Source organism: Dermacentor variabilis, chromosome 1 (genome assembly GCF_050947875.1).
Source record: "Dermacentor variabilis isolate Ectoservices chromosome 1, ASM5094787v1, whole genome shotgun sequence".
Classification (NCBI taxonomy): Eukaryota; Metazoa; Arthropoda; class Arachnida; order Ixodida; family Ixodidae; genus Dermacentor; species Dermacentor variabilis.
In genome coordinates, this window is record NC_134568.1 from 252,537,254 (window position 1) to 252,681,432 (window position 144,179).

The 144,179-nt window shown below is 45.4% G+C and overlaps 3 protein-coding genes, 1 long non-coding RNA gene, 1 other non-coding gene and 1 pseudogene across 7 annotated transcripts; 3 read left to right on the forward strand and 3 right to left on the reverse strand.

Annotated features, from left to right (window-relative positions):
* The first annotated feature begins 2,990 nt into the window (after positions 1-2,990).
* LOC142567653 (U2 spliceosomal RNA) lies at positions 2,991-3,175 on the forward strand. The gene has a single exon (XR_012825200.1). It is a non-coding gene; the product is annotated as a U2 spliceosomal RNA (small nuclear RNA).
* Positions 3,176-25,707: 22,532 nt separating this feature from the next.
* LOC142560939 (18S rRNA (guanine-N(7))-methyltransferase) lies at positions 25,708-26,863 on the reverse strand. The gene has a single exon (XM_075673369.1). It carries the CDS (start codon positions 26,701-26,703, stop codon positions 25,873-25,875), a length of 831 nt encoding a protein of 276 aa, XP_075529484.1. The 5' UTR covers positions 26,704-26,863; the 3' UTR covers positions 25,708-25,872.
* A 206-nt stretch (positions 26,864-27,069) lies between these two features.
* LOC142560932 (GTPase Era, mitochondrial) lies at positions 27,070-28,641 on the forward strand. The gene has a single exon (XM_075673360.1). It carries the CDS (start codon positions 27,268-27,270, stop codon positions 28,486-28,488), a length of 1,221 nt encoding a protein of 406 aa, XP_075529475.1. The 5' UTR covers positions 27,070-27,267; the 3' UTR covers positions 28,489-28,641.
* A 2,661-nt stretch (positions 28,642-31,302) lies between these two features.
* LOC142560953 (uncharacterized) lies at positions 31,303-55,774 on the forward strand. Of its 2 annotated transcripts, XR_012823492.1 has the most exons (5): positions 31,303-33,967; positions 38,714-38,773; positions 49,171-49,238; positions 49,671-51,260; positions 55,557-55,774. It is a non-coding gene; the product is annotated as an uncharacterized LOC142560953 (long non-coding RNA). The 2 variants fall into 2 exon arrangements; XR_012823493.1 differs by lacking the exons at positions 31,303-33,967; positions 38,714-38,773 and adding an exon at positions 47,667-48,231.
* On the reverse strand, positions 42,805-63,298 carry LOC142560945 (tubulin beta chain-like; annotated as a pseudogene).
* A 67,008-nt stretch (positions 63,299-130,306) lies between these two features.
* Positions 130,307-134,011, reverse strand: LOC142560959 (tubulin beta chain). Of its 2 annotated transcripts, none has more exons than XM_075673405.1 (7): positions 133,878-134,011; positions 132,911-133,019; positions 132,358-132,465; positions 131,569-131,813; positions 131,250-131,449; positions 130,664-131,100; positions 130,307-130,561 (listed from the first exon to the last, which is right to left on the reverse strand). In XM_075673405.1, exons 1-7 carry the CDS (start codon positions 133,932-133,934, stop codon positions 130,380-130,382), a joined length of 1,338 nt encoding a protein of 445 aa, XP_075529520.1. In that variant the 5' UTR covers positions 133,935-134,011; the 3' UTR covers positions 130,307-130,379. The 2 variants fall into 2 exon arrangements, with proteins under 2 accessions (XP_075529520.1, XP_075529513.1); XM_075673398.1 differs by having other exon boundaries at positions 132,358-132,468.
* Positions 134,012-144,179: the final 10,168 nt, after the last annotated feature.

The following is a 144,179-nucleotide window of genomic DNA, read 5'->3' on the forward strand; positions in this document are numbered from 1 at the left end:
ACACACAGTATATTTAAACTGACCCCGTTGTGGGCGCCGGGCATACGCCATGCCACACACGTGCTATGTCTATTCGCATGATAGAATGCGTCATGCTCAATGGTAAGCTTCCAGCCAGGAGCTGATAATGTCTGCCGTATTCGATCCAACCCATTTTTATTCTTCTATGAATTTCCTTCTCATGATCAGGGTTCCCAGTGATTAATTGACCTAGGTAAATGTACTCCTCTAGAAGCTGACTGGCGATCCTCAACTCTTGTTCCCTTGCCCGGCTATTCATAAGTCTCTTTGTCCTCTGCATATTAATCTTCAACCCAACTCTTGCACTCCCTCTGTTAAGGTCCTCAATCATTTGTTCTGATTCGTTCCCAGTGTTGTTCAACAGGACAATGTCATCCGCGAACTGAAGGTTGCTGAGTTATTCGCAGTTGATCCTCATTCCCAAGCCTTCCCAGTTTAACAGCTTGAATACTTCTTCTAAGACTGCAGTGAATCGCATCGGAGAGACTGTGTTTCCTTGCCTGACCTCTTTCTTGATAGGTAACTTTCTACTTTTCTGGTCGAGAACCAAGGTAGCTGTGGAACATTTGTAAATACTTCTCAATATATTCACGTATGCGTCCTGTCCTCCTTGATTACGTAATACCTATAGACTGCTGCTTTCTCTCTCTCCACACACACACACACACACACACACACACACATACATATATATATATATATATATATATATATATATATATATATACACACTAGGTGTTTCAGAGGATACTTTGGAAAATTTTTAGAGGTTGCCTATGGCAGACAGATAGCACAATTCTAGTTCATGAGCTGTTCTTGAAAAGGCGGACATTACTTGCATAAAAAACTTGAACTGCATAATCGACTAATTATCAAAAATCCACGATTTAAGTTTTCAGATAATTACCCTATGGCCCATATTGCAATTTACAAATTTTAGGCGTGAAGTTCGCAAGGCGGATCCACTTGGAACCACTTCTCAGGATGACACCAGTTTCGAGATATGAATTCCGGAACTATGCAGAGAAATGCATTAGCGTTCCAAGTACTTTTGTGCTCCAATGCATAAAACGACGTTTTGTTAAGAAAGTGACTCGAAAGAAAGTGACTTGTTCTTTTTTTAAGTGTTGGTTGAAACACCCTCTATATAGCGTAGGAATCACGCGGGCCCCGGTGGTACAATTTCAGAGAAAAGAGTATATACACCGGGTTTTTTTAGGTCAAAAATATTTTAAAAATTACCTGTGGCAGATATAGCACAATTTTACCACTTCATCGAAATTGCTCGATAAGGCGGCCATTACTTCTACGAGAAATCTAAACACTTAATTGAATAATTAACATAATGACGCTAATTAACTTTTAAACTAATTTCGTCGGGCACCTTGAAAATTATTATTTCGAGAGTGGTGCAGTCAAGAGAATTCGTTCCAAGTGGATCTGCTGTATGAACTCAGCGGCTATAATTCGTAGATTGAAATATGTCGAGTAAATAAAGTAATTAGAAAGTTAATTCGCGTAATTACATTAATTAATAAATCAACTATTTTGATTTCTCGTAGAAGTAGTGGCCACGTCATCGAGTAATTTAGATCAAGGTTTATAATTGCATTATTATCTGCCACAGGCAATCTTTGGAAAAAAAATAGGTTCAGTTAAAAAACCATGTATGTGTCACGCTACTGACGTCGCTCCCCACGTCGCAAGCTGCCGTCGCTGCGGCAGCTTGCGGAACAGTAATCTTTACCGGGAAGCGTATGCGAGGAATGCTACGTGCTTCGCATTGTTATCAGGAGCGCCTTATCAATGATATCGTTTCGATGCCTGCTTTGTGTTCTTTATTGAAACGAATGCCGTGCTGTATGTTGTATGCGTGACACCAAATAAAGTATGTTCTTCTCGCTTTAGGCGCTGAAGGTATCTCTTCAATCTCTAAAAGTGCTTCTTTCTTTCGCGAGGTCGACGCCGAGAGAAATCCCGACCAACTATAGAGGCTAACAGCTTCGCTGTAAAACAATTTCCTCTACAGGGCGTCCCAGCTAACTTTAGCCAAGCTGTTCAACAAAAAGGAAAAGAAAGTAAAAAAGGAAAATATTTTTAAAAAGCACGGTGCAAGTTTTTATTTCAAGATATACGGTGTTCGGTAGTGAGACCACTGACGACCGAACGCCATAGGTCTTACAATCGTGTCTTGCACTGTGTTTGTTAATTCTGTTGTTGTTGTTGTTGTTGTTGTTGTTGTTGTTGTTGTTGTTGTTGTTGTTGTTGTTGTTGTTGTTGTTGTTGTTGTTGTTGTTGTTGTTGTTGTTGTTGTTGTTGAACAGCTTGGCTAAGCTTGGACACCATCTATATACACCGACACTCAGTGTTTTCTCTGCGCATGTAATTATTTGAAGAAAACAACAACAACACAATAATGCGTTGAACTTGACGATACGACGTGCGGCGCCTCTGAAAGGTAGGTGCTCGGACGTTGGAACCTGTGGCAACCTGTTGGAAATTTATTAGATGTTGCTGCACTGTGGTTCATTTAATAAACCCTATGACGGATTGCGCGCTAAATCGTATCGCGTGTCTTCTGCTTTACTCACGAAAAAGCCGCGAATCTGACGACAGATACCGTGGTGATAGAGGAACGCTATTCTCAAATAATTAGTGATCAGAAATGCTATCGTAATGACGCTCCTTTATAAAAGATCTTGCTCATGTTGTTTTGTCGCTCGATAGAAAGATTCCGAAATCATTTCATCGCACAGAAAAAAAAGAAGGACAATAAGAAAAATACACGTCGGCGTTTTCTTTACGATAATATGCATGTTGCTCTGAATAAACTTTTTTTTTTAATTTAGGAGCCATTCCACTCTGTGAAGGTGGATCACCAGCGAAGCTGTAGCCTATCTCAGAGAGTTATGCAAGGGTACGTGTATTGATTTTCATCATTTTGCAATGGTAGTGACGACGGCTTTGTGATTGCTGCGATGTACACTGATTGTTGATTGTGTCTGTTGTTATCAGCTTAATATCTGATGCGGGTTGTATTTGGACCCAAGATATTAAACTTATTTTTGCAAGTTGGCGGAGTGCTTGAAGTCTGCTTCACCTCCACCGCGGGTCGGCCCGGTATTGCACTATCTTCGGGATCGGCCCACGGTTTTTGGTCTACGGACATCTGTCTGCTGGAAACTAGCCATATGCAGCTTCGTTTTAAAAAACTGACAGGATGCCTTACTTGCGTGGAATAAACGCGTGTTTAATTCCAGCAGTCTGCCTTCTATTGTATCTAATAATTAATTAAACACGCTTGTATTCGCCGACTCGGCGGTATACAAATTGTAACGTTACGAAAAGCGTTAAGAAACACTCAACGTTAGTTTGGTGCCGTAAAGGACGACGAATCACGGAAGTCGGCGGCTAGGATAACGTTGCACGGCCACCGTCAGCAATGTTAAATATTTGTTGAAGAAGTAACAATGTGGATTGACGCTCTGCTTTTGCCACCTGCACGTGACTTCATTTTTGTGAACCATATTACGTCAAGATAGTATAGCCTCTGAAATGTAAGAGAAGAAAACAGTTTTAAAAATATAACTGCAGGAACTCCCTAGCGGGACTTGTCAGCAGTGCATACGCATTCTTTCCAGTCGCTCACCTTGCATACATACGTCTCTGACGTATCCGAACGCGTCTGGTCGAATGATGGCGACGTTTGCTCGGGTTGCTTTCTTCAATAAAACTTAATTGATCCTAATTAGGCTTAAGTCGTTTTAAGTCGATCATCTTAATTATGATAAATAATCATGATGAGCCTTAATCAATTTAATATTAATCAATCGAAATTACCACTGATGAATCTCAAGTACCCTTAATTGATATTGGTTATGCTTAATTAATATACGATTAATTACAATTTCTTAGGCAAGTTAATTTTACCTAAATTGATATTCATTAGACTTACTATTCTTAATTACCCTCAACCTTCTGACATTACGCTTAAGTACTTTCATCGTAATTAATCTCCATTAGGCTTCCTTACCCTTCATTAGTCTTAAGGAGTCTTATTTAGGCTTTATTAATTTCATCGAAATTAATCTTATTAGTATGTTACTAACTTTAATTACTCTTAAAACCTCTTCAGTACTCACTATATACAGTCACGATCATAAATATCAGCAATCATACATAGTCATGAGGTATTCTCACAAATACCCCCGTAGAGAGAGATCATATTTAATGGCAGAAAGGTGAAGGGGTCGGCCTCGGTGAAGCATCTTTTTCCTGCTAAACTCCACGCTGGGGACGGGATCTACGAGAATAACAGAGACAGGATGTGAAGAGGAAGGAGGGCGTTGGTATGGTGAAGACGTCGATCATCGGGGCGGCACTGCATACTGTTTCTGTGCAACGCGTACGTGTACACTTCAAAGTACAGCAGAGTCATCTTCGCGGGCAGAGGTAGATGTTACCGCAGTGTGGCTGTCTATAGCTTGAATAATTGTTGCAGCTGTTAGCGCCACTGGCGTATTTAAACCAGACAGTGGCAGCTGCAGCACGGCTTCGATGACAGAGCCGGTGGTGATTTTTCGGTGCTCGGCGGTTGCCCATGCTGGCAGTCCAAGGTCCGTGTGTGTGGTGGCCAGCGTGGCCATGAGTTCGATGCAGGAGTTGTGCTGCTCGCCTGAAGCAATGACTCGGAGAGATCAATCGATGCCGATTCAACTACCTAGACCTGCGGAATCGGAGCCAGGGAGCTCTCGTTTGGACCCACAGCTCGACAACATCGACGACGCGACCGTCTCCTCCGGTGCTGCACTGACGCTGCTGCCCCTTTGTGTGACATACTTGCCTTGCTCGTTTGGTTCAGTATTTTTATCTCCATTTTCTGTTTAGGACAATGCTTGGAGTTGGCCTCGTATAGAGTACATCGCAATCCGGTCACTTCATAGGACCCCATATGGAGCGCATCGCGTCAAGCGTTACAGACAGGCTGACGGACGAACATATTTCCGAGGGAAGTAGAATGCTTACGCATGAAAAATAATAAAACGCCCTAAAAGCGCTTCCGCGCTCCGCATTCGGTCTTGTGGTGTATTCGGTGTATACTGCGCACTCGGCAGCGTGCACCAGAATTTGTACGTCGCGTGCACATAAAATTGCATACATAGCACACAAAGGAGTTTAAAACAGTGCAGAAAAGAAAAAAAAAGTAACTATATAAAATACTAATAAGAATAATGATACATACACGTAACAGGCGTGGGTATTACACAGTTATTTTCAGTTAGTTTGCACATAAAAAAAAAGGTATACCAACTCCATACTAGAAATAATAAACTTAATAATGACATCCCATACTTACCGAATAGTAATCGTTTGTTGAAGACGAGAAAGGTGTCCGATGACTACGATACTCAACAATGCGAAATACGAGCGCAGCTCGATACGTGTTTTCATTTCGCGATATACTGAGGCAAAGAAATTTGAGACCGAAATCACCGCACCGACTGGCAGTGGGTCAGTGTCGCCAGGGCAGTAAGGGGACGCTGGTATGACGAACGCGCGAGCAGTGGCACGAGCGTGTCCGCGCGATTACGCCGAGTGACTGCGGTGCTGAACCCAGGAACGGGCGCCTAAGAGCTGTGCTCAAAAAGAAAGTCAAAACAAACCGAAGAACGTGGCATTTAGGCTCAGTGAAATTAATGTGTAGGGGTAAAAATGGATCGAACAGTCAGCATGGTTTTGAAATAAAGTATTCGCGCAACTATTTTTTAGAAAGAGTGTTAAAATCGGCCCAATTCTTCCGATATTTGTTTGAAAGCTATGGGACATTGAATGACAGTGATTGCTTGCGATATGATGTGCGCTGTCGCAGTACCAACCATCTCCCATGGCCTCTGGTTCGTGGACCGCCTATCTTTTGTTCTTTTTTTTTTTCAGTCTAGAATTATTGTTCACAATACCTTGTGTTTCTGGTAGCAAAGAAAAACTAGTGCAGTAAACGGTGCTTCATCGTATATCAAGCGTGACAGTTATAACATAATAGTGGCTCGAGATTGGGTGATGATGATGGGTGTAACGTTAAGGGATAAGAAAAGAGCAGATTGGGGTGAGGGAACAAACGCGAGTTAATGTCATCTTAGTTGAAATCAAGAAAAAGAAATGGGGGGGGGGGGCATGGGCAGGACATGTAATGAGGAGGGAAGATAACCGATGGTCATTAAGGATTAAGGACTGCATTCCAAGGAAAGGAAAGCGTAGCAGGGGGCGGCAGAAAGTTAGGTGGGCGGATGAGATTAAGAAGTTTGCAGGGACGACATGGCCACAATTGGTACATGACCGGGGTAGTTGGAGAAGTTTGGGAGAGGCCTTTGTCCTGCAGTGGGCGTAACCAGGCTGATGATGATGATGAGTGGATCGAGAATTGCTCGAAGGGAATTCTTTCTCTCAATTTCCGTAAATAACGGCGCATATATGTGCACTACGGGGCATTGAGCAAGAATCGGATGTAATTAGTAAATGACATTAGTGCTGTATAGAAAGTCGAGTAAAAAATATCGAAAGAAATTCAAAATAACACAATGAACGAATAACGCGCTTGAAATAACTACCTTGAAACAAACACACAAGTTCTACAACGGCAGGGCAAATATTTCAAAGAGTGAAGAGTCCTGGAGAAAGAATGTCAGTAATGAAACATTTAAGTTGAAGTCGACGAAACGGCGTTTCTAAAATATGTATCGGTAAAAAGGAAAACCAACAATTCAATAATAAATGATCGATATTAGTTAGAATCACCTGAATACCAGCACGCAATTACTCGCGGATCCAGAGACGCCCTCAAGACATGCTAGCACTTCTGACATATGCAGTATGTACGTCGCACAGAAATTTCGCGCGCTGACAAAACTGAGCCTGCACTGACCACCTTAAACTGCAGTCTCTCTCTCTCTCTCTCTCTCTCTCTCTCTCTCTCTCTCTCTCTCTCTCTCTCTCTCTCTCTCTCTCTCTCTCTCTCTCTCTCTCTCTCTCTCCATCCTCTGTGATGAGGCTAGGTGGCGTTGGATGAGGTCTCCCTCCTTGATACCATCGTGGAATGGGCTCTGCACACGGGAAACGTTACTATACCAGCCCTAAGAAAAAATTTTAACACAGACGTGCCGACAATGCAATCACGCCTAAGAGACTTGAATTCTTCGAGTTCGGTGATCTATCTGCGATGCCGTTATTATTATTGTTATTCGGTATACACGGGCGTTTCCGCATTTCGGTGGGGATGAAATGCAAGAAAAACCAAAACGCCCGTGTATACCATGCACTGGGCAGGATTGGGTGCTCGTTCAAGAACGCCAGGTGGTCAAAATTAACCCAGAGCCCTCCACAACGACGCGCCTCATAATCATATCGTGCTTTTGGCACGTAAAACCTCAGAATTAAATTTTTGAAAGCTTTTTTGCTTCCTCATTCACAGTCTATGTTGTGCAGCTCGAGGATCAACTAAATAAGGAAATGTGCTATAGTATATTCTTTTTACGAGCCTCCTTACATCGCCCAAAAGGAAGCGCGAATTATTTATCTGCGATGCCGTCTTATTATTACTGCTATTCGAAAGGAACAGGTGGACGCTGTTAGCTGGAGACGGGCTCGCAGTGTTGCATATAGTTTGCGCCGTTATTCGTTTTTTACGGGCATGTAACCGCCGACCCAAGTTGGCACTTTATTACATAGAGCTTCCTGTAGCATGGACTATGGAAGTCTTCATAGGGTAAGACGTAAGGTGTTATAACGCTTGAGAGCTCGGTGTGTTGATGCGTGAGCAAGAGGCGTAACGCACTTCTCATAAAGATGGCCTCTGCAGGAAACAATGCGATCGAACGCCGAATGCGCCTCGTGCGTGTCTTGCTGACAACCGAGACTGCTCCAATTTCTAGGCATACGCTCAGTAACGCATTCTGCGCGGTAGCTAAGGAGGTGTTGTAGGTCACGCACAGTATAAACGTACGCGGAACTGCACGACGGAAGAGGTCGCACCTGTCTTCAAGAGCAATAGTTCATTGTTCGAGTTGGGCTCAGGTCGTCCAGCCTGCGGAAAGATCAGGGCCTATTTTACCGTTAGTAAGAACTCAACGAGCAATTTGGTTATTTAAGAGCGACGCTTCGCTGTGATCTCATGATGGGGATGGCGGTGCTTTACCGCGTACTTATGAAATCCATGAGTGCGTGTTCGAACACAAAGACTGAGGAAGAAAAAAAGTAAGCAGGACAATTATATATATATTGTGAGCTCTATTTGTACATATCGGCGTCGTCATTTGTACACACGACTCATCATAATCTTTTGGCTCGTTTGCTGCTTCGGCGCGGCCTCGGGCGGCTTCTATCGGCTGTCTGTCGTCACCGAACCTTCCATAATCTGAATGCATGCATGCGCGACGCGAATAGTGTAGAACTTTCTGGAAGACACGCAGGCACCAGCGATTACTCTGGTACGTTCGATGGCTCGTGTATAAAAACCGACGCGCTTGACCGGCAGATCAGATTTCGACGATCGCCGACTGTGTTCGCCACTATCGTTGTGCTTTAAGTGTAGCCTGCAGCTTTGCGGGCACAGGCTCGCCCAATAAAAGTTATTTTCGTCATTCGCAGTATTGCTACTGTGTTCTTACCGTCACTACTATAGGTGACATCTGTTGGAGGTGCTTTGCGTTCATGAACCGGACGCCCTCACAAAGCCGTGACCATACATACATACATACATGTATGTATGTTTGAAATTTGGTTTGTTTCACCACATCAGTACATTTGTACTGATGTGGTGATCTTCAGCTCTCATCTTCGAATTCGCGCTCACTGATTTTCAACAGCACGGTACACCATATGAACCAAATACAGCAACTACAGCGATAAAAAAGATGCTAAACTAACATAACCTGGTAAATGCCATTTTCTAGATACATGCATGCATGTATAAGCGCACATGTGCTCAATTATGGCTGTGTTATGCAATGCTCTTGTCTTTTGGAGTTGGCGCAGAATTAGTTCTGTGATTGTAAGGCTGATCCTTCTGTTATTGACTTTTCTTTACTTGTAAGTATTCGCTAGTTGTATTTTGCCCTGTCTTGGGTATTGACTACTCACCTCTGAGTGCTATTGCCTTGAGTGTCTAATAAATAAATAAATAAATAAATAAATAAATACAGACGACGGAGTAACACTAATTGATTTTGACAGCAGGGATTTATTTCCCCAGGATTTCTACTGCAGAAGTAAATTTAATATGGTTACCACGCTTGGTAATGAAAGCACTGCTTCAACGTGAAAAAAAAAAAAGAATGTTTTCTTCTGTTGGTGACGACACGTTCACTAGATCACAGAAACATTCCCGGGCGAAATCACAGAGGATGTAGCAGGAGCTGCTTGTCTGAAATCAGATCTGGCGCGGCGAGTCTTGAAGCCCGCAGGTCACGTGTCAATGTCTTTCAGCACCAGATCAAGATGAATGGTTACATTCTGTGTTGAAATGACAAAGGCGCGGGTTCAGACTGCGCCTGTTTTTTTGAGCGGTTTCAGAGACGTATATAGTTCTCGCGAAGCCTTTGAAGCCACTTCACTCGGTCCTCGTCTGGAGGTGTCGTCGTGCCGCTCCGTCTGTTTCGGCTGAGCGACGCGGGTTCGCCCCTTCCTCGCACTTCAGTTATGCGCCTGATAACCACCCGTCGCGTCGTTCGCGAGCCCGTTTGTCTCGGTTCATTTCCTGGCAAGTCTCCTCCGCCTTCTGCCGAGGGCAGCCCTCGGAAACATGATATATTTCGTCGCACTGAGCACGCACGCACGCACACTTATTCATCCCAAGACGAGAAATGCACCACTTGTCCGCGGAGGCGACAAGTGGCGCACGAGCGTTTCGCTGCTGCGGGCGCGCCCCGAATCGCGTGGGCGCCGGCGCCCGCGGGGCCACGGCGCACGCCTCCAGCTGCTCCGTCCCACGGAGGCCCATCCCCGCGCGCGCCCACGGCCGCCAAGACGGCAACCCCGAGAACGGCCGCCGGCACCTGCAAAGTCGCCGTGTTTGCACGCGTGCTCGTCTGGGGCGACATCCGGGGCAGACAGGGACCGTCAAGACACGACCGACACTATAACGAGCACGGACCCAACTCCGCTATTTGTGTTGTATCCATTGGCAAGCTATACAGCACGCGCAAGTCGCCCTTCAAGGGCGCCGACGCGTTTCGCAGTTTTCTGGCCAGGCCTGAACCGGCGATCAGCACGTGTTCACCGCCAGTGATGCCTGCTGTTATTCACCGATATAACAGCTGTCCGTTCTCGCTTAATGCTGGATCAAAGCGGGCTGTAAGTTCGTCATGCACTTGCAGTTGCGGAAGACGTAACTAAGGGGAAGCGGCTCACCGTGCAAAAACTGAGGCCACGGGTAACAAAAAAGATGACCACACGTGTCTGCGATTGTTGCCAAGCGCATCTCAACAACAACAACAAAAAAAAGAAAACCCTTTTCTGAAGTGCGCATCAAGCAATAACGGCGCGCACTTTCGCTATCATTAACTTGGTTGTGTTTTCGTTGCGCCTGTTACTTGCTATAAGGAACAGTAGACTTTCAAATTTTCAGGAAATCTCCGACACTGAAGTCCGTTGAGGTTTCCGTATATTTCTTCAACGACGGCGAAGTATACTGCGCATGTACGAAGTCGAATGTTGCCGCCTGAACACGTCGTGGGCCGCGAGCCGCGTGTGGAGTGTGGGAGCTGTTTCGGTGTCAGCCTACGAATTACTGCTCACGTTTCACTAAAGCTTAGGCGAACGTTCTCTTTATAAATACAAACTGCTATATAGTCAGCAGGCTGTAAACAACCCATAAATTAACGGCTCATGAATGCGCTCCTTTCGCAGGGGAAGTTCTATGTATACACTTGTCACGCAGAACACCGCAAGCGTACCATTTGCTGTCACGCACGAAATGGATCTCAAGAATTTCACGCAGAGCCCGTCAGAACCACCTCCGATTAGCTTTGCCGGCACGCAGCGCGCAGAGAGACACGCCAGCCGCGACGCGCGCTCGAGAACGGCGACGAAAGCAGGGATGATGAGGAGCAACGAAGGCGCGACAGAGCGCCTGAGTCACGCTTCAGCTAAATCAGTCTTACGCTCGAAATAAAGGTGTTTAGACAGTGGACAACGTAACTCAGAGCACATGACACATTTGGAGCACCTTTTGAAGCAGCAAATCAACCTTTTGAATCAGTTATGAGCCACACATTTTCGATATTGTATTCACTTATATATATATATATAAATATATATATATATATATATATATATATATATATATATATATATATATATATATATATAAAATAATGGGGTTTTACGTGCCAAAACCACTTTCTGATCATGAGGCACGCCGTAGTGGAGGACTCCGGAAATTTTGACCACCTGGGGTTCTTTAACGTGCGCCTAAATCTAAGCACACGGGTGTTTTCGCATTTCGCCCCCATCGAAATGCGGCCGCCGTGGCCGGGATTCGATCCCGCGACCTCGTGCTCAGCAGCATATATATATATATATATATATATATATATATATATATATATATATATATATATATATATATATATATTATATATACTCTTCAGCGATAATCAGCATATACACGTGCACGTCGAAGATGACTTTCCCTTCCTAATTTTGCTGTAAAGACCGATAATCATACCCGTGACCGCGACCACCGTACCATATACAGACATTCACACTTTATACAGAGTGACCGAGCACTGCGCTGCACACCAAAGAGTTGCCACAGCAGCTGCTATGTAGGTTCAAAGTACCAGGCTGATCGAATGCTGCGTGGCTCGCGCGGTCTTGTGGCTTATTTCCGCTGTTCGCAAGCCCTGTCTCTCAAACAAGCGACGCGAACAGATAACTTTGCCCTGAAGCGCCACGATTCAGCGCTCCAAGCAGAAGTGTGGATGACTGTGCGCACGCTTTCCGAATACCATTTATACGCTGATAAATTTTGCAACATTGACAATTTTCGCAACATATATTTTCTCTTCTGTTTTCTGTAAGCTCGTTTTTCGGTGATCTCACTAAAATAATCTGTTTATTCTCTTTGCGTGATTTTACTGAAAAAAAACTGTTAGATAGTTCATTGCATTAAAGGCGTCCTGAACCACCTTGGTGAAAAAACATAGTCCGCGGATAACTTACGCTTCTGTGAACACCTCAGCCAAGTTTTTAGCCAAGTTTTGCAGTCGTGCGCGGCGCGTGGAGCTCGCAAGCGGAGCGCTAAGCGACACTCCATGGCTAAGCGACCTTTCTCTCAAGCGCTCTCTCTTCAACAGACGCCTGCTCTTTGCTCTTTTCTTGACGTTTTATTTCGTAATATAGCGGATTCCCATACGCGGCTGCCATTGTCTAACAGCTGACATCAATCAAGAAGGGTGTTCGGCTGAGTGCGCTTCTTCCTACTGTTACTGCGTATATTTATTGAGAAAGTTTAATGAATAGACTGAAGTAAGCGAAAATCTGCTTTTGGATTTCGATATAGGTGCGTACTTCCGGAAGAAGCCGACTATCGCCTGCTCACGCCCGGTCGCGGCCGCCCGCGTAGGAACTAAACTTTAACCCCCTTGCTTATCGGTGTCATGGCCATCGGGTCTCGCCAATTTCGGCTAGTTTTGAACACTCAACAAGCCTCGAACCAGGCAAAAAGTCAGACCACACGCACACTTGCCAGCATGCGCTCACTCCTGGCTCGACGCCTTGACAGACGTCGCTTCGTAGTGAGCTAGTGGCAGCGCTTCAAAATCCGCAAGGTGGATGTGGCTACTCTCCGTCGGTCAAGTTGGTGCAGGAAAAAGCTGATCCACACCACATAGCACGGCCAGACCGGAGCGCGAGCGCGCACTCAAGCCCTGTCGTCGTGCACAAAGCAGACGCTACGCATACGTACTACAGTTGCATGTAGCTGCGGTCTGCTACGCAACGTAGATACCGCACGCGCAGCGGGGCGTCGCCATGGTGCCGCGACGAGTCCGCTGGCGAAGCGCACTGCGGCACTGCAGCACAACCGCGTTTGGCTAAGCTCCCTGAATAAAACAACGGTAGCGTCATTATTCCTCGCCTGGTCTCTCCTTCTCCTGGTCTCCTCGTCACTCCACCTCACAATTCGGAGGTCCGGGAGCCCTCCAAAGTTTTCCGGCCGGGCGGGCAGAGCCCTCCCCCCCCCCCCCCAACGTTCCTGGAGCCAACCCCGTCTCCCTAAAGTGTCATTACCAGAGTTACCTATATCATTTGAGGTTTCTTTTGAGTGGCCTATACTTTTTCACCTAGAATTTTATTATGGCTAAAAGCTTACTGCATCATTGTCGGTGCGGACGTGCGCAGCTTCTAATTCACACTTTCGTTGATTTTTTTTTTTCTGCAAATCCTGACAATAAGAGGACAAGCGCATTAGAAGCACCAGCGGCGGCTACCTCGTAGGAATTTTTTAACTTCAACATTTCTTTTACAGTAAACACCATGCACAAATACAATATATTTGAATGTATACACAAGATAAAGTTTATTACATTTTTTTTTCATGAGACAATGTAGCCAACTAGCAATTATTTCTAATGCTATGGATAGCCATACCCAGGAATTATGGGTAGTTGTTCAGTTTCCTTTTTTCGCTACCACGTGGCGTATCGACCTTAAAGAATCGAAATTGGCGCCATGACGTATGCTATGACGTACAACTAAAGAAAACACAATAAAAGGAAGCCCACCCTGAGACTGTTGCTTCACCTCTATACTCGGAAACGAGCGCGCTAATGTATAAGCTTTATCTCATAGACGACCAGCTACTTGATCGACTGGCAATGAATCAATGATTTTGCTAGCGACCTGGCCGACAGCTCGTCGGCATGCCGGATAGATGTCTGGCCGAGATAACTGCTCGCGCGAAGGCGCCGTTCTTTTTTTTTTTTTTTCTTCTTCTTCTTTCCCCTCGATTGCTTTTCTTATTTTTTGTTCACCACGGAGCCGCGGGCTCGCGGGCTTGCGTATAGTCAGCGTTATATTTCGTGGGTTTCCTGTGGAACGGGCGTGGTGCATTAAGAGGAAGCGTTAGCTCGAGCCAATTAATCTCCGATGCCGGCTGCTCAAATGCATGTAAAACGCAAGAATGCTTTTATGAGGAAACCGCTCAGCCGATTTGAATGAGAATTGTTGCACTTACGAGATAAAGTTAAATCACAGTGATTGCAGCAAACAGAATTTTTGATTTAGGCCGTAGCATTCTTTACAATTGCCGAGAATCAGTAAATATGTAAAAAAAAATCGAACTACGAAGTTTAAAAATATGTAACTCAGCACAAAAAAAGCAAGTATCGCATTCCTACAAACTGCATCCATTGCAGAATCTAAAACGGACAAACTTGATGTATGAATTCACAACTTATGCGAATTTCTCACAATGTTTGAAAAGGCTTTGCAAATGTCATACTCAGAAGTTAGCGGTATATCTCAGGGATATGATATATCAGTTCAGGGAATGATATATCATTTTTGTCCGCTTTAGATTAAATATTAGGTGCAGCTTACAGAATTGCGATATCGTTTTCTTTGCTGGGGTACAGAGTTGTATACTTCGTCTTGTTTCTTGAAATTTGGCAGTTTTTTTTTAAGAATTTATGTAAAGAAAAGGTGCCATCCTAAATGAAAATTCCCTTTCTGAAATCACTACGTTTTAATTGTTTCTTTTAAGTTCAACATAGCTCATCAATTTAGGTTCCGTGGTTGTTCAGAAGAAATGATAGCCGGTTTTTCATGTAGGATCCTCCGAGCTGAAGCTTACCCTTAAGTTTGATTTTGAATAATATATTTGTTGGTAGGATATGTTTGTAAAACAGTTTGGGAAGGAAGAGGAGCAAAGAAAGGGAGCAGGCATGGGCGTTAATCAGAAGGGCGTCTGGTTGGCTAAAAATTACTAAATACTTCTCGAATTCTATAACGGTTAGACTAAATAATTTAGTCGATGCTACTGCCGTGTCCACCAGAAACTTTCAAAGCGCTACGCTACAAAGTGTCTTACAGACGTCCCGTTCTTCTCTAATTATTCTTAGTACGCGGCTGAAATATTATCAAGATATACCTGCACAATCTATAAAAGGCTCAGCCTTTGTGCGACCTTACAGAATACAGCAAGATTTCCAGCGGAGCTAATTCTGTTGAGCTGTTGCACTACGAATCTTAATTGCCTGTAATGTTAACACACAGCTTAAAACTTTGCGGGCGTATGATTTTGCAAAGTGTGCACGCTTGAACACCATTTCCTCCGCAGTGAAAGTCAGTGTCACGTCTCGTTATCCAAAGACGCCTTAAAATATGAGTATAGCGCTTGCATAAAGCCATAAATAACCGACACTACTTAAACTTTGCACGCACATCTGATGTAACCTGCGCTATTTCTAAAAATATGAAGTCGTTGCCTATATCAGCTGACCAAGGACAATGGGGATGCCTACTACGTACGTCGTATTACGTATGAAAATAGGGATGAAAGCAGTATTCAACTGGTAGTTTCTTTCGTTATTTTAGTGTCATAAACATCCGCCAACTGTACCGCTATCTAAACAGTGCAGGATTTAAACTTAAAATGAATCAATATTTAAAGTATCTGTTAACAATTTATTGTTTGAAAGACAAAGGATCATGGCTATAAGACGGGAAAAGGCAAAATGTGGTAAGTGCTAACCGTAGGTTTAAATTCCGAAGGCTTTCGAATTCTTACGAATTCGTTTATTTTTATTTGTTTAACTGCGACTCAAGCAAGCTAGGCTTGAATTTTGTAAGCGCAACAACACAGTGTGATTACGTAATAACTATTCAGCGTTCATCTGTTCACTGATGATTGAGTTATCAATACAGAAATAAGCAAAAAAAGGCAAAGATATTCTTAGAGTCCTCTCTTACCTTGACGCCGTAACTAATTGGTGTAAGGAACGACTCATTCAAATGAACGTGAAACAATATAAATTTATGCGCGTGTCACGGATTACTTGAATTTTAGTCTTTATTCATACATGAACCGCAACGGGATTAAAGCATTATTGCATGAGGCAAACATCAACATTGCTGCGGTACACCACATCCGCATGTAGTGAATTCCAAGAAACAATGTTTTTTTAGAAAAAAGAAACATTAAAAGTAATCAGACCTGGGATCATCATCACCATCAGCCTGGTTACGCCCACTGCAGGGCAAAGGCCTCTCCCGTACTTCTCCAACAACCCCGGTCAGTACTAACTGTGGCCATGTCGTCCCTGCAAACTTCTTAATCTCATCCGCCCACCTAACTTTCTGCCGCCCCCTGCTACGCTTCCCTTCCCTTGGAATCCAGTCCGTAACCCTTAATGACCATCGGTTATCTTCCCTCCTCATTACATGTCCTGCCCATGCCCCCCATTTCTTTTTCTTGATTTCAACTAAGATGTCATTAACTCGCGTTTGTTCCCTCACCCAATCTGCTCTTTTCTTATCCCTTAACGTTACACCCATCATTCTTCTTTCCATAGCTCGTTGCGTCGTCCTCAATTTAAGTAGAACCTTTTTCGTAAGCCTCCAGGTTTCTGCCCCGTAGGTGAGTACTGGTAAGACACAGCTATTATACACTTCTCTCTTGAGGGATAATGGCAACTTGCTGTTCATGATCTGAGAATGCCTGCCAAACGCACCCCCAGCCCATTCTTATTCTTCTGATTATTTCCGTCTCATGATCCGGATCCGCCGTCACTACCTGCCCTAAGTAGATGTATTCCCTTACCACTTCCAGTGCCTCGCTACCTATTGTAAATTGCTGTTCTCTTCCGAGACTGTTAAACATTACTTTAGTTTTCTGCAGATTAATGTTTAAAACCACTCTTTTGCTTTGCCTCTTTAGGTCAGTGAGCATGCATTGCAATTGGTCCACTGAGTTACTAAGCAAGGCAATATCATCAGCGAATCGCAAGTTACTAAGGTGCTCTCCATTAACTTTTATCCCCAGTTCCTCCCAATCCAGGTCTCTGAATACCTCCTGTAAACACGCTGTGAATAGCATTGGAGAGATCGTATCTCCCTGCCTGACGCCTTTCTTTATTGGTATTTTGTTGCTTTCTTTATGGAGGACTACGGTGGCTGTGGAGCCGCTATAGATATCTTTCAGTATTTTTACATACGGCTCGTCTACACCCTGATTCCGCAATGCCTCCACGACTGCTGAGGTTTCGACAGAATCAAACTCTTTCTCGTAATCAATGAAAGCTATATATAAGGGTTGGTTATATTCCGCACATTTCTCTACGACCTGATTGATAGTGTGAATATGGTCTATTGTTGTGTAGCCTTTACGGAATCCTGCCTGGTCTTTTGCTTGACAGAAGTCTAAGGTGTTCCTGATTCTATTTGCGATTACCTTAGTAAATAGTTTGTAGGCAACTGACAGTAAGCTGATCTGTCTATAATTTTTCAAGTCTTTGGCGTCCCCTTTCTTAATGATTAGGATTATGTTAGCGTTCTTCCAAGATTCCGGTACGCTCAAGGTCATGAGGCATTGCGTATACAGGGTGGCCAGACCTGGAAAGGTACAGCCTAACTTTAAGTGGATGGACTTCACGCGAAGAAACATAATGCGGGGTCTTCTGTTGGGCAGACTCCCGTATGATTATGGAAGACTGAATAAAACAGCTTAAGTTGTAACCTGCTCTGTCGTTCAAACAAAGGGATCACACCAAGTTCTTTTTTCATTGCTGTTACACTTGCAAAGAGGTCGTATCTCCCGAGGACGTACCTTGGAGCGACGGATCGGATTTTTCTAATGCATTAACATGCACACCACAAAACGGATCGCACGCAGGGCAAGCATACTCCAAAACTGGTAAAGCACATGTGTTCTCATACCCAGGAATTCCGGACACATTCTGTGGTACTTCACGGCAATGCACAAGCGTAATTGAATGGGCAAAATTAAAAAAGAAAATTATATTACAAAGTACCAGCCGAGGATGAACAAGTTTCAACTGACTACGCCGAGAGGTTAGCCCCTTCTAACATATGCATTTATGGCACTTAGTCGGAACATTGGTGGTGCGTTAAAGCAGTGTTTTGATCAGGGATGGGCGGTGAAGTCACACGACAGAAGCAAATCGTTTTACATCCTCCCGGCAGAGGAAAAATTAGGGCTTTTTTTTTTTACCTACACTTTGTGCAGTGCCGGGCAGAGGCTATGACGTCGTGTGCTGCACTTGAATTGCTGGACTGTATAGCCAATCAAAGCAGACTGCGCGTCGTCTTCTGCATCAGCAGACGAAAAGTGCCTGACTCCGCACTTACTGGAAGCGTACAAACCCTTGCCTGAAACTAAACACCAATGTACGAGTTTCCTTTCATCAATAAATCTAGATAAACTGCAGCAAAATGCACAGCGAATGCGCACTGCACGAAGACTTCTCCATGCGTATAATACAGCGCGTATTCTGAAACACTCAGCACCATCCGTGAGTAAGATAATTTTATCTTCTTGGAAGATTACCTGACTTTCTTCTTGGATACATAGTCACGAAAGCACTTCGCTACCGTCTTTGCAGTGAATATTCACTATCGTCGCTATATTAGCACTGACAGTATCAGACAAATGGCGCCACGCGTTTGCAACGCCGGCCTGCTTGTTTGTCGTCTGCTGCCTACACTCATCGAAACCGCAGTGTAGGAAGTGTGGTTTTCATGCTGCAATACAGCTATAAAAATGGCTTCGTATAGGTAGGCGGAGCTACACTTTTCTACACCAAGTAAAAGAAATGGCACTTTCCTACGTTAGCTACACCAGTGTAGACAGTGTAGGTAAAAAAAATATAGCCCTATTGGCATAAAGGAGCGCCTAATTTAAACCATAAAGCGATTTATTCTAGCTGGCATTGGTATGGTTATTGCAGAGCGAGTGTCATCCAGTGTTTGCACGCGCAGGGTTTTGACAGACAGCAGGGAGGGGAGAGGGAGCGTATATGCGTGTGGACGTATTGAGCGTGCGTGCGTGCTTGATTTTGTGTGTAGCGCGTGTTTGTGTCTGCGTTTTTGCGTCTACAGCATACGCGCGTTTGTGATGCGTGCATTTCGGTGTGCGTGCGTGCGTACATTTTTGTGCATGTGTGCATGCGTGGGCACCTGTAAATGTGTATGGGGGCGAACATGTGTGTGCGTATGTGTGTGTGTGTGAGAGAGAGACAGAGAGAGAGAGAGAGAGAGAGAGAGAGAGAGAGAGAGAGTGAGCGAGCGAGCATTTCCGTGCTTGCACCTACTCTCGGAGACGAATGGGATATAGAGTTTATTTTAACCCAAATTTTATCCGCGAATCAAGAATGAATGGCACTGCATTTATAGTCTTATCTCTTTCTGAAAGCGAAACCGGCGCGAACATAAAAATAAAACTTAGGAGCCATTCCACTCTGTGAAGGTGGATGACCAGCTAAGCTGTAGCGTATCGCACAGGGTTAGACAAGGGGACATGCATTTATTTTCATCATTTGGTAATGATAGTGACGACAGCTTTGTGATTACTGTGATGTACGCTGTTTGGTTTCGTTACAACCTTAGAATCTTGGCCGAAGTATAATCCATACACGACTGTTGTTGAGTAGTTGAGTGACTTGGATTGGTGCGGCACTTCAAACCAAATTATTCTAGTGCAAACTCGGCGAACCATTTCTTGTAAGATATTGAAATGCCCACATTGAAATCTCCAACGATGATCACAGGGATAGTGTTATCACGGCTAAGCCATGCAAATTGCCTGGTCATGAACTTCTCGAAATATACAGGGTGTCCCAGCTAACTTTGACCAAGATTTTGAAAAAACATATGCGTTCTTCAGAACAGAAATCGCGTGGATGTTGTTAGCGTTTATCTAAACTTACAGTACCATTTTTCTGCGCGTCTTTTTTTTTTTTGAGTAATTAGCCGAGATAAATTAATTACCTTTTTAAATATAGCTTGAAACGTTAAGACGCGGATAGGAAAGTTGTGGAGCTCCACAAATATTGCTCAACCCAGGCACTTCCAACGAGCCTAGCGTGGCCGTTCTTATTCGGGAAAAACGAAAGCCCGCGGAGTTTAAAAAATACCACGTGACAGCGCGCTCTGTGCGCCCGAATACGCCACGATTACAGCGCTCTCAACCGTGCTTTGTAAAAAACATCGCTCGCTTCGCGCCTTTCGTGCTGCCCACGACAGAGCTTCGCGTTGTGCTTGGTTCCGAGACAAACGCCAGTGGGTTCGGGCGGCAATTGAAATACAGCGCGGCTCCTGTTTCTGCGACGATAATTGCACTCTCACGCTAGCAGAATGCATGCGGAGGAAAAATGACAAGCTCATGAGTTCGAATTTGGGAGCAAGACCCCAACAAGCAAACACGCATTATAACAAGCTTGAAAACGCCGTGTGAATTACGCTGGTTGTCGCAAAAGGAAGAATAGTAAACTGACACGGAAGGTTTTTGCTTTTTAGCTTTATGTCCATTCCTTGTCGGCAGAGAATTTGTATTTCATATTACTTACGTGCATTTTCCACGTCGTACAAAAGTTTCACGGAGATGGCTCTTTTCATGGGCAACGGCTGTAAAGATTTATTCGCTGTGATGTCTGTCTAAAGAATGTGTTCAAACAAGTCGCCCTCTGCCATAATGCAGTATTGGCACCTTTTCAGGACGTCCGACGTAGCTTTTTTTGATGAAGCAAGACGGTATCTTGCTGCAGGCATCACCAATCTCTGCCTTGAGCGCTTCTGATGTAGTTGTAGGTTTGCGGTACACTCGATCTTTCACGTCCCCACAAGAAGAAGTAAAGAGGTGTCAAGTCCGGTGACCTTGCAGGCCATGCCACTGTGAGCTGGTGCACCGTCGCGCTGATACCAAGTTCGCTTTAAAAACGCAAGAGGAAGATCAGAGCGAAAATCTTCGACTGGGCCTTCCAAGATGTCGTTCACGTACCGCTGAGCAGTCAGCACGTGGTCAAAAAATATAGGGCCAATTATTCTTCCGTCAAAGACAGCGCACCACACACTGAATGACCATTGGTACTGGTGTCTCGTCTGCGCCACCCAATGCGGGTTCGTATCGCTCCAGCTAGTAATGCGAATTATGGATGTTGACTTGAGAATTTCTAGATAACAGAAAATTAAACAAGAAAATTGAAGTCTCAATGTATCCTTGCGAATAAAAGTTAAAGTACAAAAAATAATAATAAGAACGTAGTCACCTTTACTGGCTTTAGCGTCTTGACATGGATGCTTTGGCGCACGTGAAAAAAATGTTGATATTCTTTTCTGTGCCATGACGGCACAAATGGACCACCACCACAACGCTTCGTCTCATCGGACCTCGCTGCGTGCTTTGTCAACTTGTCTGACAGTGTGTTGATTTAGCTTGTTTCGTCGTATGGTGCGATGTACGACTTTAAAAAAGTCAATGTACCTTTGGTGTCAAATGTTTATAAGAACATTAAACCCACAAAGTTCCAGATTTGAAATTGTAAAGCACGACTTTTAAAATGTCAATACACTTTTCACATCAAAAGATTGAGAACTTTATACCCATAAAGTTTCAGAATTTAAATCCATGCGCTCCGTAAATTCCGCGGCCTTCCGCGAGATGCCGCGACGAACTCACTCGCCATCAAAACACCCTTGAAACTGTGCTCGGATGGGGCGGCTCCTTGCGTTATCCGACTCCCGGGTGCATGGGCATTGCCGCGAAATCAAGCCCGAGTTCGCAATACTCGTGCCCAAATGTCTCTTCAAGCGCGAAAAAAAGACATTTTTGACAAAGTCCAGCATGATTTCCGGCGCCGGGGGTTGTTTGGATCGGCGGTGCACGACAGCACGACAAAATTTCGCGGCGGCGGGGGGGCTGAAGCCATGCCCACCCTCCCCCCGGCTACGCCTCTGGTTGGCACTGACCACCATGCCTTAAGCTAGTTATCGTCCTTGAAAGACCCCAATGGCCGCCTCGCTCGTTGGGCATTACACCTTCAAGAGTATGACATACGTGTAATTCATCGCTCTGAACGCAAACATTCATATGCTGACGCCCTATCCCATTCTCCGCTGCCTTCTGACCCTCATTGCTCACTAACTTCAACCTGCGATTTGTCATCTCTTACCTTCAACGACATGCCAGCTGAACAGCGTAAAGATCCCTGAATCTCTACAATGCTGGACTTCCTGTCTCACCGCTCACCTGGGTCTCTCGCACACATCATTTGTCGTCAAACACAACACTTTGCATCTGCAAAGATCTGTTGTATTGACAGAATTACCTACCCGACGGCCATTAATGGCTCCTCGTTCCCCGTCATCTGTGCTCACACATCTTATCTGCACAGCTTTTCACGATGGCCCCAATGCGGCCACGCTGGTGACTTCAGAACACACTCCCGTCTTCGCATCTGATACTACTGGCAAGGCATGTACAGAGTCGTTCGCCAGTACGTCTGCTCATGCGGTACATGCCAATGACGCCTCCTCAGAGTTCCACAGGTCCCGTGCAACCTTTACGCTGCCCTGACAGACCCTTCGATCATTTTGGCATTGATCTTTACGGCCCCCTACCAAGCGCTCCTGATGGCAACCGGTGGATCATTGTTGCCGTAGACCACCTCACACGGTACACCGAAACATCTGCACTGCCGGCTTCTACCATGAAAGAAGCTGCTTGCTTCCTTCTTCGCCACCCGATTGACCCGATTCTGTGACACGATGCACCACGTGAGTTGCTTAGTGACCATGGCCGCATCTTTAACTCCAATGCCATTGAGGCCCTGCTACAGGAGTGTAACATCGTTCACCGCACCGCTTCCGCCTACCATCCTCAAACTAACGGCATGACGGAATGTTTCAATCGCGCGCTCAGTGACATGCTTGCGATGTGTGTCCTGCGCTTTTGTCACTTATATGCTTATAACTTTGGCCCACCAACTACCACCGGTTTCTCTCCTTTCTTTCTTCTCTATGGACAAGAACCTTCTTGCTTCATGGGCACCATTCTCCCCTACTGTCCCGACGTTTCTGAAGTGACACGTGTTTCAGAAGCTGCTGCTTATGCTGAAGAATGTCGCCAACTCGCTTGCTCGTTCACCACCCAAGATCAGTGGAGCCAAAAATTTCGCCATGACACATTCACTTCTAGTGTCCGCTATTCCCCCGGAACACTTGTTTGGCTTGAGGCCCCGGTCACTCCTCATGGTCAATCCACCAAGTTTCTATCAAACTACCATGGCACCTACCGTGTACTGCAGCAAACATCACCTGTGAACTATGTCATCGAGCCACTCGAGCCATCTTTTGGTGACTGCTGCCGAGGGCGCGAAATAGTTCATGTAGCACGGCTTAAACCATGCTAAGACCCGCCGATGCTGTCTTTTCTCTAGGTTGCCAGGATGACTCTTTTCTATGCGGGGGGTTAATTGCACTGGAGATGATCCGCGCCAGCATGGTGAAGTGTGGAAGAGGAAGACGACAAACTAGTAGTGTATGCTTGATCACTGTCCAGCTGAGACTGCCCCATTTTACTGGTCTTCTGTCAGGCAGCCTGCGGACATTACTTACAAGAACATCCCGTGGCAATATATATATATGGGGATTGGAAATCTGGTGGGGCCCCAGCCACCAACTGGCCCCTGGAAAATTTAAAAATTTCCACCTATGCTTACCAGTATCATTGAAAAGAAAGGTGTACAATCACTGCATTCTACCTGTGCTAATATGGGGCAGAAACTAATATGGGCAGAAACAGATGGGGCAGAAACTTAACTTTGAGGTTGGCAAAGAAGCTCGAGAACAAGTACCACGCAAATAGTGGCGGAACAAACAATGTTAGGTGTAACGTTAAGAGACAGGAAGAGAACGGTGTGGATCAGAGAGCAAACAGGGATAGCCGATATTCTAATTGACATTAAGAGAAAAAAAATTAAAGCTGGACAGGTCATGTAATGCATAGGATGGATAACCAGTGGACCATTAGAGTTAGAGAATGAATGTCAAGAGAAGGGGTGTCAAGAGAAGGGAAGCGCAGTCGAGGATGGCAGAAAACTAGGTGGGGTAACGAAATTAGGAAATTTGCAGGTGCAAGTTGGCATCGGTTGGCACAGGGCAGGGATAATTGGAGATCGCAGGGAGAGGCCTTCGTCCTGCATTGGACAAACATAGGCTGATGATGATAATATTCAATAGCTTCTTTTGCCTTTTGGGCTACCTCATTTCTGAAAAACTGTTCCCTGTGACTGAATGCTCAGGCTTTATAGCACGGAATTTTTACTACCAAAATAGTGTCAGTCAGTGCAGCCTTTCTGCACAGTCAAACAATAAATCACTACATAAAACCCAGAACTATAACATCCGCTCAGAGGTATCTTTAGTGCACACGGACCTCTTTATGGAATAACGTGATATTCTATGGCTTCTTTGACATATTTCTTATATTCAGTCTACCCCATTCTGGGCTGCTACGCATGTGCCCATTCTTGGCCACTCCTCTAGAATGGGCATGTGCCATTCAGTGTGCCAGTGGATATAGACGCCTGTATATTTGCATGTATGTTGCACCTGTCTCTGTGTGCACATCTCACTACTCTTTCCTTGACAAATATCAAAGGCCACCTTCGTCCCCATGACATCGCTGTGTTGACGCTTCACAGTGCACATCTACGTGAACTTCTGTTTGGATTTCAGCATTGTGTCTCTCTGCTACTTACTGCCACTACAGCTTATATTGAAAGTAATTACATTGACACCAGCTCTCTTGAAGACAAACTGCTGTATGTCGTACCACAAAAAATTACTGCAGTAAGCTATGAAGAGATATTGCAGAGTGCAGTAAAAACACATAAAAAATGCATAGTTTATGACCATTAGCACGGAGGGTATTCTGTAAGAGTCCACCTAGTGGACTGTCCATTTCGACCACTGCTGATTGGCTGCAGCTGTACGAGCAAGGAGGAGACGAGCAACCCTATCCAATCAGCTGAGGCCGAAACGGACAGTCCGCTAGGTGCACTCTTACAAAATACCACCCCAGGTTAGGCTGCCTTAGTGCACCCCTAAAAAAAAAAAATTATTAGTTGCTTAACACCATTATCATGCGGCGCAGCAAGCTCTTCCAGAATTTTTAGTACTTATGCTGTACAGCATGCACAGACATTACCCAATTTTTGCCTGCCTGCAATCTTGCAGTGGCTGCTTTTCCCAAAGTCTGCAAGCCAAAGCCTCCTGCAGTGAACCACGGCCAGAGGTATATCGGTGCTGTAGAGATGTCTGAAAGCTCTAGGTAAACAACACCTGTCACTACACAACTTCAATACTGCTTTTCTTGAACCAGTATCCCAAGTTGGATGTGCCCCATGGCTTCATTTTAGGAAGTGTCTTACATTGAGGTCCCTGGGGTCACCACATTTGTTAAAAGTGAAATTAGAAGAAAACTCCAAATTAGTGAAATCTGATTACTTACTTGGCTCCTGCCAAGCCTTTTTCCAGTGCAGTTAAACTGGTGCAGCAATATGGGCCTTTTTAGCATAACAAGGCTGGTGCCATTTCAAACAGAAAACATGGAGTGCACGATATCAACAATGTGATATTAAACGTGTGTCACCTAATAAAAACAAAAATCAGAAATATTAGCTCCTGTACGATGTACCACTGCTTCTTGTTTTATTTATTTGCAGATACGTTCATGCAAAGGGTTCAAGTTCTAACTTTAAGAACAGCACGTTTTTGAGCACTCAAGCTTGACAGGAAGTGCCGCCACACACCAACGTGAACTAGTACAGCAACCCAATCTCAAAATTTACCGCAACGCCTCCGACCAGTATATTTTGAGTCAGGCCTTGTCTCCTTGCCCTGCCTTCGACGACGTTCCTTTTTTTCTTGAATCCAGGCAGCTGCGCTCTTTGGGCCCTTGCCACGCAATTTGGTAAGCCGCTGTTTTCGCTCAGTGCACTCAATTTGGTCGCGCTGTTCCGACGACGCGCCAAGAGCAGTGGGTAGCTTTTGCGGCCCACCGGTGAAAAGTACGAGGAACATTTTCTTGGCTTTCGAACTGTTTGGGTAGTCCACCACGAGTCCTCCAGTGAAGCCTGCGCGCATGGCCTGCTGAGTGAGAAGCTCCACTTGATCGGCATTCTCCGGGTAAAACTGGAATACTGCGCGTCGGCCGCGTCCCAGACAAGCATATAAGCTGGAGAAGAATGCATGCAGGCGTTTCACGGGGTTATGACTTTTCTTATCAGCGTTGCACAACCACTGCAACGCTGAAATGCTAATTGCACCATCGAAAGTTCCCGCGCGGAAGCCAAGACCTTGGCCTAGGTCCCCCAAAAGCATGTCGCCTGCCGCTTCCCGTTCTTGTGCCACGTTCAGCATGGCACGACTGATATCCACGCCGACCCAAACGTGGCCTTGCTCTTCTAGAACGTCGCCACTTAGTCCACTTCCACACCCAAGGTCGAGTATAAGGCATGTCTCGTCATCTGGCAGGGCCAAAAGCTCCACAGCACGCTCCGACATAGCCGTCTGAATCTCCATGATGCGCGAGTTGCTTGTATACTTCTCCGCTTCTTGTTCGTTATAAAATAGCTCTGGAGGAGCTGAATACTCAGGCCTTCGGGACATTTCAAATCTTAATTTAGACAGAGTCCACAGAGAAGACAAGAACACCAGTCAGCACTGTCCTACCACGGTGACAACCACGACGATCATAAGAAAACAGTCATAACATGATGCATAACTCGCACGTGCAACTACAGTGGCTAGAGTGCAACCGACTGGATTGGCTGGATTACTGGCTTGGCTTATGCTTGCTTATTGAGGTATGGTAGACACTAACGTTTTTATATGTGTCATCTTCTGCGTACTTGAGTGTCATGTTGTATGCCTTTCATTTTAACCAAACCATATCACCTTTCTTTTTCTTTTTCAGCTTTTGTGATGTCGAATTTCTGTCCGCCAGGCGGCTTTTCTGTTTTGGTCACGTGCAACTACGCATGCCCAGTTGGTTCTTTATTCTATGGGGCATGCCTGGTGGCAATGTGGTTTTTATTCTATGGTATGGACGAGTCTGTGCTGCGGTATGTAAAGATTCAATACGTCTGCTATAAAATAGCGCAATTATTTAAACAGTGGTGTGACAGCCCGTTCAGCGTTAAAGTTTGAGGGCGAGAAATCGCTCGAGCACAAATGACAATGTTTTCGAGTCGACAGGGCGTCAGGCTGACAGCTCTCGCGAGGAACGTTTTGTACTCGTCTCAAAGCCGGCATTCAACATGTGCGAATGACTTCCCCCGCATGGCACATAGGTCTGTTCCAAAAACGCTGGTTGAATACGATTGTTTAAGATCTACTGTGCCTGTCCAGCCAAGCAACCCCAAGCTGCTTCGTGTGGCCATCATAGGACAGCCGAATGTGGGTAAATCCACGTTGGTCAACAAACTGATGAATTGGAAGATCTGCGCCGTATCAAGCAAAGTGCACACGACTAGACACAATGCCAAAGCCGTTTTAGTGAATGGTGAAACTCAAATTGTGTTTCTGGACACTCCTGGTATCGTCGACATCTTTCACGGCAGAAAGCACCACCTGGAAGCATCGATGATTGTAGACCCTGAGCATGCACTTCTCAGCGCCGATCTCGTCGCAGTAATGGTGGACGCATCTGATCACTGGCGTCGACACACGCTCGACGAGGAGACCCTGAGGTTACTCAAGTTCAATGCACAGTTAACTTCAATTTTGATTGTGAACAAAGTAGACCTTTTGAAGTCAAAAAGGCAGATTTTGGAGTTCACGCATTCATTGACTGGTGGGGTGGTTGGAGGATTAGTCGCCAGCCGCGAGAAAATTGTCAAGAAAAGACTGAGCCCCGAGGAATTGTTTGCTAGAGCGGAAGGAACATTAAAAACAGAAACAACAAACCTCCAGAAGGACGCTATGGGCGGAAGGGAAGTTATTGAAAAAAGTCAAGGTGAGAACAAGAACTCCTGGCGTAATTTTTCCCGTATCTTTATGATATCTGCACTAAACAATGATGGTGTAAACGATATCAGAAACTTCCTTCTTGACACAGCAAAACCTTCAGAGTGGATGTATCCATTTGAACTGGTCACTGACCAAAATCCCCATGAGTTAGGAACCCTTATTGTGCGAGAAAAGGTTCTCAATCATTTGCCTCGGGAGGTGCCATACAACCTGCATGTGAAGGTGGCAGGGTGGGATCTAGATACAGCTGGCGTTCTTCATATTGTTATTGAGATTGTGGGGAAAAATACACGACATGTCAAGCACATCCTAGGTGAAGGTGGAAAAGCAATAAAGGCAGTTGCTGCTGAAGCGCGACAAGATCTTGCAGCGACCTTTAGGTCCGATGTGTCCCTTAAATTGATTGTAAAAGCTGATAAATAAGTGCTGCTTTAGTGATATTTGATGCATCATTGTTCACATAACCGTGCTGCTTGTGGTCATAATGCAGCACAATCAACACATGAAATGTACAAAAACAAAATCTTCTGTAATGGCTTGTTACTAGCATAAGAATAAAATTTGATCGCAGCATAAGTTATGTGTGAGCATTTTGTCATAAGAATCCTGTTTGCGGTACTACTATCATACACGTGAGTTTGTGTTTGCATGAAGCAACTTTTGTTGTGGGCCTTTTTTTTTTTCTTGTTACCCTTCAGCCAATGCTAGATAGAGCGGTTTCGATGTAACACTGTGTATATAGAGCTGGTATGACTGGAGAAGATGGGTTTATTAATAGGACCCTGAAACACTTTCTTGAACATAGTCAGAAAACATTGCCGATCTGTTAACAAGGCTCGTGTGAACATGTGAGCCAAATATTGTTCCACTAACTGGAGTAGAGATGCTTCCGAGAGGTGCCACCTAGTTCTTGCAACAACATAAGGGACGTGAGTGAAGCTGTTTAGCTTTGATTTCATGCCATGTAACTTTTATCTTGAAGCCATGCTGCACTTTGTGGAGGATCTGGTTCTGTTAACTATTTATCATGCTCTGGAACAATTGAGACTTCATACAAAATTTATGCTGCTCTCAGCTACCCATCAAAAGGGGAAAATAGGCAAAACACAAATACTTGTTGGTATCGGTTTAAAGGGCCCCTCACTAAGCACCATTGGAAATTTGGTCAGACGCTAGAAGTTGTGACATCTTGTCTGGGGAGCATTGCACCACAAGAATTTTCAAAAAGAGTTTAGTAGTAGCCTAGACATAAGCAAATTAAATGTCACAAGGCCATGGCATGTGGAGGTGAGCTGCCATCGGCCCATCACCCGCAAGTGACATCCCTCTCCTGCCTTCTCTGAAAGCAGAGCCAATGGCCCATATGACATTTACATCGTTACCTCTCCTTTATTAATATTTTTTCTCCCTTGTTTTGCTCCGCACTGCCATTTATAGGCAGTGCACACTCTGCATTTCACAGGAATCCCAGAGTTGTTTGCATGCACTTCTGTTGGCTACCTGTGCACCATTGACGGAAAATACACCTTTGATGAAGAAGCACCACACCAGTGATGTCATTTCTACTGGTAGGAAAAGTGGCATCTCTAAGAAGGATGTGCGAGATCTGTTTGAATTATAAGCTGTTTTCGCAGCACACATACCGAGTGTTTCAGCGAACATTTTCAAATTTTTTAAAGAATTGCCTGTGGCAGACAGCACAGTTCTAGTCCATGAGCTGGCCTACTCGAAGAGGCAGACATTGCTTGCACAAAAAATTTAAATGCATAATTGACTAAACAGAAATTTATTAAGTTTTTAACTAATTACCTTATGGCACATATTGCAATCTACAAATTCTAGCCGGGGAGTTGGCAAAGTTTATCCATTTGGAAGGAATTCGCAGGATGACACCAGTTTCGAGATATTCTTGACCTTTGGGGAGAAATGCATTGGTTTTCCAGTTACTTTTCCGCTTCAGCGCATAAAACGACATTTTGTTAAGAAAGTTAAGTGCAAGGAGAGTGCGTTTTTTGCTGCAAATTTTACAGCGCATATCTCGTAAATGGTGTCACCCATGCAATTCTTTTCAAACAAATATGCCTTGCAGTCTCACCTGCCATAATTTGTAAATTGCAGTATGTACCACAAGGTCATTAGTTAAACACTTAATTAGTGATTTTTTTTAATTAGTCGATTATGCATTTCTTTCTTTCTTGCAAGCAGTGTCCGCCTCTTTGAGTAGACCAGCTCATGACTTATGTGCCATCTGCCACAGGCAATATAAACAATTTTTGAAAGTCTTTGCTAAAACACCCTTTATGTGTGCTACTTTGCAGTCACAATCGTCATTGTGAGGTCTATGAACTGCATTGCTTGCAATTCCCAAACCTGGTGAGGGGGCCCTTTAAATTAAGTCAATAGCACACCAAAGAAGGCAACTGTGCAAGAAAGCAGCTGAAGAATAGATGATCATCAAATGTGTTACTGTGATCTGTAGCTGAGAACTGCTCTGCATCATAACAAACAAGCTTCCCCTTGCAACACAACATAGCGTCTTATGACTGCGGCAAAATCTCACACTTCCTGACATACCTTGGTCGCCATCCTTGCCTTCAGGCTTACCCCTGGGTCGTACAAGTAGTACTCAATTTTAGCTCTGGTTGGGGTCAAGTGCCTCAAATAGACTGGGGATCCCAAGCAAAAATTCCTCTACAGAAACTAGCAACCTACAAGTTTACTGACAAACTATAGCCTAAACTCCAATAGTCTATTTTCTTGTTGACAACTAAATAATGTCAAAACATGTCAACTAAATCAACTGGGATTTCCTGTCGTTCCAATTAGTGTAACACATATTTGACAGTCAATTGGAGAACTTTGTATGTATACTTCTATGCAAGAACATACAATGGCGATTCAATAACATGTCCACTATTTCACTATGGGCAAGATCTTCCTAAGGCTATATATCACACCTATACGCAAGCAAAACTTGTGTCACCAAGCAGTGGCAGTAGTTCAAAACAAATGTGTAAAGATTTATGGCAGACTTTTAACTAATTAAATGAAAAAATCTAAATGATACTCGCTCTATTGAACATGTCAAACTACAAAGATCTCTCATTTGAGGACCAAGATTATTATTATTATTATTATTATTATTATTATTATTATTATTATTATTATTATTATTATTATTATTATTATTATTATTATTATTATTCATAGTACTCTAGTGACTTCCTAATGGGACCTGTCGGGACAATTTACATGTTAAGCCCCATTAAAACCAATGTGCATTTAGCTCCAATTCTAACACAAGTTCTAAAAGAAATGTACATGACCTTAGCCTTCTACTTCGACTTACAAGACCAGAGAGCTTTATAATAGTCCTGGTGCACTGATAGTGGGCCTAATATGTATTTGTATTAGCCTATCAGTAAGCACTATTAATTTTGTATGTGTAGAAATTACCCATAGACTAACCAGTGTACCCATTGTAAATGTCTAACGGACTGACAAAAAATGGATAAGCAATTATACTAGACAGCTACACAAGAAAAGCAGGGAGATACCTGTAAAGAAAGGGATCAGGCAGGGAGACACAATCTCTCCAATGCTATTCACTGCATTCTTGGAAAAAGTATTCAAGCTATTAAACTTTGAAGGCTTAGGAGTAAGGATCAACGGCGAATATCTTGGCAACCTTTGGTTTGCCGATGACGTTGTTCTATTCAGCAACAATGCAGATGAATTACAACAAATGATTGAGGACTTTTACAGAGAGAGTGTAAGAGTGGGGTTGAAGATTAATATGCAGAAGACTAAGATAATGATTAATAGCCGGGCAAGGGAACAAGAACTCCGGATCGCCAGTCAGCCTCTAGAGTCTGTAAAGGAGTATGTTTACCTAGGTCAACTAATCACAGGGAACCCTAATCATGAGAGGGAAATTCATAGAAGAATAAAAGTGGGTTCGATTGCATACGGCAGACATTGTCAGCTCCTGACTGGAAGCTTACCATTATCATTGAAAAGGAAGGTGTACAATCAGTGCATTTTACCGGTGCTGACATATGGGGCAGAGGAGACTGACAAAGAAGCTGGAGAACAAGTAAGGACTGCGCACAGAGCGATGAAATGAAGATTGCTAGGCATAACGTTAAGAGACAAAAAGAGAGGTTTGGTTCAGAGAGCAAACAGGTATAGCCGATATTCTAATTTACTTTAAAGAGAAAAAAATGGAGCTGGACAGGTCATGTAATGTGCCGGTTAGATGACCGTTGGACCATTAGGGTTACAGAATGGGTACCAAGAGAAGGGAAACACAGTCAATAATGGCAGAAGACAAGGTGGAGTGATGAAATTAGGAAATTCGCACGCACTAGTTGGAATCGGTTGGCATAGGACAGGGGTAATAGGAGATTGCAGGGAGAGGCCTTCATCTTCATCAGCAATGGACATAAAACAGGCTGCTGCTGCTGATGATGATATCAACTACAAAACTATTTAGACTAACACAAATCTGTATTGGAATTTTCGCTAGGGAAGGTACCATACAGCTGCCCACAAGTTTTTTCAGAATGCTCGCACTGCAAGAAAGGCTCAAAGACTTATAGGTAAAGGGGCCCTAACTGGGTAACATTGAAAATTGTTGTTTACTCTGGAAGTTGTAATGTGCCATCCAAGGAGCATTCTGCTGCAAGAATTTTGAACTACTAGCTCAGATAGAACGAGAAGGCAAGCTACCCTATACCAGCAGTTGTGCCTCGGCCAGCACCCAGTAGCAACATTTCTCTAATGCCTTCTAAGAGCCTACCTCGTTCTCTTTTGTAATGATGCCTGCTCGTGAAACTGCCGCCTTCTTTGTCTCCCTTCCATTATTTTCATGCTGTGCAGTGTATTTTTGAGACGATTCTGTGTGCTCTGTATTTCACGGGAATCCCCAGGTTTTTCGCACTGCTGCATGTAGGCTAATTGTGCACTGCAAGCACTGTGTATGTGACACAGAAGCACCATTGAACATGATGTCACTTGTCACTTGCTTGCTGCCTCACTGATTCATTTGAGGAGGGGAACGCACAGGCTTTTGTTTGAATTTTCAGGTGTTTTTGCAGCATACCAGCAGTGTAATACATTGCAGAAGGGACCTGTGCACCACTGTTGTCTGTCTGCAACACGCAAGCCTGTCAAGAGGCCTTTTAAGAGGTTCTCTTCGTAGGCCTGTAGCCCTCGTGCAAAATTTAACACCAACCTGCACATGCATGCTGAGGCCACAGGTTATATCCACATATCCTGAAATCTCTCGAGGGCATGTCACCTCAGTGAAGTTATATAGGGACTGAGGTTAGGTCCACTAATATGTCCACAACAAATATGTGAGTCAGCAAGCGAAAGGCCCGAGAACTGTTTGGACCAATGGCAAGAGCCGAAAACTTTTTTATCCTTCTTTCCTTTTTTCTAACCTCGAAGCTCATGGTATGATGCATGAGACACACGTGCCAGAGTGCACCATATATAAAAGGCAGCCGAGTTAGATGACGACGGCTGCTAGAGGAAAATGAGAAATGAGATGAGGTGAATGAGAAAGATGAAATGTCGGCCGCGACATACTAATTTCTCCCCATCACTCCAACCTACAACACTACAGCACATATGGTACACAAGTAACCGCAGTTACACCTGCCTCCACTGCCGCCAAACCACTTAGCTCAAGATCATCCTGCTTTTCAAAGCGCATGTTCCCCCCCCCCTTTTTTTTTTTTCAAGCACACATTCTGCAGTAGGCAAAGGGGCCCATTCTTTCAGGGAACCAATGCTGACATTCACTTTGCCGACAGCCGTGCCAAACAGCTAGTTGTTTCACAGTACTACCTCCCACCACTTGTCTGGAGACACAGCTGCCCATCTTCTGCAAAAGGTAAACCTTCATATTTGTCTTGCATGTCAGCACATCATGTGCAGCCTGGCAGTGAAACAGCTTTTCACTTCTTGTTGTTCTAAATGTCCCTCATGACAGTCAAGGACACGCAGTACAACTTCATCCTAGACCTCATTCCATTTCTAATCTATGATAGGTGCTGATGTCAAAATGTAGATATTGCAAGATCAAACTGCGTAAAAACTACACCATCACCCTGGTGATAAGGGACCTAATTCAATATTTGAGCAATTTAACATGAACCTACAAGCAAAAATAAAGTTCCATGATGGAATACATGAGCGTTGCATTTGAAATTTGTCTCCGCCATGACCACATCATGGCATCATGGGCAACGGGCATGATCTTGCTTTCTATTCAAACGAAATACAACATGTATAGGAAATTAAAAAGGCAACCTTATAACACCTCCTTGAAGGAAAGATACTCTACATATTCGTAAACTCTTAATAGAAGACTTTATGCAGCAAAGAAAATTTAATTTAGCAATCACATTGAACAGAACAGGAAGGATTGGAAAAAAAACTGGTGCCTTCTCAACCATTTTCTAGGGCAAGACGTAAAACAACATCCCCCCCAAAAAATAATATACAATGACGTTGAGTACACTACACTCGAAAGTATCTGTAATGCTTTCAGTGCCTATTTTTCGTCCCACATTAACTCAACTGCTAAGGATTTCGATGCAATGTTCGTTCCATGTACAAATGCTTCTTTTTACCTTTACCTTACAGGTGAGCTTGAGGTGGCTTCAGTTATATTTAATTTGCGAAACACAGCCTCTGGAATTGACAATGTTTCGGCGAATGTCATTAAACTTGTAATTGACATCGTGTCACCAGTTCTCGTGCATATCGTCAATACTCTATTTGTCACGGGTGTGTTTTCAGAACGGATGAAAATTGCCAAGGTGTTGCCACTTTACAAGTCAAAGGATAAGCATAAAATAGAAAACTTTCGTCCAATTTCACTGCTACCATTCTTCAGCAAAATACCCGAAAAAATATTTCCTAGGCACCTTAATGACTACTTGCACAAGCACAACATTCTTTATCGGCGCCAATTTGGTTTTAGAAATGGCCTTTCCACACAAACTACAGTCTCAACATTTACAGACTTAATTAGAAAATCAATAGACAGTGGTTATCTAGTCGCGGGATTGTTCATAGATTTTGCGAGAGCTTTCGATTCTCTCAATCATATTTTATTCAGTGATAAATTGCTTCGTTACGGAATTAATGGACTACCTCTGACGTTAAATTGCAGTTGCTTAGAAAATCGGCGACAAATTGTTCAACTAGGCGATTTTCAGTCCAACAGCACCCTTATTATCCTTGGCATTCCCCAGGGATCCATACTTGGACGTTTATTTTTTTTTCACTCTATATTAATGACTTTCCTTCACAGCTTGTGTGTACTGCCCCTGTACTCTATGCAGACAATACTAACCTAATAATAGCTGATCGTGAGAAATGCAACCTAATTAATAAGCTTAACTCTGAATTCCAAATTACCACCGTTGGTGTACACTGAATGCCCTTCACCTTAACCCAACGAAAACAATTTTTATCTTATTTCACTCTGAAAAAAGGAAAATGACTATTCATTCAGATGCCGTTTACAATAACCATCCGATAAAACAATCTAGTGAGACAAAATTTCTTGGTGTTATTATTGATAACCATTTAAAATTCTGCCTTCATGTGCGTTCTGTAGTTCATAAGGCCTCATATGGCTTGCATGTGCTGTCGAAATGTAGAAACTATTTCCCTACCCACATACTTATCAATCCTTACTACGGATTTGTTCTCTCTCACATTAATTATTGCTTAGCGATCTGGGGTTGCGCATACAGAACTCCTGTGTCACCGGTGTTTACGCTTCAAAAAAGAGCTCTTCGCACTATAGCACCCCACAGTATGCATATTAAGAGTGAAGAATTATTTAAAACCCTGAACATCCTCAACATTTACGATTTGACAACATACAATGTCGCCTCCGTCATGCATCAAATAGTTAATGAAGAACTAGCCTTGACAACAGTCTCGCTCCATCCCTCACTTTGCAATGTTAGGAACGCATCTCGCTGTCCTTTTTTATTGCCTAAGGTAAATACTAATTATGGTCCCTCTACACTACAGTTTACAGGCACCTCAATTTGGAATGGGCTTGATAGTGAACTGACCACTCTAAGAACATTGAATACATTTCTTAAACAATTAAAGCACTCACTTATTGACAATGCGTAACACTGCGCATGCTTGCACACGTCCTCACTTTTCTTTTCCTGTGCCGATGTTTTCGATGATGTAAAAAAATAAAATTATTAGAAAAATGTATCTCATTTATGAAATTTTCCCTACTACTGTATTTTCTTGTTTTACTTATTTCAGCTATTTCAGTTTTATGTGAGTTTACAGTATAACAAACAGCTGCCATAGAAGTGTTTTTTTTTCTAATAAAAATTGGTAGGGACCCTTTAACAAATTTGTTGGGTCCCAAAAGTGTGTACTTTGCAATTGTATATGTTATTTATGTTAAATAAACTTTCACACTAGCCACAGTGTTTGGTCTGGCCAAAGAAAACAGCCCTATACATGAGTTCAGTTGTAAACGTCTACCTTCTCTGCATACATGTGTGCTCTGGTATCAAGTTATTAAATTATTCTTTAAAATCACATATACAAAAAATGTAGAAGACAACCTTTTTTTTTTTCAGTTTTTACAAATGTGCATAGATGCAATTTAAGTACATGTTTTAATTACTTGAGAGTTAAGACACATCTCTGTTTTGGTCTTCTGGGCACTGAAATGTTTCATGCGTTTGCATGTCTGAATGGCAGAGCTCTCTAACAGGCTTTGACTGTCCTAGCTGTGCATAATTGGAAAAGGTTGGAGTGCAAAACACAAGACCACAAGGAAGAGAATACAGATGAGATGGGTGCTACTAACAACTGTGAATGTTTATTCTAAACCTTTTTGCCACAGCAGGACACAGCCTGCGTGCGCCCAATATTCTCCAAATCCACCAAGACAGCATACAACACATGCCACCTGCACAAGTTGTCTGCATTTTCTGTTGCTGGATTCAGAGAATGGCATAGGCGACCACTCTTTCATCCACTTCAATGCCGAAGGGCGAATTTTAGCTCGCAAGAAGTATAAAATAATCCACAACTATAGCAGAGCAGATGTTGCATCAGTGACGGCTGAAATGGAATCGTTTCTTTTTGATTAGACGAGTGATTTTTCTAAGCACTCATTTGAGCAGAACTGGTGTCCCTACAAGAACAAACTACAATGCAAAGGTTGTGGGTTTGGTCCCCACCGGCGACAAGTTATTTGTTCGTCCACTTTCAGTCCTCCCCTTTTCTTCTTTGTTTCTACGTTTCAAATTTCAACCACACCTGATTACCCCTATGCTTTCCTTGGCTTCATTGCCTGCTGCCTTTATATGGTCATGATTAACAAAAGTCGAGTCCCTCTGTTTCCCTTTTCTTTGTTCATTCATAGCATATGAGAACTTCTTAGCCACATGCCTGCTGTTCACGTGTTATGGCAAAAGAGGGTGTTCCACATCCGCTTGCCATGGCTCTGAGTGGCACTGGTTAACACTTCCAGGTATAGATCTAGCACACATAAATACCCAATTTAGTGGATGGATTAATGGCCGTCGCTGTAGCACAGTTACTCCTATGCTCTCCTTGGCATCATTGTCTGCTGGCTTTATATGGTCGTGAGTAACAAAAATCAAGCCTCTTTGTTTCCCTTATTCTCATTCTTTTCTTAGTCGAGCATTTCATACCACTAAGAAAAATACTTTCTAATCCCAGGTTACCATGGTTTACTCCATCTTTAAAATGGCTATTCAACGGGAAGAAAAGCTTCTTTCGTTGTGCGAAGCGAACCAATGATTTGAATCATTGGAAAGCCTACTTACAAGAATGCTATAGTTAATTAAGAGAAAATCAGACATCTACCCATTCGTGGCAATTGCTACAAAGGAAAGCCATACAAGTTCCTCGAATGAAAAGCCCCCCAGTTGAAGCCTTTGCTTCAAGTTGTTGACAAACTTGACTTCGTCCTGCCATCTGCTAGCCACCTGGTTAGCTCAGATGGTAGAGCGGCTGCCCCAGAAAGGCGGTGGTCCTGGGTTTGAATCCCAGACCAGAATGAATTTTTCTTCAATTGCGAGGCTTTTCTTTCAAGGAATCCGTATGGGTTCCTTTGTAGCAATTGCTATGAATGGGTGGATGTCTGATTATCCCTTAATTAATTACTTCCCTCCACCTTACGGGTTGCCGCAGAACTGTTACGTCAAAGAATGCTATAGTGTGTGCCAAAGATTAATTTTTTGACACTATGTTACCAGAATTGCTGCAAACAAACCCATGAAAGTTCTGAAACATTATCAGCAACTCAGACAATAGTCTTATTCACTTGACATATGATGATAACACCATTGCCCCTTCTAACCAGTGTGGTTCTGTGTGGAACGATGCATTTGTGTTTTTCTGCAAAATCACTCCTACTTTTTTTCCGATATTGCATGACTGCAACTTCCTTCCCATGGATCCTATTAGTGTCGGTTGTGTCAGCATTAGTAACCTTAGTAACCCCAAGATTTTTTCATCTGGGTGTGATTCTGTTATACTTCTAAGATATTGAAAATGACCAAAGTGTATTCCTATGTTATCCTTTCTAATATTTCTGTTCAATCTCTAGAGTGTTCAACCATTCTCGGTGATTGGAAGGTAGGAAAAGTGGATCCTGTCCATAAATGAGGTAACACATTTTTCCAATAGCTACTGACCCATATCACTAACAAGCATACCATGTAAGCTTTTAGAACATGTTATAGTATACTCGCATCTCATTGAATTCCTAGAAGGCCGTTCTTTTTTTGTCTGTCAGCATGGATTCAGGAAAATGTTTTCATGTGAAACACTGGTTATCTTTCACTTACGATCTTAAACATTTACATTGACTTTGATGTTGATTGTATATTTCTTGATTTTGCTAAAGCTTTTGATGGGGTGATGCATAACTTACTTCTTTTTAAACTTATCAAGCTTAATAATATTGTCACCAAAGTATTCGAGTGGATTGAAGACTTCTGTTCTAACCGTGCCCAGCATGTAATTGCTAATGAAGGTTCGTCCTCTGTCTTCCTGGTTTTGTCTGGCATCTAACAAGGATCTGTCTTGGGTTCCTTGCTATTCCTTATTTACATTAACGACCTTCCCGCCTGTACTTCTCAACAAAACATTTTGCTGCCAATTGCATTATTTATAGGAAAATAACCAACTCCTCCTCCAGATGATAGGTGGAGAGTTTTCATTTTGGGGGGAGGGGGGCTGAGGCATGATGAGCTTTATGAGCTTGTGTACCTAGCCAAGTTCACAGATGCCTGCATACGTAAGATTTCAGAACTACGAGGTCAGGACCATTTAAAAAACCTCTGCACTGAAATTCTCCACCATAAGACAGCCTCACAGCTTGCAAGGTTATCTGACTGAGCTAACTTGTATGCTCGGTAAGGCTGAAGTTCGAATCCTCAGGGGTTTTTTTTTTCTTTCTTTCTTTCTTTTTTTTTTTAAATCTGAATGTGGTAATCTTGAATTCACCACCTCCTGTACTCAAACATCTCCAGGCTTGGAGTGGCGCCTGACACCGGCTAAAATGCCGAGAACCAGTGGGGCTATACTAATCCAATCAGGAAGGCCCACTAAGCTTCAACAAATACACCCCTTCACCAGAACAGGAATTGGCCTTCCTGGTGCAGTATTCGACCATTACCTCCCTCATGATTCCTACAATTAAACCATGGCCCTCCGTGCCCAGCAGCTGCGGAGCATCTAACCAAGGTCGGGGTCAGACCTGTAACGCAGTAGAGGGTGCTAAGGATCTCTGGACCTGGACAGGCCGCCAGTGGAAACTGACTCTTGCAACCTTTAACACCCAAACTCTTTCGAGTGAGGCTAACTTAGCAGGACTCTTTGAGGAACTATCAGGCATTGTTTGGGATATCATTGGCCTTAGTGAGGTTAGAACTGGTGAGGCTTATACAGTGCTGACTAACAGCCACATCCTCTGCTGTAGAGGACTCTCAGCTAGGAAGTTATACAGGGTAGTATTCCTAATACATAAGGACATAGCAGGCAACATTGATAAATTCTACAACATTAATGAGAGGGTAGCAGCAGTCGTAATAAAATTCAACAAGAGGTATAGGTTAAAGGTGGTACAAGCCTATGCTCCAACCTCCAGTCATGATGATGATGAAGTAGATTAGTTTTATGAAGATGTGGAATTAGCCATGAGAAAAGTGCAAACTCAGTATACTGTAGTAATGGGCGACTTCAATGCAAAACTGGGACAAAAGCAGGCTGGTGAACAAGCATTTGGCAACTATAGCATCAGTTCTAGAAACACTAGAGGAGAGATGTTGGTAGAATTAACGAAAAGGAATAAGCTATGAATTATGAACACCTTCTTCAGAAAGTGTAGCACCATAAAGTGGAACTAGAAAAGCCCTAATAGTGGAACAAGGAATGAAATCGATTTCATACTTTCTGTTGATTCCAGCATAGTGCAGGATTTAAAGTGTTAGGCGGGGTAAAGTGAAGTGATCATAAGTTAGTGAAGTCTAGGATTCACCTGAATTTGAAGAGAGAAAGAGTTAAATTGGTCAAGAAGAAACAGGCCAACCTAGAAGCAGTAAAGGTAAAAGAGGACCAATTCAGGCTGGTACTTGCAAACAAATATGCAGCCTTAGAACAGTGAGATATAGATGACACAGAGGTAATGAATGAAACTGTAACTAGGCTGGCTTCAGAAGCAGCACTTTAAGTGGGAGGCAACCAGTAGGTAAGCTCTCCCAAACAATGAAGGACCTAATAAAGAAACGACAAAGAATGAAACAGTCCAACTCAAGAGGTCAGATAATTCATGGAATTGTCAAAACTAATAAACAAGGAGAAAGTAAAGGATATTCGAAATTATAATGTAAGAAAGACTGAGGAAGCAATAATAAATGGACACAGCATGAAATCAGTGAGAAGAAAACTTGGCATAGGACAAGCCAAGATGTATGCACTGAAAGACAAGCAGGGTAATATCGTCAGCAATTTCGAATACTATATAGTAAAAGCAGTGGAAGAATTCTGTACTGACCTGTACAACACCCAGAGCAGCCAGGATACCTCCATTGAAAATAGTAACGAACAGGTTACAGAGGTTCCTTCTATAACTTGCGATGAAGTTAGAAGGGCTTTAGAAGACATGAAACGAGGAAAGGGGGCAGAAGAAGATGGAATAGCAGTTGATTTAATCAAAGATGGAGGAGATGTCATGCCTGAAAAGCTTGCGGCCCTTCATACAAAATGTCTCATGACTTCAAAGGTCCCAGAGAACTGGCAGAATGTCACCGTTATGCTAATCCACAAAAAGGAAGACGTTAAAGAATTGAAAAATTATAGGCCCAATAGCTTACTTCCAGTATTGTATTATATTTTCACCAAGATCATTTCCAATAGATAAAGGGCAACACTTGACTTTCAGTTAACCAAGGGAACAGGCTGACTTCAGGAAGGGATACTCTACATACAATGGATCACATCCATGTAATCAAGCAGGTAATCGAGAAATCTGCAGAGCACAATCAGCCTCTCTACATGGCTTTCATAGATTACGAGAAGGTATTTGATTCAGTAGAGATACTAGCAGCCATAGAGGCATTATGTAATCACGGAGTACAGGAGGTTTACGCAACTATCTTAGGAAATATCTACAAAGATTCCACAGCTACCTTAATTCTGCACAAGAAAAGTAGTAAGATACCTATTAAGAAAGGGGTCAGACAAGGAGACACAATCTCTCCAATGTTATTCACTGCCTGCTTGGAAGAAGAATTGGGACGGCTTAAGCGTAAGGATCAATGGCGAATATCTCAGCAACCTTCAGTTTGCAGATGACATTGTCCTGTTCAGCAACACTGGAGATAAGTTACAACAAATGCTTGAGGATGTTAACAGAGAAAGTCTAAGAGTGGGGTTGAAGTTTAATATGCAGATGACAAAGATAATTATCAGTAGCCTGGCAAGGGAACAAGAGTTCAGGATCGCCAGTCAGCCTCTATATTTTGCGAAGGAATATGTTTACCTAGGTTCATTACTCACAGGGGACCCTGATCATGAGAAGGAAATTTATAGTAGAATAATATTGGGTTGGAGTGCATACGGCAGACATACTCAGATCCTTACTGGAAGCTTACCATTATCGCTAAGGAGAAAGGTGTACAATCAGTGCATTCTACCGGTGCTAACACATGGGGCAGAAACTTGGAGACTGACAAAGAAGCTTGAAAACGTGTTAAGGACCACACAAAGAGTGATGGAACGAAAAATGATAGGCTTAACGTTGAAGAGACAGGAAGAGACCGGCGTAGATCAGAGAACGGACATAGCCGATATTCTAATTGACATTAAGACAAAGAAATAGAGCTGGGCAGGTCATGTAATGTGTAGGTTAGATAACCGGTGGACCATTAGGGTTACAGAATAGGTGCTAAGAGAAGGCAAACGCAGTCGAGGAGCACAACAAAACTAGCAAATAGTGGCTTGTCATCCTCTGACAGCTGTCGTTCTAGCGTAGTCTGTTCATGTGCCAAACTATTGGCAGAAACTGCACTGCACCCAGATATACAAGGTGTCCTAACAGGACAAACTGAGCAGTGTACAAGAACATGGTGTGTTCTCCACACCTTGAAGCACTGGTGTAACCACATTGCTGGCAATGTTAGAAAATGACCAGAGTGTTAAATAAACACTTTATTTCAAGTAAAAAGAAAAACCACCAAGCTAAATAAAAAGGCTTATTTCACTGCTTAGGCCTCCTCTTCATCTTCAAACTCTCCCTCGTCATCGGGTGTCACCTCCTGCTACTGCTGGTACTCAGACAACAGGTTGTTCATGTTTGATTCGGCCTCTGTGAACTACACCTCCTCCATGCCTTCCCCGGTGCACCAGTGAAGGAAGGCCTTGCGGCGGAACATGGCTGTTATAGAAAACAAACGATCTCACAGAGAAGGAAAAACCCTTACAGAGTCGCTTCCATACACAGTGGAAACAAGTCCCAAATCATTACCAATATAGTGTATGATGGTGACTGAACATCAGACAGAAAATTTTTCAAAGTGAAGCTTTCTTTGCGAACCCTCCCGGACTTTTCCGAACATGGCTGCTGGCTGGGTGCTGCTGCTGTATTGCTGAATGGGTCGCACAAAAAAATTGAATTACGTGCCAGTGTAGGGGTTGGCATGTATACTTCTAGCTCTTCGATATTATTGCCGCATATTAATTATGATGATGATTTCCACACAATGGCACATGCCCACAATGGGGGATTGGCCAAGAAGTGGGTGGTACATTTAAAATAAATAAGAAATTAAGAAATACAAGCCAATCTAACAGTTGTCACATTTCATAGCACAGGTACACGCGTCAGTTTCCTAAACGCCAAAGATGCAGGAATGAAACATGCAAAGTTTCGCTTCACACAGATTCCAACATGTGAATTGGATCTGTGTAATTTTTGGGGATGAAGTGCCATATTTATCAAATAGCTTATTTATCAATTCGTGCGAGATCTCTTACCATCAAAGAGATCTTGCTTCACAACTGCTGTATGATCACACCAGCACATGCACCTGGAGATACTTGTCTGCATGCTCTCCCATATGCAAGCAATGACTTCGCTTACAGCCAGGTGGGCACTCACTAACACACAATATGGCCATGTATGCATTTCATTTCACAAGATGCACGATAACTGACTATCTCGTACAAAGAATTGATCCAAGGAATCGCTATCACAAGCCACCATTTACTTTGCGCCTTACTTTCGCTATGGCAAAGCAAGCCACTTGTGTCAAAGCTATTACAAAGATAAATATACAGTCAAACCTCGTTATACCAAAATGTGATAAAATAATGACTATAACTAAGTAAGGTAAGTGAAAAAGTAAGCCTCACAGATTCATATTACAGTACATGTAACAATGGATAAAATGAAGCAATGGATATAACAAAGTAATTCTGGCTCATTCGTCAACTATGTTAGAACATATTTCTACTGTATTAACTTCATCATATTCAAAAAGAAATGCCACCAAAAGGCTGGCATTGTAGGTTTCAGCAACAGTCTTCAGAACAACTTTTGCCAAAATTTTTTTTAGAAAACTCTACCCTCGAAGAGATAATGAGATGAGGACTGACCACTAAACTGTTTGGAGATTCTCTTGAACAACTCCTGAATGGCAGTGGCGTTTGCAATGAATGTTGCAGACATCTTGAGGCCACGGGCTGGAATGTCGCACACTGCAGTCTTCACATTGTTTGGGATCCACTCTACAAAGTAGCGGGAATCTTTGTTCTGCACATTAAGCATCTGATCGTCAACTTCTTGCATACTCATCTGGCCCCTGAATATAGCAGCAACTGTCATGTAGCGGCCATAGCGTGGATCACAAGCAACCATCATGTTTTTTGCATCAAAAATCTGCTGTGTCAGTTCTGGCACAGTCAGCGCGCTGTACTGCTGGCTGTCGCATGAAGTCAGTGGAGCAAAACCAGGCACGAAGAAGTGGAGACGTGGGAAGGGCACCATGTTCACAGCCAGTTTACGCAGATCAGCATTCAGCTGGCCAGGAAACCTGAGGACAAAATTTTAACAAGACTCTGCAATGCACTCGAAGGAAACCAAACAACTAGGGTTATGGGCTAAAACATGCAGTAGTGAAAACAGCCATATTGGGTACAAAAATTTGTAGGAATGCAGAGGAATCATGCATGCATACCTCAGACAAGTTGTGACGCCAGACATTGTTGCCGAGACTAGGTGGTTGAGATCGTTGTATGTAGGAGTGGTGAGCTTGAGGGTTCTGAAGCAAATGTCATAGAGAGCCTCATTGTCGATGCAGTAAGTTTCATCAGTGTTTTCCAACAGCTGGTGCACGGAAAGGGTGGCATTGTAGGGCTCAACAACAGTGTCTGAAACCTGCATAAAGGATGGGTAATGTATCATGAGCACAACTTGCAGAAATTGAAAAACTGGATGGAAAGAATTGAAGGGCACGGAGGAATGAAAAGCGAGGCACACAAAGAGTATTCACAAACCTTAGGCGACGGAACAACGCTGAAGGTGTTCATGATGCGGTCAGGGTACTCTTCACGAATTTTGGAGATAAGAAGTGTGCCCATGCCAGACCCAGTACCTCCACCGAGAGAATGGGTAAGCTGGAATCCTTACAGACAGTCGCAGCCCTCTGCTTCCTTGCGAACAACATCGAGAACCGAGTTCACCAATTCAGCTCCTTCAGTGTAGTGACCTTTCGCCCAGTTGTTGCCAGCCCCACTCTGGCCTGAAAAGGTAGGTGAACAGGAGGTGCAAGATCTGGGGGTCAAAGTCAATGACAAACAACTGTGACAACATCTCAAGAATACAGCTGGCACCAGTGTCAGAGGAACATATTGTCATTAAATTTAATGCAGCCATGGTGTGCTCAAGAGCATGTACATATACTTATGCATGGAATTCAATGTGTCCGCAAGTGTTTACACAGAAGGATGATTGTCGGTGCATCACTACTCTCTACAGCAAGGTGTGAAATATATGTAGGGTTCTTCATTTTTAGGTAAAACATGATAATTTCAGATTTCCGCACCCAGAAAAAAAATGATGAAAATCAGGTCAAGCTCAATTTTTTCTTGAATTTCGCCCTTTCGTAAAGAATAATACATAGAGATGTTACAAAACTAATAAATGCAGCCCACCTATTGTGAGCAGGTGGCAAAATATATCATTATTATTATATAAAAATGGTATATGCCTCATTCTCGCTTAAGATTGAAGCGAGAACTGGCATATATATAAAGGTATAATATATTCAGTGCATACAGGCCTTCAGTGAATGAAATCTTGTTGCTTTTTTTCCAAATAGTAGTGTTTAAATGAATATGACAATGCTGCATTACTACATCACATTTTCTGCACATCGCATAATATAAACAGCGGTAATGTGTTCGCAATGCAGAGTGCTATTTTAATTTGCTAATGATAGTTGCGACGTTGAGACAATGTTTACCTTACTTTATATTCAAAGAAAGGACGATTTGTTTAATTTGGTATTTCATTAATTTAGTTCCAAGAGTGTATCAGAACCCAGTAAAACAGGGAAGCAGACAGGGACAAAAAGCCCAATAGGTCACCCTAGGATGGACATAAATGCTACTAATATATACGATATATCTATGTCAAAAAGTGCGTGTAATATAAAGGGAAAAGCATCACAGTGCCTTTTTTTTTTTAATGTGTTAAAAAAGTGCAGGAAATTAACTATGTAAAGAATGGATCGCCAAATCCATGTCTATTTGTTGCAACGAGGATTTGTAGAGATCAGTGCATTACATAATTTGCAAGCAGTTGGCTTTGTTCGTGTTCGTGCAAGTGATTTTGCTTGCTTAAAGGGCACCTGAAACGGTTTACCAAATTTTGTAGATGCGTAGGCTACAGCTACAGCAAAACATTTGCACCACAATTTAAGTGAAGTGTCTTATATTAAGAGAGCTATGGATGATTACAAGTTACTCTCCTCCTTAGCCATGCTTTTCCTTTACTTGTTCGCTGAGAAATCTGGGCTAAGCTCTGCCTTCGTTGGCTCTGCGTCATGATGACTGTCATGACATCATGACTGTCACATCATGACTGTCCAGTGTCTTGGAGCCAGCACGCAGTACCTCTCCAACCTCGCCACTAGCCGCCTGGCTGTCGATCCCAGTGGGAGTTATAAAAGCAGTGCATGTTGCATGTTGTATTCTGTCACAGAGCCGAGTCATATGCAGGCGAACTGTGCATTTTGATGGAGGGTGGAGGGGTATAAACATGAGCAGCCTGGATGGTACAGCCACCTGGCGGTGCAGAGCTCAACCAACCAAACACAGAGCTAATATTGCTCTAGGCTTTAGCTGTAGGTGCTCCGACTGCGCGTCCGAGCTCCGGCGAGAGAGCGGTCGCTTTGTGTGACCAGAAATGAGCACCGCCGCTAGGGGCAGCACGTGTTCAGGGGGCCTTGCTCTCCACCAATTCTGCTGGTGCTCCTATGGAGCAACGGCACAAGCGTGGATAATTTATGACCTCAGTCAGCATTTAAACACCCCTACCTAATGATATGCCCATTTTCGTTATTTTTACACCTAATTCTGAGCAGGTAAAAGGCCTCATGCCACTTATTGTTACAATACCATCATTTCCGACACGAGAGAGACGCGTTGTCTACTCGAGCAGACATTGTGCGATTGGAGGCAGCCCTTGTAAACCTCAAGACACGAGGCCGGCTGCTACACCCAGCTGCTCACATATTTCAAATACTGGAGAGAACCGAAGCAATTTTCCTCAAACCTGCTGAAAAGCCTGATGCTTACAACCTCGCCATCGATGAAATGCTTGATAAGCATTGCATTGGATTTCCATATGCTGAGCACAAAGTAGATATTGCAGTGGACCTTTTAAATTACTATGTTGCGATGAGGATGCAACAGTTCCGCAAACAAAGAAGGTCTGACAGCTGCAGGTCGCGCAACTTGAGAAAGCTTGCGAAGTTTGTGTGAGCTATATGCGTTGTTCTGCCAGCTGAGGGGTCAAATGTGAAAGCTCTTGGTGCAAACAGTCCGCGGTCAAGTGATCAAATGAAGGCACATCTTCCACAACCTCTACGAGACTTCAAATATCCAGCAGCACATGGTAACACGAAACCAAAAAATCTGCAGAGCAACCGACGGCCGGATGGCCGATACCGTCGATATGTCCCAAGCTTATAACGTGCTATAACAAAGACATGTGGTGCTGGTTGTATTTCTGCGTTGCTTCTAACTTTTCTGCTTTGAATTTTATGTTTTAACCATTCAAGTATATAATTACCTGTTTCCTTAAATGAGATAAACGACCTGTTTATAATGCTGGGCATTACTTCTCTTACAATAAAAATAAGGCAAGCGAATGCAGCTTTCTTTGGCTGTTGCACTAACACAATTCGGAAATTGATTATAGCACCTCTCAAATTGTGCCATGACACTTTGCAGACTGAAGAACGCATGGCTTGTACATGTTGGCAGCTGTGGAGGCTTACCTAGTGCTCTAGCACTGCTCTGAATGCATGTTACACGGAGCTCACTTTGGAACTTTTAGTAAGTATGAAATTATATTGCTTGTGTTTCTCGTAAATATCAAAAGTAGAGTCTAATGCAGCCATACGCTGAGATGACAGCTGCTAGAGCCTTCAATTAATAAATCACTCGTGCGATCTCGAGTCGAAGTAAAGCTCGGAATGTCAGCAGAAATATAAAGGGACATTCCTCCAACCAAATAAGAGTCGTTTTAAGCAGGCGAATGGCATATATGCATCGAAATAAAGCGCCTCTGCCAAGCCCGCCCATAGAAGCGCCAGCAAAGCGAGCGAAAAAGTAGGTCCCCAGAACAGCAGCTGCTCTTTGTGGCGGCAGCATGTGCAAAAGTTACACTAAGTGACCGTGCCTCGCGCCGCCATCGAATCGCCTCTCTCTTCTTTCACCGTGAACGCTGTAATCAAGACATTTTAAACATATAAAAAGACAATGTCCTCACAATTGCATTGCTGCGAAAAATTTACACCAGCAGCAAAGTAGAATACACTTGGTTACTCCTATATTAGCTCTGTGTTTATATGGTCGAGCTCTGCACCACTAAGTGGCTGCACCCTGCAGGCCGCTTTCGCAATCACGAGGCCATAACCGTGAACCAGACTGAACTCGCCTATTTTGTATCATTAATTCTTGCATGGCTTACAGCTTTGCATACATGCGTGTGTGCGTGTTCCAGTGTTCACACTTCATAGAAAAAGAAAAAAGTTATTGGAATGATTATTTGTGTCATACCATGTCAACTGCATTGGTTGTTGACGTAAAAATTGCCTTGGTGCATCAGTCCAAACAAATTGCAAACTTGCAGTAGGTGCCTCATCTGTGATTGAAGTCAGAAACTGCTTGTCATTTTTTTAGTGAATGACTGCGCTTTACTTTATTTGTAATTGAAAACCTGTTTTTTCAACCGATTTGATGCTCTCTTATTTCGTCTGTTTCACTGTATAGATGGCTCGTGCTACCTATCTTGTCTGTTGGTGCTACCTGGATGATGGGACGTCATCATCATGATTAGCGTAAGTCAATGTACTGTACTCGCTCTGGTCCCCATAGTGCGCTTTATATGCAGGGTAAAAGCAGGAATCACTTCATGGTAAAACTGCTAGTTCGTCTTCTACAAACAGGCACTTTTTGCACTGATCCCTAATAACCTGCCATCATTAGTCCCCATTTTTCAGCACCTGTGTGTTGAGACAGTTTACTTCTACTACTGAACTTAGTTTTCTGAAGCCCTAAAAACTTAAAAGCTGTAAGTAGTCAATATTGTGCAAGAGCTTACAAATGAGCTTTGTTGTGTCACCATTTGTCAATATTCCATATACAAGCAAAATGTCGCCACAACAGTGTATGTTGTACCTAGATTCTCTGATGGACAAATCTAATTGAGTCAGCATGCAATAAGTTCTGTATTCTAATATGCTTTTTGTGATCTAGTTTCTTCTTTACAGTAAATTACTGTACAGCATCAGCAAGAAGCCCCAGTTCTTTCCATGTACTGCAGCATATGTGCTTTGCTTCTACGAGTGACAGAACATGGGCCAGGGCTTCCATAAAAGGACGTGCTTTGATTTTTACCCCTATCACTATGCATTTGGCCCCTGCTGAATAAATCCCTTCAGGTAGGCTGTGCAGACCATTGTTTTAGCTTATCGCAGGTTGATTCGATTTGCTTGCACCACTGTTATGCAGTTCATGGCAGTATACAAGAAGGTCAGTAATTGGGGTGCAGCCCAATTTCTGGAGTGCAGGCACAATGCCACACTCAAAACAAATGCCGAGGTGCAGATGCGATGCAGGCATTATGTTTTGCCTGCCTAATGTGCATGGAGTGCGTAAGTTGCTGCATGTATGGTTAGCTTCTGAGACATAAATACATCCCGCGCTTGCGCAGACACAGCAGACGCACGTAAGTGGGGTTTCAGTGGCGCTTTTGCCCGTCTGCTGTACTGCTGCGTTGCACCTCTACGTCGGCACTAAGTTGGCACTGACAATAGAGAGGGTGCAGCAAAAATCATGAACCAGCCCTGCACCTTTAAACCGAATGGCATGGTTCAGAGGGCACCATTGCTACACACTGAAACGAATGGCAAAGTGCAGTACCTTGTGAACTGGTTCAGGTGATGCAGGTGTATCGAACAGACCTTGTGAGGCTATTGCACAAAGATATATATGTGGAAGTCATAATTCTAAATTTCCAGGGGCTGTTTTTTGTCATCTACTTCAATAATATGAATAAGAAGTGTTATGAAAATTCAGTAACTTATTTACCTTGGCTCCCTGATTAGGCTGCCATGTTTGGCCATTCACTAGATGTGCAATTATTTGGCATGGGCCATCACTTGAATACAGTTTTTGGTGTACAGTGGCTTCTCAATAGCTATGTATAGTTAATGTAGGTGCTAAGAATTACCTGATGCTATAGTTGCACAGATGAGTTTGCTACTTCTACAAATCACTTTGCATTTTCTACTGTAAACAAAAAGTAATCAGAAAATCTTCGTTTGATCATGTCATTGTGTACTTGCAATTTTCTGATCTATTATCTAGTGCGACGCCTTATTGGTGATAGACTTAAGCCAATTAGGGTCAGATGGAAATTATGATTGACCCAGAATACAGCCCTAAAAGTATTGCTTTGTAATATTTTGTCAGTACTTTGTATGGTATCTGCTTGCCCAATATTATGTCATGTTTAAGTATAGAATAAAGGCAACAACTGGACAGTGCAAAATGTCAAAATAATAGAGTGCTATAATAAAGTGTTAGAAGACCATTGTGTACCAAAAATCAACAAAATATGGCTGGTAGATATTTCTTAGGCCTTCATGTGTTAAGAGAAAGGAGTGCGTAAGCTTCTTGCTTGGCATATATTGCTAATTGAATTACATTTTCATTTCCTCCTTTTTTTTTCTTGTCTACAAGAACCTTCACATGAGGCATACGAGAGAAAAATTTTGTGGGCAGCCAGTGCTCTCCTACTAAGGAAAATTTCACAGGCAGCCTGGCCTGCTATGGCTGCGGCAGCAACCACCTTCAAGGTGCATGTGCAGCCACTTTTGCTTTTCTTTGTCACTCTTGTTAATTACACATTGCATCTTGCTATGTCACATGTTGTGAAGTGGATGTCTTGCTGCATTTTAGCCTGCATCCATGCTTTGAGAGCTGCACTGCATACAGAGTTAATCTGTACAGTTGTGTAAAAAAATTTATAAACAGCACATTCCAATTTATTTTTCAGTTTCGGTAACATATCATATGCTGTGGAATTCACCAATGGGTGGTATGATGAGGAACTGGCCATTATTCCTGTGTCGTGCTACACGAGCATAGAGCAGTATTTTATGAGGGGCACCCACAAAGTTACTATTAATTTTTAAATGATGTATGGACATCAGAATTTTTTTTTTATATTGGTGGACAGAGTGATGCGCCGACTGTTCTTCCAGGTGTGAACCTGTTACTTTTTGGGAATTCATTGTAGCAATGCCTTGTTTTCTATGCTGGTACCATGCTTACCTGCCACCTGTAACTGAAACCAGAATATTATTTCTGCATGAAGCATACATCACTGGCAAAATGTTTCCATGCTAGAAACTATTTCAGCTCTCAGACCCAGCAGGGCAACATTTTGTTAATAATGATGCATTTCATGCAGAGGTGACAACTTTGCTCTAGTCAAACATGCACATTGGCCTACAGAACAGATTTTTTATTATTTAAAAAATAATTGTTAAATGCGCCATTCAACAAGTCTTCTAAGCAAGATGTGCTTGTTGGCCACTCAAGTCGACTGTGCTACAGTACTGCCATGCTACAGGCACTTCCTAAAAAAAGGATGCCTCACATCTGGAAGAACTGCATGTGCTTCACTATCCGACAACATTCATTTAATAAGGAATTGTAACTGTGAGCACCCCTCATGTCACTGTAACGCTACCAAAAAATTTTGAGGAGTGTCTAGTAAGGATCTTAAGTTGTTCTTGCCAATGTCTATTCTATGGTCTTCAACTACATACATGGCATCGCAGCCTTCCGCAAGTTGGTGCCGCTGCGACTGTGTGCGCTGACAGTCAGTTCTACTACCTCAACACAAGGCATGGTCATTGTCATATCAAGCCTAGCCAGGGAGGCGTTTCCGCTGGCCTTATAATAGGAGACAGTGCCGCTGGACTGGCATCAGAGCAGATCTAGTAGCCGTGCGGGCATGCTCGCTAACGCTATCCTGTTTTTGTTGGAACTTGTATGATTATACTTACTTATATATGAACTAAATATTTTGTTGGTAACGGCTGCTGGTCTGCTCTGGTGCCCTGTGCTGTTCCGACTGTCCTACTGCTGTAACCATTTTTGTTGTGCATTTACCATGGCTGGAAACAAGAGTGACGTGGATGAAACTAGCACTGATGCATTGTTGACCTTCACGAAAGCTTTGAGTGATAAAGCCCCAAACAGCATTAAGCAGGTGGCAAAAGTTTTACTGGACATGACCACTAAATTTACTGGAGCAATGAATGACCTCAGGTTAGAAATGAAGAAACTTGATTCCTTGAACAGTGCCGTAAAAGCGGAGCTGACATCAGTAGCGATGTCAGTAGACATTGTAAATGCAAGTTTCGAAGAATTTAAGGAGGAAATCAAGTTGCTTCAATAAGAACTCACAGAAGTTAAAAAAAGAAAACCTTAAGCACCAGAAAGAAAACAAGAAATTAAGCAGTGAACTAAAAGAAATCAGGAAAAACTTGCAGAATTAAAACAGTATGGTAGGAGGAACAATGTCAAATTGAAGGGTGTTCCGGTTATGGAAAACGAAAACGTAAGCGACACAATCGAAAAGGTTGCCTAATGCCTGTGTATTGAACACTCTGCCCATGACATTGACACTGCACATCCGTGTTCCCACAAACGGCAGCACGCCCCATAATATTGTAAGATTTGTGTCAAGGACCTCCAGAGACAACTTCTTAAGAGCAGCCAAAAAGCACTCAATAGTTCAAAGCTTGGTTTTCAAAATAACACGCAGATATATGTGAACAAACATTTATATGCAGAGAACAAAGTTTTGCTGGGTAAAGCCATACAGGCAAAACGAGAGAACTGAAGTAGGTGCTCTCCAGCAGCGAATAATGGAACTTTCTTCTCAAGTCAAGACAAATGTATCAGCTGACAAGGAACTCTATTTCAGGGAACAGCTTCCCAACTTCATATCATCGTCTCCTGAGAGGTTCTGGAGCCTGATTACCCCTAATACTGTGACCAGTGATGTTTTTTGAAATTAACGGTGTAGAAACTAGCGACTGTTTTGTTATCTCTAATGCTTTCAATGCTCATTTTAAATCAGTATTCACTAAGGATAATGGAGTCTTTGAGCGTTTTCATGTGTCGTAACCACCTATATCTGACATTACGATTAGTGAGCAGGGTGTTTTTAAATTACTTTTGCAACTTGACGTAAAAAAATCTCGTGGGCCGGATAGAATACCGAATGAGTTCTTAAAACGTTATGCAGAGTGGTTTTCAAAGTATCTGGCAATTCTGTTCTCTAAATCTTTGAATGAGAGCCGAGTTCCAGATGACTGGGTAACTGCCAAAGTCAAGCCCCTTCATAAAAGTGAAAGCACACATTATGTTACTAATTATCACCCAATCTCTTTTTTTCCACTTCATGTGAAATTCTTGAACATATAATACATAAGCATTTTTCAGAATTTTTAGATAAGTATAATATTTTGTCAAGTTCTCAACATGGATTCAGAAAAGGGTTTTATACTTGCACTCAATTAGTAACTACCGTACATGATTTCGCTCAAGCTATAAATTCCGAAAAACAGATTGATGCAATTTTTATGGATTTCGCTAAAGCTTTTACTAAAGTCTCTCACAACAAACTACTCTTTAAACTAGATATAATGTTTAAAAATACTCACCTTGTAAATTGGATTTCTGCTTATCTCTCAAATCGAAAACGGTATGTTTCCTTTAATTATCAGTGTTCTCACACAGTATCAGTAGACTCTGGTGTCCCTCAGGGCTCTGTGCTCGGGCCCCTTTTGTTTCTTTTATTTATAAATTATATAATACAAAGCATACCTGTAAAAGTTAAGTTATATGCAGATGACCGCATCCTTTACTCTGAAATTGAAAGCCAGCAAGATCATATACATTTGAACGAAGCACTTCAAAGGGCTGTTCGTTGGTGTGATAAATGGCAAATGTCTATTAATTTTGAAAATACCATTTTCATGAAAATTTCTCATAAACGTAGCCCTTTTCATTACACATATTCAGCTTGTAACGGTAACGTCTTTCTGTCGGAAGTGGAGCACTCCAAGTATCTTGGTCTTTGGGTTTCACATGACCTTAGCTGGACGAAACACATAAATGCTGTAATTAGGTCATCTAACTATAAACGCTTTTATCTAAGACGAGCTCTCAAACTTTCTACTCCCGCTGTTTGCCTTATTGCGTTTAAGGCAATTGTTCAGCCAACTTTAGATTACGCAACTATAATTTGGTACCCGTACACTAAGAAACATGTTAACCAAATTGAAAAAAATGCAAAAAAGAGCGGTGAGGTTTATTTATTACAGCTTTGGGCGAACTTTGATCACATCATTATTAGCAAAATCCAACCTCCCAACGCTAACGCAAAGAAATCGTGTTTTTGAGACAAATTTTTGTTTCAGTTTGTTGAAGGTTATTATGAGGTAGACATATTGCAGATACTTTCTTCTTCTACGGGATATGCCACAACGCAGAGCCACGCCTTGACTATAACTCCTTTTTCCACTCGAAATAACACTTTTAAGTATTCATTTTTTTCCTAGGACAATAACTGAATGGAATAAACTTACTAATGAAGTCGTTTCACGACCATCCTTACACCTTTCTGCTGTACACCTACAGCAGTGACTTGTCTCGCATGTCACGCTAAGCTTTTTATATGCTCTTGTGTTTGGTTTTGATACGTCATTGTGTTTACATTGCCAAATTATCTACTTCCTTTCCATGTATTTCTTTTATTGTTAGTTGTTTGTCAATTTGCAAACCCCAACAAATGTAACTCCACTCTGCTAAAACCGGTTGCAGTATATATAAATAAATAAATAAATAAATGAACTGGAAGTTTGCATGGGTGGCCGACGAAAAGATAATGCATGAAAGTGAAAACTGTCGAGTACTACACGTGTCATATATAGAGGACCTTAACAAAATAAACTAAGCTTTCAATGGCTGAAGTTCACAAACATAACCGGAAAAGAAATTTAATGTTCTTCCACTGCAACGTCCGCAGTATAAGAAAAAACCTTAACCTGCTTTTCTCGTTTATTTTGCAGCATGATAAACATTATGATGTTATTGCAGCCACTGAAACATGGCTGAGAAAGGAAGAGACAGTTACCATACCTGGATATAAAGTCATACCTCAGCCACGTGCACCTAATTCCCGGGGTGGAGGCGTTGCCCTTTTCGTCATGAACGAACTCCCCCTATCTACACTATCTGAATTCGCGTGCAGCATAACGTGTATTGAAGCACTCTTTCTACAGATCGAGTCCTCTGTTGTTGTCGGTGTGATTTATCGGCCACCAAACACAGCAATTAGCTGTTTCCTTGACAAACTTGAGGAAATTCTTTCAGCCCTGTCAAGGACTGGCCGTACTCGGGTTGCAATCCTTGGCGATATAAATATTGATGTCTTGAGCGCTAGCCCCAAAGAATATAGGTAATATAGGTACTTTCCTAATAAAATAATAATTTTCGCAATTATATGCCTACTATGCCTACGCGGGTGACCGGCACACCAGAGACCATTTTAGATCATGTGCTCATAAATATTCCTGCTGACATAATAGCAGGCATTTTCGAAGAGCCTGTCACCAATCACATACCAGCCTTTGTCACGTTAGAACAAGTGCCTATGGTAAACCACGCTGGCCACAGAACAACTGGCAGAACTGATTATTCAAAGGTTCGCAACTTTTTACTTTTAATAAGTTGTCACGAGGTTTAGCGTGATGACGTAGACCAAGAATTTACTCATTTAATTAATGTTATCACAGACCCCGTTAAAAACTCCAAAACTACCATCAATAGGCATACATATGAGATACCAATTTGACCCTGGATGACTATGAATTTATTAAATGCGCTTAAAGCAAAGTGTTATTGGTATCATAAATGGAAATGTGATAAGCATAATGCGCATCTTTTAATTGAGTACAAAACTGCCCGTAATAAATCTGTAGCTATGTCGCGTAAATGTAAAGATATTATTACACCAACATTATTGCACAAGCTGGTGGTAATTCTCGGGAAACTAGGCAAATAATCAACGAAGCAAGTGGACATACTCGCAATGCAAAAATTTTACCTGATAATGTTACTAGGAATACTGTCAAGGACTTCAACACTTACTCTACAAATGTTGGTCCCTCACTAGCTAAAACACTGCCTCGTCCTAGCAAAGCTTCTCATGAACCTATTTCCACGACCAATAGTTTCGTCAGAAATGATATAGAGCTTTATGAAATTCGGTCTGTTGTGAGTAAACTGGTAATTACTAAAGCGCCGAGCCCGGACGAGATTCCAGTGCGCATTATAAAAGATAATATTGATATATTTGGACACACATTATGCAATGTATTCAACCACTCACTACGTACTGGAAAATATCCATCAACATTTAAAATAGCAAACGTTACTCCTGTTTATAAAGAGGGGGACAAGTCTAACCCTTCTTGCTACTGCCCGATATCAGTACTGAGTGTTCTTAACAATATTTGTAAAAAAAATAATCGCAAAACACATGCATTTATTTTTGGACAAATATCACGTGTTATGTCCACATCAACATGGATTCCGACCAAAGCGTTATACAAACACAGCAGTGCTCACACTGACTCAGACTTTAAATACCGCCTTTCAAAATAATAAATTCGCTGTAGCAGTTTTTCTTGACCTCAAAAAAGCATTTGATACTGTAGACCATAAAATCTTACTTTAAAAATTACGTAAATATGGCTTTCGCATCACTATATGGCATTTCTTAGAGAGTTACCTTAAAGGTCGTCAACATATGGTAATAATAGCATTACTTCTTCCCTTCAGTCCACACAAACAGGTGTGCCACAATGTTCGGTATTATGTCCGTTGCTTTACTTTCTATACATAAATGACTTACCAACCAGTACTAACCACTGCCAAAATGCTCCTGTGTGCTGACGACACCGCCCTTATTATTACTGGTGAAAATATTTCAGATATAGAAAAATGAATACTGAACTAGCCAAAATTGCTGATTGGTTTACTGCTAACAAGCTTACCATTAATCCTAATAAAACTAAATGCATGGTATTCCATTCCCAAAATAATACTACTCCACATAATGATATAATACTATGTATTAATAATGGCCCCCTCGATCGTACTGACTCGTTCTCCTACCTTGGTGTCCTTCTGGACAGCTGCTTAAATTGGCAGTTTCAGTTAGATGCTGTCTGCTCTCAATTAGCTCAAAGTTGTTATGCCCTTGTGCAAGCTCGTGAATAATTTGATGTTTCAATACTCTGCATTTTGTACTTTACTCTGGAGAAGTGCCACCTTTTGTATTGTGTATAATCCTGGGGTTTGATGTATAACTCTTACCTTTAACCAGTACGAAGGTTGCAAAAATGAGCTATATGTATGATAACTTTCTTGCGCTACTATGATGCAAGCAAACCCCTGTTTTCAATGCTAAAGATCTTGCCTTCTGATTTCATACAGGGAATTACAATTAGCCACATGTATTAACAATGTTATAAGATACAACGAGCCATTCCCTATTTTGTTACTCTGCACCCCACAATGCCACACTAGGAACTAAACTTTTGGTAACACAAATATCCCACCAATAGAAACGCTTATGGCAAATGACTGCTACAGTGTGCTGGAGCGAAGGTATGGAATGCTATTCCGCATTATACAGTGTCCCACATAACTTGAGCCAAAAATTTTAAAATGAAAGGCGTGTCGGAAGTGAATTGAACCGAACGCATACTATTCGCAATAGCCTATAGTAACTTGGCCAATTTTTTATTTTCCCCGTAACTCACTAATCAATTACGTTTAATTACCTGACTTTTTAATTATTGGCTGAGGACCCCAAGTATTTTTTGTATCCTTTGTTAATATATTTGAAACTCTTTACTAGTATTATTTTATAACAGTTTCGTATAAGTATATTTTGAAATGGGCCCCATACTAGCCATTGACTATGGGACCATAAAGATTGTACGTATGTTGTGTTATGAAATATATGTGTGTGTATAAAGAAAGGTAGAAAGAAAGATGTCGGTTAGCCTACTTTTAGCGTAATGTTAACAGGGCTTGCAGAAGTACCTTTTGTAAGTATGTCGGAACAATCTTTAATAAAACAAAGAGAAATACATCACAAACACAGTCGCAGCATGCACGCACATGCACAGTGCAGCATTCCGCGCCTACTGCCCTGCATAGTTTCTTTTTCAGTGATGGTAATAGGTTTGGCAGCGCTAAGTAACACTGACACTCGGCCATTCTGGTGCAGTGGCTTTCCTCAGTCAGTCAGTCAGTAACATAGTCTTGGAGATGTAGTGGTATCATTCGTCTTCGCTCACTTTGTCTCGGCCTAGGTAATTCCTGAGCGGTGCTACCCTCATCACTGTTGACTTGTTCCATGGGCAGATTAGGGAATAGCTTCAACTGAATTGCATGTGCTGTCATGGAATACAGACCGGCATTCTCGGCACGGAAGTTCATGTCAGCGAGTACGTATGTATCAGCAGGAAGTACACGAGCCACAAAAAAAGGGCTGCAATATTTTACTTGAGTTTTAGTAGGCCCCCCAGTGTGCACTGGTAGACATCTCACGACTACCGTATCGCCCACCGCATACCTTAATGCTGGGCACATTTTTATATCGTATTCGCTCTTTGCCTTATGCTGTGCTTCTTAGCTTCTCGTAGACACTGCAAATTTGCTGGCTCACATCCCATGGGAGTGGTCAGGTCAGCTAGTCGACTATCTTGCTCTGGCACATATCTGCACAGTAGTTCAAATGCCAATTTTCCTGTTGTGTTGCTGACTGATGAATTCAGATTGAACTGAACCTTGCGCAAGTGTGCATCCCAATCCCGATGAGTCATGTGCGTACTCCATGGCACTCGATATTGCAGGTACTAAAACTCTGTTGATGCATTCCACCTGCCCATTTGCTGTGGGCATTGCATTGATGTGAATGACCCACAGTCAAGATTATTCTGTGAGGAGCTCCTTAACTCATCTATAAATTCAACAAGAACTAACAACACCCAATTCCTGAGTGAGCTCTTGATGAATGGCCCTAAATGGTCCAGGTGCATGATCTCAAATGGCCTGTGTCCTAGCATAATTGAGTTAAGAGGGCCCTGAACTTTGCCACCTGGAGTCTTGAGGAATAAGCATTCTACACACTGTCATACATGCTGCTTCACATAGGTCACTTTTGGGAACCAAAACTTCTGTCCAGTCCGTGCGACAGTCTTGTCCATAGCGAAATGTTCCCCAAAGTAGTGGTGCTTTACCACAATGAACATCATGCTCTTTGGCAGTACAAATTGCTCTTTCTTTGCATCACCATCTTTGTTCCGTTACTGATCATTCAGTTTGTGGATTTCGTAGTATGTCAATCTTCTCGCGCAATTCAGAGTAAGGTTCGTTACAGCGCACCACAAGACAAGGACAAAAGAAGGTGTCAAACGATGACACGGTGCTGACTCTCGACTGATATTTTATTGCAGATATGTCTAACATATATATAGGTGCCAGTTGATAACCATGACATGCATGAGACACACTTTCGAAGTCCCTAAGGACCATCAACTGCAGTTTCTAGACCTGAGATTAATCTTTGTTAAAAATCATGTGTGCTGGAAATATTATCCCAGGTCGATTAAGCCCATTTTGAACTCCAAATCCGGTCATTCTAAAGTAGTTAAGTGGGCTATAGCGAAGACTATCCTAAATGCTGCATTAAAGAAGTCGTGTTTTCATATGTCGAAGGCTGCTTTTTCTGATCAGGTAAATCGTTTACTGGACGCTGGTTACCCTGAAGCGATTATTTCATCCGTGAGTGAAAGTATGGTTCGCGGCGTCAAGAGCATAAATGACCAAGGTATTAAAACTAAATTAGACGAAAAAGAAAAAACACAGTAATAATAATATTTGGGGTTTTACGTACCAAAACCGCTTTCTGATTATGAGGCACGCCGTAGTGGAGGACTCCGGGAATTTTGACCACCTGGGGTTCTTTAACGTGCACCTAAATCTAAGCACACGGGTGTTTTCGCATTTCGCCCCCATCGAAATGCGGCCGCCGGGGCCGGGATTCGACCCCGCGACCTCGTGCCCAGCAGCCCAACACCATAGCCACTGAGCGACCACGGCGAGTGAAAAAAAAAAAAAAAAAAAACACAGTAGTACCGTATGTACACAAGTTAGCACATGGGCTTAAGAACGTTGTTTCAAGACATAGCTTTGATGTTCATTTTGCTGCGTAACATAAGATAGGTTGCATATGCCCGTTAGTCGGTAATTTGCTGAAGGATGAGCAAGTGAAGGGAAAATGCACTGTTAAACATGTGAACAGGTGCATCACTTGTGCTAAGCAGGTTGTGTATGCCATTCCATTATGTTGTGGTAGAGAGTACTTGGGACAAACAAAGCGATGTGCAAATGTTAGACTTAGGGAGCATGGGCTATCTCTTCAAGGGGTTGCGCCACTTCATCTCCCGGAGCATTGCAAGTCGGGCGGTTGTCGCCCCGAATTAAAAAAAAACTAGTGTCATTTTTAAACATGCGAGCCAATTGACAAGGGAAATCACCGAGGCTTACAATATAAAGGTTAGGGACAAAGCACCTATCAGCGAACCGTCTATCACTCTTCATGACAAGGAACTGCGTTACCTATGTCAATTTTGATTATGCATCAGTTTGTCACAGTTGCCTTGATGCATCTCTGTCTCATGCATGTCATGGTTATCAACTGGCACCTATATATATGTGAAACATATCTTCAATAAAATATCAGTTGAGAGTCAGCACCGTGTCGACATTTTATACCTTCTTTTGTCCTTGTCTTGTGTTGCACTGTAACGACCCTTACTATGAATCCCAACCAACTGGCCCAACTTGCCGTCTTGATGCAATTCAGAGTGTTGCATCTGGATCATGGAATTTGTCTTCTAGAGGCAGTGTGATGGACTACAGCACTACACAACTCGAATTGACCCAGACTCAAACTCTTCAGCAGGAGCCTCTTCACGCTTTTCGATTGATGCACGACTCGGAGCATCCACATGCATCATTTGGGCACCTGATCGAAGCTTAATTGTGTAGTCATACTCATTAAAAAAAACTTGCTCAAACCACCTCACAACTTGTGGTTCACAGACTCCACGGGTCCAGGTGAACTGTAGCACTGCAGTCTGCCACTATGGTGAACTTCAATTTGAACAGAAAGCATCTCACCCTTTCCACAACCCATACAACAGCCAGTAAGTCGGCTCTGAGTGGTATTTCTGTTCTACTTCCTGCCTCACTGACTTTCACAGTACACTAGATGCCATGCATTCGTGTTCTCCTTCTGTAGCAGCTTACTTGCTAATCCCTTAGGACTTGAATCAGTATGCACTTAGTTTCACGCCTTGGGTCAAAGAACAGTAAGATGGGCTTTGAAACAAGTTTGCTCTACAACTTGTTGAAGGCATGTTGGCATCTTCTGACCACTTGAAGTCTGTCTAAGCCTTGAGAAGACGGCGAAGGGGGGCTGCAGTGATTGCATGGCTCTGCACGAACTGCCTGAAAAAGCTAAGTCCAAGGACCCTTTGCAGCTCACTCACATTGGTTGGCACTTTGACAAAAAAAATCTGCCAGTGCTGCCAACTTTCATGCACCTGGTTTGATTCCTTTAGTCATGAGCACAAAGTCCAGGCACTCCTCAGTTCTTGAAAATTCATGTTTGGACAAACATAATGTCAATCTTGCCTTCGAGATGGCATCAAGCACCTGTTGCAGCTTGGTTAGCATGGACTGAAATCTAGGGCTGGAAAAAGTATTGTCCAAGTAACATATTGCCACACTTCACCCAATTGGATCAAAGACTTTTGAAATAATTCTTTGGTAAACAGGTGGGCCATTAGTGAAACCAAAGAACATACGTAGTGATTCTAAGTTCTGGAGCCCTGAATGCTGCCATCTGCATGCTCGGCTCATCCAGAGAAATCTGAAAGTAACGATGTGCCATGTCCAGCATGGGGAACAAGTTATTTCCCGCAAGACGATCCAACACATCAATGATTCACAGTGAAAAGTGATATCTCACGGTTTGCATGTTCAAGCAGCAATAGTCCACTGCTATTCTATATTCATTTTTTTTTCCGACTAAAATAACGACTGCTGTACTAAGACTCACTGTCTTAGATCAGTCCACAAGCCTTGAGCTCATCAGTGATTTGCTGAAGCACCTGTCGTTATGCCTATGAAGCTCGGTAAGGGGGCCAACTCACTCGTATGCTTTCCGGTTTTTCCTGAATAGTCATGGTCACCACAAGCATGCATCAGAGTTCTTTGGTGTGCACTGCAAAGCGCTTTCGGTTTCGGTTCAACAACTCACACAGCTCTTCTTGCTGTGTTTGCCACAGATGGACTGACCTTGATTTTCTCAGCCTTTATTGGTGATATCGTCTTTGTTCTCTGTTCAATGTACTTGACCACTTGCAGAGAAGATGCTGGGCCACCAGGATTCTCAAGCTCAACACGATCCCCACGCTTGCCTATGTAGCCTTCCTTTAAGGTGATGTCTGGGCGCAATGGATTCATGACCGAGAGGCTTGTCTTCCAATCTTTCAGTTCACACAAGTAGTCCACCTCATTTGCTCCAGAGAAAAGCACAAGACCGTTTGGTTCCACACAATCTGCGACCACGGTAACACACTGCACCGTGTTACCTACAAGCTTGATCTTTTCACTGGTAGAGAGGGCAACACCTCCGCAATTTTTTCAGTGCCAGTACAATCGCTCGTTCCACAATGGGAGTCATTGGTGTGCCTTAGTTTAGTAAGTTGCCGCGATGCGACGCTACCCAGATAGTATGGCTTGCATCACAAGTGCGTCTGAGCTCGCGGCACTGCCATTCCGCTGGAGTTAGCTGGAGTAGCAGTAGATGTTCTGTCCCTTGCGTCTGTCAGGTTATCACGCGTCAGGTTATTCCACCATGCAGTGCCACCCAGATGGTACTCTCCCCTACTACCATAGAGCAGGTGCGAACGCTGTCCGATGGAAGAGCGTAGGAAAGGACGATGGTAGAGGGTGGTAAACGGTCAGATCAGCCGGATCTGGCTGGCATTGAAAAAAATAGAGAAAGCTGCCCTGAGTAACTGAGCATCTCACTCATCCAGCAGTATGGTGGTGTCTTTTTTTCTGAGCAGCACAACATTGGGCGAGTCAATGACGTCGCTTGCCATGATAACGCCAGGCCCTGTAAAGGCATTGTCGGGAACTACAGGCATCCCCACCCCTTTGAAGAGGTCACTGTCAACTTCTAAAGCAGCCTCAATCTCGTCCACTGTTTCACAAGTTCCACCAATACCGCGTATCTGCTCACAGTGGATTGGGTTGGCTACTCCTTTGCCTATCTGAATGGCACATTTTGACTTGATCAAGATGATCTGTGCGCCACTGTCCAGAAGAGCGGCTGTCGGTTCGCCATTGACGGTTACAGCTTTCAATGACTGTGACAATCTGGGCCTTTCATCCTCATTCTTGCATTTTACATGGACCACATGAAGTGTGTTTCCTTTGAGCTCGGGACAGACCTTCGTGCCGAGCCCTTGTTTCCTACAAGAAGTTGTGGACTTGGGCCATCTCGCACGTCTTTACCGGTGTGTCTGCTCCGCAGCGTTCTCATCCTGTCGTGATGGCAGTTCACTTGTCTTCGAAACTTGCACAGGCTTCTCGTCCCTGTGTCTTCGATCTGGCATGTACATCACTTCGTTGTTTCTCTCAAAGCACTCATAACTGTTAATAAGAGCCAACAAACACTGACACCGAGGACAACATAGACGAAATTACTTGTGCTTAATAAATGAAATAAAGAAACAATAAGTTAATGGAAATGAAAGGATGAAAAAACAACTTGCCGCAGGTGGGGAACGATCCCACAACCTTCGCATTTCGCGTGCGATGCGAAGGTTGTGGGATCGTTCCCCACCTGCGGCAAGTGACAACGTGGCTTTTCAGCCTGGGTGTTGGCAGACATGCATGTTCTAGGCAGCCTGCTACACCAAGTTATACCATCATTACTCACGTGCGGCCTGCTTCAGCTGCCACACAGTTTTCCAAATATGCAGTATCAGTGGCTTTGCTTCCTATGTGCCCAACTGCAATAAAGTCTGAGACTGAGTAAAGAAGGAGACACCAGAGAGTGCCATGTGGTGTCCCCTGCTTTTACTCAGTGTATGCCCAGTTGCACTGTTGCAAACGCTGAAGCTATACCAACTGGCCCAATTTATCCTACTGAAAGTGCAAAGGACGTGCCCTGCACACACCTAAGCATAAATTGACAACACAAGTGACGCACAACTGAATGCGCAGCTCCCCGGCATGATCTCCCGAGATTGGGAACAGCCTGTGGCGCACTGAAATATCCATGAGGCAATGTGGCAGGAAGTCGATATCCGCTAATTACCAGGTGCACATGTCATCTGCTTATGTGCTATTTAGAGGAGCTGCTAATAAGAAAATTAAACAATTGCCATTCCTGCAAGTTTGCTTTAGTAGTATGTACTAAATCAATTATTACTAATTTCACCAAAGTGAAATTTCATTGCAGTTGACCTTTAAGGGAGCAAGCAAGGCTTCTCAACACAGTTGAACTGCAACTACTTAGCTTTGAAACGTTTTGCACATGAAAATGCACCACTTTAATAACCTTCCCGTGCAAGAACATTTTTTAGACGTGTTTTGTATCAGTCACATTTACACGAACTTTCGAGCCATTAAGGGTGAGTAGACATGCGAGTGCAGGTGACTAAACAGCAGAAAAAATATTGGCAAGTGTGAGCGAGTGTGCACTTAGTTTGCCAATCTAGGATGTGCAAGGCATGCATGTGCTTACCAAAGACGAAGTTGTCTGGACGAAAATTCTGTCCATATGGTCCTGAATGCACAGCATCGAGTGTACCAGGTTCTAAGTCAACAAGGATGGCACGCGGTACATATTTGGCCACTAAATTGAAATGCACCATTTTACAGTTGGTCAGATGCAGCTAGATGAGAATCGCATAGTATGCAAATAAAACACCTTCACCCTAATAGTGGCTGCCTAGTGCGATTGAAGTCTTCAAATAAGTGCCAAATACATGGCTTCAAGATTCTCAAGCTAATTACAAAACTAAATTTCATTGCGAAAAGGGCAGAAAGCATGAGCTATGTCATATCCCACAAGCAGTGAAAAACAAAAGCAAAAATTAAGAGTTAATGTGACAGATGCATTGGTCAGACATTTCGGGGCAGCTCGAAGCAGCTGAAGGACGAGCCCGAACTGTAAAACGAGCTGCGACCACATTTTGTAATTCATTTTCCATTCCTTTTACCCAGTGTCACTGGATCGGACATAGCCGCGCATTGCCTATCCAAATCGGCCACAGGGCATGATTTAATGGGAAACATGCAGGAAGCGCAACATGCTTTGCATTGTTATCAAGAGCACCTTATCATCGATTATGTGATTTGGATTATTGTTTTGTGCTTGTTCTTTATTGAAACATTTGCTGTTCTGTATGCTGTATCCATGATTCCAAAGAATGTATGCACTATTCGCTTCACTTTGCTGACTACTTGAAGCTTCTGCCTTACGGGGGTACGAGCCACTGCTCTTGGCCCTGCACAGACACCGGGATTGGCCCACATATTTTACTGATGGATGCGGACACAAAAATGCTGGCCAACTAGAGGCTAACAGCTTCGCTGTAAAATGCCGACCAACTAGATACTAACCGCTTTGTTGTAAAATACACTTTCTGTATATTTTTGTTGGCCACAACAAAAAGAGTAGACGACTCCATAGACGAGTTACCCAAGATACTTTAGTTATTGAATGCCAGGACAATAGACAAGCTTTTGATGCGAAAGCATCAAATGGCGCATTGAGCGAAAAAGCCGGTGTCTGTAGCCTCGAAATGGCACCTAAAGTGCGATTGGCTCCGATGCCACATCACGTGCACCCCTCGATGGAGCAGAGCGAGTGAAGGGGAACACCTGCTGTCGCAGTGGTGCGCCAGGTTTTGTGTGAGAGGAGAAGTCATCACTGCGACACGACGTCACGCTCGCTATCAGAGGCCTGCATTCTTTCTAACTTCGCCTCGGTAATCGCGATAAAGAAATTGTATTAAAGAAACAGGAAATATTTGAAAGGAAGAATGTTGGGGGTATCGAGTTTCAAACCAACGACCCCATGCTCAGAAGCCGAGTGTATTGCCCACTGGGCTAAACCAGCCCATCCTAGATAGCAGGCCTGTGCACTCTGCTTTATGATGTTACTTGGACTGAAATTTCAATTGCCAAGCTTGCGCAACGAAAGCGGTGACTTCAAAATCACCGCAGCTTACTTGGGAGCATCCCATTAGATTCTATGGCAGTCGGGCAAGGTAGCATGACGTCACTGGTCGAAGTGCACCAGATTTGTACTTTCTAGGAGGCGTTGGCCAAGCATTTCAACATGCTTGCTTGTCCGTGAGGATTTCATAACTCGAAGGATCGCTCAACAGCATTCAATTGGCCATTAATGCATTCACATTCACAACTCATTTGAAGTGCTTAGGTTTTTTTTTCATTCCTACCCAACAAACCAGGAAGGAACCTGCTGTTAAAAGCTAGACAAATTCAATATCTGCATCAAATTTGAACGTTATACTGCAGAATTATATCTTAAGGTTTCAGAATAAATACACACAGTGATTTGTAGACATAATACAAATATATACCTGAAGGACAGGCTACTTCGTTGAAGTAGACTTTTGAAGATTTTTTTCTAACTATATCGCTCGGTTGGAGCTTTCACCATTGAACTTTCCCGTCGGCTCTATGCCATGTTCATCTGATATAAGTTGCCTGAACTGCAAGGATAACAAGGTACACATGAGCATTCAGTATTTGTATAAAATCACGCTAACCGTTATCGTGATCAGCATGCATTGAGAAATAGTGGAAATTAAAATATTATTACTCAAGCACAAGATTGGCTATTGAGGCAAAAATTAATTTCCAATTGATCGGAAATCTGAGCAAGGCAATAAGTTCTTAATAGGTCTATAAATCTGTTTTCAGTCCCTTCGATGCTCACACTGTGAAGTACAGTGCACAAATGTTCGTATATAGTTTAAATGTTCTGTTGATGCCCCAAATTGAAATTCTGGGGTTTAATCCCGAAACTGCACAACAGGTTATGAGAGATGCCATAGTGGAGGGCTCGGGGAAATCGTGCCCTGCAGCACAACATAGCCACTGAGCCACCACATCCAATGAATGGCATCAATGGCAGGCCAACATGTAATTTCCTGCCTACAAGAAACTACATCCCATGCACCGAACTCCAAGCATTAATGAGTCACGCCGGAAAAAAATTGTTGAGAACATGGAGACAGGTGACAAATGACAAATGAGAACCACTGCCACAATATCCTTGCCCTTAATTGATTAGGTAAGTGTTAGAATCATGCCGTTGAGCACGCCATCACTTTGACAACTCACAGCACATTCTTTTCAGTTCAAATATACTGTATTGTTCAAAAGCGAGTGTGCTGCGGGGCACGAAGTGTGAACTGCAGTTTGTTGCATCAATATTCAATAAGGTTGTCTACTCAAAATCGCTAAAAGGCTGTGAGCTACCAGTGCTAGTAGTCGATGCTAATAAGAGTCTATAGAGCTCTGTCTATGCGGAAGATATGTTGGGAACCAACAATTGAAACCCAGGTAGCACAAAAGATACATAACGTTTTTATATAGTTTATCCGAGACGGAAGAAACGGTTTAAAGAAGAGACGAGTAAGACAACTTCGTCGGTAAAATGTGGTATATGCCTGCTAATGTCCGGCTTAATTACATTTTTCAGACAATCTAGAACAGCTCTTCAAAACGTATTCGAAAAGCTGGTCTTGAAATAGGGTTGGGAAAGGCACAAATAATTCCTTTGCCAGGGATCTTCATATATGATTTCTAAACGCTTTTAAGACGTTATCTAAAGGCTGGTCTAGAAGTAGTCTTGAAAGGTTTACGATAATCTGAAGCTCGTTTTCGCAGTTTCCAAATGAGTCGAAGCGTCGGTGTCTAGTGCTACTGAGCTCCTGGCGCAGTGCCAAGCACTGTTGCCTATAGCGGCTGACGCATCCTCGACCAAGTCACCTGAAAAGGCACATGTCCACGAAAATGAATTCGCAATGTCGCTTTTTTTATGCAGCAATGAAGTTTATAAACAAAATGGGAATGACATCCCGCTAAGAAATGGGCACTTCTTGACAATCGGTCAGGCCAGGATTTTTGTGCCAAGAGCACATGAAATGAGCATATCACAAACCAACACTTTATTGTAGCAACAGTACTTATGCAAGGGTTGTGCAAAATATATGAGAAATGCAAGATAAATCGAATTAAAAGCACATCAAGAATTACTAAAGCTACCAGAAACAATTTTAATGAACTAGAAATTGATCAACAATGACTAGAACATGCATAAACGAAATTCGTAAGTACGCATACAATGACGAACAGCAAGAACGCGAAGTGTGATAAAGTTTCTTATTTTGCACAATAAAGAGCACATGCTATCAGATGAACAGACTAGAGTTATTTAGAAATTGATATCACAGCAACAGCAAGAAGCAGCATGAAAATGCGAGATTTAATCGCATGGTATCTGCCTACAAGCTATATGTTACCAATAATCTAGGAGCTTGAAAAGAACACAAAAAGGAATAACGACGCATACGATCAAAAATCAATCCTGTGATAAAAATCAAACAACGGGAATGTGTTAAGCTTGAAAATATTGCCTGTACGGCACATCAAATATAGTAATGGTGAGAGAATTAAAAGAACCTTAAAACTATAAAAAACAATCTTATGAATGACCACAAAGAATACTCAAATAAGGAAATCTGTGTAACCAGTGAGCAGCACTGTAATGCAGAGTACGATGTGACTGAGTAACACTATACATAACTAAAATTATCATAGTACTCTAGTGCACGAGAAATGAATGTGCAAGCCTTATTATTACAAAATTGTATAAACCTGGAAATCTCCCGGCCGCGGCGGCCGCATTTCGATGGTGGCTAAATGCGAAAACAGCCATGTACTTAGATTTAGGTACGCGTTAAAAGAGCCCCAGGTGGTCCAAATTTCCCGAGACCCCCGCTACGGCGTGCCTCATAATCAGATAGCGGTTTTGGCATGTAAAACCCCATAATAGAATGGTTTGAAGCTGGTAATTAACTGGAATGCACAGGAAGCTGCACTTCAATAACCAAGGGAGCAATGGTCATAATAAATATGGATCCGTTTAGTAAACAGCATCGTACAAAAGGCACATATATGTACCGCTTTCCCAAAAACAGACATATATAAGGTCGCAATGAATCATGTGCAAACACATGAATACATTAGTACACCTTGCACACATCTCCAATCCCCTAAAGTAAATAAAACAAATTGGCTCGCCATCCCGGCCCTGTGAAAGTGGATGTCCAGCAAAGCTGTTTGATACCACCACTACAACTGCAGTGGCGGTATGAAGCGCTTTACTGCTTTAGAGTGATGGTAATTTTGACAGCATGCCGCAGCCCATAGCGGTGCTGCAATAACACAGAAATCAGGTACGTGCTAGGCTGGTTATTCCATATACGCAAGGATAGGGACGTCACTTCCCTCGTCGCAAGCTGCCATCGCTGCGGCAGCTTGCGCAGCAGTAATCGCTATCGGGAAACGTATGCAGAGAGCGCTAAGTGCTTCGCATTGTTACCAGGCGCACCTTATCAATTATGTCACTCGGATGCTTGTTTTGCGCTTGTTCTTTATTGAAAGGTACGCTGTTCTATATGTTGCATCCGTGCTTCCAAAGAATGTATGCATTGTGCGCTTCACTTTGCTGAAGCCTCTGCCTTACAGCCATCGCTTCTGGCCCTGCACTGCCGCCGTGATCGGCCCACATTTTCGGTAACGGACACGGACACAAAAAATGCTGACCAAGTAGGAGCTAACAGCTTCGCTGTAAAAAGCACTGCAAATTACAAAAACCTTTCACACATGTAGCCCCGAGCCAATGCTTTACCAGTTCACCTTCACTTTCACATCCAAAAATATTTGGCACAGAGTCCAGGCAGAGTTTCATTGATTTACAGCTTGGGAGAGCACCACTTTTTACTCTATAGTTCCGCTGGCAATGGCACTGCCATACATGCTGATACTTGAAATGTCTTCAATGTAGACACACTTGCTGCCCTGGACAGGTATGCCCAGATATTTGCACTGGTGCTCCATTTCGTCGAAGTGGACACGATATTTTGCACTACGCTGGTAGTTGAAATGTTTTGAATGCAAATACAGTGGCTTCACCAGGACGGCTTGCCGACAAGCCATCTCTGACACATGTTTGTGCTCACTCTTCACTTCGTAGCACTGAACTTTAAGTGTTGTCACTCGATGTGCTCGTCAGATAAGTGGGCAGGCCTCACACTCAAATTTTTGCAGCTTCTAATGAAACATGTAGCAGCACACTTAAGCTACAATGTGAAAGATATGCTAAATTTATGACTCATAAAAGTGGAATGAGCACAAAATATGCAACTACAACACTGTATCCAGATCATAAAAATGAACATAACCAATGCTAACTATAAAAATATGTTGCGGATATTGTTTTGAACAAGCTGTTCAATGAAATGGGCACATAATATGTAGGTTCCACATTAAGTATAGTAAGAATTTTAACTATGTAATGACAATTAAATTGCGTTCACTCGCCCTTCCTGTGCTAGCAATCTGATTGCTTGCATTTCCTAAACGATTTGGAGGATGTCCTTAAAAGCAGATAAGGGAAGATGCCCCGATGTATATCGACGCATTCTCCCGCCCTTTTACCAGGGGACACTGTGTTGATGCCAGTGGTTTTTATGTCACCTGTCATCTGCTTACTACCATTCAAGACACCACGCTAAGTTACCAGGCGTTAGTTCGATATTGCTGCATTTATTTGCACACTGCCGCCTTGTAAGCACATTTGCTACTGAGACTTCCAGGTAGGGACAAATATATGGAATTAATCATGCACAAATCCATTCTGCAATACAAGGCTAAAATTGCTGTGCAAATAATCCATATTGCAGCAGACAGCTCTCCACACGACAGTTACAAGCACTCTCGTGAGGTACCCTTCCAAGCGCTAAAGCCCCTAAGCATTACTCATCGCATCGCCGTTAGAAGAGCGCTCGCCGATGACAAGACAGTGCGTGTCTCTTGTGCACGCGCACACGGCAGCGCCCTGGACTACCTAATAGTGACTACATGGAGTAACAGAATATGTTGCGCCAAGGGGATTCACGATTCACGAGCGCAGTATCCACTAGTGAGTTATACATAGTATCCGATCACGAACTTCAGAAACTATAACAAGGACAAAGCTTTAGAAGCAGCGAAAGATATTGCTAGCATTCCGACGCGCCGAAGAAAATCGATTTCGGCCGTCTCATATTGTACACAAAGTACCTCTTTAAGACCATGAAATACCAGTCACGTGGGATAAAAGGGGCCAAAATACAATCGAAGCTGAATCACAAGCGATAACAGCACGGTGTAATAATAATAATATTTGGGGTTTTACGTGCCAAAACCACTTTCTGATTATGAGGCACGCCGTAGTGGAGGACTCCGGAAATTTTGACTACCTGGGGTTCTTTAACGTGCACCTAAATCTAAGCACACGGGTGTTTTCGCCCCCATCGAAATGCGGCCGCCTTGGCCGGGATTCGATCCCGCGACCTCGTGCTCAGCAGCCCAACACCATAGCCACTGAGCAACCACGGCGGGTGAGCACGGTGTAGTTCACGCAATATTCTACGAGTGCGCTGTAGGCCAGGGTACGGAAATACGACGGGCACTTCACCTCATATCTTGCGCTACCGTACTCTTGATGAACATTAACAAAGATCCCGTTTGTCAGTTCTCTTGTCTGCAACATTCTTGCTAAACGCAAGAGTGAAATACCGCAGTGACTGGTGTCTAGAGGGATTGGCAATGTGCGCAGAATTGGCATTCCCGCCTTTCTTCGCATCCTGCAGAACTTGCTAGTTTCATGCATGACGGCCGATCCCCGATGCCAGGCACCCAAAAGCAACATTTCGTCTCTAACTTTCATCTTAATACTGCTCTTAATGCCTTAATTACAACATCACTGAAAAGGCCCTCACATAGCCATAGGGACATGACAATGAGCTTGAAGAGCAAATTAGTGCTCTGCACTCGGCGCTCTCGAATGAAAAACTCAGCTGCTCTCCAAATTAAAATCATACAAACAAATCGCTGCACATGCAGTGCCAAGTAGGACAACACAGCACAATATTTACTTGACAAAGGACAGCGCGACCGAAAACAGTGAAAAACACACGACTGCTCACACCAGTACAATTGCGGAACTATGCACAGACCGCTTTCACACGGCAGCCTTAATTGGCCACCAGCTCAGCTGCTGGTGGTATTGACGGTATCGTATCGCCAGTATCGCCACCTTGCGTAAGGTTGGATTGTGTTGATGGGCTGTTGCAGCGCCGTGATGTGAGCGCTTGGTGTGCGCGTCGGCGTGCAGTGCGCGTTGTGTGTTTCTGTGTATCGACTGTGAATCATGTCGCGCGGAGCCAGGCGCCGCCCTCTCTTCCGTTGTTCTTTGGCGCGCTGGCTCGCTTGTTCGATATGACACTCCGTCTCAAACCAGAGCAGTGAGCTGGCCGTTCCCGTTGTGCATTTCGCAGGGCCTTTCATTTCGGACGCCGTCAGTGCCGCATCATTGTGGTTAGACGATCTGCATGTCTGACCGTGCGTGATCACTCCAAGCTATGCGCCCAAGCGTGCCGAGCCCATACCGTTGAGTCCCATGAATATTAAAGCGAATAGCTTACTGTCTCAGGCTGTTTTTATGCTGTAAATAATATTACAAGAAAACAAAAAATTGTGCAGTAAAGGGTTAAGAGGTCAGTGGCCGGTCGTAAGTACTGTTTATGTGCAAGAAACACGTTCGTTAGTTCTTTTGCTCTCTCGCCAACTATATTTCGCCCGCTCTCGTTCTTTCGTTCGCTCGCTCGTTCGGGCTATTCGCTTGTACTGACATTCATCGACGGTGGTTTCTGCACATTGTTTTTGTATACATTGTGCTCACAATAGGATTCACCGCAACACTTTCTGCAGAGCACCGTTCCTACAGTAACGGATGTGCCGATGTATTCCTTCGGCGCCATCGAAAGTGATGTTCGCTCTTTAACTCGATCCCTTTATTCATGCGTAATATAGAATAAGCCTTGTAAATACACCGCATGAGAGTGCTTACAAAATGGAATAGGAGAAAGATTAACATGCCATCGGTAAAATACATCTCATTATGTAAGAAACTGAAAAAAACGCGTAAAAAGGAAACAAATCAATTAGGTTGGTCACTGCGCTCAGTGTGTAGCAGCTCTTTGAATTTTGCTGCGTATCCTTCAGTGCCTACGTGCGATGGCAATTTTTTCCATTCTACGATAGTGTGCAGGTATGAATACATTTGCAAAACGATGAGAGTGACATATCGATCGGTTCACATTTACACTAGTGGTCATGACAAAAAAATTACTGCAGGGCACTGAAAGAAATCGTCAGAAAGAATTGAATGATAAGGTTTATGGAAAAGTCGAAGCTATTGAAGTAGAGGATGCGCTGTCAGAATCAGCACTAAAACACCCGGATGGTCTACTGGCTGGCAGCGCTCCTCCGAAGTCGATGTGGAGCCGTTGTCCGCGTCACAAAGAGCGGCTTAAACATGGGCTTAAATGTTGCTGCACTCGCGCTCCATTCCTTCGTGACCTGTTGCGGTGTCAACTTCATTTGCAATCGTTCGTCTCTTCTGACGTGAGGTCAACACCAGAAAAGGCTTCTTTTTCCTAGCCGAACTCATGCTCATGCAGGACGGATACAGCAGCAATTGACACGAGTGCCGCTTGATAAATGGAAAATTCTCCCGCCATGAACGGCGCCGTCGAAAACCCAGCACGCTAACTGAACAGATAAGGCAAAACTTATGAAAACGTTTTCGAAACGTATTCACCCATCGTTTTTAAGCTATCCTGCTCGCGACGTTTTCAATGCGTCGAGTTGGGTCAAAAATCTGTTTGAGGCGTTGAATCCATTTATACGACGTCTTGAAGACTTTGTGTGCTACCTGGGGTGCTACATTAACAATTGAGTATTCAATATATTGCTGTCCGACCGAGGCGTTGAATAAATTTTGTAATGCTTTGAGCATGTTTTCACAGACAGTTGACAAGATACTTTATGTATATATTGATACATAACCTATGTGCGTGTGTATTAGAGCACTGCATGGGCCTGATTTTCTGCCCGATCCCAGCCCGGGCCCATGATGCCAAGCTAGGGCCTAGGCGTTCATTACTAAGCTTAGCCAGGGCCCGCGTATGATTAACCAGGCCCGGCCTGTAGTACAAAAAAAGAAACCTCTTTACATAGATTGTACCGTATGTGCTATAGCCTCACCTTCTCGGGGTCTGATCAGTAAGGACCGAAATCATTGTTTCTCCCATAGGAACATAAGTGGTCTGGCCCATTGCCTGTGCTGCTTCTTTTTCCCCCGCTGGTGCGCATGCATTTACCTTGATCGTGCGATTTGGCCCAATGAGGTCATTTAGCATGCGAATATATATGTATATATATACAAACACGCGAATTAACGAGCGTACAGCTAAAAAAACGCACAAGCCGAAAGAGACACCCCTTGCTCAACGCTATAGATATTCGAGAAAAGCGGTAACAGGGAACCGGTTTGAAGAGTGCTTTTCTGTGTAATTCATTTTTTTCTTACGCGAAAACAATGTTCGTTTTTGTGGAAAAGAAAAAAGAAATAGTACTTCATCTGTTTTTCTATTTCCTTTGCTAAGGTCAGCCTCAAAACGCTTCGCACGGGCCGGGCTCGGGCTTTCGGATCGGCCCGGGCCCGTGTAATGCTCTAGTGTATATTTGCAGAAAAATTTACGGGGATTTTTTTAGAAGAATGCAGGGAGAATTGTCGCAAACAGCTGTATGGAACATCACTGGACCGGGCCAGATCGCGCCATCCGAGCCCCATATGCGATTGTTGCATGCCTACGTAATCTATTAAACAGTTGTCGGTTAGTTAACACGTAGTACATCTCGTCAATGTCGTCGCATGCTCGTGACTCGTCAACGATATGGTGGCAGCGGCGGAATACTCAACAGCACCGTGAGAAACTCGCCACGCAAATAGAAGGGTAGACGACGAGACGCAACTAACTCGTCTATGCCATGGGTCGTGAAACCAAGACGTCCTAGCCTAGCTCAATCTCTCCAACGCCGACAAACTCGACTTTTACTCGACTACAACACAGTAACGCGAGCATTTGCGAAACATTTCGTGCCGCGGATGAACGTCGTACAACAGAAGGCAGCAAGAAGCGCACGAGACAGTCGATACCTTCGCCACCAACTCTTCAGACTAGCCGAAACCTGCGAGTACCTGCGATCTGAAAGAACTGATACGTCATAGGCTCGTGGTCGGTCTCATAGACACGCAGTTAAGCGAGAAGCTGCAACTTAACACCGAGCTTACGCTGAAGCCGCAATCACCACTGCTCGCAACCTGGAAACAATCAAGCAGCAGCAAGAGGACCTACAGCCGCAGCTACAGTCACCTGCAGCCTGTTTGGGACTGACCGCTGGTACGATCTGTTGGGAACTCGGCGCTGACGCCCGTGGTTGTACCTGGGTCGCAAGCCCCAAGGGTAGCGTTGGCCTGGCGGCCTGGGGTACAACTGCAAGCATCCGAAGGTCCCGGCAAAGCATGAGTCGACTGGTAACAACGAAACAACTTGTTTATTTTAACATCGCAAAGAGTTGGTGGTCAGGTTTGACCGAAGTAGAGAGACGGGAGAGCACTTCACTCAACAGAAGAAATCGGAGCCCTCCCTTTTGGCGTCCGGGGGCAGCTGTTTTTATACTCTCGCAGTTGAGGGCAAGAAGGAACCCCTCAAAAGACGAGCACGTGAATGTACAATGGGCTAATGGTGACGCACACTGTCGTAGCGATGCCGTAGCACCATGTCGTGGCGCTGCGCAAGATCTCGTAGCAACTGGTCGTGGCGCTGCGCAGCACACTGTCGTGGCGCTGCGCAGCACACTGTCGTGGCGCTGCCGGTCGGACACAATGACTGTAACGAGAAGATGGTCCCTGCTTTGGCTTCGCCTGTTTCGGGCACAATGACTGGAACGAGATCCCTGCTTTGGCATCGCCTGTTTCGGGCCCAATAACTGGAATGAGATCCCTGCTTTGGCATCGCCTGTTTCGGGCACAATGACTGGAATGCGAGGGGGATCCCTAGGCGGTCGCATCGCCGCAGACGCGCCTGGAAACACCTGGCGATGAGTGTTGCGGCGACGACGATCGGGCCAAAATGTCTGCCGCCCCGCCGCAGTTGGCGCCGGCAAAACCACGTGTCGCAGGCGAATCGTAACAGACCGCCCCGCCGGGGAAAGGAGATCCCGATGGACAGGGGACTGCATCCGCTGTCCGGAGGGATGTCGCTCGATGATGCTCATAACCGAAGTCGGGCGTCCCTTGACGTTTCTTGAGCGCAGCGCACAGAGAAGGCCTCGTTCTCTCGTTCAGGTTCGCACGGGACACTGCAAAGTGACTTCGGGAGAGTTCACATTTTTGTTCTCGTTCCCGGCAAGCGTTAGAACTACGCTGAAAACTCAACCGCTCAGTCAGCAAGCACGGCACAACCCTCGCTAAGCCCTGCCAGGCTCTTTCCCCTTTTTATACCACTGCCTAGTTCCTTACAGTAGTCTAGCATCACTCAGAACGCGTCCACAAATTGAAAAATTGCACTAGAAAGCATATCATCACTTTGAAACACTAAACAAAAGCAATATGTTAAAAAAAATCCTGCCTCAGGAAGAAAAACATCAGTAACAAACAATTTTGAGGCTGATTCCTACGTTAGGGGCTTCGACTTAAGCCATCGGCGTTACCGTTGAGACTCCCCTTTTTGTAACGCACCTCAAAGGAATATTGTTGTAAAGCGAGGCTCCAGCGCAGGAGGCGGCCATTTTTGGGAGAGATGGTCTGCAGCCATTGGAGAGGGCAGTGATCTGTCTCAATGATAAACCTCGAGCCGGCTAGATAGCATGACAATTTCTGAACGGCCCACACGAGACATGCACACTCTTTCTCGGTGGCGCTATACGCCTGCTCACGACTGGTCAGCTTACGACTAGCATACAGGACGGGGTGTTCTACTTCTCCACTTTCCCGTTGGCACAGTACAACGCCCATGCCTCGCTCACTAGCATCGCACTGAACAATGAACTCTTTTGTATAGTCTGGCGATCGTAGCACAGGCTGGCTTGTTAGGGCACTCTTTAGGGCGCTAAAAGCTCTTTCCTTGGTCTCGTCCCAGACGACTGTTTGAGGCTCTGTCTTTCTTAGAGCATCCGTCAGGGGAGCCGCGATATCAGAGTACCTAGGGATGTACCTCTGATAGTAGCCGGCGACACCTAAGAACGACCGAATATCGGTCTTTGTGCGCGGTTGCGGAAAGTCTCGCACAGCGGCCACTTTTATTTCAGAGGGGCGGCGACGACCCTGACCAATCACGTGACCGAGGTAGACAACCTCGGCCTGTGCTAACTGGCACTTAGGAGCCTTTACTGTCAAGCCTGCTTCGCGCAGGCGGGTTAGCACTGCCCGCAAGTGTGTCATATGCTCAGACCAGGATGCGGAGAATATCGCTACGTCGTCTAGATACGGTAAAGCGAATTCTTGCTGTCCCCGCAACACTTTATCCATGAGACTTGAAAAACAGTATGGCGCGTTCTTCAAACCAAAACTCAACACTTTAGGACGGAATGTTCCCATTGGTGAAATGAACGCCGCATACCTACTAGCCTCTTCTGTAAGTGGAACCTGCCAATAACCCCTGACAAGATCTAGGGTGGAAATAAACTGAGCGCTACTAACTTTCTCAAGGCGCTCCTCGATGTTAGGGATCGGATAAATTTGATCCTTAGTGATGGAATTAAGCCTGCGGTAGTCGACGCAAGGACGAGGTTCCTTGCCCGGTACCTCAACTAAAATCAAAGGGGAGGTATAATCACTCTCACCTGCCTCAATAACACCGAGCTGTAGCATTTTCTTTACCTCAGCCTCCATAATATCGCTCTGGCGGGGTGACACCCGATACGCCTTGGATCGTACTGGCTCTGTGGAGGTAAGTTCTATATCATGAGTAAGTACAGAAGTCCTACCAGGCCTCTCAGAGAACAGACCTTGAAACTCTTGTAATAGCTGGTGTAGTTCGGTTTTCTGCTCAGGCGACAGCGGTGCTTTACTGATAAGGTCACTAATGACTTGACCGGTGTCTTCCCTGTTCGTCACTGAGCCTAGTCCCGGAAGCTCGACCGGAAGCTCTTCAGGAACGTTTACCATCATGCACACCACTGCTTCCCTTTGTCTATAAGGTTTGAGCAGATTACAGTGGTAAACTTGCTGTGCTTTCCGCTTTCCTGGCAGACTTACCACGTAGTTAACGTCCGACAGTTTCTGAACAATTCGCGCTGGGCCCTCCCACTGCACGTCTAGTTTGTTGTTTAGCGATGTGCGCAATATCATGACCTCATCGCCAACCTCAAAACGACGGGCCCTGGCTGTCCGATCATAATAAACCTTGGCCCTCTGCTGGGCCTTTGCCATTGCTTCACCTGACAACTCCTGTGCCCTTCTTAAGCGTTCGAGGAGCTTAAGCACGTACTCCACCACGACTGGGTCGTCGCCCCTACCTTCCCATGATTCTCGAAGCATGCGAAGCGGAGATCGAAGCGAGCGACCGTACACCAGTTCAGCTGGCGAAAACCCCGTAGCCGCATGCGGCGCGGTCCTTAAAGCAAACATCACCCCAGGCAGACACAGCTCCCAGTCAGTTCGATGTTCAAAACACAACGCTCTCAACACGCGCTTCATGACGGAGTGGAGCTTCTCAACGGAATTCGACTGTGGGTGGTACACTGAGCTGTGTAACAGCTTTACCCCACACCTTTCGAGAAAAGTTGTCGTCAAAGCGCTAGTAAACACTGTGCCCTGATCTGATTGGATTTCCGCAGGAAAACCAACTCGCGCAAATATGGACAGTAGTGCATTAACTATCTCAACTGAGCTGAGTTCTTTAAGCGGCACTGCTTCAGGGAACTTTGTCGCTGGGCAGATCACAGTCAAAATGTGTCTGTACCCCGTGGCTGTTACCGGCAGAGGTCCCACAGTATCAATAACGAGCCGTCTAAAAGGCTCCGTAATGATAGGTACCAATTTCAACGGCGCCCTCGATTTGTCCCCTGGTTTGCCCACCCGCTGACAAGTGTCACATGTCCTCACGAAATGGTCTGCGTCCCGAAAACACCCTGGCCAATAGTACTCTTGCAAGAGACGGTCCTTAGTTTTCTTAACTCCTAGGTGTCCGGACCACGAACCCCCGTGTGACAAGCGCAACAGATCCTGACGATAGCATTGAGGCACGACCAGTTGATCGAACTCCACTCCTCGGCGGTCTAGATACTTCCGGTACAGGACTCCACCTCTTTCCACAAAACGCGCAGTTTTCCTGGCGATACCTTCTTTGACATTGCAGCGCACGTTTTCCAGGCTGCCATCCTTTTTTTGCTCGGCTATCAAAGCCGTCCGGCTGACTTTTAGCAACCTATCAAGTCCGTCTGACGTAGGCGCGATGAGCAAATCAGTAGATAGCTCTTCTAACTTTCCCGCGTCGGGCGTTTCCTCTCCAGTATCTGGCGCCTTTAACGTTACAGACTCAAGTCTATTCAGTTCGGGCGTGCTCTGAATATCAGCTTGCTGCGCCTCTGACCCTTTTTCGTTGTTTGATAACGTCGGCCCCGCAACTACCGCCTTTGCAGCGAGCTCCCGAACCTTCGATCTGGTTAAGGCCTGAACACTAGCTTCACCAAACAAAAGCCCCTTCTCGCGCAGGAGGTGATCGGACCTGTTTGAAAATAGGTACGGGTACTGGGGTGGCAGCATAGATGACACTGCGGCCTCTGTCTCAAGCGCTCCGAAAGGTCCTTCAATAAGCACTTTTGCTACCGGCAGACACACGCTATGAGCTTCCACGGCTTGCTTGATCCATGCGCACTCGCCCGTGAACATATGGGGTTCTACGTAAGACGGGTGAACTACATCCATCGTAGCTGCGGAATCGCGAAGCACTCGGCACTCTTTCCCGTTCACGAGGAGGTCTCGCATGTAAGGCTCGAGAAGCTTCATGTTCTCGTCCGTGCTGCCTATTGAAAAAAACACAACTTTTGGTGTTGTTTCCGGACACTGCGCCGAAAAGTGACCCGGCTTCTGGCACGTATAACAAACGCCCGCTCGCCTCATCTCGAACCGCTTTCTGCGTTCGGCTTCGGCTGCCGTCTCTTTACGTTTGGTCGGATTGCTTTCACTCGCATCCTCACTACGCGTGTCCCCCTTTGCTCTCATGGGTGTGAACTTCGGCCTCTCAAACTTCGAGCCAAATTCACCCTTTTGACCGTCCTTAGCTCCGCGAGCCCGACGCGTCACAAACTCCTCGGCTAGCTCAGCGGCTCTAGCCACCGTACTCACGTCTGGCCTATCCAAGACCCAGTATCGCACGTTCTCCGGTAACCGACTATAAAACTGTTCTAGCCCGAAGCACTGCAGAACTTTATCGTGGTCACCAAACGCTTTCTCTTCTTTGAGCCACTCCTGCATGTTCGACATAAGCCTATACGCAAACTCTGTATATGACTCACTTCTGCCTTTCTCATTTTCCCGAAACTTCCGACGGAACGCCTCCGCAGACAGCCGGTACTTTTTTAGCAGACTCGATTTTACTTTGTCGAAATCCTCTGCTTCCTCTCTATCCAAGCGAGCGACTACGTCGGCCGCCTCGCCGGGTAACAAAGTGAGCAAGCGCTGTGGCCACGTTTCCCGAGAGAACCCCTGCTTCTCGCACGTTCGCTCAAAGTTAACCAGGAACAAACCAATGTCCTCTCCAAGCTTAAACGGCCGCATCAGGTCAGTCATTTTGAACAATACGCGTTCTCCTGCACCGTGTGCCTGACTTCCATTACGAGCGCGTTCCATCTCTACCTCAAGACGCTTCATTTCCAAAGCGTGTTGACGGTCACGCTCTTGTTGCTCTCGCTCTTTCTGTTCTTTACGTTCACGCTCTTCTTTTTCTTTCTGTTCTTTACGTTCGCGCTCTTCTTTTTCTTTTTGCTCTTTAAGTTCGCGCTCCTGTCTTTTTGCAGTCTCCCTCTCTTCAATTGTCTCAAGGCATTCCGACAGCTCGTCATCCTCAGCCTCTAACTCAAGAATAGCCTTTAGCAGTTCAGGTTTTCTTAGTTTGTCTGAGACATCCAGACCCAACTCTCTTGCAAGCTCCAACAATTTCGGTTTGCGCAACGACTTCAAATCCATGGCTGCTCTGAATGCTGCTTTCTCTACTGCTTACTATTGTCTTGCCGCAAACTAACCCGGCAGCAACGACAACCACAATTACCAGCTCTGTTTCTGACACTAACAAAAAGCCTGGCAAAGCTCAGAAGAAGAAAGTCCCGCACTCACCAAACCTCGCAGGCAGGAATTCCGCGCAGTCGTTCCGCTGCAGGCAACCAGTCGTCACACAGGGCTCGTTGCACTGCTCCCGGATCGTCGTTGAGCTGCTCAGCATACTGTCAACTGCATCTCTTTGCTGCTGGCCTCCGTTGTCGCGATCTCGCCGCTGGCAGACCGTTGTTTGAAGTCGTAGGCGATCCCACCGCTGCCACCAGATGTTTGGGACTGACCGCTGGTACGATCTGTTGGGAACTCGGCGCTGACGCCCGTGGTTGTACCTGGGTCGCAAGCCCCAAGGGTAGCGTTGGCCTGGCGGCCTGGGGTACAACTGCAAGCATCCGAAGGTCCCGGCAAAGCATGAGTCGACTGGTAACAACGAAACAACTTGTTTATTTTAACATCGCAAAGAGTTGGTGGTCAGGTTTGACCGAAGTAGAGAGACGGGAGAGCACTTCACTCAACAGAAGAAATCGGAGCCCTCCCTTTTGGCGTCCGGGGGCAGCTGTTTTTATACTCTCGCAGTTGAGGGCAAGAAGGAACCCCTCAAAAGACGAGCACGTGAATGTACAATGGGCTAATGGTGACGCACACTGTCGTAGCGATGCCGTAGCACCATGTCGTGGCGCTGCGCAAGATCTCGTAGCAACTGGTCGTGGCGCTGCGCAGCACACTGTCGTGGCGCTGCGCAGCACACTGTCGTGGCGCTGCCGGTCGGACACAATGACTGTAACGAGAAGATGGTCCCTGCTTTGGCTTCGCCTGTTTCGGGCACAATGACTGGAACGAGATCCCTGCTTTGGCATCGCCTGTTTCGGGCCCAATAACTGGAATGAGATCCCTGCTTTGGCATCGCCTGTTTCGGGCACAATGACTGGAATGCGAGGGGGATCCCTAGGCGGTCGCATCGCCGCAGACGCGCCTGGAAACACCTGGCGATGAGTGTTGCGGCGACGACGATCGGGCCAAAATGTCTGCCGCCCCGCCGCAGTTGGCGCCGGCAAAACCACGTGTCGCAGGCGAATCGTAACAAGCCGTAGACGCGATGCGCAGTTTCTCGAAGTGCAAAGAAAAGTCAAATCAAAACTATCTGAAAAAAGCAGCGCTATCAAACCGCGCCGACGTGCAAGTGGTGTAGTTCAACAACGCACCGACCATCACGCGAACGGCATAACATGCGGTGCTTGCGACAAAAAGACACTGCCGCCGTATGTTTATCCGCTTCCAAAAAGCAGAACAAAAAGAGCACACATCGATTTGTTTCGGAAGAGGTTTACTAGGGACCCTGGACCATGAAAAATTGGTGTGACAGTCAATGGCTTGCCTATGAAGTTCAAGGTAGACACTAGCGCGGATAACAAGCCTCTACGACAAACAAGTCATGGGCAACCAGAAGCAAACCAAGAAACAGCTTCTCGGACCTGGCAGGACCAAAATAGCAACGGTTGGACTTTTTAATGCGACCCTATGCTGAAACGGCCGGTCGTGTCAAGAAATTTGTGATTGACAATCTGCACAACGCACTTCTTGGACGCCCCACAATCAAGTCCTTAGATGCCCTACCAAGCCTCCTAGAGGTCACAGAGTCGGTAGGCAAGGTCAGCGAACCAGCCAACATTCTATGCCACCACCCCAACCTTATTACAAGCCTGGGCCTTCTCAAGACCGAATACAAAATAACGCTACTCCCTGATGCCAAGCGGTGTGCTATACATACCCGAGGTGAGTACCTCTGCCCATGTTGCCCTGTATCAAACGTGAGTTAGAATGGAGAGCCTGGGTGTCATCAGAAAGATCAAAGAGGCCACAGAGTGGATTGCATGCATCTATATAGATGCATGCAATATGGTAGTTGCGAAAAAGAAAGGAGGAGAGCTTCGAATCTGCATTGACTTGAGAGGGTGAACAAGAACGTTCTGCAAGAATGAGTCTTAATGCCCACCATCGATGAATGCCTGGCCGAACTCGCCGGAGCTACGTGGTTTAGCAAACTTGACGCAAGGGCCTGTTATTGTCAAGGTCACCCGAGTCCCAAAAGTACACCACTTTCCTGACGCCATTTGGCCTTTTTCAGTTCCTCCGATTGCCCTTCAATGTTGTATTTTGCTTATGAACAGTGCCGACAAATAAATACGCGTGCTTTTCTGAGAATAAAGTTTAGCTTGAAGTGAGCGCTCGTCCTGTCTGGTGCTCCTTTCGTCTGTCCCGCGTTTTTCTTTTTTTTTTTCGCTTCACGTCAAGTATATATGTTCAGTCGCGAGCAGAAGTTTGGAGACCACGTATCAGCAATATATATATATATATATATATATATATATATATATATATATATATATATATATATATATACATATATATTGCAGCTCCGCGGCCTGGGATCGGTTTAATACATTGTATTTGTCATGCGAATGTAGCTCTCATAACCTAATTAAACAAGTACGTCTCGTCAACCTCGTCGCATGCTCGTGACTCGACCACGACACCCGCTAGCGCAACGCGGTCGATCAACTTGTGGTGGCCGCGCCACGTGCTGACGGGCCGGTTAATTACGAGAAACACCTAATCGAACCAGGTTAAATTCGTCCAGTAGTACAGGTTGTTCGGCAACGCGTAGGTTGATCACGTTTATGAAACGCTAGCAAACACGTCTTGGTGTATGCACAATTTGTAAAAGCCTATAGCGCGCATATGAGGTGAGCGCAGAATTTAAATGGCGCGCTATTAGATTGCAGAAACATGGTCAGCACTAGCTACTGGCTCCTGTCAACAGACTATGAAGGCTATCAGCTGCAGCCTCAGTCCGATGTGCCATGAAGTGAAAAGTTTTTCAAAAATATCGCAGCCCAACAATCCTACTCTGTTGTATCAAGCTGAGGCATGCGAAACAAACGGCAGGCAGCTGTGTCAACATCCAAGGCAGACTGCCTGTGCACAGCAGTGACAAACCGCGCCATTTCGAGAATGTACAAGTTCAACATATTTCCCTTTCAATATAAATACTACAAAGCAGACTTATCTACAAGGCACACAAAGCGACAAGTCAGTAGTACTGAAACGTCGTGGAAGACCGGGTTGCCCGAGCACATACCTTACACTGCCCAATAGGTGTAGTACGCCTGCCATAGCGAACAAAGTTCTCGTAGATTGGAGATAAATTCGAAGTAAGGCATATTTAGGCACTGAAACGAAAGCTGGCAGAAGCTCATACTTGGGCAACTTGCAGTATAAATGAGAACACTGTGTCGCAGAGTTAATTCCAGATTGCACATAAAATGTTCTGCTAACGACCCCAAATTCAAATTAAATCATGCAGGATGCCGGTGTCACACGGGCACTTTCGATTGCGATCGAGCCCGATCCGAATCGAAATTCTCGAACGGCGATTGGCTCCCTCCCGCAGCTTGCGCAAAGGAGCCAATCGCGACCGAGAAATTCGATCCCGTTCGAGCCCGATCCGGAGCGAATTTCTCCGTCGCGATTGGCTCCCTTCCTCAGCCTGCGCGAATTAGCCCATCGCGACAGAGGAATTGGACCCCAGTCGGGCTCGATCGCTATCGCAAGTGCCCCATTTGACAACGGCAAAATGTCCCGAAACTACACCGTGGGTTATTGGAGGCGCCGTAGTGAAGCGGCTCCGGATGCATTTTGACCACCTGGGGTTCTTAACGGGAGTCTAAATCTAAGTGCTACACGAGTGTTTTGCATTTAGCCCTCATCAAAATGCTGCCGTCGCGATCGAGAATAGAACTCGCGACCTCGATCGTGCTGAGCAGAACGGGAGGCAAAATGTTCGACCGTCGTCATCGGATTACTGAAGTAAACGCATGACCTACCCCGGTCAGGCCGGCCCACGTCCTCTTATATATATATATATATATATATATATATATATATATATATATATATATATATATATATATATATATATATATATATATATATATATAAATCTTTCACATAACTTAGATCCAATCCGATTTCCGCACTGTCCTGCTTGTATGTGAACAATTTCTCTCATCCCTGCTCCTCACAGCACAGGAACTAGACCCCGTTACTCGTTCGCCGGCTCGTAGAGCTAGCCTGATGCGGGAAGGAATTTGCACCCGTCGAATGCTGCTCATCCGTATTCTTGCGCGCACTGCCGGTTTACAATATCTCATCGCCATGCGTTAATTACAAGTATAGTAAATTGAATACGTTTGTAGGTTTCAGAAAAATGTATTTCACTTCTTAGCGCGACGCAGCCTAAAACAAGCAATTGCGAAGAAATTAGAACTATTTCTTCAGCGTACGCGCCGCACGAACCGCGTGGACCGCGCTTCAGGCGAGCGGTTTCCCGGTAAAAAGAACGCCAGGTTGCAATAATACAGACAGGCTTTAACAATGGTGGCCGGTCACTGGCGATACGCTGGTTCGTAGGCACGTGACCATATGTTGTTGCTTCTTTCTCTTCGGGCCCATTCATCAATTCAGCTAAACGTGTTACAGTGACCACAGGGTACCGCAGATTGTGTTACCCGTGGTACGTGCTACTACGCTGTTTACAAACTGTTGGTAATAAAAACGTGTGCCTCTTGCACGTCTTTACTTTTTTCTTGCCTTTGTCGTGCCTGCATAGCTGCCACTGGTACGGCCATTTTACAGCACGATTAAGAACTGTCAGTCTTAATTGCATTCATATCGCTGATAGAGAATGGAAGAAATGGACGGGATGAACGCAGGACATCAACTGAGGTTTCGGTTTATTACACTGTTACAAATGTACTCGCAAATGCGACATGCACTGTACAAGCGAAGGTGATATATATATATATACACAGAGGACGTTTGAATTTCTTAGACAAATCTATACGTCACAAATATTTAGGCGACCTTAAAATGTGTTGCAAATTATATTGGCGTTCCAGTTAACAGTTTTCCATAAGTGCGTCTCTAACATATCCGGACGGGCTTAACTGAATCACCGAGACACTTTTTTTTTTAGTAGTCTTAGGATTTCTGCTAAGTATAGGCATGTCATTAGCACTACTAGGCGTCACTGTCGCAATACAAGTGCCCTAAAGGGAGTTTTAATGCATATTTTATTTATGTGGCGAAATCATTGTGGAAATTTTTCTTGTTGCTAATGGCACCTAGCCACGTTGCCTATCTGCGAAAATACTAGAGGCTTATGGATGTTTTTTAAGTGTTCTGCGGGTGTTCTGCGAATATTTCGAAATAACATATGTCGATCGGGACCCGGCCTTAACGGGTGACGAAGACTGGCCACAGTCAAAACGTAGTAAAAGATCTTCAATCTTGAACTTGCCACCTTCCTTTTCTTTTTTGTGCGACATGTCAATCCGATCTCTCTCTCTCTCTCTCTCTCTCTCTCTCTCTCTCTCTCTCTCTCTCTCTATATATATATATATATATATATATATATATATATATATATATATATATATATATATATATATATATATATATATATATATATATATATATGTGATGAAGGCGCGATCCCGCAGCAAGCGCCAGCAGGCCCCAGTCCTGGCCGGCTGCGACCAGGAGCACCCAGCGCGGCTCGCTACCGCTCGTGCCACTGCTCGCGCGTTCGTCGTCGTCTTCCAGTGCTGGCTCGTTCCCCTACTGCCCCTTCCCCCGCGAAGGCGATGACGGCACTGAAGTGGTACAAATTAGCGAGGACTATGCCGCCACCTCATCCGGGCTTGACCCGTAAGGAAGCGGTGTTATACCAACAACCAGGCACGCACCCAGGATTTCTTTTTCGGGGGGGGGGGGAGGCAACCCAGGGTAACTTTCCTATGCAAATGAGGAGGGGGGGTACCTTTACTAGTGAGTGAGTGAATAAACTTTTATTCGGTCCAGCAAAGCGCGATAAAACGCGCACCCGGCTAATCCCACGACGGGACTGACAGATCTAGTCTGCCGGCCCGATCGCGGGCGCGCTGGACGGCCAGGATTTGATCCTCAAAGACAGGACTTCGCAGGAGCGCGTCCCACTCTTCCTTGGTGAACTTCGGGCCCAGCGACCCGCACTCCCAGAGCATATGAGGCAACGTAGCTACCTCACCACAGGCCACGCAAGAACAATTTGGATAAATCTCTGGATATATGCTATTAAGGGACGCCGGATTTGGGTACGAGTTCGTTTGCAGAAGTCTTAGTGTGACCGCCTGCGGCCTGCTTAGCTTGGAGTGAGGCGGGGGGAAAACCCTTCTCTCTAAGTAAAAGAATTTCGTGATTTCGTTGTGTGTGAGAGGAGCGTCTCTGTGTCCGGGGAGAGAGTCGCCCGATCCGAGGGCAGCGCGGTCGGTAAAGCCACGCGCAGCCTCGTGGGCTGACTCGTTGAGGTTCAGAGGAACCCCCTCAATCGCCCCGACGTGTGCAGGGAACCAAAGGATCGAGTGCATGGAGGTGTTGCCCTGTTTGGCGCCTTTCAGAATTTGAACTACCTGCCGGGCTACCCGGCCTTTCTGGAATGCCCTGATGGCGGCTTTCGAATCGCTATACACCCTGTCTCTCCGACCGTCTTGCATGGCGAGTGCAATGGCCACTTGCTCGGCCACCTCTGGGTTCGTCGTCCGGACGGAAGCACAGTTGATGACTTTGCCCAGCGTGTCAATGACGGAAACCGCAAAAGCCTTGCCGTCTCGGTATGCAGCTGCGTCCACGAAGCTTGCTGCGATATTGTCTTTGTTTATTTGCCTTAGTATATTAAATGCTCTTGCCTTGCGACGACCTGCGTTGTGAACGGGATGAACGTTGCGGGGCAAAGGGGCGACCACGATCTTCTCCCCTATTTCTCTGGGGATTTGGGTGTCTTCAGCCAAGTTCTTGGTTGGTGCGTGTCCGATCTCCTCGAGGATACGCCTGCCGGCTGGCGTGGTGGACAGCCGAGTTAGCTGGGCCCGTTCCTGAGCCTCGGCCATCTCCTCCATGGTGTTGTGTATGCCGAGCCGAAGGAGGTCCTCTGTATGCGTTCTGACGGGCAGCCCGAGGGCTCTCTTGAAGAATTTTCTAATGAGGGCATTAAGCTTTTCCCGCTCGGCTCTGAGCCAGTTGTGCATGGCCACCGTGTAGGTGAAGTGACACAGCACAAAGGCGTTGATGAGCCGAAGCAGGTTGTCCTCCTTGAGGCCACGATGTCTGTTCGTGACCCTTCGGACGAGGCGAAAAGCATTGTCGGTTTTCGCAATTATCTTGCGTAGCGCAGTGCCGTTGCCGCCGCGTGATTCTATGAACATACCCAGGACTCTGATGGTGTCGACCCTGGGTATCGGGTCACCGCTCCGAGTGAACAGGTGAATGTCACTTTCCGAGACCGGTTTCCAGCCCTTGGGTCTGCGGCCTTTTTCTTTTCTATAAAGGAGAAGCTCAGATTTGGACGGGGAACATCTGAGTCCGGTGGGTAGCAGGTACTGCTCCGTGACGTCTACCGCCTCTTGCATGGCGCTTTCCACTTGCCCTTCGCTACCGCCGGTGCACCAGATGGTGATGTCGTCTGCGTAGATGGTGTGTTTGATTCCTTCAACTTGGGCCAGATTCCTCGAGAGACCGATCATGCAGATGTTGAAGAGAGCAGGCGAAATGACCGAGCCTTGCGGCGTGCCCCGTGCGCCCAGGAGCACCTCGTCGGAGACGAAGTCGCCGATCCGCAGCCTCGCTTTCCTCCCCGTCAGGAACGAACGGACGTAGTTATATAGTCTGGGGCCCAGCTTGAGGTCTGCCACGGAGGCCAGAATGTATTCGTGGAGAACGTTGTCAAACGCTTTCTCCAGGTCGAGTCCGAGCAGGGCCCTGGTGTCTCTGGTACTGCCATCGATGATGTGATGTTTGATCATCTTCATGGCGTCCTGCGACGAGAGGCCGGCACGAAAGCCAATCATGTTGTGAGTATAGATGTTGTTCTCTTCGAGATATCTGTTTAGTCTGTTGAGGACGACGTGCTCCGCCACTTTCCCAACGCAGGAGGTGAGAGAGATTGGTCGGAGGTTGTCCACGTTCGGAGCCTTGCCGGGTTTGGGGATCAGGACGACGTTGGCGCTCTTCCATTGCTCTGGGACGCTGCCGTTTTTCCACGTCTCATTGATCTTCTCGGTGAGGTATGCGATCGAACCGTCGTCAAGGTTCCGCAGCATCTTGTTGGTGATTCTGTCGGCACCTGGCGCACACTTCCCCTTGAGCGCGAAAATGGCGTGCCTAATTTCCCCCACGGTGAAGTCTTCGTCCAATTCCGGACGGGCTGGTCCGATGTAGTCGGGAAACCGGTCTTCCTCGTCGCCATGCTTTATGGGAAGGTATTTCTCCATGAGCATGGCAACCAGTTCGTCCCCGGAACAGGATATCGTAGCTTCGTGAAGGGCTCTGGCGAGCGTGTGTCTCTGACTGGATCTGGTGCTGCCCTCGTCGAGGAGATGTTTAAGCATTCCCCAGGACTTGCCGTTACGCATCTGCCCGTCGATCGAGTCACAGACCTCGTCCCATTGCTGCTTGCCGAGGGTCCGACAGTGATCTTCGATGGCCTTGTTAAGCTCGGAGATCTTTTTCCTCAATCTTCGGTTAAACCTTTGTCCTTTCCATCTCAGAAGCAGCGCCTGCTTGGCCTCGATCAGATGGGCCAGCCTACTGTCCATCTTTTCTACCTCCAGGTCGCTGACGATCTTCTTAGTGGATGACTCGGCGTCACTCTTGATTCGCTCGCACCAATCTTCCAGGTCTTTTGGGACGGGTGCGCTGTCGTTGCCGCGGAGCTTGCGAAAAAGGTCCCAGTCTGTGACAGTGAATTGTCTGGATTTACTTCGGGTGACTTCGAAGCGGGTCTCGAGCACATAATGGTCGCTACCAAAATTTATTGCGGTGTTGCTCCACTCGGCTCCCACCATTCGACGTAACGACGCATAAACCCGCAAATGATAAATAAAATAAGGTGTATCTCACAGGTACGCCTGTGAGGTACACCTCTCCTTTACTTGGCAAACAACGAACTACATCAAATGAACTCACGAATGAAAGAATCGCAGGAAGAACACTGTCAAGAACAAGTAAGGAAGCGAAAGTGTAAAATAATGATTTCTAGTAGCGTTCTTTTTAATTCGTTCCGAAGAATTATAGAGAAATATATATTCGCGGAACAATCGCAGTTCTTTTGGATGCCTCGTTTACTGTTCTACCAAGTGCCAAAACCGACTCGTGCTGCTATATATAACGATTCGTGGCCGCCAGTCCCGCGTAGAGCGCAGGATGCTGCGGTTCTATACGTAGTGCGGCCACCGTAAAAAAGTTAGAAAAACAGCCACATTAGCGCAGCAGAGAAGTGGCTACGTCAGGCGGCTCCACTGATAACTGTAGAAGTGTCATTCAAAACACACGGAATTATTCTCCCCTTCCGGCGGCGTCTTCTCTACTTCATTCGTAAAGAAAGAGATCATCATCATCATCAATATATTTTTATGTCCACTGCAGGACGAAGGCCTCTCCGTGCGATCTCCAATTACCCCTGTCCTGCGCCAACCGATTCCAACTAGCGCCAGCTAATATCATAATTTAATCGCCCCACCTAGTCTTCTGCCGTCCTCGACTGTGCTTCCTTTCTCTTGGTACCCATTCTGTAACCCTAATGGTCCAACGGTTATCGAACCTGCGCATTACATGGCCTGCCCAGCTCCATTTCTTTCTCTTAATGTAAATTAGAATATCGGCTATACCCGTTTACTCACCGATCCGAACCGCTCTCTTTCTGTCTTTTAACGTTATGCCTAGCATTCTTCGTTCCATCGCTCTTAGCGCGGTCCTTAACGTGTTCTCGAATTTCTTTGTCGGTCTGCAAGTCTCTGCCCCCTATTTCAGCACCGGTAAAATGCACTGATTGTACATCTTCCTTTTCAATGATAATGGTAAGCTTCCAGTCAGGAGCTCACAATGTCTGCCGTGTGCGATCCAACCTATTTTTATTGTATGTATTTCCTTCCCATGATCACAGTTGCCTGTGATTAATTGGCTTAGGTAAGCGTACTCCTTCACAGACTCTAGAGGCTGACTGGCAATCCTGAACTCTTGTTCCCCTTGCCCGGCTATTCATCGTTATCTTTGTCTTCTCTATATTAATCTTCAACCCCACTCTTACATTCTATCTGTTAAGGTCCTCAATCATTTGTTGTAGCTCGTCTGCAGTGTTGCTGAATAGAACAATCTCCTCGGCACACCGAAAGTTGCTGAGATATACGCCGTCGATCCTTACTCGTAAGCCTTCCAAGTTTAATAGCTTGAAAACTTCTTCCAAGCACGCAGCGAATAGCATTGTAAAGGTTGTGTCTCCTTGTCTGACTCCTTTCTCTATGGGTGTCTTCCTACTTTTCTTGTGTAGAATTAACGTAGCTGGGGAATCTCTGCAGATATTTTCCAAGATATTTACGTAACCGGTGTGTACTCCTTGATTACGTAATGCCTCTATGACTGCTGGTACCTCTACTGAATCAAATGCCTTTTCGTAATCTATGAAAACCATATGGAGAGGCTGATTGTACTCTGCGGATTTCTCGATTACCTGATTAATGACATGGATTTGATCCATTGTAGAGTATCCCTTCCTGAAGCCAGCCTATTCCCTTGGTTTGCTGAAGTCCAGTGTTGCGCTTATTCTATTGGAAATTATATTGGTGAATATCTTATATAATACTGGAAGTAAGCTAATGGGCCTACAATTTTTCAATTCTTGATCCATAGATATATTCACAAACAATTAACAGTTAAATTTGTTAATTTTCGCTTTCCTGTTTGGCTGTTGCCTCCCTCCCTTAGTAGATCGCCTTATTTCTCATCTCCTTGCGAGTCTTGTTTCCAGTTACCAATTTTGCATGAAAAGTGCTGTAAAATTACGGAAAAAACCGGACGTAACGGGTGAGAGTCATATTTCTTATGGGTTTAACGGTTATTGCAGGGTTTTATGATGGATGCTGTTTAGCATTATTTTATTTCCCACCTTATATAACCCATATAAAATCAAATCAGTTGATTATTATTACATCGCATGTTAATTACAGCATATAAGATGTACAGACGAGGGTATAGGTTCCGAGGATCTGTAAACGTCGTGGCGAGCCGTCACTCGAGCAAATAATGACGCAAAATCAAAAGTTAAACAGAACTGGCGTTTTCGCCGGCGGCAACACGTCCCACGAGCATACAGACCAGGTGACCACGAACTGAATCCCTTTCCTGGTCCCTGGATCAGTCGAAAGAAAGAAGGTTGAACTTACGAAGCAAGAGCGATGCGCGTGATCGTTGAATAGATGGGGACAATTGAACGCATCGAGAGTTAATCGCGCGGGCACCGAATCGATGAGAAAACTGACCTTCACACACCAGGAGATGCCGATAACTATACCGCCCTCCCAAAGGAGTGAAAAAGGCAGCAAAATCTTGACCACCGAATAGCTGCCAAGTCTCAAGATTGATTTGGCGGCGCTTTAGGAATGTGTGTGAGGAGTGGTGGCATGGGCAGAAATGGCGAGGGGGGGAGGTATGCCGCTTAATTGCGGGGGGCGGCCCCCCCTTGGGTACGCGCCTGCCGACAACTTCAGACGGGGTCGTTATTCACCTCCGTACTGATGAGGCACGTGTGTCAGAGGAGGAGGAGGAGGAGGAGGAGAACAAACATTTATTTAAAAAAAAGGAAAAGACAAGCAGGTGTCTTGCTGCTTGTGCGGAAGGCGCCCTTAGTCCAGGGCTCCTGCTGCTCTTGCTGTCTCCCGGGCTCGCCGCACCAGTTGCTGCTGGTTACGAGGGTCCGAACTAGTCAACACGGCCTCTCACTGCTCGGGTGGGGGGTTGGGTATTTGCGGGGCCGCCTTCACGTTGGGGCACGCCCATGTGGCGTGATATAGGGAGGCGTAATCGTTACAAAGGGTACATTTGTATGAATGTAGTATAGGGTGTATTGCGTGTAGTCTGCTTAAATGGGGGTTATGTATTGGTTTGTAGTTGTCGCCATGTTACGGCGTCTTCACGTGAGAGGGTCTTGTGTGGAGGTGGGTATTGTCGTCTGTTCAATCTGTGGTGTTGTAGTATGGTGTTATATTGTAAAAGTACGGGGTCCTGTTAGGCTTGGCGTCGGACACCACGGGCGACAGGTCGTTCCCCCTACCTTCTACCAGGCCGGACCCCACGGGCGACAGGTCGTTCCCCCTACCTTCTACCAGGCCGGACCCCACGGGCGACAGGTCGTTCCCCCTACCTTCTACTAGGCCGGACACCACGGGGCGACAGGTCGTTCCCCCTACCTTCTACCAGGCCGGACCCCACGGGCGACAGGTCGTTCCCCCTACCTTCTACCAGGCCGGACCCCACGGGCGACAGGTCGTTCCCCCTACCTTCTACCAGGCCGGACCCCACGGGCGACAGGTCGTTCCCCCTGCCTTCTACCAGGCCGGACACCACGGGCGACAGGTCGTTCCCCCTACCTTCTACCAGGCCGGACACCACGGGCGACAGGTCGTTCCCCCTACCTTCTACCAGGCCGGACCCCACGGGCGACAGGTCGTTCCCCCTACCTTCTACCAGGCCGGACCCCACGGGCGACAGGTCGTTCCCCCTACCTTCTACCAGGCCGGACCCCACGGGCGACAGGTCGTTCCCCCTACCTTCTACCAGGCCGGACACCACGGGCGACAGGTCGTTCCCCCTACCTTCTACCAGGCCGGACACCACGGGCGACGGGTCGTTCCCCCTACCTTCTACCAGGCCGGACCCCACGGGCGACAGGTCGTTCCCCCTACCTTCTACCAGGCCGGACCCCACGGGCGACGGGTCGTTCCCCCTACCTTCTACCAGGCCGGACCCCACGGGCGACAGGTCGTTCCCCCTACCTTCTACCAGGCCGGACCCCACGGGCGACAGGTCGTTCCCCCTACCTTCTACCAGGCCGGACCCCACGGGCGACAGGTCGTTCCCCCTACCTTCTACCAGGCCGGACACCACGGGCGACAGGTCGTTCCCCCTACCTTCTACCAGGCCGGACCCCACGGGCGACAGGTCGTTCCCCCTACCTTCTACCAGGCCGGACACCACGGGCGACAGGTCGTTCCCCCTACCTTCTACCAGGCCGGACCCCACGGGCGACAGGTCGTTCCCCCTACCTTCTACCAGGCCGGACACCACGGGCGACGGGTCGTTCCCCCTACCTTCTACCAGGCCGGACACCACGGGCGACAGGTCGTTCCCCCTACCTTCTACCAGGCCGGACACCACGGGCGACAGGTCGTTCCCCCTACCTTCTACTAGGCCGGACACCACGGGCGACAGGTCGTTCACCCGACCTTCTACCAGGCTTCGTCGAAATGAGGCTTGACTTCTCCTGCGAGGGTTATTGTCACGCACCCTGCGCACAAGGGCCTTCTACCAGGATTCGTCTAAAAGAGGGCTGACTTCTGCGAGGGTCAACGTCAGTCAGCTTGCGCACAAAGGGCCTTCTACCAGGATTCGTCGAAATGAGGGTTGACTTCTCCTTCTCGTGCTCGGTAATGCAGGAGGAGGGGCCCTCTCTCTGTGCCTGTCACGTGACATCGACGGAAGCAAGATCCCGCCCACACTTGTAGAGAGCCTATTTAAGGGGCTCCGAAATGTACTTTGATACTTCATGCTTTTCTTATTTTCTTTCAACTACCCTTGAATAAACCGTGCAAGTTTCGCACTAGCAAATCGTCTCGCCCTTGCTCGGTCGCCATGGTCTACCGGATGCCTGCAGCCCGCCGACAACGCCACGCTACCCAATAAGTAATGTCGGTCGAGCTTCGATAGGCAGGCGCCGCTACTTCTCGGCAGCAGTACGGTACGCTACCCTGGAGTACGCAACAGTCCATAGATGCGGCCGTATCCTTCCCTTGTGGCGCCCGGGAGGCATGAGCTCGGGCTAGAGCGTGCGCACGCTGATTCCACGGAGGGACTCGTGTCCTGGAGTCCACACTATTTCAACGTCCGGGAATTGGGAGGCTTGTGTGAGGAGTCGGTGAGCGATTGAAGATATTCTGCCTCTCGCGTACCTACGGCAAGCTGCCTGGGAGCCAGTAATAATTGTGACGCACTCGTCGGTCATACTAGAGGTGATAGCCAAGGCGATGGCTGTCTCCTCCGCTACGAGGACGCTGGCAGTGCGGATCGTCATCGAGACCACCTCTTGAAGGTTATAGTCAACAACGCTGGCCGTCATGGCTGCTTTTTTGGGGTACTGTGCGGCATCTGTGTATAGTGTGGTGGGGAGACTGCCATATTTTGTATAGAGTTTTTGCGCGAGCTTGGCGACGATCGGCATGATGTTCCGGGTGCAAGCTTCTGGGGATAGGGGCTACCTTGTGCCCGAGTGTTTATGTTAGTGACCTGTGATGTGTGTGCCGAAAGGAAAAAGCCACTGCAGCTCACATCCTTTGGGACTGTGCCAAGAATCCGCACGAAGTTGCAACGGTGACAACGATCCCGCCGCGGATCGAGGCCGCAACGAGGTGCTACGATCACGAGGTCCAAGCCCAGGCCGTCCAGCAGAGCCCGGCGGCCCTCGAAAGGCAACGACCGAGTGAAACCGGAGGGAGGCTGCCACCCCAAAGGAGAGGCAGGCGCGGTCGACCAAAGGGAGTAGTGTGGCCACGGCCGGAGTAGAGGCGCCACATGCCGGGAAGACGTCATGGCCGCTTCACGGTGACGCCTCCCTTACAGGGGAAGGCTAATCGTTCTGCAGGCATTCCTGATATAGTTGCTTCGCTCGTTCGCACTGACCCGCGCTGGCTTGCAGCGATGGCACCCCTACCTGTGGGCGAACCTTGCGTAGCCAAACCAAGCCCCACGCCGTAGCCAGACCCACGGTGTACCACTCCACATGGGAATGCCCTAACTCTTCGGGTGTTCCTCCTATACCCAACCCTACCCTTTCCTCTTGTGATTATGCGCTGCTCCGCACAAGCCGGCAGGAACGTACAGCAACGGCTGATCCAGCGGGCTCGCAGAGTAGCGCATGGTAATGGAACCTTGGACTGAGGGCCCCACTCATCGAGGAAAATTTCCTACTTGTTTGCCAAATAAATGTTTCTCCTTCTCCAGGCTGGAGGAGGCGGAAGCGGAGCAGGGACCGAAACAATGTAAGCTTTGGCAGCGGGGTTTCCCAGGCAAAAGATAACAAAGATGAGGAGATCGATAAATTACGGAAAGAGGTTGGGGAGCTTAAAGAGGTCATTAATAAGCTCACTCAAGGGTTGCATAGACCAAAATTACAGGCGTGTACGGGGTCCCCCTCCACCCACAACGCGCAACCAAAATTGGTATCGAAACCAACCCGCCCGGTCCCTACGGCTGCGACTCCCATGCAGCCTGCGGCACCGGAGGAGGAAAATATGATTATCGAATCGGCTAGACCACCCCCAATGAAGCGCAAAGGGGAAGACGTTGATCCGTTGGTGGCACTAGAGAAAAGATCAGAAGCCAAAATCGAAGCTAAATTTGATTCTTTCATGACCCAAATTATGGGAGCAATACAGCAGACTCAAAGCCAGATCCAAGCCCTTACGGGTGAAGTACAAAAGCAAAGGGCAGAATTAGTAGCCATCGGAGAATGGCAACTAAAAGCGGAAGAACAACTCGACCGGCTCCAACATGGCTAGAGGCACGCAAAGTGAGTCTTTAATCTGGCAGTGGAACTGTCGCGGCTTCCAACGCAAGCGAGCGTTAGTGCAACAGTACTTGACGCTATTAGATGAGAAACCGCTAGCTATAGCCCTGCAGGAGACGGGCAAAGCAGCAAAACTCTCGGGATACCAAGCTTTTTCAAGTGACAGGGGTGAGAAATCTCGCGCCACTACGTTGATTAAGAGGAATATTGCGGCAATCGTGCACGAAATCAACTGGAGAGACATTGAGGCAGTGCTTCTGGAAATTATTACGAGACGAAAAGAGGAACCGAGCGTGTTCCTATTAAACTTGTACAGTACTCCACAGCAGAGAAAGGTGCGAGGGCCCTCTTTCGCAAAGCTATTCAGGCAGCCGGGACTTATGCAGTGGCGTAGCTAGGTCGTCTGGCACCCGGGGCCCATAGATCTTCTGTCACCCCCCTCCCCGGGTGTAGCCGGCGGAAAGAGGGGTGTCTTCAGACGTATATGACACCCCCCCCCCTCACTGGCCCCTTGCACCCGGGGCCCACGGCCCCCCGGCCCCCCCTGTTGCTACGCCACTGGACTTATGCCTTGCTAATAGTCGGTGACTTTAATGCAGCGCATCCGGAATGGGGTTACGCTAAACCAGATCCAAAAGGTAGTAGGCAACTATGGGAGGACGCGCACGAGCTAGGACTCGCCCTACACACGGACCCTAGCAGCCCGACCAGGGTGGGTAACAGCGTGTGCGTGGACACCACCCCTGACCTGACCTTCTCCAAAAATATGACAGATCTGAATTGGAAAAACTCGGAGCCCAATTTCGTAAGTGATCATTTCATTCTGGCCTCGATCCTTAAAAAAGGGGTGAAGACGCGTCGTGCGCGTCAACCGAGGATCACCGAATGGGGATTATTTAAGGAGAAGCGAGAGAAAGCTGCCATAGGGAACATCGCAAACATAGAGAAAGGGACGGAGGTCATCGCGCGTCATGTTGAAGAGGCAGCCAAGACGCTTGAAGGGGACGAGGCCCCGGAAATAGTCGATAGCAAACTGCTTCACATGTGGGAGGCAAAACGTGGTATGGAGCACAGACTAAAGAAGCAAAAATGGAACCGTAATCTTAGAAGGCGGATTGCTAGACATAACAAAGAAATTGAAAATTATGCGATCAAATTATGCGAACAGAATTGGTGCAGCAGATGCGACGAGATGGAGAGGGGCATGAGCCTTTCCAAAACGTGGGGTCTGCTGAGAAACCTATTAGATCCGACCAATTCGAAAACCCTATCGGGAATTAGATTATCAAAAGCCAGGCACGCGTATGAGGGTACAGACGCGGAATTTATGGACAAACTAATCACCATGTACATTGGCGACACTCATAGCACCCCCCTCCCGGAGTACGACGGAGCTCCCAATGAGGAGCTCGACGCACCCGTCACGGAGGCGGAGGTCAGGGCGGTAATATTGGGACTAAAAACCAAATCAGCCCCGGGCCCTGACGGAATAACTAACAAAATTTAAGAAATCTGGACGATGCCTCCATCAGCGCTCTGACGGAGTACATGCAAGAAATTTGGACTAAAGGCCACCTGCCACGCCAGTGGAAGATGGCAAACGTGATCCTAATTCCAAAGCCGGGCAAACCCCCAAAACTAGAAAATCCAAGACCCATTTCCCTAACCTCATGCATGGGGAAATTGATGGAGCACGTAGTCCAGACCAGACTGACGCACTTTATGGAGCAGAACGACCTGTGGCCGCACGAGATCATCGGCTTCCGACCGGGCTTGTGCACGCAGGACGTGATGCTCCGACTAAAACATGACACAATCGACTCACGTTCTAGAGACGCCAAGGTAATCCTCGGCCTGGACTTGATGAAGGCTTTTGATAATGTTAAACACGAAGCGATACTTCACGGTCTCCAAGAAATCGGGGTAGGCGCGCGAACATTCGACTATGTCAAGGACTTTCTGTCAGACAGAACTGCCTGCATGAAGTTCCAAGATATTGAATCTCCAACACTGAAATTAGGAAGCAGGGGCACGCTGCAGGGCTCGGTTCTCTCCCCGTTCCTCTTCAATGTGGGCGATGAGAGCCCTCCCCGAAGCTCTGAGAAGCATACAGGGACTAAATTTCAGTATGTATGCGGATGACATCACCCTCTGGACCAACCAGGGGAGCGATGCGAGCATCGAGGAGCGCCTGCAGGCGGCGGCGGACACTGTCGTGTACTATGCTGCCAGTAAGGGTCTCTCGTGCTCTCCACAAAAATCGGAATTATTCGTCTACAACTCAAAGTCGCTCCAGTGCAAGCGTAGCTGGGAAATTCACATTATAGTAGAGGGGAAACCAGTCCCAAAGGCAAACCAAATCAGGATCTTAGGACTTTTCATACAGGAAAACGGATATAATGATGGGACAATAAAAATCTAGAGGGATTTGCCACGCAAGCGCTTGGCATACTTAGAAGGGTCGCGCTGAAAGGACGAGGCCTGAAGGCAAGAAGCTTGCTTAAACTAACCCAATCATGCGTAATAAGCCGCGTGTGCTATGCCACGCCTTTCTTAAACATCAGGTCAGAGGAGAGGAGGAAACTCGACTCGCTCATTCGACGGTGCATAAAGAGGCCCTTAGGCTTACCAATTAGCACCTCCACAGAGAAGCTCCTCTCTATGGGAGTGCACAATACCTGGGACGAAATAGCGAAGGCTGTCAGAATTTCGCAGCTCGAAAGATTAAGCCGAACGACCACGGGCAGAGCTATCCTCCAAATGGTAGGCCTGCACAGATAGGGGACTACGAGGCAAGACAAACATCCCGCTGGACTGCCGAGAAAATCTAATCATTCTCCCCCTCCCTCGTAACATGCATCCCATATTCAACACGGAGAGGAGGGAAAAGAGAGCAAAAGCACTAATCAAACGCTTTGTTTCAATGGACAGCAAGTCGGTTGCGTACGTGGACGCGGCAAGTGGCAAGTCGGGTGCGGCGGTCGCTTCGGTGGTCGACGGCCGAGGTGCCCCCGTATAGGCCGCCACCATTAGAAGCCGCAACTCGGAAACGGCTGAAGAAGTCGCGATAGCGCTCGCTTGCGTGTGAGCGGAAGCAAATTTCATGATTAGCGATAGCAAAACGGCCATATGGAATTTTGGTAAGGGTAGGATCTCGCCGGAAGCAGCAAGGGTTCTGGCCAGTAGACGGCTGAACAGAAAAATTAGCCTAATTTGGACACCTGCAAACACGTCCGTTCCTGGCAACGAGGCTGCCCACGAGTTAACCCGAGCTCTCTACTTCCGGGTGGCTGTGGAACCGCCCGACTGCCGGAACATGGACGAGCGTCTGCAAAATTATACGGAGATTGTCGAAAATTATCGGCTACGCAGGAGACTGGTGCCACCACCGGATAAAAGTCTAAACAATAGAGAGGCAGTCGCATGGAGGCACCTGCAAGCTGGGAACTTCGTAAACCCGTTCTGGACATACCATGTTATGCATGATAGAGAAAACGATGAGTGCAAACACTGTGGGGCGAGAGGGACCCTCGATCACATAATCTGAGAATGCGATATAGCTCACCAGGGCCTAAAGCAAACATAAATTGTAGAGAGGCCTGGGAAGCCCTGCTGCGGAGCGAGGACCCTACTCCACAGCAACACGCCATCCGCCTGGCGGAAGAAGCCGCGAAGAGTCAAGACCTCTTTGTTTGCTTCTAATCGTGGAGGTTCGGGCCCCCGTCCCCAAGGCCTGTGTGCCGGGAACGGGGAGTAGTGGGCCTTCTTATGTGGCGGTGCTATAAAGTTGCTATCATCATCATCTTCTTCTTCTTCTTCTACAACGGCGGTGTCGGGAACTGCAGCAGCGCGTAGGATATATATATATATATATATATATATATATATATATATATCGAATTAGTATTGTGAAATGTCGCAGTTTCGCCCGAGAGGCGAAGCATCGATTGTTATAGCAAATTGCAAATTAGAAGACAGTCATAATAAGTAAGGACAGTATTTTTATCGGCCGTATAAACTTGTAAACACTCGCTTAGTAACTAAATTACCAAGCACGGTGTCAGCGCGCACAGGAAAACATTCACACATCGCACTCTGTGACCGCGGACGCTCGCCAAGCACTCGCTGTCAAAACGCTAGCGTGAGGAAGTGCGGCAGCAGCAGCGAGTGAAGTGACCTTCGTGCTGTCTATCTTTTAAACGCAAACTGAGCGGTGAGAACAGAGCGCAGGCAAAGCTAGGAGCCATCGGTCCACCTAAATTGTGTCCCTAAAGCTGATCGCTTCCAAGACAAATCCCGCGCGAACGCGCGCGGCCGCCCCATGAACGACCACACGCCAAGTTTCATCCTAGACGCCAGCGCTCGTTTCTCCCTTGGCGGAACGATTTCATCTCCAACGGGTGTAGGTTTCCGCCGCCGCTTCCCTTAGCGGTCGTGCCCGCGTTCAGTTCGCGCTGCGCGCGAAACGTCTCTTGTTTGCGACGGCGCCTTTCCGGATGACCGGAAATTATTATTGTGTTGTTAACTGTCACGACAGAATTTAAACACGAAAGGGTTGATGCTACCAGTGAAATTCTGCCGTTTCACAAGAAAATGGTACGAAAAAAGCAGACGACAGACATGGATTACTGCGGTGCGCCGAGCGAAGTAAACAACTGGCAAACGAAGCGAGCTTCATTGATAACTCCTGAGTGTAGGGCGGTTTCTATATGTAACCCACATGAATTTAATAATTACTCGGTACATAATTCCTTTATTCATATAAAAACTAAGTTGTTCGACGAGCGCTTGTCCTGTCTTCTTTCTTGTGTTTCGTTTGTGTGTGCGCTGCCCAAGAATGGAAACCACTTCTGTTGTATGCGCTGTTGTAAGTTCACGCGTGCCGAGAAATTGAATATGTGCACGATGCATTGAACATGACCGGAGTTCATTCCCGCTTCACCGCTGCACCGATCGATCGAGTTACTGGACGATACACACCCGCGTCTCGGTCGCGCCGGCATTGCTGAAGCAGGAATGATTACTAATACCAGAGTCCTTCCAAAATGAAAGGACTCTGTTCCGTCTCTTGAACATTGTTAAAAAATGGCCAAGCTGTCTACATTGGTGCCTCTATTCCATATTGTAGGGGACGTACTAGTTAAAGTTGTGTGCGCATGTCGTACTTGTGCTATGCAGCGATATATTTTGTTTTATATATTTAGTGTCGTTATATGTTATATATAGTATATAGTTGCTATATATATATATATAGTGTCGATGGAAGTCCGTTGTCGCCATCTGAGACAACACGGATTTGTAACAAACATATTGTGAGAAACTGCAAAAATGACTTTAGCTCGTTTGTGCCGTATGTATGTGCCGCATCGTATGTGCTGACGATTTTTCCGGCGGCACATACGATGTCGTTTCCAATTACCTGCTCAGCGTCACTTACATGGCTAAGCAGACGCTGCCCTTTCGCCGCATCGAAGCCATAAAAATAATCGTCAAGCGTACCGATCTTCTTAAAGGCAAATAGAAACGTGTACAGTCTGTTTCACAGTTTGGGGAAAACTCGGATCGTATTGCATCGCGATGCGGCAAGCAATGGAGTCGTGCGGCGGCAGCAGCTCGAGCAGGCGCATACGCTCGAGGGGCGGAGTCGTGATCTGCGTCGTCTGCTACGGCGGCGCACGCTGGCCGCATTGTCGGGAAGCGTGCTACTGTCAGGGGCAGTGCACCGATTTCATCGGTACTGCGGGAAGTGAGCTGATATTCTTTACTAAAATGTTGTGCGACGCCAAACTCTGAGCCTTCATTGGCGATAATGGAGTTCCACAAACTTCTTGTGACAGCATGCTTCGTTTGTTCTTTCGAAAGGCCGAGGTACTGAGCGCCGTGCACGTATATTTCTTCACTGTGTGTGCTACCGTAATAAGTAGCGACAAGACGCACCAAGATGTGCGCGCAACGTGGTCAATCTTTATTTGACTCGAAAGGAAAACAAAGCACTGAACAATGATAACTATGGGGGTCGAACACGATGAAACAAACGGATACGATTAAAGGAATGTTTTAAGACAATGAGCTGGAAGTGATTTTTCTCGACAATCATTCACTATACCAGACAGACCCTGCCCGCCGGCGGGGAATTGGACATGTCACGCTCGAAACTTCAGTTAGTAGCTCGTCATGTCCCCAGCGGCAGCGATGACAGCGCTCATCCTGGAAGGCAGTGAAGTGCAGAATGACTTGATCAGGGACGTGTTCGTTTGCAGCAGGTCTCAGTCGCTGACGATGGTGGATCGAAGCCTATCCTCGGGCGCCTGATAGAGGGGATGGTGCGCCAGCGATACTTTCAACGAGCCCCAGACATTGTCAATGATGTTGGCGCCCGAGGACTGAGGCGGCCACTCCAAGAGAGTGACTGCGCACTCTTCCAGCACTTCTTGCACAACACGAGCAGTGTGGATCGGCGACCTATCGCGTTAGAATATATAGTCGCCTTCCAAAAACGGGTCGTCAAGAATGTATGGAATCAGTACGTCGTCTATGACTGCCCTGCAGCGATGAGCTTACTTTCGAGGCGTATCAGCGGGCGTCGCACAACGCTTAGTAAAGAATAACGGCTCATTTCACGCAGTAACGATGAGATCGGCGCCCTGCAATTGGCAGTAGAACGTTTCCCGACAATGCGGCCAGCGCGCGCCGCCGTAGCAGACGACGCCGTTCAAGATCCCGCCCTTCGAGCACCTGCGCGAGCTGCTGCCACCGCCTGACTCAAGCGCTCGCCGCATCGCCATGCAATGCGCTCCGAGTTTTCCCCTAAATGTGAAACAGACTGCACATCGCCCTTCGAATGGAATGTCCACGCGCACACACGTGGGCACACACCGCGCGCAACGCGAAACGTGCCCAAACACGCGCAGTGCAGGGGGCAATCAAGGCGGTGTGAACGAGAGATGGGAGAGGGGTACCACCCGCTAATAGTATTTTGCTTCGCATGCGGCGCTCTCAACGCCGGCGCAGCAGCGCCGCTCTTGGTGCCGTTCTTGTCCATACGCAGTCGCTGCCGAAGTTGCTGCCTACATCCCGTCCCATCGGTTTCTTGCACGCGACGGAAGATGGCGCGCTTCCTCCCTGCATTCCGCCCTTGCGCACTCGAGATTGAGCCGCGATCGTCGTTCGCAGCCTCGCACATTTTCACTGGCACATTCAGCATACTGCGCGCGGCGACGATGTTATCGCCCTTGGACTTCATACGGAACACGACGTCGACAACAATAAGGCTCCTGGAGTGTCCATATAACTGCTATCAGAAAAATAAGTGGAAGAGCCTGGAAATGCTTCTGTCAGTTATATTTATATTTAACAGACATAGACCTATTTATCAATCGCACTTGGTGAACCATGGGGGCCCGAAAAATTATTTGAAGTTGCATTTATTTCTTGCAAGTATATAATATCTCAAGAAGATGCAGGGACAAAAGACAATGAGTGCGTCAGAGATGCCCCGGATCCCGCCCAGTAGCAGCAGCAGCAGCAGCAGCACATATAAAAAATTAACATAATTGTACTTGGTGTTTAAGTCTGCAGCATAAGTGCATCGGTCGTTTCGGTAATACTATTGTTGAGGTTATACGCAACGATCAACATAAATTGCTTGCAATATTCAAAACAAAAAAAGACAGCAGATGTGTGCGACCTTGAATAATTACAACCCGATTTTCAGCAAAGCTGTTCCTTTCGAACAGCCACAATAATAGTTTGAGTTTCTTGTAATTATACCGCATACTTTAAAAGTTGCCCCAATATTATGTCACATTCCCGCTTGAATACTTGCCCGCATGTAATGCTTTGGAGCACTTCTTGTTGGGAATTTTTAAAAGCCAATAAGTCATCAACACATATGTTCAATTACCATAGCATTTGCCATGGTTAAGAGACTCAGAAAGGCTAGTTGGTTGCTGGCGTGATGATTTACCATGGTGTCGTTCCTCCTTCCCTGCCCCCACCGGACTCAATTCCCGCTAGATTTGATATCGGTTGAGTTCACAGTTCCTCAAAGCAACGATATAAATTCTTTGTTAGCCAAACACATTCATAAAGTTCCAGATCGCTTGAATGCGTGATTTACTGCAAATGTCATATTTAGTCCTCTGCCTTTGAAGTTTACCTACATATTGCCCATAACGCGTCCTTTATTTCCGCCAAATATAAGCAAAATTTCTTGTTTAGTTTAACGAGGACACCGCTCAAACCAAGACGGAACAGGTTATGACGCCTGAAAATAGGGAAAGAAAAACGATGGCTTAGTAATTATTTGAAACGATTCTAAGAGGTCCAGGAACGTAAAAAGTTTTGCCACTTATTGCAGCTACCATGCCCCCCCATCCCTTTTCCACAATATACTATAAACCAATTGTAACCTACAGCTATGTCGGGACATTAGGTAGCATATCTGACAGCGGCCATATCACATGCTCTAACACTTGAATAAGATTTTTTTACAAAGGCTGTGTTTGATACAACTGCATTTATCTTCGTACAGAGAGTTTCCATAGCATACCACCAATTTTCGCTAAATTTTATCTTTGTGGATTTTATAGTTCTGCCAGGGCAGTGGGCTCAACACTTCGCGGCTCTTTAGACACGCTCATAACACCCTAGAATGCTTGCATACGTAATTTATTGTGAAAGCCCCAATTGCTTATCTATTTTGAGCATCACCTGTACATCACCAATTAACTTCTTCTTAGACACCAAACATAACGAAGCGGCCTCCTTTTGTTTACTGAGGACAACAGGCGAAACTAATACATCACGCATGAAAAAGTAAAAGGAAAAAAAGTTGATGGTACAATAATTATTCGTAACGGTTCAAAATGAGCTAGAAACGTTAAAGCTACGCGTCACGTTGCACTGAAAGTGCTGCCTATTCTTGGAAAGTATAAAATATCTGAAACGAAGAGTTCTCTTGGAACATTGGGGCTAATGGCAGCAGCGTGATACTTTCGTACACTTGCTTACAATATTTTTACCTTGTAGTTGATCAACACTCATTGATCAACACCCATTGCAAATAAATTTGGCGTCATCATCATCATCATCATCATACTATTTTATGTCCACTGCAGGACGAAGGCCTCTCCCCGTGATCTCGATTTACCCCTGTCCTGCGCCAGCCGATTCCAACTAGCACCCTCAAATTTCCTGATTTCGTCGCACCACCTATATAGTCTTCTGTCATCCTCTACTGCGCTTCCCTTCTCTTGGTGCCCATTCTGTCACCCTAATGGTCCAACGGTTATCTAATCTGCGCATTAAATGACATGCCCAGCGCCATTTTTTTCTCTTAATGTCTATTAGAATATCGTCTATACCCGTTTGCTCTCTGATCCAAACTGCTCTCTTTCTCTATCTTAACGTTATGCCTAGCATTCTTCGTTCCATCGCTCTTTGCGCAGTCCTCAGTTTGTTCTCAACTTTCTTTGTTGGCGTATTGTTCCCCTTACGTTCGCAAAATTTCACCTCAGTTGTAATCATGCAACGCAGCCGTCTTAAGTTTTACAACTTTCGTAAAACAGATTAATAACGCTATGTACCACTTGCGTAAATATTCTGCTACAGAATGCGCATTTAACACCCACCCATTTGGAACCTTGCCTACACATTGGCCATACCATGTCCCTCATTTTTCCGAGATATAAACAAGATGCTTTATTTAGCTCACTGAGGACACCGGAGAAACAAACTACGAATCTCGTAAAATACATAAGAAAACGGGGGATTAGTAATTATCTGCAACACTTGCATTTAAAGCAGGAAAGTGAACGTTTCGCAACGCATTGCGCTTAAAATTTTCTATATTTTCACGGAAATTCAACCGTATTTCGTGCTGTTGTTTTAGGAGTCTGGGAAACATTTCTATTAGCGGCAGTACAACACCCTGGAACGCATCAATGAGTAACTTTGTACAAAGGCTGTAATGAACCTACAAAGAACAAACATATCTCGCTGGTCTATTAGAACACTGCTTCGTACTTCGAATACGCTGTGCCCCGCGTATTTTACTGAGGATACCGTGGGAGAAAACTAAATGACATGTACAACGCATAAATATTGGTAGAAAGTGATTATTCAAAAACTGTTTTCAGAGCACATAAGCAACCTACGCAGTGCAAATTTTCAGTACACGTCACCAAAAAGTGGCCTTCATTTCTTCAAAATACTTAATATCTGCTTTTTTTCCTCCTGTCGGGAAACATGTAATAGTCTAGCTCTTATTTAGAAAGCGCTTAAAAATGAAATCGTCAAAGTAAGAAGTGACACTTGCCTCTAAAATAAATTGGTACTGAAACGGCTTTGCACTTTAGACCAACGTCATTTTCACGAGCCTATCTACGATAAGTCGTGATAACACGATTAAATTCGACAGTTAGCTGTAGGAGATTAATTAGGCTTTTCATGACGATTATATACTGAGACTGCAACGCTTTGGAGGCTATATCTGGACAGAGATAGATAGTTCCGGCATTTTATTGATAATCCTATGATTTCATGCCGCAAGGCACACAGTCACTGGGCGCGGCTAATTATAGGGCTTTATCCGAACCTCCCACTCGCCCGCAGGTTAAATGTAGCAAGCTGATTCGAATGCGGATATAGCGGTCCCAAAAAACTGGTCATGATGCAAGTTGCGCAAGCTGACATTTTGTTACGGCGGGAACTGCCCAGCGCCAGGCGTTCTGCGCAGTGCAAACGTGTGTGGTCGATCCCGCGCGTGGTCCGCTACAGGGCGTCCCGAGAAGGCACAAAAGACAATCCTCGCTGTCCAAGCAGAGGATGCGTAGTAAAGAAAAGCATTACTTATGTAGTGGCTCTGCCTTTCCCTTCTCTCTCTCTTTCTCTATTAAGAAAGAAAAGTTAGCTTAAGCTAACAGTACAGCAGTACAGTCCTAACAATACACGTTATAGAAACTGATGCTTCCGTCTGTGAAGAAAAGGCAGGTGTGGGCATGGTATCACCTCATCTAAACTGGTCTTTTTTTCGATTCGGCTACCTGTCTTCATATGCCTATCTTTCAGGCGGAATTATTGGCAATTGCCTTAGCTTTTACCACTATCTATGTCATCAGCCATAATCCTAACTGATTGCCTGTCTGTCTGTTCGTCACTAACCACACCTAAACTGTCAGATTCATTAAAAACTTTCCATTCTATTCTCCCAAGACACTTACATCTCGTTCGTTTAGTGTGGGTGCCAGGCCAAAAAGGTCTAGCCTTAAACGAATATGCAGATACTCTCGCAGTAGCATCCCACGATGGTCCTATAGTCCCCATTTTGCCTGTGTCAGCTTTCACCACTGCGGCGCGATTCAGAAAACATACTACTACAAATAAGTTCGCGCAATCATCATTGGCAACATCTGATTTCCCGCATCCCAGTTTTCCTTGGATCAACAACTGGTGCTCCTCTAAAAAAATTGAAGTAACGATTACAAGACTACGGTGCCAACTGAACTTTTACCTCCATAAGTCTGGTCTGGCTACATCGCCATTCTGGCCTGTATGCAATGAGAGCGAACCTCTGGAACACTTCTTTTTGACATGCCGTCGTTTCATTATTCAACGGAAAAGATTTTTAGAAGAACCCTTCCAAAAGCTTGGCTTGAATTTGACTCTTCCTGTAACTCTTTCCTTTGGGGCTACCGTACTGGGTTACAGCCACAGGAAGGTTTGTGAAGCCCTCTGCATCTTTCTGCGTGAGACAAAACGAATTGCATGTTATAATTCTTCTAAACACTTATGTTCGCAATATTCACAAAATATCTAGATAATTGATTATTCATACCTGTAACAGTAGACCCTTTGAATCCCATTTGCAAGATACTTATTTCATTTCACCCTAAATTATTTTTTTAAATGCTAACTATTCCTTCACCGCCCGATTCATGGCCGATCCCCCAGAGTGGGTTGCGCCAGTTCCCTAGGGAATAAGAACAAGAGCGCAGCGGCGTTCGACCAGTACGCTCTCAGCAGTTTCGTTGCCCTGCAGTGGTGTTTTGGCTCGGGTGGTTTCAGGTGTCTCACTAACCTTATTTTAGTCTCTGATTTATTGGCATTCCTTGCGTCAGCCGTCTTGGGCTGATATTTATTCTTTCGCAGTGGCGTCAGCACCATTCCTGTTGTGCTTGTGCCTACCGATGGAGGTTCCATCAGTATCACGAATCCACAAGCTGTACAGAAGGAACTTAAGACCATGTCCAACCACTTCCAGACCATCACTGACGTGCGAGCGTTCGGACGGGGAGGTATAGTGTGTCGATCACCCGACCAGACCTGTGTTGAAGACCTGTTGAAGTGCTCTTTATTCGCTTCCACCCCGGTGAGTGCTTTTATTCCGCCTCACCTTGCGTGCACCAAGGATCTCGTACGGGGCGTAGACTCCCGATTAAGTCCAACTAAAACCCTGGACAAGCTCTCCGCAACAGGCGTCATTGCTGTTTACCGTTGCAACCGACTGGTAAATAACGAGAGGATTCCAACGGAAAGTTATTGCATCGTTTGTGGGCACATCATGTCCGTCAGAAATAAAGGTAGGGCCTCTTGTGTTCCATGTAGAACCACTCGCGTCACGTCCAATCCAATGTCAGAATTGTTGGAGATTCGGGCACAGCGCAGGAGGATGTAAGTCGAGCTTGCGTTGGGGCACCTGTTGAGATCGTCATCCTTCAAGTGAATGCTCTGCACAATCTCAAAAGTGCTGCCTCTGTGGGGGAACACACCCAGCAGACTATTCTAATTGCTCAGCTTACGCTCAAGAAATACAAATTCTTGAAGTAATCGACCGTCGTCGCTGCTCCCGAAGAGATGCAATTGCAGTTATTAAAGACAGGGCCTTCGTATACTCTGGTGTTACAGCGCGCAACATTCCAAGCATGGATCTTAATCTCTCAGAAGCAATTGACTCCGCTATGGAAAAAGCAATGGCTAAAGCTATGGATAAATTGATATACAGTCTATCTGATTGCTTAGCGCAAATCATTTCTAGTCAGAATATGCAAATAATGCAGACCACTAAGACACCAATTCAGTCCTCAGTATCTAACGTCACACCTCGAATGCCTAGCTACGAGGTAGAGACGCCTTCTACGTTTGTCGATCAGGGGATAGACACTACTCCGCTAGTCCAACAAGGCGAGGATGAGCCCTCTTATTCAGATACCGTTAGTGTCACAGATGTGGAACTTGACAGACGAGCTCAAACGCATGGGATCCCCAATTTCTACAATTATGAAACCAAAATAAAAAAAGAGCCAACCATCTTCTATGATTAAAGAAAGTATTCTAAAGGCGCAGTTGCCGCTGCTGTGCGATCAACACCATTGGACAGTTGAAACTACTGCAGTAAAATTACCGCTCTATATTCCCAGCTTTAACAGATTATCTTGCTTACCTATTCAACCTAATCCAAATGTCATACTTCTCCAAGAAACTTGTCTTTCACCAGAGAAGAATTTTCATTTGAAAGGTTTTCGGCCTTTCCGATTAGATCGACACTTGCGAGGTGGAGGATTACTGATACTTGTTTCCAGCAAAATTTGTCACAAGGTAAAAATTTCTTTTCAAGTCATGGATTCTGGCTGCGAAATTTTGGCAATAGATTCATGTCTCCCAGAGCATCAACCATTTTCAATGATAAATGCTTATTTCCTTACCCTTGTGCAAAGTACGCGTCAACTTGATAGAGCTGTGGCTGCCTGTAGAAAAGAAATTTTGTTTGCAGGGGATTTTAATTCGCATCACGTGTCGTGAGGGCTAAAAACAGATTTGTGTGGTAAGCGACCATGGGTGTGGATTATTGATAGTCACCTTTCATATCAGAACACAGGACAAGTAACGTTTGCTAATGGTCACTTTTGTTCGGTGTTACATCTAACATTTTGTAGCGCTGGCATCAAGGTTTCGTCGTGGGTAGTGGTTGAGTCAGCAACCAACAGTGACCATCATCCTGTGTCATTCGAAATCATTTATCTGAGTTAAATGAGACTGCACTATTCTTGCCGAATACAGCCCCTGGCCCTGATGGTGTCACAAATTCAATGCTAAAAATATTGTTACAGGAATCGCCTAACGTTCCTTTAGACCTGGTAAATTATTCAATTAAATATGCTAGGATCCGTTGCAATGGAAGCTTGCCAAAGTAATAATGGTGCTTAAGAAACAAGGGGCAAGGTATGTGTTGAAACACATTAGGCCTATTGCGCTTACATCAAACGTAGTAAAATTAATTGAGAGGCTTCTTCATCTTCGTATCATGAAATTTATTAACGATAATTCCATTCTTAGTCCCTGTCAGATTGGTTTCAGGGCCAGCTTCTCCATCTGGCATGCCCACGTCGACTAGAAAGCGGAATACAATTCGCTCGACGTCATTTAAGCAATACGCTGCCTTAGTGACGCTTGATATCGCTAAAGCATAGGATACCGTGGAGCACATTGTATTGACAAATCGGTTAACATCCTGTGGTGTTCCTGGGTATATAGTAGCGTAGATTCAGTCATTTTTAGGTGACGAATTCCATTGCTACAGAAGCGGCTTTTCTTTTAGGTACAAAAAAAAAAAACGAAAGGCCTACCGCAAGGCTCAGTCCTTTCGCCGGTTCTCTCTACTATTCTCATGAGCACACTACCCTGTCATCGAGAAGTAACTACTCATGTTTATGCAGACGATATTGCGTTTTTCGCATCTGCAAATGGCATCCACACGCTATACCAGCCACTGCAAACTTACCTTTGTGCTGTGGAAAGGTGGTTAAATATTAATCACTTTATACTCAATGCCAGCAAATGTGCTATTCTCGTTTTCCCGATACATGACAAAATGCAGATCTCATTGTCTCACCACCTTCAACATATACCACAAGTAGAGTCTGTTAACTACCTCGGAATGATTTATAACGCCTCTCTTAACTGGCGCCCACACATAGAACATGTGACTGGAAAAGGTACCCGTGCAATTGGCATATTGCGTAGGCTGAGCAGTCGTCGAATAGGATTGAGAAGAGATACACTCCTAATGATATATCGTACGTACGTTCGCCCTGTATTAGAATTTGGTTGCGTGCTCCAAATTCTAATACAGACTAATTCTAATACAGAGAATAATACGGGACTTGTAGCCTGGAGCTCCAGTCTACAAGTCCCGTCCTCTAATCGTCTTAGAAAGAGAAGTATTACGTTTGTGTTTAGGTCTTAATTCCTAAATTTGTTTCAAATTCTGTTCTTTATCTAGAATCCTGTGTTCCTCCTCTTTGGTGTACGTTCTGGCTTTTGACAGTGCAGACGTTCTTGAAAATTTCTAACACACAACTACGACATCCCCAAACAATATTCGTTTGACAGCCTGCGTTGTTTTTCGGTGTCATCTGGCCGCGATTACATACTCCGCAAATTACATTCGTGCAAAAATTACTTGACTCTTTGGACGTGCGCATATGCGATGTACTTCCGATTCCCGACAGAGCTGTTACCACGGATACTCAGTTCGATGACATTTTTCCTAATAATGCAAAATTACTTCCACATCGTATTCTAGACGGTATATTACAAGATCATCTGAAGAACCTTCAAACAAACATTGTAATTGCGACAGATGCTTCACAATGTGAAGAAAATATAGTTGTAGGAATATTTTCCCCGATTCTTGATTGGACATTTTCTCTTCGGCTGCCAGATTTCATACCGATCTTTTTAGCCGAATTCATGGCCGTGGTGCTGGCATTACGCAAATTAGGACCATCAATTACGTCAGCCGTGATAATCACTGATTCGTTATCATTGTGCTCATCCCTTACTGCTTCTCGTAATTCTCGCGTAATGAGGACGCTTCATTCATTGGTATCTGGGTACTTGAGAAGCGTGCGTTTGATTTGGGTGCCTGGCCATAAAGGGCTAATTATAAATGAAATTGCAGATTATCTAGCCAAGGCATCGATAAGTGGCCCGATCCTCCCTTATTACCCTTTGACTGCTCATGTTACTGCCGCTAGATTTCGCAGGAGTGTCATTATGCAGGAAGTATCAGGCTCCGCAATTACCAACTCTGGATTACCGACGACATCTTTTATACCCTTGGCACAGAGATTTTTGCCAAACACGAAAATTTGAAGTGTCCATCACGAGGCTGCGCTGCACCTGCGTTGAACTTATATATACACAGGTCTCGTCCCCTCAGCATTATGCTAATTCTGTGCCGACGCGGAGACAATAGACCATTTCTTGTTCTCTTGCAGGCGTTTTTCTGTTATAAGAAAACGGCTACTCGAAATCCCGCTTCGCAATATATTGGCCTAAACTTACCAGTGCCTGTGATCCTATATTTTGGAGCCTCTATTATTGGGTTCAGTCACAGAAATGTTTGCTTGGCAATCCAAAATTACATAATTGAAACGAATCGATTGCCTTGTTAGACTGATCGTCCTCCCTCCCACCGTATCTTTCTTTCATTTATTATCTATTATTAGATTTTTTATACACGGTTTTCTTCTGATTGTTTTTTTTTTTTTGCACACACAAAAAGTTTACTTTTTTATGCTCCAACGTTCGAATTGTTAACTCCCTTGGTTTTTTTATACACCTAATTTAACCACCCGCTTCATGGCCAATCCCCCACTGTGAGTATGTGCCACAGCCACTCAGGACAACAACAACAAAAAGAAGACTGGTTCGACACGGCGTTCGAGCAGCCGGGATTCGAGAGGGCTACCCGGGTGAACCGCTGGGCAGCCTCCTGACCGTTCACGCTCCTGCGGATGTCGGTGTCCAGTGCGGCTACCACCTGCCCGCGACTGTTCCTGGTCGACGTGACCTCTCGCCGTTCCTGAACGTTCGGGCCGCCGCCACCGCTCGCCCAGCACTTCGGCAAGTCGACGCGCCACGTCCTGCTCAGCGACCAAATCGTCCCGTCACGGGCGCGACATGCTGAAGACGACGAGGACGTGAGCGCGAGCAAGAACTTGTAGCGTAGGGACAGCATAAATGTGTAGCATGTAAATTAGTTAATGTGTGACGTGCGCACCGTTCTGTTTGTATAGCGTATGATAGAGTGCTTAGTCCTAATATATGTTGTTTACCAACCTAAACGTCCACGGCTCCATCCGCCACTGCACCGCACGTCAACAAACGTGACGGTCTGCAATATTTACACTATATATGTGTGTATATATATATATATATATATATATATATATATATATATATATATATATATATATATATATATATATATATATATATATTACTGGGTAGTCTACTTTAATGGAAAATATCTTTTCGTTGCATTTAACCGATGCGATGATGCTATTCGCTATTCGTTTTTTCAGCATGGCGGACACTAAATGGTCGAGCATTAGTATACTAGTTTGTTCGCTTATTAACCACGACTGGTTATATAACTTTATTAGTAAAGGATTTAACGCCAGAATTGCAATTCTAGTATCGAATTAAGGAGGACACAGCAGGAGGCAAAAGCAGTTTACGCGACGTTAAAGAACTGCCCGCACGCTAGCAACGCATTTCACCGATATACTGCGCTGCGCTCAGCCAATCAGCGCATCCGCGCGTTCGTTGTCTCAGAGCACTGTTGCGCGTTGTGGCGCGTATATGTATATATATTGTAACGAAGCGACAAGAGGCCGTCCCTTCGAACGCCTGGTTTACTTGTTCATACGCTTCGCATTCGCTCTCTCATTTTCGCGCTGCCCTGCGCCTTTCATCTTTACAGTTGGCCATGCTGCAAGTTTCCGGCGCGACTTCATGACCACTCTGGTGGCCGAAGGTGGCTCTGGCGAACGGCATTGGCTGTTTCGGGGTGGTCGCAGGTCTATCCCGTCGCAGTTGGGGGAAAGCGCGGCAGGAAATCATGGACTATAGCCACCATACCTGCTGGAGACTGAACAGCGGCCTGCCACACTGACGCGCGCCGTGCCAACAGCGAATCCGTCTGCTCGACCGTCGGGTGCGTCTTCGCTGCGTTGACGCTGCGAAGACGCCTGAGAGATAAAAATTTAGCATAGAACGCTTTAATTAGAAAAAGAGAAGCAGAACAAAATGTCCCTAATAACATGACAGCAGGACCCGATGAAATCCCCCCAAAATTGTAGGACGCGTAAGCTTCGAGTGGAACGCGATAGCATTAAAATATCCCTGGCTTTCTCGTAGAAACGCGGCCTCTTGCGTGGGCCGATCTCCTGTTATTGTTTCGCGCTTTTAATATTTCAGTCTGAGAAGATCCAACATAAAAGGTATGCGCTGTCGGTGCTTTTTTTTTTTTCATGGCATTCGTTTGTGGGCTGTCATTCTCAAAATTCAGAGGAATAATTCTGAATGTAAGGCAAGGCGTGAGCAACTTTGGTGATAGAAGAGGCGTTTGGTGTGCGTGGTTCGGAAGACGGTCGACGCTGGACACCGCGCGCCGACGCCGGATTTTCTGCGAAATGAGGCCCTTAATGCTATCGTGTTAATACAACTTAACAAAAACCTCGGTCCAAAGTGCGTGGCACTGCTGACCAATGCCATAGAGCAAGCGGCGAGAACGAAGAAAATTCCGGTTTTATGGCGTGAAAGCAAGATGAACCTCATCTACAAAGGCAAAGGTGATAAGGATAAGACGAGCTCATACAGGCCAGTTACAGTAAAGTCGGTGATATATACAGTATATAATGGCAATGCAAGCCATAAAATTGGAACTGTCCAAGTGGGTGGAGAAAAATTACGTACTGGAGGAACTGCAGAATGGGTTCAGGGCAGGCAGACGTTTAGAGGATATGTTTGTACTAACTTAGTGCATATAGATTTCAGTAGCTCAGAATAGTCCTTTATCAATAGAATTTCTAGATATTAAAGAAGCCTATGACAACGTAGACAGGGAATTGTTATGGGATATTCTTAAGCATGAAAGCAGAGAGGACGATTTCGTGGAGCTGCTGAGGAAGATGCAGGGTGTTTCATCGAATGTTTTCAAATTAAACAAAAAACTGCCTGCGGCAGACAGCACAATTGTACTCCATGAGCTGGTCTACTCGAAGAGACGGACATTATTTTCACACACAAAAAAATTAAATGAATAATCGACTAACAAAAATTCACTAATCAGTTTTAACTAATTATCTTATGACACATATTGCAATTTACAAGTTCTAACGGGTGAGACTGCAAGATATGTCAACTTGAAGAGAATTGTGTGGATGACACCACTTACGAGATATGCGATGTCAAACTTGCAGTAAAAATGCATTGTCGTTCTTCTTGCTTCCTTTAAAAAAAAAAATGTCGTTTTATGCACTGAAGCACAATATTAACTGGAATGCCAATGGATTTCCCCACAAAGTTTGGGAATTAATGTCGCGAAACAAACTTTCATTCTAAAGCAGGCGCACCACTTCATCGCCCGCTGAGAGGGAGAGAGAGTGATTGTAGAGACGCCATTGCGTTCTTCAGTCGTCAGACCTTTCCCTCCTCCCCACTCGAGAAAGTTTCGGTTCGGGACCTGTAAGAACTTTCCATCCACACGTTGCCGTTGTTGGGATGCCATGGTGTCTCGTAAAGTACCGAGTCACCGACTTGAAGGTCAAGCAGAAAAATTTCCTCTATCATAGATTATTCTTATTGTGGTGGGCGAACGAGTTCTTAAGCGCAGTGTTCTTTGCGTCGTCAACAGTTTCACTTCGCCGCTTCAATATGGCCAGGTAAGATAGAATTCCGCGCATCAGGTAGGAATTAAGGTGCGTAACCACACTGTAAATAATATACGTGTAAAAAACAAAGGAAAAAGAAACGGAAGATGTATAGTTTTACTACGGACAATTTCATTCAATTGAAAGAGATTATTTTATTTTCAAAATGATTTTTATGCTTATGGCCAAAGACAGAATTTTTCTTGATTTTAACAGACTTGTTCCCCATACAATAAATTGAGAAACTGCATCAGTACTGTGAGCGAAATGAGATTTGTCTCTTTACTATCCTCAATTAACATTTGTGTGCAGCTTTACGAGCCACGCTAGTATACGCAGATAGATCTCGTATGTACGAGCCAATCGGTCTGTTTCTGAGAAAGGTACAGCTGCAATCGGGGCGAGTCATATGCCACCAAGATCATGGCTAATGAACTCGTAGAGCGGATGCTTGGTTGTGTCGCGTAGTGTCGAGTGCCTCGGCGCCAGGTCTCGTGCTGTGGTCACACCTCGTATATGGTTCACGTAGTGCTTGTCTGTATGTGTATAATCTGTTAGAACCGCATCCAATGACTAATTGAAAGCTGTAGTCATTAACGGAGCAAAAGTGGCTCCCTTAATATTCCATTAAGACTGATATAAAAAAAAATATCTTCCAAATTATGAGAAACGATGAAACAGTTTATTTTGGTAAAATCCCAGAATAGAGAGCTAAGAATTAACTGATAGTTTTTGTGTCTTATTTTTTCACATAAAATTTTTTACAGTACAGTAACTTCGTGAGCAGACCTATCGTACTCATCGACGACGTCCAAGACTCCTGTGGTTTATCATTAATCTTGCATTTAAAGGGACCGACAACTGGCCAGAATGTGTTGCAAGACGTTGATGGGAATGAAATGACCATGATGTATAACAATAAAGAATCCAGCGCACTGTTCGCGATTTAAGTAGGAATTATAATGAGATTACTGTACGTAAGTCGACTGTTATTAAGTGCAGCATAATTATTGCTTAAAATTTGCAGTTAGCATATTATTAGACACTCGCGCATTATTCTATGCCTCGGAAATCAAAATCACACGTGTGGCTACGGCGGCATGCTGAACCCTGTATCACGTGTAAAGGCGTCGTTTCGTTTTCGATCCGATTGGTTTCGTTTGGACCGAAGCAGTTGGACAGGAAGCCACATGAATCGCAGGAACATCGACTTGATAAGCAAAATTGTACTTTGTCACAGCTGCAACCACACGTGCCCGCGGTTGCTTAGTGGCTATGGGGTTGGGCTGCTTAGCACGAGGTAGCAGGATCGAATCCCGGCCACGGCGGCCGCATTTCCATGGGGCGAAATGCGCAAACGCCCGTGTACTTAGATTTAGGTGCACGTTAAAGAACCCCAGGTGGTCCAAATTTCCGGAGTCCCCCATTACGGCGTGCCTCGTAATCAGATCGTGGTTTTGGCACGTGAAACCCCGTAATTTATTATTTATTTTTTTACGACCACACGTGGTCGTCTTCCTTCCACTAATGCCGGCGCATAATCGCCATCGCGCTCACCTGTTACCGTTTTCAGCATGCTTCCAGTGAACTACGTCCTCACTGCAGATCGAAAAATTCTTATAAAAAATGTTCCACGGTGTTTTCCGCGTTAGTACTTCATGATTAGACACTCTGACCGGTCAGATTTCCATTGCACTAAAAAAAAAATTGGTACCATGAAAATTGGTTGTCAGTCCCTTTAAGTCTGGTGACTACGGTTTGATTTGTCCGCTCGTTCATACCGTTGTATTGTGGATGATTAGATGACGTAAACAGTTGGTGTACTTGGTTCTGTTTTCGCAACTGCTTAAATTTTAATTCTGCGACCGCTGTTCCACGATCGTATAGCAACTTCCGTGGTTCACCAGCTGCGAAAATGCTTTTTAAACACGAAATGTAGACGCGGCTCTTTTGACTTTTGTGATCGAACGCCCATGCACAGCGAGTGGTATCAAGTGGATGAATGTTTTTGATGAACTATATCCACAAAATTATCCATTTGTGTCCATTGCAAGAAGGTCTTAGGATTCTTCAGCGGCAGGGAGTGACTCGAGCTATCCGTAATTTTTCGCTTTGCTCTTCTTGCAATTCTGGCATGTGTCACAATGTCGAACGTAATTTGCGACCGTCGGTTATTTATTTATTTATTTATTTATTTATTTATTTATTTATTTATTTATTTATTTAGAGAATACCTGTGTCACCTCGAAGGCATTATCGCAGGGGGAACAGTTCGAGAAAGATGCATTAAATCGTTCCCAGAAATAAGTAAAGAATGTATAAAGTAAAGTAACATCAAAGTATCAAGGTAGGGAGCACACAGTATACGCGAACATTTTTAAGCGCCACAGAAAATTAAAACAAAATTAAGACAGTAATGCATTGTCACAAACACAGGGGGAATAAAAATCGTAATTATGAAGTATTGAAACACATTACTCCAGTAACGACTTCCAGTCTGTCACAGTTTGTGGGAAAAAAAAGATTTGGCAAAACGGTGGGAATTACAGCAGCATTCGCGCACCTTCTCCGAGTGGTTGAGTCGAGACATAAGTTGGATCCGACAGGTAGTTGCGGCTGTCAATGCCTGTTTTATTGTGGAAAATATGGTGGAAGAATTTCGTGATTAACGTTTCCCAGCCCGACAATGCTTTTATTTGAATGATACTTTCGAAAGGGTTGTAATTATTTAAGTTTTTCTATTACTTGTATCAAATAGTTCTGATATGGGTCCGAAACCATAGAGGCGTAATCGAGGATAGATCTGACATGAAAAAAATTAAGTGTTTCTTTAACTTTAGACGCTTATTTGAAATTTCTACAAATAAAAATACATTTTGCTTGTCTTAGATACTGACTCCTGGGTGTGCACGTTCCATTTAAGTTTCGGCGCGAAATAAACACCAAGGTACTTGCACTCTGAGACAGTTTTTATTGTTGTGTTTTCAGCTTTGTATTGTGTTTGAGGTTCTGATTTTTTATTGGAAAAACAGACGTGATTACACGTATTAATATTCAGATTCATTTGCCAGCGTAGACACCAATTTGCTATTTTATCAAGGTCCTTCTGCAAGATTGTTACATCTGATCGTGAATTTATTTCTCTGTCAAGAACACAGTCATCTGCAAATAATTTCAAGGGGGACTGTAAGTCGTCTACGATGTCATCAATATATATGTGAGGAATAATAGTGGCCACAGAACGCTGCCCTGGGGCACTCCTGAAGATACGGTTATGTTTGATGAAGTACACCCATTAAGAACCACTTACGACCATTTAGATAGTTACAAATCCAGTTTCGGGTTTTATTATGCATGTGCAAAGACGTTTAACTTAATATTCGGCAAGTAATGAGATACTGTGTCAAACGCTTTCATAAAGTGAAGAAATATTGCATCTACGCGTTAATTCTCATCAAGGGAGTTACCTATAAAGTGTTGGAATGCAACTAACTGTGTGTTGCATGAGCAACCGTTACGAAAACCATGCTGTGAGGCAGTAAAAAAGTTAATAGATTCAAGGTATTTAAACAATTGACTATACAATATATGTTCAAGAACCTTGCAGGATACTGAAGCATATAGGCCTGTAATCTTCAACCGGTTTCTTGTCTCCTGATTTAAAGATGGGATTAACAGCCGCAATTTTCCAGTCCTGTGGAACCAACCCAGTCTCGTACGAGATTTGAAATATAATGCAGATATATTATGCAACAATGTCGTGATATTTCATTAGAATATAGGATGGAATGCTATCAGGACCCATAGATTTAGAGGTGTCCAAATTCAACAGAAGACGGTCGATACCATGTACATCGATGTTTATTTCAGGCATGCAATGGCTAGAAGCATAGTTAGGAGAAAGTGATGTGGTCGCATCAGTCACTGTTTCCTTCGAAAACACCGATTTAATATAAAGATTAAACAATCAAACCTTTTCAGCGTTTTTAGTTAAAGTATAGTCGGTGTAGTACCGTTCGATTTTAGGGCGGGAACTAAAATGTCATCGGTTCTACTGGTTTTTATATATTTCCAAAAAGCTTTAGTTATTTTTTAGGTGTGTTTAATCGGGCAAAAAATAATTGCTTCGCTTTCTTGATTCCTAGTTTCATCGTTTAGTTTGCATTCTTTAAGTGTTGGCGGTTGAGTGAAGCGTTATTATTACAGCATTTTTTGTACGCGCTTCTAGCTTTCCGGCCGGATCAGTCTACGCACTTCAAGATTAAACCACAGTTTATTTCTTTCTTTTGCCGCAGGTGTTTTACAGGAACATGTTTGTCATGTAGTTGTAATATTTTGTTGCGAAGGGTGGACCATAAATTCTCTGCATCACTACTCTCTGACAGACGCCGAAAGGTTGGCAAATATAGTACTAATTCTGCCTGGATGGTGTCAAAATTGTCTTTCTCATATAATACTCGTCGTGATAATTCCATCCGTATTGGAACCACTGAAATCTTTAAGTTTGTAATGACCGTGTCGTGGTCACTGAGGCCAGGTTGCGTAGAGACTTTGGTCACAGTGTTGGGGTCGTTACTAAGGACAAGATCTAATGTAGCCTGTTGTCTAGTAGGTCAATAAGTAGTATATAGTAGTATATAAGGCCAATACTATTGTGGAGACAGGAGTAATAATGTCGTCTTCACGCCGACATGCCAAAAATGTTGATGAGCGTTCTTAAGAATCGTTGGACACAGTTTATAAGGCGGGTATATCTTTTTTAGTCATTTATGACGATGACTATGCCGTTTTCTAGCGAGTGCATCCCTTTATGGTGTTCGCTACATTCCTGAATATCGGTGGGTGACAGAAGTTGAACTACTGGAGCTCGAGAGAGTGCATCAGCTTGAAGGTTGCTTATGCCCTTCTGGTAGTTAATGTTCGTCTCGTACGTTGACAACTTTAACAACCACCTGAAGAGACAACCTTGAGGATTATTGACATTCTTCAGCCACTGGAACACAGAATGATCCGTTACAACCGTGAACGGCTGCTCTTGAAATAACGATGCCATTTATCGATCCCATCCACGATGGTAAGACATTCTATTTCTGTGATGGCGCTATCAGTGATTTATATTCACCCTCCTAACACTCAGCCCCCGCCTCTTTCTCCTGCGCTAGGTACTGCCAAATTAATTAGTCTTAATTGATTAATCAAATTCTCAAATGTTAAAATTAGATGAAAAGTGGCAATGAGAAAATTGTAGAGCAACATGAAAATCCCCGTACAGCTTTCTGTTGCTCAATATACGTGCTACATAAAAGTGTTTTTCCGAGCGTGAAAGAAGCCCGCGAATACACACAAAACTGCCGCGCGACTGACCGCTCGAGGCACTCTGCGAGTCAATTCTTGCACGTTTCACTATCATTACTTTTCAAGGTGTCTACCAAGTTGACATTTCCGAATTCCCTGAATTTTCCAGGTTTTCCCTCAGTTCCTTTGCGAAATTCCCTGAGTGATGAAGAACTATGCTTTATGTCAAGACGGGCTGAAACCATATCGGCCAATGCTGTCACTCTCTAGTAAGCATATGAAAAAAAATATTGAAAAACGACTTCCCAGGTAGCACACAAAGTCTTGAAAACGTCGTATTAAGGGATTCAACGTCTGAAACGGATTTTTGACCAAAATCGACGCATCAAAGACGTTCCAAAGAAGATAGCTTAAAAACGAGGGGTGAATACGTTTTGATAACGTTGGAAGCCAGACAGCTTAAAAACGAGGGGTGAATACGTTTTGCAAACGACTCAAAACGCCACCGCCACGCCACGGCGCGTCAGCCTCTTTAGCGGCTTCTACAATATTCAACAACCCATCAACGCGATCCAACCTTGCGCAAGGTGGCGATACCGTCGTCAAATCATGTGACCAAGGTGGCCACGTGATTCGTGATGCCAGGCAGCCGGGCGAGCCAGGGCATAGTCGCGTCGTCATGGCGTCGTCACCTCACCGCACTCGCATTGCGCTTTGGTGAGTTTGCGGCTGTTCTGAACGTGCTGCCGCTGCCCTTTGCTATGTAAGTGTTGCAGTGTTTTGCTGTCAAGAAAACGATATTCTGTGATCAGTTTGGGTTGTGCGATATGTTTGTGTGGTTTTAATTTGGAAATCAGTAGTGTTTTCAATTGTTATTTGATCAAGGCGGCCACGTTATTTGTGAAGCCGGGCATAGTTACGTTATCGCACTCGCATGGCACTATGGTCTGTTTGAGACTGTTCTGAATGTGCTGCCGCTGTCCTTCGTCATGTTAGTGTTGCAGTGCTTTGCTGTCAAGAAAACGACATTCTGTGATTAGTTTGGGTTGTGCGATCTGTTTGAGCCGGGCATAATAACGTTATCGCACTTGCATTGCGCTGTGGTATGATAGCGGCTGTTCTGAATGTGGTGCCGCTGCCCTTTGTCATGTAAGTGTTGCAGGGTTTTGCCGTCAAGAAAACGACGTTCTGTGATTAGTTTGGGTTGTGCGATCTGTTTGTGTAGTTTAATTTGGAAATCAGTAGTGTTTTCAATTGGAGGGCGCGGAGTGGAGGGCACTAATCAGCTCTTCAAGTTCACTGTCATGTTATGTGAGGCGCCTTTTCACTGACGCTGTAATTAAGGCGTTAAGGGCAGTATAAGGACGAAAGTTAGAGGGACGAAATCGTGCCTGTGTGTCCCTAGCGTCGGGGTCGGCCGCTATGCGTGATCCTAACAAGAAAGCATTTTGCAGAATGCGAAGAAAGGCGGCAAAATTTCTGTCTGTGCGCACCTTGCCGATCTCCGCAATAGAGCCATCATCGTGGTATTTTAGTCTCCCGTTTAGCAAGAGTGTTGCAGACAAGGGAACTGGTTCAAACAGGCTTTTTTTTAATGATTCACTACTAGTGCGGTATCCCAAAAGGTGAGGTCAAGTGCTCACCCTATTTTCTTCCCTCGCGCTACAGCGCACTGACAGAATTTTGCGTGCACCATACCGTGCTTTTATCGTTTGCGCTTCAGGTTCTCGATTGTGTTTTCGCCCCCTTTACCCACGTGATGGGTATTTCATGGTATTACCGTGTACCACATGTGTCCATATATTGTGTCCAATATATGAAACGGCCAAATTCGATTTTATTTGACGCCTCAAATGGTAGTAATGTATTGAGTCCCTTGTAGCTTTGTGCTTGTTATCAATTTTACTATTTGGCGAATGGATACAGCATGTACGCTGCATAACTCGCTTGTGCATGCTGCATACGTGAGTCGAGTATGCCCTTGGTATAAAATAACTTGTATGCTTTAGGTAGTACGATTGTTTGCAGTTTGGGACATGTGTCGGAATGTACGCTGTGCGCCCTTCGCGCTTTACGGCGGCCTGCCGAGTTCGTGCGGGTGCCATGTGTGCGCATGGAGTTCGCGAAGCGCTCTCGCAGTTTTTTTAAATATATATATGCATGTGTTCTGTTCGCACGCTTCGCACAACAGGGCATGTCGCAGTTCTTTGTCCTTGTGCAACACATTTTCCTAGCGTACGTCTGTGCATTATTTGGTACCGGTTTCACACGGGGCTCTTTTAGGCGCTGTCCAGTCCGTTACAAATCGAATTTCTCGGTCGTGATGGCTCCTCTGCGCAAGCTACGAGAGTGAGCCAGTCGCATCGATAATTTCGATCCGGATCGGGCTTGATCGCGATCGAGAGTGGTCGTGTGACACCGGTTTTACACATGGCTCCCACATAGGGAACACTTTAAGTTCAATGCTACTGAGTGAAGAGCAAGTGCATATATATGCCAGTGGTGGTATGTGGGCAAGTCTTTCTGGCGAAGCCAATACTTGTGCATTCAAAACATTTCAATTACCAGCGTAGTGCATCAATGTGTCTACTTCGACAAAATAGAGCACCAGTGCAGATATCTGAACATACCTGTCCAGGGCAGCAAGTGTGTCTAGATTGAAACCACTACCAGCATGTGCGGCAGTTCTATTTCCAGCAGCGGGACTGCACAATAATCAGTAGGGTGCTCTCAAGCTGTTTATCTATGAAGCTCTGCCTGGACTGTGTGCCAAATATTTTTGGACGTGAAAGTGGGGGTGAATTGGTAAACATCAGTGGAACTGTGCCTGGACTTTGTGGCAAATGTTTTTGGATGTGAAAGTGTGAGTGAACTGGCAAAGAATTTGCTCTGGGCTACATGTGTTAAAGGTTTTTCTCATTCAGAGTGCTTTTTTTTACTTTAGGAGACTGGAGATGTGCGCAAAGTGTGACATGTCAGTGTGCTAATTAATGTATTTGCTGGTTTGCAAATTATTCGTTGCAACTTTACTTTTGCCAGAGAGGTACAACTTTGCCTCTAATAAAGGGCTTTTTAGATAAAATACTTACTATTTATTATGACCATTGCTTCCTTTGTTACACAAATGCAGCTTCCAGTGCATTCCAGTTTACTTCCATGTTTATGTAAGTTTCTAATTTGAGGCTTGCATATTAATTTCTCACGTTCTGGAGTGGCAAGATGCAGCATTACTGTCTCATGGTTCGCTGTACTACAGTAGTGTTCACTTGTTACACTGAATCCCCCGTTTAAGTATTCTGTACTAATTTCACTTTATTGCTTTTTTGTTGTATGGTTATTTTTTTCTCGCCATTACCTTCTTTGATATATCCTAAAGGCAATATTTCCAATTTTGCATTGTTCCCATTTTTTTTTTATTTCTGTCACAGGATTGTTTTATGATGGTATGCGGTGGTATTTCTTTTTGTGCTCTTTTCAAGCTTCTAGATGATTGGTAACATTGCTTGGAGGCAGTTACCATCCAATTCATACTCTTGCATTTTTCAGTCTACTTCTTCCATTCGCTCCGATGTCACTTCTGCATAACTCTAGTCCATCTAATAGCACGCGCACTTTTCTATGATAAATTAGACACTTTAGTACACTCCAGGTTTTTCTGTTCATTTTTGTATGTGTACTTGGAATTTTGTTTATGTGCTAGTGAATGTTCACTTTCGAGTTCATTACGAATCCTTTCTGCGACTTTTGTCATTGTTGATGTACTTTTATTTCTATTTGCATTTCTCACACAGTTTGTTCGAACCTTGCATAAGCATTACATTTTAATAAAGTGTTCTTGCTTTGTCACAATGTTCTCATTTCATGCATTCTTGGCATGAAGGGCTTGGTCTGGCCACCTGCCAAGACGTGGCCATTTGTTCTTCGCAGGATGTCATTCCCATTGTGGTTGTAAGCATCGTAGCTTACTAAAGGCGGTATTAAGGATTTATTCTTCCTAACAGGCTCATTTTCGTGCGACTTGGTAGAGGATGCGCCGGCCATGCGGGGAACAAGTGCTTGGCACTGCGCCATGGCCCTTACAGTCAACACCAACGCTTCAACTCATCTGGGGCGCGATTGGAGATCGTTGTTCGAAACGCCCGATCAGTTTCACCTCACGCGATTGGCCTAGGCCGTGCCAACGGGTGCGGCTGACGACGTCTGCGCGGCATAGGCCAGTCGCGTGAGGCGAAACTAAACGCGTGTTTTGAACAACGATGTCTGATCGCGCCCGTCACCCGCGAAAATTAGCTTCAGATGATCGTAAACCTTTCAAGACCACTTCCAGACCAGCTTTTTGATAACGTCCTAAAAACGTTTAGAAATTGGTTACGAATAGTTTTGGCAAAGGGATTACTTGTGTCTTTCCCAATCCTATTTCTAGACCAGCTTTTCGAATACGTCTTGCAGACCTGTTCTAGATCGTCTCAAGAAAGTAATTAAGCCGGACATTAGCAGAGATATACGACATTTTCCCGCCGAAGTTCTCTCATTCGTGTCTTCTTTAACCCGTTTTTATCGTCTTGGATAAACGCTACGAAAACGTTACGTAGCTCTTTTGTGCTACCTGGGTTAATCCAATTTGAATACTTAGGAGTAGTGTTTATGTTATTCAAAGAGAATAGAAGGGTGGGGAGTTAGTAAAATGCACAGCAAATAAAATGTCTTCGAAAAAAATTGCAAATGGAGTCGGACATTCTCAAATACGAATAGAAAGAAGCATACAGAAGCAAATATTTTCGAATATGAACTATTTCTATCAACTGATAGCAAGCTCAGTGGTATGAGGCCCGAACTTTGTCACAAATGAGATTCTCTCGAAAAGCTCGTAAGTCAACCTCAACTGTCCTGACATATATGTCAGGACAGTTGAGGTATACTCTCAGACCGCGCACGACGCCTCAATGTTGTGTTTCACTGCTTTAAAGGGTTTACTTTGGTTTGAATGAGGGACACCTGCATCACGGCATCAGCCAACACTTTGTTTTTTGATCTCAAGCTCCTTCAAAACGGTGGCTGCACGCTTCCTTCCCCGTTCATTCCTCAATGCGTAGGTCCTTTCAGTTCTTCTCTTCCTTCCACCATTCGTTCGCCCCACGGACCATTCGAAGCACCTTCTTGGTCAGGTGCACAGTCCACGTCCAATTTTTCGAACTCCCTAGGAGCCGCAAAAACGTTCGTAAAATCGGCCATTTGTAAAAAATAAATGCATGTCATTTACTGCTTTTAGGGGCTCAAACCGCCACAGGCACATTCAAAAACGCTCTGCAGACCTGTCGGTACACATATTAAGCATATCGGTGCTCGTACTGTGACATGCAATACCGGTGCACGCGTGTATAATTAAGGAATACATAATGTGTCCCGCGGCAATAGTCTCTTCCCACGCTTGTTATGCTTCACTGCAATACTTTTGCGTACGCTTCACCAAGTAACATTTCTGTAAAAAGGCGAAGCTGACTTTCGGGAACCTGCATTATGCAACGCGCCGAGCTTTCCAAGCTTCTAAGCCAGTTGCGAGGACCACAAAGGCGGAGTCCGTGACATTGCTGACAGCAGCGAATACTTCCAATAAAAAACACGGCACCCAATGGCAAGAAGCTTCATAGCGAACGTCGAAGCAGCTCGGCCTAGCGCTGCCGCGGTGGTGGCTACGGCTGCCAGCGGATCTGCGTGATAGAGCGCCGGTTCGAGGCGGCGAGGTAATCAAAATAGCAGCGGTGGTGGCTTTGATTAATGGCGTTTCGGACCTCCGGTCATGGCAAAACGTCCGGGAAATCGGACGGCGAAGAGTTCTTGCGTCCGAAATTTCAGACCTTCTGATACGTTGACTCTATGGGGTACGTGGCGGGCCGTGCCGCGAAGCCGTACAATTTATCGGGAATCCGATAAGTCGGTCGTTGACTGTAGACTGGCAACTCCTCCAGCCAACGACAGGGCGTAAAAAACGATTCATTACGATTCCTGTCTGTTACTTGAGCCAGTATTACCGCGACTTTCGCCCCTTTCAATAAAATTACAGTTCCCTGATAGAGGCACAAATTCCCTGAGTGTTCCCCGAGTTTTTCCAGACTACTCAAAATCTCTGAGAATTCCTGGTTTTCCCGGTTGGTAGACACCCTGTTTCTCAAATTGCATCGCACTGTATGTTTATCGGTATTCTCGGCAAGCAATTTCCCGCGACTCGTGTTTCTTAATCCTGTTCATTTATTGTTTTGTGCTTATATGCCATGCCTTTTAATGTGATTCTACAGTTCCCTTTCCATTTCAGTGAACTTACCAGTATCTAGCATCAAGTTCATAGATAAAAGCTTCACATTAGCTCCGGGTAGCACGCGCAGGCGACCGTCAGTGCGCGCTTTCTGCTACTCAATGAACATCGCAGCCCCGACGCCGTAGCAGAAACCTTCCTCGCGGAAGTGCTTGCTGCACACCTGAGTTGCAGCCGATGACTGCTTGCAGGTTCTAAATTTCGCCATCAAGCTTCACGCAGCTTCTTGTCCTGCGGGTACGTGTGAATTAAGGCTGACACCGGGCACCGTTGCGTACGTCTGGCACTGCGGCACCGAGCAGTAGCCTACCATGCTGGACGCCTCCAAAGGCAGCCACTACCTATCATATAGTGCTTTCAAGTGGTGTCACGCAGACACTCTAAGCGGGACAACCTCCCCACTTAATCAGGACCGCAGCGCAAGTGACTTTAAACTTTCGTTTTCAGCTTGATAGCGTACGAGTTGAGCGATTCCTGGAGCTGTGCAACAGCACTTCCGACATTGGCATGCTCGTCCAGCCGTTAGTACTAGCGCGGACGGCACCTTGGCGACGTCTGCGGAGGGCAGTGGCGGCCCTGCTACGGGTGGCGCATGTTGTAAAGCAACAAATCTGCCGCGGGGACGCCTAAATCACTTTGTTATACAAGCAAATACGTTGTAGTGGTCTTCGTTGTAGCGGCGTTCACAATACATTGCAACGTTCAAGACGACGCACGCTTCTGGCTTAGGCAACAATGTCAAACAAAGCCACAAAAGTCAAAGTAGTAATACACACATAATGCAGGCTTATTTAAGCATGAACTGTGCCATGCTTTAGTGCTTCTATGCCTGAACAGTTAAGCTACATTCCCCACTAGCCTAACATATCTTCAAATCGCACAACTGTCCCCATAGGCAGCGTTGAAGCAAGGGTGAAATTTCCTAAACGACACACACAGAACTAAGGCGTATATATTTGGAACTTTCATACACCTCTAAAGCAATTACAAATGTTTATAACTGGCACCACCTGCTATGGATCATAGTTGCTTCTGTGTGCAAGAACCACCCCAAGAAGCCTGGGCAAAAGCGGGGTCCTCTGTGCAAAAGATAGCGGTTAAAACCATGACACCTGTAGTGTAAAGAAAGAACAATATTAAATAAAAAAAACTTTATTGTGGAGAAAAATAAAAGCACCACTATCTCCAATTCCTTAAAAATTGGCTTGCTTATGCCTCTGCTTGGGCCTCCTCTTCATCTTCAAACTCTCCCTCCTCATCAGCTGTGGCCTCCTGGTACTGCTGGTACTCAGACACCAGGTCATTCATATTCGACTCTGCCTCTGTGAACTCCATCTCGTCCATACCTTCCCCAGTGTACCAGTGAAGGAAGGCCTTGCGCCTGAACATGGCTGCAAAAAGAAAACACACATTCAGCGTAGTGAGTGAATGCACATAAGAATACCAATAAATGCAGTCCAAAGATCCTCCTTCAAAAGAAAGGCGAGACTGACCAGTGAATTGTTCAGAGATTCTCTTAAACAGCTCCTGGATGGCAGTGCTGTTGCCAATGAATGTGGCAGACATCTTGAGACCACGGGGTGGAATGTCGCACACTGCAGTCTTCACATTGTTTGGGATCCACTCTACAAAGTAGCTAGAGTTCTTGTTCTGCACGTTGAGCATCTGCTCGTCAACTTCTCGCATACTCATTCGGCCCCTGAAAACAGCAGCAACTGTGAGGTAGCGGCCGTGGCGCGGATCACAGGCAGCCATCATGTTCTTTGCATCAAACATCTGCTGTGTCAGTTCCGGCACAGTCAGCGCTCTGTACTGCTGGCTGCCACGCGATGTCAGTGGAGCAAAGCCAGGCATGAAGAAGTGGAGACGTGGGAAGGGCACCATGTTGACAGCCAGTTTACGGAGGTCGGCATTCAGTTGGCCAGGGAACCTGAGAGCAAACAATTTCAACAGTAAGGCACTGCAATGCACTCAAAGGAAACCAAACTCCCAGGGTTATGGGCTAAAACATGCAGTAGTGAAAACAGCAATGCAGGGCACAGAATTTTGTAGTAATGCAGAGGAATCATGCACGCGTACCTCAGACAAGTTGTGACGCCTGACATTGTTGCTGAAACTAGGTGGTTGAGATCGCCATATGTAGGAGTGGTGAGCTTGAGGGTTCTGAAGCAAATGTCATAGAGAGCCTCATTGTCGATGCAGTAAGTTTCATCAGTGTTTTCCACCAGCTGGTGCACGGAAAGGGTGGCATTGTAGGGCTCAACAACAGTGTCTGAAACCTGCATAAAGGATGGGTAATGTATCATGAGCACAACTTGCAGAAATTGAAAAACTGGATGGAAACAATTGAAGGGCACGGAGGAATGAAAAGCGAGGCACACAAAGAGTATTCACAAACCTTAGGCGACGGAACAACGCTGAAGGTGTTCATGATGCGGTCAGGGTACTCTTCACGAATTTTGGAGATAAGAAGTGTGCCCATGCCAGACCCAGTACCTCCACCGAGAGAATGGGTAAGCTGGAATCCTTGCAGACAGTCGCAGCCCTCTGCTTCCTTGCGAACAACATCAAGAACAGAGTCCACCAATTCGGCGCCTTCCGTGTAGTGACCCTTTGCCCAGTTGTTGCCAGCCCCACTCTGGCCTGAAAAGGTAGATGAAAAGGAGGTGCATACTTGGGAGTTAAATTCAACGGCAGCTGTAGTGACAACGTTCACATCCCAAGGATAGTGCAAGCAGCAATGTCAGAGGCACACACTAAGTTGCCGTAAAAGCAAGCAGGGTGCACACAAGCGAAGAGCATATACGAATACTTCAGCAAGAAATGCAATACACGTACACAAATAAAAAGGTTTGTTGGTGCTGCGCAACACTATTGAAAAAGTTCCTGACTCTACAGTAAATTAGGTTGTCCAATTTTTGTCCAATTAGGGTTGTCCAATTAGGGTTGCCTAACTGTCCCAAAGCAGCACAAGGGCTATGAGAAATCATGCGTGGGGCTCTGGATTAGCTTGGACTACATGTGGTGTATATAATATATTCCTGAAGCTTGGTACACAAACATACATTCATGATAAGGGAATTGCAGCTGCCGAGGTTGCAAATCGAACCCACAGTCTCATGCCCAGCAGCAGAGCATCAAAACTCTGGCAGGTAGTAAATTGGTGTGTGTAGAGAAAAATGCTCACCGAACACAAAGTTGTCTGGTCGGAAGAGTTGTCCGAAAGGCCCAGACCGCACAGAGTCCATGGTGCCAGGCTCCAAGTCCACAAGAATGGCACGAGGCACGTATTTACCTCCTCAAGCAAAAAGAAAATCGCCACTTAGTGGCAGTTCACATGCACTGGTGACAATAATTTGCACAGTATAAAATCTGTGGCCCTTAAATGTGGCAACATTTAGCCAAGTGCAGTTAGAAGTTTCAGAAGAAACTCCCAACTGTGCAGCCTCACATAAGTTGCATTTCAATTTAAAGCTACAAAACATGCCCTTTCAACATCCAGCAACATAAGAAAGCAAAATATATACTGTAATGAGAAAACATCAAAACTACATCACAAAATCAGCGAGAAAAACGAAAATGTGCGACAACAAATTGTGAACGGCGACACACATGATGGGCGCAGGCGGGCCGCCCTTCGCTGTTCCGGCATTGGTCAGACATGAGCAGCCCAAAGCAACGGAAGGACGGGCCCGATATGCACGCCATGTTATAGACGAAAGCAACGAATAAGCAAGTACCAGAGGCTTCATTGTAGTATACATTGATCCGTTCTAGCTGAAGGTCCGAGTCCCCATGGTAAGTTCCGGTGGGGTCGATGCCATGTTCGTCCGAGATAACCTCCCAAAACTGCAAGCAAAGCACATAACAACATGCATAGTCTCGCACTGAAGAAAAAACATATACAGAGAGAGCACAATCATTATTTGATACGCGCCCGCAATTGTCGAATTGCCCGCCACGGGATTTCATTGAAACGACTGGGACCGCTTGGTGGCAACTGGCTATCTTAAGCTATTAATAATAATAATAAACACCGAGTGGGATACAAATTCGGGATAGTTTATATTAAATGTCAGAGCCTGCGCGTCCGCCTAGATGGGAACCGGCCTCTGCCGGTTGTAAAATCTGCGCTACCAAAATGCATAGAAATGTTGAACCACACAACACACACAACCTAAATGACACACAGCTCTGCAAGAAGTGGTCTTGTAAAAGATGTCCTAGTCGTATCTGTGTCGGATCGCACTGCGTGGAGCCACACCCCGTACAGAAAGCCAAGCTCGGATAATTGAACCTTAACATGTAACAATGCATCTCATGCCGAACTCTCGTCATGTCTACAAGTAGCCAGTTGTGCTAGTGTGCTACAATTGTGTATGGGTGTTAAGAATATGTTATGTTAACAGCTAGGTTTAATGACGCCAGAGCGGTCTCACTAAACAGGAACCGGCAAAGGAGGCAGGCGCACATGTGGTGGATTTCTTCGCGTAGAGCAACTTCTTTACTCTTGAGGTTTTATGCATGTCGCCAAGAATGCAGTTCCCACGTATGTCCAAAACACTGATTCGATTTCCGCCGATAAAAATTAACGGACACACCCGAGCCCGAAGAAATCGCTGGATTGCAATTAAGGAAAAGTTGACAAATTTGAGCAACAAGAACAATTCGACTCAACAGCGAAGTCAAAAGCAGCTTCCACGTTACCTTCGCTCCGATTTGATTTCCGCACTGCCCGGCCTGAATGTGGACTATCTCACGCATCCTGAGTCTTGAATATGACGCTACACCTCCAACGCCGAGATGATGACTGCCTGCGCGGCACAGGGGAAAGGGAATTTATAGCAGCGCTCGCTGCACGGGTGGCCCTTGCGAGTTCTGCTCATACGTGTTCCTACGCGTAGGTGTGGCAATTTTTTGTCGCACAAAAGCGTGATAAAATATGCTTAGTAGGTACGAAAGAAAATTTCAAACGCCGACAAACTTTATTGCTGCGCGTGAAACTGTGTAGCTTTGGAAAATTATTGCAATACGGCGAGAACTATTTCTCCAGCATACCTCTCGATGTCAGCGCCGCCTTACGTAGTGGTGAGAGATCCGGTCCGCGCACCTCGCCCTGCGCGCCGGCGGCTGTGCCGAGCGCAATCGAGGCTGGGCCAGCTGGGCAGGCTCGGTGTGCACGGAGCGCTGACGCCCCGAGGCAAAAGCACTTCGAGACGCGCAGATGCCTAAAGAATGCGACAAATTCTGTGCCTACTTTAGTTCCTATTGAGCCTATCTATCTAGCCCCTTATACCGTCGTGGTCGTTTAATCAGGATATGTCTGACATGCATGCAGACAAGATATTCATGATATCACTGTCATGATCTATTCTATCACGCCGTTGTGGTCATTTCTTTAGCTATATTATATCAGGATATGTAGCACATGACATGAGTGACAATTATGCATGTCTTTACATGACAGGAATGACATGTATTGTGACGTGAATGCCATGACATAAATGACGTGTCATCACATGAATTACATGTTATGCCATGACTGAATGGCTTGATTGACGTGATATGTCACACCACGAAATGCATGACATAACATAATGTCGTCGTCGTGCTTTTTTAGTGACACGTAGGCTCGCATAACACACACAATTGCTTACTTTACACAAAGACGTTCGCCCATCTGGTAAATGTTTGAAAAAGCACCGAACGGTACTGGATAGCCAGATGCCTGCAAAATGCTTCGCTTAACGTCGATTCCCACACTTAGTGGGATGTGAATTATTTATTCTTTTATTTATTTATTTCCTTTCTTTTTCTGGTTACACGTGTTACCTGCCGCGTCTGCGATATCTGGTACTTGCGGCACTAAGTGGGAATTACTTTGGTGCGAGCTAGATCCTGTCCTCCTATCAGGGCTCCTATCAATCTCTTATTTCATCTCTCTCACACCATCGCACAAGGATGTTCCGCTCGACAAGATCGCGTTGCAGTCAGCCGCTTGGTTGAGTAGCGTAACAACAACAACAAATAATAATAATAATAATAATAATAATAATAATAATAATAATAATAATAATAATAATAATAATAATAATAATAATAAAACGCTGAGTGGGATACAAATTCGGGATAGCTTATATTAAATGTCAGAGCCTGCGTGTCCGTTTTGCATTTCTGCTTTGGGATGGATGGCGCTGCTTGCTGGTAAACCCACACACATACTTCTGCTGCCTCCAGTGTCTGTGCGCAGTGTTTTCACTCAGAGACGATGCCGCTCGAGTCGGATAGTGCAATGTAATTAGCTTTGTGTTTCAGTTACGAACATTACGCTCGTAATGTGTTATACATAATTATCAGGTTTACTCTCTCTCTCTCTTCCCCCCCCCCCGCTTTGCAATATGTTATTCCCATCGCCCCTCCCTATGCAGAGTAACATGTCAGCAGTCATATTCACCCCAGCAAAAATATCTGCGTTCCAATTTTCTCCTGACAACGAAAATGCAAAAGTATGGCTTTTGCTGGCATGTCATGAGCCACATTCCGACTGAACAACAGAATAATGGATGTGTTCATTTGGCGTCTGGTCTTTTTTATACTCTCCACCGTGACGTCACCGCTCGACTTCATGCATAAAAGAGCATGAAAGTTATCATTGTCGGCAACTGCTTTACACACCACCTGCCACGGGAAACGCTTGTCCATCATCTGAAAAATAAAGAGATAGAGAGAGACATAGAAAACAGGGAGAGGAAAGAGTTCTATAGGAAACCCTCTGTGATCCGCACAGCTAAGACCAAACTTGCTTCATTGCAGTTGTACTGAAAGTGCCGCGAGCGCTCGACACGCAGCAAGTGAGCAATAGTATATAATTGATTCTTTGTTTTGAGCGTATGCTTACAACTGTAGCTACAGTATAGCTGCAGCTTTGCTGTATCCCTAGCCGTTACTTCTATTTTTTTATTTTTTTTACCGCGTAACGTGTGCTATACTCGAGATCGGAAAGCTTTATGGTATGCCTTACGTCGAAATGAAGGTTGGCAGATTTCTAAATGCCAACATCTCTTCCGGTCGGGCTCCTGCAGGGTGCTGCCAAGCACAGCACATTACACTGATGAACTATAGCGCATTTGTTTCTTTCGAGTAAGCAGAGGTTAGCTCTAAACATCTCTAAACGCAAGTTTATAATATTTAGCGAAAAAAATAAATAGTCATTACTCCTCCGAGACCTGATGAGGAACGACAGCCCTCTCGAGCATGTGCGACGCACCAAATCGCTCGGAGTCGATCATGTATACTAGGCAGGTGCGTTCATGCGCAGCTTCACGTATGCTCTAAATAGACCCGTTCTTTACAAAGCGCGACACATCTTTCCATTGAACACACTTCTGACGCTATATCATTAATTCGTATACGCTATCGTATAACAATGCTATCAGTGTCTACGAACTAACATACTATACTGGACTACAGCCCATCCAAGTTATAGAACGCGGTAGGATCTTGTTTCTACGAATGCGAGATTCAGTAAACTTTGCTTTTCCGGTCCTAAACGTACTGGTAAATACGGTGCGCTTCCCGGTCATTTCGTTTTGGTAACGTAACACACACCCCTCAAAACCAGATCCTTCCATCTACAAGTCCCACGCACCAGAGCCAACCGCTGGAAGCTGCTTGCCAACATAACTATAGTCACACTCATTTTAAACTAGGCACAGCTAATTCTCGCAATTCTGGACTTACCGGAGCCACTGCGGCGCATCGTATATCACGGACAGCTGTTATCGACACATCCTTACGCAGCTCGCGTCCTCGTGTGCTACAACTGCCACCAAACTGGCTACAAACAGGACATTCGCACCAACACTGGCGTCTGCGCTTTCTACGGCACATCCCATGCCGATGGTGGCGAGGCATGTCCGGCTTCCGGACCACACTGCCGTTTATGCAACAAGACTGGCCACCTAGCCACCGACTGTACGTGTCCTACGAAGATCGCTAACGACGATCGTAAACGAAAGAAAACGCATTGATCCCGGAGCTAAAAGCCGCGACGAAAGAACACAAGGCACAAACAGTCCTGCTCCGGCAGCTGCTCCCCCCCCCCCTCCTCCAAACAGTCCAGCCAAACGAACAGGCTCCAGAAAATCGCCACCTCTCGAAAACACCACTCAAGAAAGTGACATATGCTGAAAGACTGAAAGACAGCAAAGCTAGGCCAGGCCTCCAGGATTTCTAACGGAATGGAAGACGCCGCGGAGTCCCCACAACTGACGAGGCTGCAGGCAGACAGCGGTATCAAAGCGGCTGTATGCAAGGACTGGCGAAACAACTGCCCAGTGCGAGAAATGAATATGAGAAGGAACGCATGCTGCTCCAAGGCACGGTAGACAAGCGATTCACCAGCGAAGAGGAGACCTCACACAAGGAGCAGGTGGACGGCCTCGTGCAGCAAGTCCCGCAACATACTGGGATAGCATGCAACACGAGCGCAGCATGACGTCGCCACAAGAGCCATGCGTACCACGGCTGCCACATCAACCTTTCGACATCCGTGCCCTTGTTGAGGCGATGATAAGCGCGATCACCGCAGCTGTGTCTTCCCAACAACAGCAGCAGATCAATCATGGCAGTGACAAGCAAACTACAAAAGCAAGCACAGCAACAGCTTGACATCCTAAGCCTGCAGTACTCCTCGGCATATGAGAATCGCACAGCAACAGAACGGTCTTGGCAGGTGGTACCTGCCACTAAACCCTTTACAACCATCATGGCTGACATACTTCAAGAGGCAAGACGAACGGGCTATACGCGCCCGAGTCCCCGGCGGTTCTCCAATGGAACAGCGGGGGACTCGGGAAATATGCGCCGGAGCTGAACCTGCTGTTTGCGCAGACTGGCCACCCGCGGGTCCTGCTCCTGCAGGAAACGCGGGGTCAATCCGCTAAAATACGGGCGTTCACTGGTTACTGCCAACCCAGCAGCTGACATGACGACAGGCGTCGTCGAAAGGTTTTCAAAGTACAAGCAGCAGTGTTTGTTCACGACTCATGCGCCGCGAGTCCAGATTGATAAATCCGCCTAATGCACAACTCACCAGGAAGTAGTGGCTGTACAATGTAAGCGCGACAGATGCTCCACTATCATTGCCGCTTTTGTGTACATGCGGCCTTATATGTGCAGACGGCAGTCCAGAATACGTATTTGATTGGATTGCGTGCTTACAAACTCGGTACCCATAAGAACGCCTTCTGATTGCCAGCGACTTCAACGCCCTGCACACGCAGTGAGGCTATACGAGAAGACATCGGCGCGTGGCACAGCGCTGGTGGATGCAGCGGAGCGTGCTCGCCTGCTTTTGCAAAACGAACTCGACTATCCTACCCGTCATGCCCTACACCCGCAGCAGCAAAACACGACCCCTGACTTTACGTAGTCCCAACTATAGGTATTGTGCGGAAGTTGCGCTGTCACTCAAGCGCCATGGGCAGCGACAATTACCCAATCTGGATCGGTATCTGCGGAACTACTAACCGTCGGTCCAGACGGAAAATTCGCACTATTGTCTAGGCCACCTTCAGAGGGCGGATAGCCGGCTACGAGCGCAAGCTATAAATATGGCGACTCGCCTACAACTAGCCAGCCGGGAGGCTACAGGCGATATCGAGGTGCTTGCCGACTTACCTTCGCGTAATGCCCACTTACTCAATCTGTGGGACCACAGGGCCCTACTTGAAGCCAACTATAGAGCCAAACGACACTGCTACAGGGACCTAATGAGGGTGCGTCGACTCACAGGTGACTTGCGCGAAGCGCTTTATTTAGAGCCACTTCAAATACAAGGGGTAGGGTGACAGGGGAGGCTGCGAGAGCAAGAGCGCTGCTATCGCCGTGCTAGGGCATGCTATGCAACATTCCTCCGGACTTATTTTGTTTAATTACGACACTCGAATACGGAACTTAGCGGTCAGGGGGTCTCCTGTTGCGAACTGGGTAGCGACGCTCAGGCAGTGCAGACTCCTAGCTAGCCCGGAGAACTGGAACCCTGGCATGGCGGACCGGAGGCTGGTTGACTTGAGGCTGTGGCTACGGCTCCAGGAACGGTTGTCTACGGCTCCATAGTGTCGTCTTCCGGTGGCACACGCTCGATGTGGTTCTTGTGAGGAACCCACTGAAACACACCTCGAGGTGTAACGACTCTTAGTTTGTATGAAACTGGACCTGCCTGCGCGAGCACAGTAACTGATCGAGAACCATTTCTCACCCAACCTAAAGTTCCGGACCTTAACACAGTCACCAACACTTAAGTGCTTCTGAATTTGTCGACCCGGGCACTGTCGTAGAGTTTGCGTGAACTGCCTTGTGGAGACCTTTTCATGAACCGATGGGAATGCCAGATCGAGCCGTGTGCGCAAACATTTGCCAAGGAACAGGACCACTCAAACTTCGTCTGTTGTGGTGTGTGGAGTGTTACGATAAGCTAACAAGAAGTCTCTGAGAGCCGACTGTAGTGATGCAGAGGAATTCCTGCGTTACGCTGTCTTTACCGACTGCACGGAGCGTTCTGTTTGACCCTTTACTGCTAGGACGATACGGCGCGGTGCGCACATGACGAGTGTCAATGCTCCGCATGTATACAGCTAGCAAAAGTATTGGGCGTAAACTGAGGGCCATTATATTCGCCGGAAAACCAAAATGGCAAAACAAGGGTCGGCAGTTAGGGTCGCCGGAAAACCAAAATGGCAAAACAAACTGTGCAATCACTCGACTGTTTTCTGAGCTGAAGTGTCTTTCATCACGAATACCTCGAGCCACTTGGCGTACACGTCTATGACGACAAGTACCATGACACTCTTGAATGGACCTGCGAAGTTCACGTAACTGGTTCCCAAGGACGGGTCGGCCAAGTCCATCGGCATGCAGCGGAGCGGGGCAAGGGAAGTTACGTTGCGACTGACAGGACTAGCAGCTGCTTACTTGATGCTCGACGTCGTGTCCTATGGTTGGCCACTACACAACTTCTCGCCAACCCCTTGGTCCACGTGATTCCAGGGCGCCCCTGGTGCAGATCGTCTAGCATGAACGACCGGAAACGTTAGGGAATGATGACGCGGTTACCAAGCACCACGCATCCTCGCTGAAAAGAAAGTTCGGAGCGTCTGCTGAAAAACGACTTTACTTCATCACTTGGTGCGCGATTAGGCCATCCCTTCAACACGTGCTGCGAGTCATCTTTCAAGAATGGGTCTCGTCTCGTCTCGTCTCTTTAGAAATTTCCCGGCAATACACAAGCAGCGCACTGAAGTGTAGACCATAAATGTTGTCTTCCTGTGCTTCACCGAAGGCCTGAAGTGGAAGAGGGGAAAGGCAGTCGGAATCTGCATTTTGGGACGGCTTGAACTTTAGAGTAAAGTTGCACGCAGACTAAAGAATAGGGGAATAAGAATTCCACGCCGAATGTCGTGGCGTCTTGGAGGTACCGGAACCAAGACCGCACGTCAACTTGTACTAGCGACGCCCATATCTAGCGTAACGTATATATCTATTGTCTACAGGATGACGATGCAGCACGTCCAGAACTTGAACTTCTTATACAACGAGGCTCCCCGTTATAACTGGACTACCACGTCACACCCGGCTGGATTACCTGCGCTGTTATGCGCAACGCCCGCCAGCTTCGTCGTAAGTCAACATGCTAGGGTCGTGCAGACCTGCGTGCTCTTGGAGAGACATCGGACCCGCTGCTAAAACCTGCACCATGGACTGACGCCGCTATAGCAAATGTGTCCTCCGCGACGTCTATACGGAAACGCGTGGATCCCCGTCGCCGCCCTCAGCGCAGACAGCATTACGCGAACAGACACGTGGAGAGCCTTGCTCGCGCCGAAGCATGCTCACATGTACACGGAGGCTGCCTTCCGCACCAGGTTCGACAGCACATGAACCACAGTTGGGCTTCATCGCATTGATTTGGAATTAACACGTGCCCAGGAATACGACACTGGTCACCAAGGAACTCCGGACGCATTGACGGCTTAAATACTAGTGATCCGCGACGCCCTGACTGCCAACCCTCGCCAATGTAGACATTGCCGAGTGGGGCGCTGCCAGTGGGGTCAACAACCCCACTGGCAGCGGCGCACGCCACTGCAAGCCATCTCAGCGTCCGACTGCCGCAGCAAAGTAGTAAGCTTCGTGTCCCATTACGGCAACGGAGTGCGATCAGCTGCTTTGAACAACGAATGAGACGCCGAGAGTTCCGCGAGCTCCTGACACGCTACACACCCAAGCCTAGAGTTTGTCAAGTGCTAGTGCACAAGACCCGCACTGGGGGGTGTGGCGCTAACTCCGGGCGTAGTGGCGTGCTGGCGTACGTGCACATTAAGATATACAGAAAGAAGAAAAAATTATCGGAAGACGTTGTAGCTCCCTTTTTTTTCCCTCATACACAGATGGGTTGCCCTGCGTGCAACACGACGGCTTCACCAACAGTCCGACACCTCTTGTGGGACTGCCCAAAGTTCCAGGCCCTCCGGCGGAACCATCGAGGCCAAGTGGCTAGCTTCGAAGAGTGGATCCGTCCGTCGACGGAAATCGGCAGCGTTCTGCGAACGCTCTACGCCTTTGCGGTGCAATTGGGCATTGTCCGCATGGGGTAGAGCGTAGCAACTCTCAAAGGTTGGACGCCTTGATTTCCTAACTCCATATCCCTCTACCCTTTAGGCTAAGGAGCCATCCTTAGCCTAAAGCCGCAGGCTGCCCCGTTCCGAACGGAATAAAAGATGGCTGCCGCCGATCGCTGAGGCACTGGCTACTCGCACCTGTGAATAAAGCTTGATTATCATCATCCCGCAATTCCTTCCGGTGCCTCCTGCAACAAAAAAAAAATAAATTTTGCTTATCCGCCAAAATCGTTAACCTAGGGCGCTATAACATAAAATTATTCCAAACTTTTCTATTTCAATTCTGCAATCAGCCCTCCGCGAATGGTCAAAAACTTTTTTGGACCAACCCCACTTCACCTGTCTGTCACGCGACGTCACGAAAACCGCGATAGCTCCCCATCTGATATGACGTGTACACACTGATTATGCATGATTTGACCGAACAAAAGAAAAATAGTTATTTATGATTCGACGCCTTTTTGTCATTAGACCTCGGGTATTGGTCAAAAGTTTTAGGGCTGCACCCACTTCACCTACCTGTCACGCGACGTCGCAAAACCGCGAAAACTCACCGCGTCAAGGTGACGTGTGCGCGGTAAACAAGCATTAATATGCCGAACAAAACTTAATTTTTTTTTGAATAGCCGCAGGCTGCCCCGTTCCGAAAGGAATAAAAGATGGCTGCAGCCGATCGCTGAGGCACTGGCTACTCGCACCTGTGAAGCGAGTGACCTCCTATAATATAAACTAGGCGGTCACTAGGAGGTCTCCACCTCTTTCTTTAGTCTAGCGATTGCGTTATCGCTGTTGCTGGGATATATATATATATATATATATATATATATATATATATATATATATGCGGTGTTTCAGCGAATCCTTTCAAAAATTCTTATAGGTTGCCTGCGGCAGATAGCACAATTCTAATTCATGATGTGGTCTACTCGAAGCGGCGGACACTACTTGAAAAAAAGAAAATGAAATGCATAATCGACGAATTAACAAAAATTCACGAATTAAGTTCTTTTTTACTAATTACCTTATGTCCCATGCCACAATTTACAAACTCTGGCCGTGGAGTTCCCAAGGCGGATCCACTTGGAACGAATTCTCAGGATCACAGCAGTTTCGAGATATTCCTGAACTCTGCGGAGAAATGCATTGGTGTTCCAGCTAATTTTGTGCTTGAATGCATAAAACGACGTTTCCTTAAAAAAGTAACTATAAAGGCTATATATATATATATATATATATATATATATATATATATATATATATATATATATATATATATATACACGCACACATTCGCAATTATAATTTCCAGTTCTTGAAGTTTTGGAGCGCACCACTAACAAACAGCAAAATTTCACTTCTGACCAGAAACAAGACGCAATAGAAGACGCTCAATTACCCTGCGCGACAAACAAAACGCATATACAGCGCTGCCGCGAATTTAAACAAGAGGCAAACGGTGCAGTCTCCCCACAACTTGGGCACAATAAGCTTTATTCAGAACAGCACGCGAGGGAAGCACATTCGAGTCGCTAAGCGGTTGGCGCGCACACGGCTCCTGCCCGCTTCCGCCATTGGCTTAATTAACGACGCGCCTAGAATGAGTGCGCTGTACGGGAGCCATTAAAGGGAACCCTCGAATTTGCCCGCGGAGAACGAAGGGAAGGAGAGAGAAAAAGAAAGATGACGTCGCCGCACCACAGGACGCGGACGCGTGTACTGCGGTTGCGGCCGCTTTGTATACGTATTCGCGGTCGTGAAAAAAGAATAAATAAACAAATAGAGAGAGAGAACGGAGAGAGGGGAAAAAGGAGATTCTGCGTTGGCGAGCGCCGGCGTGGGCACTGGCCGGTCGGCTTTTCTCCGAGCAGGGAGAGGGGGGTCTCCGCGAGAGCAGAACAAAACCCACTGCAAGGGGAGGCAGTATGAGGCGAATAGACGGAGAGACCCGGCTCTTTATCGCATGAAGGTCAAGCAGTCTGGCGCGGACGGCCCGAAGCGGAAGAAATAAAAGGCCTGCAACAGCGCTGACCAAAATAATCCCCGAAGCGGCGTGTGCCCCGACTAAGATTAATAATCAACGACGGCCATCGTCATTGCTCGACATGTCGTGTACGTGCCGCTGATGTTACAACCGAGTGCTTTACGAAAGGGTGTAGTCTGCTATCTCGGACGCCCATGGTAAGAAGCTCACTCTTCCAGCGTTCCTTCTTCGGGGATGAAAAAAAAAACAACAACAAAAAACGTGTCACTCGCGGTTCGAGTTAGACAATTCCAGACGTGCGCATCACCCAGGTTCACGCACAAATGACAACATCAACAATGATGATGA

Coding starts and splice junctions, on each gene's coding strand:
- LOC142560939 (XM_075673369.1), bottom strand. CDS start 26,703: ATGTCCCGAAGGCCTGAGTATTCAGCTCCTCCAGAGCTATTTTATAAC.
- LOC142560932 (XM_075673360.1), top strand. CDS start 27,268: ATGACAATGTTTTCGAGTCGACAGGGCGTCAGGCTGACAGCTCTCGCG.
- LOC142560959 (XM_075673398.1), bottom strand. CDS start 133,934: ATGCGTGAGATAGTCCACATTCAGGCCGGGCAGTGCGGAAATCAAATC. Junction 131,814..132,357: donor ACCAGACAACTTTGTGTTCG/GTGAGCATTTTT, acceptor CTACCTTTTCAG/GCCAGAGTGGGGCTGGCAAC. Junction 131,101..131,249: donor GGCGTCACAACTTGTCTGAG/GTACGCGTGCAT, acceptor GTTTGCTCTCAG/GTTCCCTGGCCAACTGAATG.